Source organism: Budorcas taxicolor, chromosome 7, assembly GCF_023091745.1.
Source record: "Budorcas taxicolor isolate Tak-1 chromosome 7, Takin1.1, whole genome shotgun sequence".
Classification (NCBI taxonomy): Eukaryota; Metazoa; Chordata; class Mammalia; order Artiodactyla; family Bovidae; genus Budorcas; species Budorcas taxicolor.
Genome location: NC_068916.1, coordinates 2,410,084 through 2,512,464, shown reverse-complemented (window position 1 = coordinate 2,512,464; position 102,381 = coordinate 2,410,084). Strand labels below are relative to the sequence as shown.

General features: G+C 47.3%; 1 protein-coding gene and 2 pseudogenes across 1 annotated transcript; 2 read left to right on the top strand and 1 right to left on the bottom strand.

Moving 5' to 3' along the window:
• Positions 1-7,187: 7,187 nt before the first annotated feature.
• FLT4 (fms related receptor tyrosine kinase 4) lies at positions 7,188-46,549 on the bottom strand. The gene is made up of 30 exons (XM_052642570.1): positions 46,393-46,549; positions 32,776-32,872; positions 31,862-32,106; positions 31,551-31,663; positions 31,264-31,426; positions 30,965-31,104; positions 30,525-30,693; positions 30,112-30,229; positions 27,390-27,544; positions 27,138-27,300; positions 25,509-25,638; positions 24,272-24,380; positions 22,926-23,288; positions 22,498-22,644; positions 22,268-22,399; positions 22,002-22,108; positions 21,588-21,723; positions 21,010-21,114; positions 20,342-20,455; positions 20,086-20,174; positions 19,815-19,965; positions 19,038-19,132; positions 18,544-18,666; positions 17,179-17,290; positions 15,918-16,017; positions 15,453-15,558; positions 14,711-14,862; positions 13,552-13,672; positions 12,384-12,469; positions 7,188-7,380 (listed from the first exon to the last, which is right to left on the bottom strand). Exons 1-30 carry the CDS (start codon positions 46,547-46,549, stop codon positions 7,188-7,190), a joined length of 4,191 nt encoding a protein of 1,396 aa, XP_052498530.1.
• A 9,535-nt stretch (positions 46,550-56,084) lies between these two features.
• LOC128051517 (6-pyruvoyl tetrahydrobiopterin synthase-like) lies at positions 56,085-56,708 on the top strand (annotated as a pseudogene).
• Positions 56,709-59,362: 2,654 nt separating this feature from the next.
• LOC128051842 (uncharacterized) lies at positions 59,363-59,481 on the top strand (annotated as a pseudogene).
• The last annotated feature ends 42,900 nt before the right edge of the window (positions 59,482-102,381 follow it).

Here is a 102,381-nt window from a genome sequence, read left to right as displayed (position 1 = left end):
AGGTGTCTGGCAGCCAGCAGTACCAAACCTCAGACACTATTTCAGGCTAGGGGGACAAGCTGCTGTCCTCAGGGCCAGTGTTGCACTGCTCCAAGTGGCCAAGCTGTGTCCTGCATAATTAAGTCCGGTTTGCCTGTTTCAGCCTGAGCTAGTGGGATCCTGCAATTCGTGGACTGAAGATATGGTCGGCAGTGGTTCCTTATGTGGAGTGGCATCACCCTTGGGACTCAGAAGAAAGGCACCTCGGAGAATGCTGGTGACCTGCCAGGGGTCTGCAGCCAGTTCCAGGTGTGTCTGCAGGGTCTCCTTTGTCTCTCCTTGTGCCTTCTAGTGCCGCTCAGGACTGGAAGGTCCCCCGCTGACTAGCACCTTGAGCTGCTCTACACACAGGGGCTGGGAGCAGCCACCCGCCAGCTGAGCAATGGGAGTTGGTGGATCGAGCCCCGAGGAACGTCCCAGCCCAGAGCCCACCCATACAGAGATGCACTCCCTGCCATTCCAAAGTGAGGACTCTCTGAAGCTTATTCAACAGCTTCAAACCCAAGGGTTTGATAGGAATCCCTCTGTTATTCCCATCTCTCACAGGCCATGGAGGGAAGCATGATATCCAGCAGTGCCCAGGGTGGGCAGACCCCCTTCTAGGGGTCCATGCCTGACTGTACTGATCCACACAAACCAGCTCTGACGGACATCACCCTGGGAGACATTTTGACCTGTCTAACTGGACCTTGTGTCCCATGGAGGCTGACTGAGGCTTTCAAAGATGCTGCCTTATCACCTTCCAAAGCCCTCAATTCTGTCTCTCCAACCTCTCTGAATTCTTCCCTTAGCCCCTTTGTGTTTCCCTGTCAGTATCCCTCACCTCTACCCCCCTTCCCCTGCACTGGGCTGATGACAAACTTTGCCCCCTCTGGCTACAGCTGGGAAGTAAAGGGGTTTCCACCTGGATCTAAAGAGACAGAGGTGCTCTCATTCCGCTGTGTACCAGGCCAGGGACGACTCTCTCGCAGTGGTGGCTGTACCCAGCTGCTCTAGCATATCCTCAGAGGAGGCTCACTGACTTCCAGAAGGTGCCCGTTTGGTCTCATACAAGCGATACATTTTCTTCTATTAAGGTCATCTTGACCCTAATCCTCCTAAAAATAGGCTTTTCCACCTCCCATGTCTATTCTCCTAATGAAGCCCTAACCAACTAGCTGAGAATAACTCTGCCCCCATCCTGTGGCTGCCACCCCCAAAGTCTCTGTGATTCCTGACGGGGTATTTGTGGCAGCTTAGTTCCCGTTTATTCTGCCATGGGGGGATAGGTGTGGAAATGGATGTATGTTTGTATGTGGATACGGGGCTTCCCTCATGGCTCAGACGGTAAAGAATCCACATGCCATGCGGGAGACCTGGGTTTAGTCCCTGAGTTTGATCCCTGGGTTGGGCAGATCTCCCGGAGAAGGAAAGGGCAACCCACTCCAATATTCTTACCTGCAAAATTCCTTGGACAGAGAAGCCTGGCGGGCTACAGTCCATGGGGTTGCAAAGAGTTGGACATGGCTGAGCGACTAACACACACACACACACACACACACACACACACACACACACACACACACGTATGGATAGACAGATACATGGATAGAGGGATGGATGCATGCATGGATGTGGATAGATGGATGGATGGACAGATGGGTGGGTGGATGGCACAGTGGGTATCTGGATGATGAGCAGGAGAGCGAACCGATGCAGGGGAGGTGTTGGTGTTGGGTACCACTGCAGACAGGGTCTTTCCAAGCTGAATTACTGTTGCTTTGAAGGACATGACTTGGTGAGGGCAGGGTTTCTTCCTCAGTGTGGTCACTCCTAGGGGCATTTAAATTGTTACCATCACTACCATCTCACCATCAAGGTGGCAAGCAAGTCACAAATAAGAGACTAAGGCCCAAAGGGGCAGGGCCTGGCCCAGGGCCACCCAGCCTCAGGGTGCCGTGGGTCACCACTCTCTGCTGCAAGAAGCCTGCAGAGCAGCCTGACCCAGACTCTCTGCCCGGTGGCTCAAGGCACCCGGGCCCCACTCAGGGGCACCGAGGGGCAGGCCTCCATCCTGGCAACGCTGCAGTTCCCGCTATGAACCTGCATGTGGGCATCTGGCGGGGTGGACTCCACGACATGGGCACCAGCTAGTGCCTCAGACACTGTCTCCAGCGGATTATCTGGGCTGAGTGCCTGGCCTCAAGAGTTGGCTTGGCACTGCTAAAGACAAGTGGCCCAAGGGATCCACGTGGGGGTGAGGGAGGCCAGTGTCTGTGAAGTTTAGAGCTGCTTTCTGGGTTCCCCCTGCAGACAGTGAACACTGAGTTCATGGATCCTGTATGTCTGAGGGCGCTGACAGGGCTGGGCGTCCTGGCCGACCCACTCGGGTGTCCCTCTGTCTCCCCAGGAGCCCAGCATTGCCATTCCATCCAGCAAGTCCTGGGTGCTTCTGATACTGCTCTCCCCTCTCTTCTCAACTATTTCTGCCCCCATTGGGACGCTGGCCCCTGCCCAGACCCGAGGAAGTCAGGAAGTCCCCTTCCTGGGTGGGGTCAGGCCCCATGCCCCCATTGTTCTCTTGTCCTTGGGGCTCTTCCCCTGGCACTTGGGTTCTTGGACTGAGAATGCCCTGGGCCTCAGGCAGTGTGGGTAGAGCAGGTTTAGGACTGGCTCTTATGGAAGTCCACTTAGGAAAAGGGATTTTTCTGCATATCTAGCCTGGATAAGGACCCTCCTAAGAGTGGAACTCCTCTACCCTTCTGGCATCTTCCAAAGCTCTCCTCTCCTGCCCCTCACAGATCACTCTGGTGCAGCCCAGCCTTTCCCCACCAGGGTGTCACCCAGCTCCCGGGGGGTCCTGTTTTGCTCCTCTAAGAGGTGTGCTTCATAGAGCATGCATGGAAGTCGAAGATTGTTGCCGCTTTCTCTAAACTTCATTTTGGGCTGCTAGGCCCATAGGGCGGGCTCCTGTCAGCCTCTGCGCCTCACCTCCACCCACCTCCCCAGATCCCTCTTTTCTTCTGACTCAAGGCCTTCAACATCAATCTTCCTCCCTTGCAAAGCTCTGCCCACATGTCACTCCTTACAATGGGGACTGTGGGGAAAGAGACTCTGCCGTGTTCCAGGGCCTAGGACGATGTGTGGCTCAGAGCAGGGACTGATGCTAAGGAGCAGTGGTGACATTACTGCAGAATCAAGGGACACTCAAGTGTACCCTTGGCCTGATTCCTCCTAAAGGAGGTGACTCATGGCTCTCTGGTAGAAATGAGCAGGAGTGTGAGCCTGGGGAGGGGAGGAGAGGGGACGAGGGAGTGAGTGGGCACCCGGTAAGGGGCTGGGGCCTGAGAGAAGAGAAGCTTCCAGGAAGTGGGAGGGGCTGAGGGGTCGGGAGGTGGGAACACTGTTGCCTGGTGAGATGCTCCCTGACAATACCCTGCTGGCTGTGCTCCGATTCATACCGAGTCTCTGGTGCTCTAGGGACATGCCGTGCAGCCCTGAGCATCCAGCCCAGGTGGCACCAAAGAGGCCCACAAGGGCAGCCCAGCTTGGAACTGGGCACAGTCGGGACACTGGCTTCCACCACATGTGGGCACTTTGGGCTGGGTAACCAGGCAGGCATCTGGATGGCTGACTCCTAGGTTGAGACATTCACCAAGGAAAAGTGGCTAAATTCAACCAATGATATTATAAAGTTAAAATGTCCAAACTCAGTGGAAGTCTTTTCTGTATCCACGTTAAGGATTATTATAGAGGTAAAAATAACAGCAAGCTCAGTACCACCAAAAGCTGCCTTTGTGGGGAGGCACTCTGTCCATGGGAGAGGCAAACAAGGCTGGGACAGTGGGCATCACCTCTAGGGGTGCAGGCATCCCTGAGGAATGAGAGAAGTCTGAACAGGGTAAATGACCAGGGCCCGGCCACAGGCTGGCTTCTGGCTCCTGATCTTTCTGGGCCTCGGTCTGCTCCCGAGGTGTCCACTGGGCTGGCTGCTGCGTCCATGGGACATGGCCCACTTTCCTTCCTGAGCCTCTAGCATTGCTACTGGTCTAGCCCTTCCTGGTATGCCTTCTGAGGCTGTGTCCAGAAGGCCAGTGTTACACACCAATCTAAAGTCACTACTAATGCCACCCGTGAAATCACGCAAACATCCCAGGGCAGGGCTATGGAGGGCCCTGCCACACTCTCCTGAGACGAGTTCATCTCTCTGGGTGGAGACTGAAGTTGGGGTCAGAATCCCCCGATCTTGAAGTTCAGGCATGTCCTAGGTCATCCCAGATGCACCCTTCACCCGTCCTGTTCTGTCCTGTCCTCATCTGTGGTCTGTGATGGAGATGTTCACGGGCTGTTTCTGGAGGGGGCAGGTGAGACTTGGGGAGGTGACTGCAAGGACTGAGCTTGGGCTATGTTCTCAAGTCCATGGACCACCAGAGCTCACGGCCTGAAGTAGCATTGGGTTTTAGTAGGTGAGGACAAAATGCTGTCACTTTATTGATAAAGTAAATATTTGAGGAGTGCCCATGCTTAGCTCTCAGAAGCTAAGTTAGGCACCTCTTCAGTGAGTGGAGTTGAATCCCAGTGTCCCAGTGCTTCCAGCGCCCTCTGCTGGTGGCTTTCGGGGACTCCCCTGCAGAGTGAAAAAGCTAGCTTAAAATTCAACATTCAAAAAACGAAGATTATGGCGTCTGCTCCCATCACTTCATGGCAAACAGATGGGGAAAAAGTGCAAACTGTCAGATTTCATCTTCTTGGGCTCCAAAATCACTGAGGACAGTGACTGCAGCCACGAAATTAAAAGACGCTTGATCCTTGGAATAATAGTTATGACAAACCTAGACAGTATATTAAAAAGCAGAGACATCATTTTGCTGACAAAGATCCATATAGTCAAAGCTATGGTTTTCTACATAGTCACGTATGGATGTGAGAGTTGGACCATAAAGAATGCTGAGTGCTGAAGAATTGATGCTTTCGAACTGTGGTGTTGGAGAAGACTCTCGAGAGTCCCTTGGTCTGCAAGGAGATCAAACCAGTCAATCCTAAAGAAAATCAACCCTGAATATTCATTGGAAGGGCTGATGCTGAAGCTGAGGTTTCAATACCTTGGCCACCTGATGTGAAGAACTGACTGATTGGAAAGACCTTGATGCTGGGAAAGACTGAGGGCAAGAGGAGAAGTGGGTAACAGAGGATGAGATGGTTGGATGGCATCACTGACTCAATGGACATGGGTTTGAGCAAACTCTGGAGATACTGAGGGACAGGAGAGCCTGGCATGCTGTAGTTCACAGGGCGGCCAAGAGTCAAACACAACTGATTGACTGAACAATAGCAGCGTTTTGGGCAGAGAAAGGGGGCATGGGCTGCCTCTGCTGCCGTTTCCTTTGCATGGCCTGTCCAGTGGCCTTGTAGGGCTGACGATCATGTGGGAGGAAGGCTAGAATAAAACCTTAACAGAGATCTGGAATTTAGCTGAGACTCTATTCACTGTAACTCAAGACTGGCATCAAATTTATTATTATCTTTTGTTAAATACTTTATATTTTTGGAGCATATGTCCTGCAAGGGGCAGGGGGAGGCTTTCTTCTCAGTACATTTGTGTGTGTGCAGTTATGTGGCAGGAGCATGGGTGGACACGTTTCAGGAGGGGTCTTGGGCCTGGGCCACGGCACAAAAGTCCTTGAGATGCTTCTCTGATGGAAACGCCCTCTGGACTTCAACCAGGTAAACCTGAGACCCAGGTCTCACAAGCAGGTGATATCAGGGGAGAAGGACACCCGGGGACAGTTAGGGTTACAGCCACACTTACAGTCAATCTATCTTAAAGGAACAATGTACAACGTGGTGGTGGGGGGGCGGTGGTTCCTGCTGGGCGTGCCCCTGCTCGCTGCACGGCCGCCTGTCCTGCAAGCGTCTCGTGGTGGGTAGCGGGGTGTCAACCTCCGTGATACTAGGGATGAGGGTCTTTCTCCTGGGGTGTGGGTGGCCAGGCAGTGCGGAATGGTCCAGCCTCCAGAGGGCCCTCCACTGTTCTGTGGCAGCAGAGGCTTGACCTTCCAGACCACTGATGTCAGGTACAGACCAGGGGGCAGGAGACAGGGGCCTCCATGGGGGTGTAGGGACATCTGTGGATTGCCTCCTCGTATATAGCAATACTGGTGGGTCCTCTGGGCCAGCCCCAAAGCCTTTCTTAAGGAACCCATAGTATTTGGCTCTCATAAGGATGTTCACAGCTTGGGCGGTGCCTTGGGTAGCAGATCCAGGCCCCAGAGGGAAGAACCAGGTGGCTTTCCAATGGGCAGCTCTAGACCATCAGATGACTCTTCCAATTCTGGACCAGGCAGGTACAGCTGGGGGCCTTCTCCAGAAAGAGGTGGCAGCCGCAGTGGGGTCTTTTATGCCAGCAGTTGACTGGGTATCAGAGGCAAGAATTTCCCAGATTCAGAAACACTTCTCCTGGGTTCCCTTCAGACTGAAGTTTTTAAAAGTAAAATTTTCACAGCAGCTCAAATAGCCTCTGAAATTCTAACGAAAAAAAAATGTTGAATAGTTCTCAGCACTCAGGAGAAGGCTGCTGTAACTGGTTTGGAATTGCAGAGATGGCTACTCTGAGCTGCTTGATCAGGCTAAGGAAAGGAGATCTCCATTCCTCTCCACTCAAATTTCTCATTTTTTGCTTTGAGTTGGAAATATGGCACCTTCTCTGAGCCTTGGAGAGGCAAATGAAGAAAGCCATTCCCACGGGAAGGGGCAGGGCTGGGAGACCACACTTCAACCTTGACTATTATGTTATTCTCATATTTCTCATCAGAAGTCAGGGATCACACCATCTACCATACTGAGAGAGGCACCCAAAGAGATATTTCCTATGAGAGTGCCCAGCCCAGAGCTGGCCTCTGTGGATGTTGAACCAAGTGGAATCTGAGTCTGAAGGGGAGGAGGGCCCCAGGGATCTGCAGGGTGTCCTGGGCAGGCATGCTGATGGAATTGAAGGGAACGCTGGAGCCTGGGTTTTACTCTTCCTAGCTAAGGAGGAAGAAATGTCTCCTGGCCCAAATTAGATGAGACAAGCTTCCAGCCCGGGTCTCTAGCCCTCTGTTCACTGGCCAGGCGTGACCCCCAACCCACTGTCAGAGCCCAGGGTCCAGGGTGGCTTGTCCAAAGCTGCTTTAGTAGCTGCTGTCTGTGAAGAAAGGCGCTCGGGCAGCTGGGGTGCTGGAGCTCTCCTCCGGGGGCCCCGCCAGCTCCCCGTACTCGCTGTTGTAGAACTCCTGGCCCTGGGGCCCCGGGTCGGGCCGCCGCCTCCCTTGGGGGTCGAGGTGTGCCGCGGTCACGCTCACATTCCTGCCTGGTCCTTTACAGCTGCCGAGACAGGAAGGTGACATCAGTCAGAAAAGAAGAATGATTGGAACTGTGTTCAGGTCTGACTGGAATCACCAGAAACAACCAGAGCCACAAGCAAAGCCAATGAAAACACACACAGATTTGACTTAAATAGAAAAACAAAGCAATGTGCCTGCCAGCAAACACCAGAACGTTCCTTGTGCCTGGGCACGGGACAATGGAGAAAGCCCGACTCCATCCCTCCAAACCTGCTTCTCTCCCAGTCTTGCTCATCTCTGTAAATGGCACCAACGTTGATTTAGTGTCTCAAGCACCCAGGTGTCATCCTTTCCTCCTCCCCTTCCCTCACCCCTCACATCCAGCCCACTCAGCAGTCCTGTCCTTTCCGGGCTGAAATGCACCTTTAGAGTGAGCTGCCACCACCGTGCACTCTGTACTGCCCTAGCACACCTGTTTTCTCCACTCTTGCCTCCCTACAGGCCAGCCTTCAGAGATCCTGCAAGTCACACCCTTCAACACAACTTGTTCACTACAGCTCACTCTCTGAATAAAGTCCAAGCTTCTGCCCCTGGCCCAGAAGGCCCTGCAGCTTCCAGTCCCCTCCTGCCTCACCGATGGCCCGGTGATTCCCCCTCCTTAGCACTCATTTTCTTTGAGATTTCTGCAAGTTTGTTTCATTGCTTTTGCTTTGCATGGTGCTATTGAAAAGCCTGATGCTTCAGTCTCTCTCTCTTTCTCTCTTTTTTTGGTGACTTGATGTTTTACCTGAATGTTTATCTCTAGCTGAACCTGATACTTCAACTAGGATATGTCTCAGAGTTTACTCTTTTTGGACCAGTTTTCCCAGGTACCCTTTTAATAGGTAGATTTGGTCTCCTTTTATTTAAGAGCATTATCTTGAATTACATATTTAAATATTAGTTCTATTTCACTGTTGGCATTTTTCTTCTTCAGAGACACCAGTTGTACATATGTGGGAGTTTTCTATTTAACTTCTAAAATTTTCACATTCCTTCTGACCCTTTAGATCTCTTGATTTATTCTCGACCTCTTTTCATATCTATCAAATGTGCCCTCCACTGCAAGTCTGATCATATTCAATTGTCCCTTGGGCACTCTGCTCTTCATTTTTGAGAGGATTTGTCTTTTATTTCAATTCCTTCCATAAATTTAGTCGGCTCCCATTTGATATTGTCACACTTTGTCCCTTTTTATTCTGAATTTTTGAATTTATGATTCATAGTGCAGCTACTTATTTCATTATGATTTATGCCGCTGTGTTGTATCACAGTTTTTCCATGCTGTGTTTGGAGTGTTTATGGCTACTGAAAAGTTTTAATTCTGATTTCCTTTTTTATTCTTATAATAACTGTATGGATAGTGCTCATTTTTTTTCTGTTCATACTTATCAGGCTGCGATTACCTTATGGGTTTGATCTGGACTGCAAGGAGATCAAACCAGTCCATCTAAAGGAAATCAGTCCTGAATGTTCATTGGAAGGATGGATGCTGAAGCTGAAACTTCAATACTTTGGCCACCTGATGCAAAGAACTGACTCACTGGAAAAGACCCTGATGCTGGGAAAGATTGAAGGCAGGAGGAGAAGGGGACAACAGAAGATGAGATGGTTGGATGACTTCTCCAACTTGATGGACATGAGTTTGAGCAATCTCCGGGAGTTGGTGATGGACAGGGAAGCCTGGTGTGCTGCAGTCCATGGGGTCGCAAAGATTCGGACGCGACTGGGTGACTGAACTGAACTGAACTGAACTGAACTACCCTATGGCAGGAGGGCCAGGAATGCAGGTGTCTCCGTAGCTTTCTTCATTCAGGAGTACTGTAACAGCATAACACCTTGAATCTAGCTGCATCCCTCTCTCCAAAGGCTCCATTCATGTCCCATGCTGTATCACCAGTGGGGACTTGCCACTCCCTTAAGAGGGAGTGCTGGCCACCTCCCCAGCGGCTGCTGTGCAGCCATACTGACCAACCACAAGCCTAGCGCTTTCAGATCTCCCTTTCACCTAGAGTTGGATGAACTGCCATGTCACAGGGATCCTAAGTCGCATGGCATCCTAAGTGCCGCTGAAAGGACTGGGTGAGTCACCTTGAAGTGAGGATGCGTTAACTTCCCACAGGGTGAGTACTAACCAGTGGTTAACAGAAGATAGGAAAGAACAGAGGAGATAAACTCCTTCCTTCTCCCTGACAGATGCTTTCAAGGTACGTTCCATCCCACCTCTACATCTGTTTGGGGAATGTTCCATTTGCCAAGTGACCGGCTACACCTCTTTGTGGCCCATCACGATGTGTTTCTAAGGGAACCTGGGAAGAGAATAATGTCCTCTGTTGCTCCCACCATGATGTGCAGTTTCTGTAATGAAGAGACCCTTGGGTGTGTAACTGTCTTTTCAACTCTTAATATAATCTTGTTTATATAAGGCTCTTCTCCCCCACTAGGTGCCTGAGATGCACATTCCCCTCCTGCTCACTGTCCTTTCAGAAGCAGAGCCTTCCTAAGGCTGCTGTCCTGGTGCTCACACTCTGCAGTCTCCTGTCTGTGTGGCCATGGTCCCAAGGACCTTGATGGTCCCCTCTCAGGGGGCAGTCCCCAGACGGCTCTCCTGGGCCAGGCTGTGGGCATGGCTGCGCTGGTTCTGCTGCTGAGTTCTCTGCTCACACACAGCTGGAGTCTCTCCCTCGCTCATGTCACAGTCATGGGCTCTGAGAGGTCTTGTTTCCTGTGCTGATTTTAGAAAGATGTGTGGAGACTGGAATTTAAGGAGTTAACATCTTCTGGCTCATCCTCTTACTGAAATACTTTTTGGGGAGATTACAAAACAAACAAACAACTGTTTGGTAAACAAAAATTAGCCAGAAACTATTTTTGTTGAATAAGTAAAAAGCATTAGTTTTTCAAAACTCGGTTACTCATACAGGTTACGTGACAGAATCAATAAAAACAAAGAAGGAGGTCAAGATGCATGCTGGAGGTACAGCAGTCATCTGCAGGCATGCGACCCCATGAACCTCTGCGTTCACAGTGCTGCAAACATGCCTTTGCAGGCTGCTGGGAAGGTAACAGATATTTGGCTAAGTTGCAGAGATCTTAATGATACCTACAAGAAAGGCGAAGAATGACCTCAACTATCCTGCTGTGATACAAATTAACACCTGTGGTCTAGGGTAAACTATTCAATGATAACACCTATTGATTCAAAAACAGCCTAGGCAGAAGACAAAGAAAACTACACCAGATGACCCCAAAAGGGGTCCCTGAAAGACACAGGTGTCACACAAGGATCTGTAAAAAGCAAAAAAGAGCACTGTTTTATATTAATATAATATTTTAGGTTCTATCATTTAAACAGCTATGAGCAAGTCAATTACTAAAGTAAATAAGTAGAAGTACAGATGGATACGGGGCACATGAAAAGATGTTCAATATCGCTAACCATGAGAGAAATGAAAATAAAAATTACAGTGAGATATCACTTCACACTGGTCAAAATGGCCATCACCAAAAAAACCCACAAACTATAAATGTTGGAGAGGGTGTGGAGAGAAGGAAACCCTTCTTCACTGTTGGTGGAAATGTAAATTGATAGAGTCACTATGGAGAACAGTATGGAGGTTCCTTAAAAAACGAAAAATAGAGCTACCCTATGGCCCTGCAATCCCAACTCCTGGGCATATATCCAGAGAAAAACATGAACTGAAAGGATGCATGCATCTCAATATCCATTGCAGCACTGCTTACAACAGCCGAGACATGGAAGCAACCTAAATGTCCATTGACAGAGGAACGGATAAAGATGTGGTACATAGATACACTGGAATATTACTCGGCCATGAAGAATGAAATAATGCCATGTGGAGCAACATGGATGGGCCTAGACACTGTCATACATACTGAATGAAGTGAGTCAGACAGAGAAGGACAAGGATCATATGACATCCCTTACATGTGGGTGGAATCCAAAAAGACTTGATACAAAACAGAAGGAGACTCACAGACTTAAAGGATGAACTTACAGGAGCTGAGGGAAAAGATGTGTGGAAGGGACAGCTAGGGAGTTTGGGATGGACATGCATACACTGCTATATTTAAAATGGCAAGCAGCAAGGATACACCGTATAGCACATGGAACTCTGCTCAATGTTATGTGGCAGCCTAGACGGGAGGGGAGTTTGGGGGAGAATGGACACATGTGTATTTATGGCTGAGTCCCTTCACTGTTCACCTGAAACTATCACAACATTGTTGGCCAGCTATACCCCAATACAAAATAAAAAGTTAAAAGACTGCATGCAGAAAGACACTAATCTTCACTTACGTGCTTCACTTATATGCAACGGAGTATCTTAGGCCATTGCCCAGACCCATCTTTAATGTGCAGTTCCCCCTGGGTTTTAAGAGATGGGTGTGTGAAAAAAGAATTGTGTGTTCCAATGAAGTTGAAAAAAATGGATCAAAAGTTTAAAAAAATATGTACTCATTTAACTATTTAATGTATACCCTTAGAAGTTTAAATATTCAGATCTATTTTTAAAGAGTGGAGGTATCTTCTTGGAAAATGGAGGTCATTGTTTATGGAGCTCACCCCCTATGCAAGCACACTGGAAGATCTCTCTGTAACTGTATTCTCATCCAAGAAGTACAATAGCCAGCTCTAAGTCACATGATCTGTGGCCTCCCCTGGCTGGGGGAAGGGTGTTACATCCATTGGACACAGCAGATGTTTCTTGGTTTCACAAAGAGGTTATTGTCTAGTATCTGTCAAAGGGGAGGGAGGTTTTTGGGGACCAGCACCAGGGTGCTGGGTCAGGACAGTGACGAGGGGTGGGGCTTATGGGAAGGCTGGTGGACAAAATCCTCAAGTCCCAGTGTGGTCTGCCTTGAACACACAAAAAGGTAATTTGGAGACACGAAAAGTTTCAGGTAAGAGAGTGAGAGGCACATGGAGGCCCGGGCTCCCCGCGCTGGGCCCTGGCCAGGAGCGGGCTCCAGAAGCCCTACCTGAGCCTGCTCTCTTCTCTGTGCCTGCTCTCCAGCTGCTCAAACTCCTCGGAGGCCAGCACCATCCCACTGTCCGTCTGGCTGTCCTGCGCAGAGAGATCACGCCAAGATTGTGGGTGGGCCCCAGGAGGGCCCGTCTGTAGGCAGCTGCCCCTCAGACCTGCCCCACTGCTGCCTGGACGCTCATCCTGCGTGTGGGAAACAGGCCTCCGTTCCATCACGGAGGCTGTCGGTCAGGGTCTCACGCCCCTGCCGCAGAGGGAGGAACTGCGGCTGGCGGGGCCCCGCCCTATGAGTCAAGAGGGGGGCAAGACTGGGACGCCCCTGCTGGGAGATACACAAGGCGGCCACACACCTGCTCCGGACACAGCAGAGCAGAAGCGCCGGGAGAAACAGGAGAAGTCTAGAAAGAATCTGACAGCTCACAGTACAGAGAAAGGATCCTCAGATATATCCAAGGTTTGGTGGGGCTATGTCACAATCAGTGTGACTTGGAGTGGTCTTGATTTCTGTGGAGGGGGACTGAACCGCACTCTCATCAAAGATGGGGGGCCCTCCCCCTACGCCTTTATCTGACCCTGGGGATGGGAGCTCGGGTCGGCATGGCGCTGGTTCAGGGCACCCATCGCAACCCCTGTACCCAGCCTCCCCTGGGCCTGTACTCACTCCAGCCCCATCTGGATGGAGGCTACAAGGCTGTGCTTTTACACAATGGTCAGATTGCCTCCAGCCTTACTGAGCTGTAAGAGGTCTCCTCTGCTTGTCCACATCTGAGAACATGAGTGGTCTTCCCGTGCCTCTTACCCTAGACTTCTTGTTTAGTACACCATCTTCTCCTCTCCGGTCACAGGGCCCGATGGCCACCCACGGGGGGCCCTGACTCGGGTCGATCCCAGGAGAACCGTCTAGAAGGAGGAGCTGACTTTCCACTGGGTTTCTACTGGGGTTTCTACCTTGCTGGGAGAGAGAGGCTGGGTGCTGGGGAGGGGAGGCCCTGGGTGGGTGAGGAGGGCACAGTGAAAGGAGCAGAGACATGGTGGCACGGGGCTCCTTGTGCTGAGCTGGCTTCTGCCACGAGCCTCAGGACTTCCTGACGTCCAGCTCCCTGTGGAAGGAGTCCAGCGGCCCTAACCTGGGGCGGCGGCACAGGCCCACTCATCCCACTTACCACTATGGCCTTGTAGGTAGTTGGGGTCATGGGAAATTCCTCAAATGTTTTCATCCTGGAGGAACCTTGGGTTTGAGTCCCTCTGGCAAGGCATCCCGGAAAGGACACACAGTTATAATATCTGTGGGGAGGAAACGGCAAGTGCTGAGAAGTGCAACCCAGCACCCCTCCTGAATGCTCTCTCTACCTTTCCTTCTGTACCCCTCTCCTCTCGGGAAGGACCCCAGGCCTGGGGCTGAGTACAGGGGGTGGTCTAGACGGCTCCCCAGGCCCCTGAGTCTTGCCTCTGCTCCCAGGCAAGACGAGCGAACCTCCCTGAGGCCACTGCTGGGGAGGATGTGGGAAGCAAGCAGCAGAGGGCACCTGGCCTGGGCGTGACGTGGAGCTGGAGAAAGACTTGGGCAGGACTTCCCTCCAGGATGGGCCACCCTATGCAGGGCAGGCAGTACTGATGTCACTGCCTGACCTGCACGTGTGTACGTGTGTGTGCACATTCGAGTGCCTACAGCAGGGCTGGTGGAAGGAACCTGGCAAAAACCAGCTGGGTGTTCCTGTTCCCCAGGCTCGGCTTGCTCTCTGCTGGGGAAGATGGCGTGGAGAGTCCCGAGCTCTTCTCTCAGCAACACCAATGCGAATGTGGATATATGACCTTCTTGGAATGTGAATATTCACTGGTCTCTGACCCCAAACTCTGGATACTTAGGCTCCATTCTAAATCCTGAATAAGGTTAGTGAGTGACCAGCCCCATTCTCAGGGTCCCTGGGAACTCGCCCCTCTCCCTGCCTGCTCCAGTTTCTTTCCTTACAGGATGGAGCTGGCCAGGGTGTTGTGCCTGAGAGGGGCACTCCCTTGAAATTGATGGCGGAGGGCCTTTCAGGGCCTAGGAGTGTGGGCAAGCAGAGGAAGCCAGAGGGCAGAACTGAGGGGGCATGGAGAAAAGCAATGTTGAGAGGCCACATGGGCTTGGAAGGACTCGACACTGGCCACACCCACCAGGGCATCAGCGATGCTGTCACTTGGCTCTTTGAATTGATAAACAATGGCCTCTTAAGTCTTTGTCCTTTGCTTTTCCTTGATGACTGATGAGGATAAAACTTACATGTCCAAACTGCTTTGCCCTTGCCCGGGGGACCCTTGGATCTGAAGAGGGGGGCTGACCTGGCGGCCAGGCTGTGCTGGTGCAGGCTCAGCGGGCTGTCCTCTGTGTCAGCATCCATCTCTGTGATGTGCGTGGCTGTGGTGGATGCCTGCAAGAAGCTGCCTTCCTCCGAGCTCTGAGAACCACAAGGAGCCACACAGTCCTCATCTTCCTGGCAGGAATGGCACAAAAAGCCAGGTTCAGAGGCCCCTAGGCCCCACTTCACCCCTACTCCTGCGCTCAGGCCTTCTAGAGTTCCTGATCCTTCAAGTGCTGTTCTCAAGGGCTCCAAGGGCTAAAGGAGCTGGGCAAGTTCTCCTCACAGCCCTTCCAGGTGCCCCATCTAAGGAGGAGGCAGGCATAGTAGCATCCTCGTTCCAGAGCCTGGCTGTCACACAGCCTCGAACATCAGTACTTCCCACCCTCAGCTTGGGCAGCACTGGCCACCAAGTGCCCATCTCGAGTCCCTGAGGCTGGGGCAGCAGGTCCCTGCCTCCTCCTCCAGGTCTCAGGCTGCCCTGAGCCAGCCCTGAGCTGGGGGAGGGAGATGTAAGTCAGAGGTGGGTGCAGGGGGCAGAGGGGCAAAGAGGGAGGTAGAAGAACATGTCACTCTTCTGCCAGGAGGTGGGGGCTCCTTGCCAGCTCCCTGAGGACCAGCCTGGGCCTCTCTGCAGGAAAGTTGGGCTCTGACCATCCATGTGATGATCCCTGGCTTGGGGGCCAGAGGTCGCTGCAGCAGGACAGGGGGAGTTGGGGTCTCACCTGCTGGGCCCTGCCCTGAAGCAGGTTCCCCAGGATCTCCACCAGATCTGAGAAGGCAGGCCTCTCTTTGGGGTCTCCCGCCCAGCAGCTCAGCATGATGCGGCGTCTGTGGGTACAGCTGGATGCTGGACGGCCGTCTGAGTGCACTCCGCACCCGACCCCAGCAGACCCAAGTCTCCCACCTCCTGCCGATCCCTCACATGTGCTCTGCCTGCCTCCCTCCCCTGGGCTTAGGCCAGGCCGTCTCTCCTACCTGCAGGGAGGAGAGCTGTCAGCAGACCCATGGTGGAGTGAGAGACGGTGTCTGCAGGCCTCCAGCTCGGCTCCTGTGCCTGAGCCCCTTCCCGCCTCCCACCCCTGCTGGCAAGCCCCGTTTCCCAAGCCTGCACACAACCCCCCTTACCTTTTCCTGGTGCCCACCCACCCCTACGGCCCCTCTGCCTCATGGCTTCCCAAGAGACTCACATGGCAGGAGTGGCTAGCTCTGGGGCTCGCATCCGGGTGCCCTCTTTCAGCCGCTGGCAGAACTCCTCATTGATCTGCACCCCAGGGTATGGGGAGGCCCCTGATGGTAGAACAGGATGGGGGCTGGGTGGGGAGCAGGCTACCGCTGTTCAGCTCAGGTCCGAACCGCCTCTGCCCCGGCCCCTCGTGGCAGGAGCTCACCCTGCTGCCCCCCTCCCCTCGGACGAGTTCTTTGTTTGGTTAAGAGGATGGTGGCACCCGCTTGTGAGAATTGCCATGAGCATCAGAGCTTTCACAGACACATTGGCAGAAGCACTTCCCATCCTGGGACCGTCAGGGTCAGTAGAGCTTTGCTGAGCCAGCTGAGTGGCCCTGTCACAATGCCCCCTCTTCAGAGAAGCCTTCTCCAGTTCTTCCTTAAGTCCTGTGTCTCTACCAGCAAAAAGGACCTAGCTCCTGCAAGCCATACAGTAGTGGAAAGGCCCTTTAAGGTAAGGGCCTCTCCCTCAAACCCTGCAAGGCTCCCAGTAGACTTAAATTCCAGGCCCTCACCCCAGAGGGCCTGCAGAGGCTGCCTGGACCACCAATACAAGCTTTTGTGGCATCTCCCAATGCTGACTGCTTACATCCTGCTCAGCTCCCCAGCACAAGGACCACGGCCCTGACCAACCCTGCACCCTGGACTGCTGTTTGGCAGGCCCTCTTGCCTCCAGCCCACCCACCGTCGTTAGCCTGCCCCTCCTGGCCCCTCTGGCTCACATCCAGCACTGTCCTTCCTGGGCTCGCCGTGCGCTTTTATCTTTACTAACAGTATTGGTCATGGTTGCCATTCAGCGTTTTCACTTTTCTACTTGTTTCCTGCCTCACCCCCACCCTGGTTGGGGCCCTTCATCTTGGATCCAGCGAGGCCTGGTTTACTATGTGAGGTGGTAGCAACTGTGGTCATCGAGGCAGCAGCCGGTCTCCTTCCAGATGCTCCCCAGCCCCATGAAGGCAGAAACAGTGTCCTCAACAGCTTGTGAGGAAGGGACTCGGCCAGGGAGGGAGGGGTCTAGGGAACTCCTACGGCCTTTCCCTCTGTGACGGGTGACGAGCCCAGGAGCTGGTGGGTGAACACAGGGTTCTGCCCTGGGCACAGGCTGGACATGAAGGGGGGACCCAGGGGGCCCTCCAAGCACCTGTCTCAGAATGAGCGGGACTGCTCAGCCCAGGCGTGCACCTCTGCTGAGCCTGCCCTGCCCTGCCCCCTTCCTGTACTCACCCAGGGAGAAAATCTCCCAGAGCAGGACCCCAAAGGACCACACGTCACTCTGCGTGGTGTACACCTTGTCGAAGATGCTCTCAGGGGCCATCCACTTCAGGGGCAGCCGGGCCTGTGGGATGGACGTGTGTCCCAATGGGGAAGGGAAGAACGGAGAGAGGCCAAACCCAGGGGCATCCCTCCCCTGCCCCTCCTCTCCCCAGGACTCTGGAGTCACCGCACAAGAAAGGCTCTTTGGTCAGGCCCACCCTGCGTGTATTCAGATGGCTCCTGCAATTGCTCTGTCCCCGCCACCTCCCCCAACTCCATTCCACAGGTGCCTGGTGACTTTGAAGGCTTCTTCCCTGCAACTACTCTGGGCAGACATCCAGTCCCTCTCTTCCCCTGTGCTCTCCCAGAGAAAACTTATAGCCTGTCTCCAGCTCCAGACCCTCTGACCCAGTATATTGAGGGATGCTGTATTCCTGCACACCCTCACCAGCTCCACCTCTATCCATTCACTTGGTCCCCACACTGGAAGCCTGGCATCACTCCCGAGCCCACTTTTGGTGGCTCCTAATGTGACTTCCCTCCTATGGCTTTGACCTGGGAGCCTTGAGGACCATGGGCCTTCCTGACTTGCCTCTGCCTCCACCCTAGCACTCCCCCCACCCCTCTCTTGTTATAGCTTTAGAGGGAGTTTCTGGACAGCTGACTGTTACCTCCACAGTCCCCGCATAACTGAGAGTTAGAATAAAGGACAAAAGCCTGCATGGTGGGCCTCTCATTGTTGTCTGTTGTTTAGTCGCTAAGTCGTGTCTTGCAACCCCATGGACTGTAGCCCACCAGGCTCCTCTGTCCATGGAATTTCCCAAGCAAGAATATGGGAGTGGGTTGCCATTTCCTTCTCCATAGCCTGGACCCAGTTTGCCTGTCAACCTCCCTCTAAGATTCTTCATTCATCCCCTGGGGCAAAACCCGAAACAAATTTAGATGCCAGATGCCTGCTTGGCTCCCTCTGAGCACCACCAATGAGACACAAGATGCACCTAGCGCCCAGGTATTCTTCTGTGACTGTGCTACACTAGGCGTGTCCGCCTCGAGGACAAACAGCATGTGGGATCTACCTCAGCATGGCCAGCCCCTACGCAGCAGGTGTGTGGAGTCAGTGCCCACCTAACGGACCAAAACGGCCAGACACGGGCTCCATTTGGAGCACTGGGGCCATTGTCAGCTCCTGTCTCCACTCACCTGCTGTAGGTGCCTCAGCAGGGTCTCCAGGATCCCTGCGGGTGCAGGTCCTCAGACCTTCCGGGTGGATGGCGGTGAGTCCCCACCCTGCTCCCTGGCCCACAGCCCCCACCCCCCGCTGTGGCCTGTACTCACACTGCCCTTGCGCACATAGTCAGGGTCCTTGTAGATGTCCCGGGCCAGGCCAAAGTCACAGATCTTCACCACGTCGCTTTCTGACAGCAAGATGTTTCGAGCGGCCAGGTCCCTGTGGATACACTAGGGGGGTGAAGAGGAGCAGTGAGGCGATCAGGGCAGGCCCCTGTGGCCACACCCGCACCTAGAGCTCCAGGATACCCTGCGTGAGTCCTGCTCTCTTGAGGATAGATTCAGTGTGCCCCACGACTTGCCATGGAGAGAGCTGGTGGCACTGTGCGGACAGCGGAGAAGGCTGCGCAGAAGGACAGACTGGCTGTATGCCTAGCTCTGCCTCTGACTAGCGGAAAACCCTGGGAGTTCGGTTCTATCCTTTGGACTCAGTCTACAGCTCTGCAAAGTGGGAGAGATGTGCCTTGACTACAGCGTCTCTGCGGGCTCAGCCGGTGAGTTTTGGCCTTTCTCCCCTCTGAAGAGACTGCTGGGGCAGTCACCTTTCGAGAGGCCAGGAACTCCATCCCTCGGGCCACCTGGAAGCTGTAGCAGACAAGATCTTCCATGGTCAGCGGGCTCAGCCACAGGTCCTTGGCTGCACGAAGAAGTGAGGCTGGCTAGGAGGGTCCTCAGCCGTGACTCCTGCTTTCCACCCAGCCCCAAAGGGAGCTCTTACGTGTTCACTGACCCTGGCTGTGTCCCTCCTGGCCAGGCTTAACAAGCCTGCTGGTCCCCTCTCCTGCCCCTCAGCTTCCCTTCTCTCCGTGGTACCCAGAGCAGTGAGTACTGTTGCCACACTAGACCTCTGCCTTTGCTACTTCTGCCTGGACGGCTCCTCACCATGTTTGCAGGGCAAACTCTTATTTATCTGCTGCTGCTAAGTCACTTCAGTCGTGTCCGACTCTGTGCGACCCCATAGACAGCAGCCCACCAGGCTCCACCGTCCTTGGGATTCTCCAGGCAAGAACACTGGAGTGGGTTGCCATTTCCTTCTCTAGAGACGACCAAATCAAACATCAGAAGTCTCACACCCCCAGGAGGTTGACCACCCGTGAGGATTAGGATTTGGAGCTCCGACATTAGGGCGCACGGCTCGCTGGCTATGGCGCCCTCTGGCGGGAGCATGGGTGCTTTGCTTCCTGAGGTGGCATCTTTCTAAGGCAGAGTGCATTTCATCCGCTCCCGTGTTAAGTCCCTCCAGGAGGGCCCCAGCTTGGCTTATCCCAGGGTCCTGGAGCATGCCAGCCGTTTTGGGCAAGGGGAAGCCAGACTCTTACCTTCTTGAACTGGAGCGGCCCGCCCTGCCCCGCCCTTGCCCGTTAGGAGCCTTGTGAAGAGGGCCATGTCGCAGTTCCCTGGCCTCCTTTGGTCAGCCTTGGCGCCCTCCACCATGGAGCAGAAGCGCCTTTGCTGCTCAGCAGACTTCTCCTGAGATGCACAAAGCAGGTCGGAGCGGGAGGAGGCTCGCCATCTACTGGAAAGGCACTTTCCGCCCTCCCCACCCGGCTCACCAGCAGAGGCCTGGCCCTCGGTGGGGCGCCCACCTACCGCGCAGGGACTGAAGGCCTCCCGCTTGGCGCGCAAGAAGTTGGACAGATTGCCATACTTGCAAAACTCCACGATCACCATGAGAGGGCCTGGGGCAGGGCAGGAGGGTGCGCTGGAGGGCAAGCAGCACAGCCACGCACCCGCCCCCAAGCCCTCCCGTGTCCAGCCCATTCCCAGCCCAGCTGGCCCTTCACACCCACAAAGATGAGGGCACCTTGGGGCTTTGCCCTCCCCGCAGGGCGCCCGAGTTCTTTACCATTGGGCTTGGTGCAAGCCCCCAGGAGGTTGACCACGTTCAGGTGGTTACCAATGTGGATTAGGATTTTGAGCTCCGACATCAGGGCACGATGCTCGCTGGCTGTGGCGCCCTCTGGAAGCAACATGCGGGCTTTGCTTGGTTCCCGGGCCCACCTGGCCCCTGACCCAGGCCCTGAATATCCCTTTTTCCGGGCCACTAGCTCAGACGGTAAAGAATCCCCCTGCAATGCAGGAGACGCAGGAGTCCCAGGTTTGATTGATCCCCGGGTCTGGAAGATCCCCTGGAGGAGGAAATGGCAACCCACTCCAGTCTTCTTGCCTGGAGAATTCCATGGACAGGGGAGCCTGGCGGGCTATAGTCCATGGAGAAGCAAAGAGTTGGACACGACTGAGTGACTAGCACTTTCGCTTTCAGCTGAGCTGAGGTCTGACCAGCGCTCTTGCTGGTGGGAGTGCAGTAAATACCGCTCCCCTCTGAGGCTAAAGGTTTAGGTGGGACTGGTAAGTATTACTCAGAGGGGAGCCCCAGGCTGTGGATTCCCTGCATAACCTCTGGTAAGAATCTGTTCTGAACCTGTTTCCCTTCCGGCACCACAGACTCACCAGCCCACCCAGAGTTGCTGATCCTCACCAGCTAAGCCACCCCTTCTACCCATGACCCCACACCTTTCAGCATTTTCACGGCCACAGTGTCACAGCTGCTGCCCTTGTTGATGCCAAAGGCTGAGGCTTCCACCACCTTCCCAAAGGCCCCGTGGCCGAGGACTCTCCCTGTGGGGGCAGGGAGCCGGTTCCAGGTGAGCTGTATGGGGGTGTGGGTGGAGAGGACTGGGCAGAAGGGACAACCCCTGTGGAGGGCCAGGAAGGAAGGCCCAGGAGGGGGAGGAAAGTCAGGAGCCCCCTTGCCAAACAGGAAGTGCATGGGGAGCAGGGTGGGGAGAGAGGGAGGAGAGAGACAGACAGGAAGGCCTGCATCCTCTCCCAGCAGGTGTGACAGGCCCACCCTGCTCAGAGCAGCAGGAAGTGACCTCGGGGGGCCTGGGAACTGAGAGCCCCTATAATAGTTCTGGGGATGCGTGCCTAGATGGACAGGTCAGGCCAGGTGGGGGCCAGGTGGGACTTTCTGGCATGAGTTCTGAGAATGGAGGGATTGCAGGACTCCAGCCTGCCTGACCCCAGAGCAGCTGAAGCAGTGTCCGCCCAGCAGGACTGGGTGGGTGAAGCAGGCTGGGAGCGGGTCTCACCAAGGTGCAGCCGTTCCCGGGGGAACTCCCACTGACTAGCGTCGTAGGACAAGTATTCACACTGCTCCTCCAAAGGCACCTCCCCGGGGTCCATGATGATGGACAAGTAGCCGGTCTTGATGTCTGCATGGGTTGGCTGGGGGGTGGGGATGGGGACAGCTCACTGACTCGGCCATACCATCCTGGCTTCAGTAAAGCTGTGCTCAGGACAGATGGCCTCTCCTTAGGGACTTCCGATGTAGGAGGAGACAGATGGACAACCTCTTGTCCTCTAAAGAGTGCAGCATGGAGGGGTCTGGGGGGCCTCCCAGGATACAAGGCTTCCAGGTGAGCCAGGGTGAACCATATTCCTTAACTTAGGGGCTGGGCAGGGTGGAGAGAGCCCATGAGCAGCTGGAGACGAGGAGTGCTTACCCTCCTCATGTTACAGAAGATGAGGAGAAGGAGGACCCAGAAGAAGACAGCGATGACTCCTGTGCCAACAAGGATCACGATCTCCATGCTGCCTTTATCCTCAGAGCCTGAGTGGGCAGAAAGAGGGGGTGGCTACTGTGCACATATTGTGAGGGGGGAGAGGGTGCACCCTTCCGGCGGGTACAACTGGCAGTGAGGTGGCCATGAGCAGACGGCATCGAGCGCGGGCAGAAGGTGGGCTGAGGGGCGCGAGGGGGAGGCGGGACCTTCCACAGCCACGCTGGCAGAGGAGTTGACGCAGCCCTTGGCGTTGCACGCGCTGCACAGATAGTGGCCAGCGTCCTCCTCGCGCACGCGCTGGATGCTCAGCCTCTGGTTCGAGTCCGCCAGGTCGATTCCTGCAGCGAGGGTGGTGGACGTTTGAGTTCAAATAGGTCTGGGGCTTTGGCCTCGAGAGCTTCCGGACTCCGCCCTCCACCCATATCCATCCCCCTACCGGACTCTTCTTCCAGCAGCCTCTCATCTTTGTACCACACGATGCTGGGTACGTGCGCCCCAGCCACTGGGCACCGCATCTCCAAGGAATCGCTCACGTTCACCAGGAGGTCGCTTAGGTTCTGTGTGAGCCGTGGGGCTTCTAGGGCTGGGGGCGGGGTCGAGAGAGAGCTGAGTGGAGCTGCAGAAAGCAGGAGGGCACTCCAGGAAAGGGCCCTCCAGTGCTAGGAGCTCTCCAAGCTGAAGGGTCAGGGTTTGAGCTCGGGGTGGGCAGGGCTGTGCACCCTCCGGAGGGGAAGGAGAGGGGCATGGGTGCTCTTGCATGCTCAGGCTTGTGAATGGACTTCCCCGGGCGCGTGCTGGGCGGAGGGGAAAGGCTCCTTGGGGAGCGCTGCCCGGCCCGGCCCCTCCGGCCCCGGCTTGCCTCACCCTGCACGGACAGGTACTTCTTATGGCAGTGCTTGTCGTGGCTGCGCCGGTCCTGCACCTCGCACACGTAGTCACCTTCGTGCTCTGGTGCCACACTGGGGATGGTGAGGGTGAGCGTGGCGTGGGGCTCCCCAGGCGCCACCTCCTCCAGGCTGGCGGCCAGTGGCGTGGCAAACAGGTGCACGTTCTTGCAGTCAAGCAGCAGTGGGTTGCCCTGCGCGTCATGCAGCGTGGACAGGTTGAGGCGGTACCAGCGCAAGTGCTCGTACGTGTAGTTGTCAGCCCGGCAGCTCAGGCGCACGGCCTGGCCCTCTAGGGGCTCTTCTGATGGCTCTGACTCTATGCTGAAGCCGTCGGGGATGGCTGGGGACGGAGGAGGAACCACTCGCTGTGACACTGAGGTGCTGGCGAACCTACCCACCTGCTCAGGGACTCTCTCTCTTTCTCATTGACCTTTGAACTCACTCAGCTCTCAAATAGAGGTGTATGTCACCCTGCCTGGGCCAGGGACACCACTCTGGAGACCTCTTCTCCGTCTCGCTGCCAAGAGACCAACTCTCCCAAGTCAATTCCACCAGGGGCTCCTCTTGCCGTGCCTCCCTCTAGTTTTTCCTGAACAAGCCCCAGCTGGGTACTGCCCCTACCTCTCCCAGGAGCCCAGGCCACCAATGAGTTTCTTGCCAGCAGCTGAGCAGGTGCGCGAGGGCCCATTCCCCCTCGCTGCTGAGCACACTCCCACCCCGTCCTCTTCTTGACACAGTCTGGCTCCATTAGCCTTTGGCAGTGGCTCCCGATCTCCTTTTGCCCCTCTGGCTGTCCACTGTCGAGCTCCTATGGGCTCCTCTCTCCTGCAGAGTGTTTTCTTTGGCTCCACCTCTCTTCCAGGTACCCGCATTTAAACCTCTGGGCCCAGTGACTGTCCTTCCATGGTCTTCCTAGTGTTCCTGAGGTCATTAACAGGTTTGAAAAATCTGAGGCAACCATGGACCTTCTTTCCAGGGCCAAACGCACATAAGAACCAGCTGCCGTGCAGGATCCATGGCTCAGGAAGGGGGTGGGAGGGAAGTGGAGGGAGGTGGAGCTGTGGGGAACAAGATGGCACCCCTTGGGAGGCACCTCCTGGTCTAAGGGCAGATGGCGCTGCCTCATCCCAGTTCATACGCCTGTAGCCTCCAAATCTGTCCACCTGCTGAGGCCCAGAGGCCTGGGGGGCTGGGGTTCCTCCTGGTGCCTCACAAGACACTCACTGGGTCCCCAAAGCAGGCGTATTGTCTCCTCCCAAGGCTGGCCTCCTCCTGCGCCCACCTGGCTCCTGACCTCTATCCAGGCCTGCCCAAGTCACTCACTGGCCACGTAGAAGTAGATGAGCCGCTCATCCTGGCCCACTTTGTTGAAGACCACGCATTTGTACATGGCGGACACATTGGCCTCCTGGATCACCAGCTTGCTCACCGTCTGGACAGGATACATGTCAGGTATAAGGATCCATTTCCTGCCTACGTTCCCCTACCCTAACCTCCTCTTTCTGCATGGAAGTTGCTGTGCCCACCAGAATAATGGGGGAAACTGAGGCTCTGGGCTGGAGATGACCAAAGGACTGGTGAGGCAAGGAGAAGGTGATGAGGTCCTCGGGCAGCAGCAAGAGGTGGCTCCCCTGAAAACTCAAGGGACAGCACGATGGACAGCTGGCCTCAGCTGTGGCTGGGGTCAGAAGGCAGTGTGAGGCAGGGCCAGAGAGGCCTCTGGCTGCAGATGGGCTCAGGGTGCTGCCATGCTGAGGAGGCGACAGGGGCCTGGTGGCACTGGGTTGGTCCAAGCCAGAGTTCGGATGCACGCTCTGGTCACATCGAGTGTCAGCCTGTGGTCCCAGGAGTCGCTGTGTGAGGCCCTTGGGACGTGCCCACAAACACTTCAGAGCTGCCCCCTGTGATGTGCCCACAAACACTTCGGGGCTGCCTGCAGCGCCTCTCAGTGCTCTGGGTCGTGGCAAGGGGAGGAGATGGGGTCCAGGGCTCCAGAAGGACTCTGGCCTGGGGGAGTGGGCAGCTTGGAGGCAGAGGAAGAGAGAGGGCCATAGTCTCTGCCTACCAGCCCAAGAGCCCACCCCCCAACCTCAAGCCGGGCACTTCCTGGCCAGCCTGGAACAGGAAGAGGCTCTGGAGGTGTGTAGGAAAACAGGAAGTGACTGTAGGAAGTGGGTGCCTTTGTTCAGTCCTTCCCCTGCTTGGCCTCTTCTAGGGATTGCCCCCAGCCTGGACCAGCCGTCTTTGGTCCCCAGCCCCAACTCTCCCAGCCCTTGCTAGTTTGGGCCCACAGCTGTGAATCTCAGCTTCCCTCTCTGGGAAGCAGCGGTAGGTCAGGCCCCTGCAGTCTATTGCAGGCAGGGAAGCTGATGTCCAGAGACATTGCAGAAAGGTTACTGACTCTCAGCTGCTATTGCAAGAACTCTGCAAGTCCAGTGGAGACTGAGAGGGCTAGGAGAGGACCCCACCTCTCCTTCTGATCCCACCTTTCTTCAAGAAGAAAGGACCTCACCTCTCTCTTCTTCTCCCCCAGCCACTCAGTGGCCTGGCTGGTCCATACCTTATTTTTGCCCTCTACAAACTCCGTCCAGGTGTCCAGGCTCTCAATGGGGTTCACAGCATCCTGTGTGGTCACCTCCCTCCAGTCCTGGCACTGCGGCATTCGGTCTCGCTGCTGCCGCCGCCTGCTGCTGAAGATCAGGAAGGACAAGGGCAGTTAGGGATCCAGGCAGAGAATGACTACACTAAGGGTAGGGTCAAGCTTTTCTCATACTCAGGGTCCTCTCATCTCGTGGTGGGGAAGGTTGGTGCCCCAAAGTAAGTGAGGAGGGCAGGAGGTTTGTTTCTGGCACACTGTTCAGGGCTCAGCAACCCATCCTGCATGGGCTGCCAGACACAGCCTTACCCAGCAGACCAGGATCTGTGCCTGCAGAGCACCACACGCCTGTGACTCTGTGCCAGTCCTCTGGTCTGCTGTGCCCCCTGCCCCTAGCCACACGTGTCCCTTCCTGCAAAATCCACCTAGATCTCCTGGGGCAGCAAAGTCACTCCTGTTAACTCCTGCTACAGGAAGCCCTCTCCTTCCGTCCCTCTTCTAAAGCTGCAGCCCCTCCCTGGGACGGCTGTGCATCCCAGCACCTTTGGTCTCCTGCTGGGATGAGGGCCTAAGGGGGAAGGCGTGGCTCAAGGGAGGCTCTTGTCTGCCCCTGGGGAAGCAGAACTGGCCCTGGGGCTCTGTAATCATGCAGGGCATAACAGTAGCGCATCAGACGGAAACACATTTGGCGGCGCCAGTGATCTGCAGCTTCACAGTCCAGAAGATTCTCTTATGAACCCCGAATGTTGTGGGCTGGCCACCCCTACTGAACCTCCCTAACTGACCATGCCAAGGCCCACAGTCTCTCTGCCAGTGTGGCTGCCTCGTTTCCCTTGGTTTCCCAGCTACTGTCCTTCCCCAGCCTGGGACCCTGTCCCCTGTCCCTTAGGATCTCTTGCTAAATGGCCAATGTGACTAGTTCCTCCCCTGCTCAGCACCGTTCACTGTCTCTCTAGTGCTTTCCAGACCACTCACCACCTTGGCGCCCTCCATTCCTGGCCCTTGCTGGTTCAGGTTTTCCGTTCTCCGGGACTGACTCTCCCACTGGCACCCAAGTAGGGCAGTGTGGCCCAGCAGTTAGGCAAGCTCTGCTGCTCACTGCCATGACATTAGGAAAGTCATGCCCCTTCTCCAAGCTCACTTTCTCCTCTCTAAGGGGTCATGGTGAGCACTACACAGATGAGCAGGTGAGCCTGGACATGCTTAGTGTGCCTTGGAGTTCACTCAGTCCATGCCTCGCAAAACCAGCCCAGGCCTGCCTGCTTGGTGAGGGGTGTCCTCCCTAGTGCCCAGAGGCATGTCCTTTGGTCCCCTCCAGACATGCAGTTGTGTGTCTGGGGAGCATCGCTTTCAAGGGAGAGGATGGTGGGGGCTGCACCATCCCTGTGTCCAGCCTGGCCTGACAGTACAAGGGAGGGTCTGAGCCTTGTCCAGGCAAGGCGAGGCCAGGGATTGACTGTGATGCATGAATCATGATAGGGTTTGGGTTTAAAGTGGAGCTATGGGGAGGGGTGCTGGTAGAGAGAGGGGGTTATGGTTGAAGTTGGGGATGGGGCTGGGAAGTAGGGGGAGGCCGGGTGGAGCCACACTCACAGGCTGCGCTGGCTGAAGGTCCTGCAGGGCGTCCACGGCCGCCAGTGCCACTGGATGCTGAGAGGAGGGGGCACCCCGTAGGCCGTGCAGGTGAGGGCCTGGCGACTATGGCGGGAGTAGATGCTGGGGGAGGAGGCCTCCTTTTCATGGATGTGGGGGGGTACTGGAGACACAGGCGGACAGCCAGTCGGTCAGCATACCCCCAAACACCGCCCCGTCCCCCTCCCCCTCTCCTGTCCCACCCGCACCTACCATTCACCACCAGCTCCAGGCTGATGTTACGCCTCAGGCCAGCTGCGGTGTTCCACAGGGCCAGGGTGTAGATGCCTGCACTGGCCTCCGTCACCTCCTTGAGCACCAGAACATGGGGACTATGGCGCCCAGACACTGCCTTTCTGTCCTTGTACCTGGCCCAGGGAAGGAGTTCAGGGGGCTGTGTGACCTCCACCCCAGCCCTGTCCTGTCCCTCCTTCCCTGAAGTGCCCTAGCCCTGACCACTAGGACACAGTCAGGAGATGGGAGAGGCCTCCCCGCCCCAGACGTGCTTCTGGACTGGGGGATAGATGGCTGTGCACCCCAGGCTCAGGACCAACGAGAGTCCCCAGGGGCCCTTGTCTCTGCCATAGGCTTCACGGGGCTGAGCTGTGAAGGAGTGGAGGCGTGGTCCCCAAGGGCGCAGCTCAGATCCTGACCACTTGGGGGTCCGGGAGCTCTGACCCTGACTCTGCCCTTCCTGGAGCTCTCCAGATGCGTGGGCTTCTTGTTGCCCTGCACCTTTTCCCAGGGCCTTTGTACTCACTTTCCTGCTTTGCTTGGATGCTAGACACCTGCAGGGCTCCCTCTCTCCTATATCCACCATCACCCAGCCATCAGAGCAGCTGTGTGGACCAGGAGCTGGCCCTCGGCCCTGTCCCTGCTCGTCTGCACGCTAGCATTCACACACGCGCCTGTTGCTTGTCGGTTCCCACACTGAGCTGTACGTACGGCCACTGCCGTGTGTCTATGTGAAGAGTGGCACCCAGCACACATAGGCACTCAGTGTTCATAGGTATAAATGGATGACTCATACCCCAAAGGAGACTCCTCTCCAGTCCTGAGTTGGGAATGAACCCAAGCTCTGGCCTCTGCCTGGAAGTAGCCCTCAGGCAGGCATCGTCTTCTGGTTTACTAAGCCAGAGAGACACGAGGAAAGCACAGCCTTCAGGATGGAAAGTAACAGCGAGGGGCATGCAGGGGACTGGCTTTCAACTGCTGCACCACAGCCCATTTAGAAGAGGTTTGACTTGCCAGAAGTCACACAGCAGGGCAGGGCAGGGCAGAGAAGGGCCAGGCTGGGAGGCCTGCTGGGCTCTGGTGCAGAATCCTGGTTGCTACTTGCTGCGTTTGTGATCCTAGGCACACTCCTTCATTGCCCCAAGCCCCTGAGTCTTCACCTGAAAACCAGGGAAACCACATGCTCCTTCTTGCAGGTGTGGTCAGGTCTCCCAAGATACAGCCTTGGGGTCAGCGTGGTGCTGGACACACAAAGGCTGCTTTGTGGGGAGGACCAGCCTGTCCACTAGATCTCTGTCTATTCACTTGCTAGTAATCACCACACGATTACCTGGAAGAGTGGACCTTGGTGGGGCTATGCTCACCACTAATGCCCTGGGGCAGGTGTCTCAGTGGACAGTGGGCCCAGTGGAGCACTTCTTGGAGGCAGATATTGACCAAGTGAGAAAAAAAAAGAAAGGGCCAGATGTGCTGGGAATGGCAAGAGGAAGTCAGCTGCCTGAGGATCAGGCCTGGACCAGATCTTTGCTGCAACAGAGCTGGCCACCCTCCCAGACAGGGTCAGTACGACTGGCCTTGGAAAGCAGGGGACAGGACCTTAGCCCAGACTGCACCAGTGCCCTGCAGGATATTATCTCAAGTGTCCCAGTCCTGCACCAGGTGGCCCTGACGGACCCCAAAGCCTGTGCCTCACAGGGAGAGTCCCAGAAGTCCCAGGCCCAGGGCTTCCAGGGCCCTCTCAGGGGAAGCCTGCTTCTGGACTATGGCCAGAGAAGTGGGGTGCTGGCTGAGAATGTCTGGGCTTCTTCTTGCCAAGCTCTAGCCTTTCAGAAAAGGTCATCCTGCCTGGTTGGAGGTGCTCCAGGCTAGAAAGGCGAGGCTCCCCTGGCCAATTGTGAAAGGACAGAGCAGATGAGTCCCGGGAGGCACAGGGTTTGGGCAGGAATGCCCTTCCCCTTTCCTGGCCTATTTCCCTCCTGTGTGTGATGAGAGTCAGGCTAGAGTGTGATCTCCCAGGATCAGGCTGTATGGACTGCTCAGATGGCCGAAGGGTGCGTGGTGGGGTGCTGTGCCTTCCCGAGTTCTCGGGGAGCGTCTGGTGAAGGTAAAGCCACCACTGAGGGACGTCTCTCTGACTCTTGGCATACCCTGCAAGGAGTACCTTACTCTCAGGTCACACCCAGGAGTGGGGATCTCGAATTTGTAGGCCTCCCGGAAGCTCAACTCACTGCCACACAGCTCTCGGGCCCAGCCCAGAAATCCTTGTGAAACTCTTATCATATCTCCAAAATTCTGGTTAGAAGTATCCTGGGGGAGGCAACCTGTTTGGAGAGGAGCCTAGGAAACCTGAGCCACTTCTCTATGATCCCCTCCAGTAAGGGCCCTCAGGGAGGCTGAGTGGGTACAGGAAAGAGTTAGATAAAGCCCTATGCTAGGCCCACCACACCCACACATAACAGGAGGCCGGTATTCACACTTTCACAGTTTAGCAGCAATTCAGGCCAACCTTCCCTCCAGCCAAAATATCACATGATGTGTATATTCCTTGGAATCTTCATAGGGGGTCCCCCACTCCAGGCACAGGTCCCCATCTAGGTCTCAGGAAGAAGACCCTGATAGGGGGAATTTTGCCCTTCCCTGTCTGTGGTTCTTTCTTACACTGGACTTGGTGGGTAGGGAGGGGCAGGAACAAGGGAGGTACCATTGGAACTCCGGTGGGGGATAAGCTGCCAGCTTCACGGGCAGCTTCACCAGCTCATCTCCTGCTGTGGCCTCTAGAACCGGACCCTTGAGCCACTCGACGGTGATGAAGGGCTTCTCTGTCAGACAGGAGACATCAGGGTAAAGCCAGGGCTGGTGGGGCTGACCCACCACCACCCAGGGATTCGCAGCCACCCCCAGATGCTAGATGCCCTGATCTCTGGGGCGTGGGAACTGGGCAGTCGATCCATTCATGACCCTCCCTTCCCTCTGGCTGGACTCCACATGACTCGGGTGCACCATGACCTATGGCCCGGGGCCCACACTGCACAAGAACCCTTGTGCTCCAGGCTTGACAACTGACACCCAACCTAGCCCAGGCCATGCTGGGCACCATGGCCTGACAGGCCGTACCATGCACAATGACCTCAGTGCTCTCCTGGAACTGCTGGATACCATTGTTGGCCTGGCACACGTATGGGCCCAAGTCACGCTGGCTGACGTTGTGGATGGTGAGGATGCTGGAGAGCTCTGTGTGAGTCTGCTGAGAGCGCCGCTCTGGTACCCACTTACCCCGCTCTGCCTGCCCAGGACCAGGGGAAGCACAGGGTCAGAGCAGGTGGGCTCTGACAGAACTGACCCCCAGAGGCACACCCTCCCAGCCCAACCAGCAGCAGCTCCAGAAGCCTTGGACTCAGACTGACTTTTCCTTGGCATAGGAAAACTTCCCTATCAGACAGGGGCTCCTGGGACAGAAGGAAGTACGTGTGGGCCAGACCAGGGCGAGTGTGGGCTGCGACAGGGATTCCTGGGGATGATTCATGTACAGCCCCTGCCAGGGATGCTGAGCTCACCTGCTTCCCTGGATAGTTCCAATCAAAGGTGACACCTGAGTTGAACTCGGCCCACACGGTACAGTTCAGGACTAGTTTTTCCCCAACCAGCAGCTCCAGTGATCTCTTGGGGAACAGCTGGATGTCATAGAGCTCATTGCCTGGTGACACATGTACAGGAACCCCCATGCCCTTTGTAGGATGGTGCATGTGGAGTACAGGGCGCAGGGCATCCCCTGAGACCAGCCACTCCTGTCCTCTTTCTGCTCTTCTCCTCCCAGGACGTGGGGAGGGCCCCGCAGCCCCAGGCAGCCCCCTACCTGTGATGTGCACAACGAAGGGGTTGGACAGGAAGGCCTGGCCGCCCCAGGTGGTCTCACACTGCAGGTACAGGGCATCGCGCAGCAGAGGGGTGGGCACCCGCATGCCCCGGCGGTCATCCCACACCACCTCCTGTCCATCAGGCTGCAGTGCTGAGCTTTGCTGTAGGGACGCAGTGGCTGTCAGGGCCCAGCTACCGCCTGCCCCTTGGCCAGACGAGTGGCCATTCTCCCAGGGACAGAACCAGAGGGCCGGATCTAGGGTGGAGATCGGGGTGGGGCTCTACCGAGCGCAGCGTGACGTTCAGGCCGGGGATGGACACCAGGCAGGGCACCCACGTGGAGTCCTTCCTATTGACCAGGAGTGTGTCTGGCTTGTTGATGAATGGCTGCTCCCAGTCTGAAGAGAGGGGACAGGGTGTGGGAGGCAGGGCGGAGTTCAGGGAGTGTCTGCCCAGGTGTGGAGCCGCAGGGCAGCCCCCCTCCCCCAGGGTCCCAAGGCTGGGGTTGCAGCCACAGATGCCAGCCACCTCTTGAGGACCCAGGACCCTGCCCATGGCTCCCGAGTACCCTTGGGGTGGGTGCTGGGCCCCCTCACCTCTCACAAACACATAGGTGCTGGCTGCAGTGGTGCCCTCGATGCGAGCCTTGATGTACTTGTAGTAGCAGCGGTAGCTGCCTGTGTCGTTGGCGTGGGCCTCCTGCAGCTGCAGAACCTTGCAGTAGGGCCGGGCGTCTGTGCCTTCACAGTCTCGCACCGTCCCCGTGTCCTCACCATCCTTCTCCTCTGGGACTAGCGCATCCTGAGCTCCCGGCCAGGCCCACTCCAGGGGGTGCTGCCCCCTGGTGAAGGAGGCAGGACATCAAGAGAGGCCCAGGCCGCAGCCCCGGGGGACAGTCCCTGTGGAGCCTCTCAGAGGCCCAGCCTTGCTCCTAACCGACCTCACTCAGAGGTCAGGGCAGACCAGCACTTGGGCACATAACACAGGGTACCCCTGAGCCCCCTGGGGCCCCTGCCTGGCTCCTGGGCCTGCATTTGGCAGGCTGTCCTTCGGAAAAGCCTGGGCCTCAGATTACAGCTGGGGCTGAAGGGAAGATAACAGCTTGGCGGTCTGTGCAGGTGGGTCTGGGGCCAGTGAAGGGTGGCAACCCAGCATCTGTGTGGGCTGACCTGGGGGTGGGCATGGGGTGGTCCGGGTCAGTACGTGTTGACTCAAGAATGGATGCAGGGTGATAGATCTGTGGTCCGGGAGACTGTGAGGGCTGGGTATGGGTGAAATGGGGTAGGGTGCAGGATGCCTGTGTCTACAGGGCAGGGGATGGTCTGTGCCTCTAGGAACCTATACTGAAGCCACCTGGGGGCACCCCTAAGCCTTGAGGCCTCTCTGCCTTGGGGTTGGGGTGCCGCCTTCTGAGTCCTTTGCCACCATCAGCTCCGCCTTCTGCAGTCTCCTTAGCCTGCTAGGTAGGAGGGACTCAGGCCCAAGCCCCCCCTGGGTGAGGGCTGAATACCTGCAGGAGATGGACAGGCTGTCACTGGAATCGATGACATATGTCTCTTCCGTGATGTTCAGGGCTGGTGGGGTCATGGAGTAGCCACTGGCCAGGCCTGGGTTGGGAGATAGGATTAGCGTGGGATTGGGTCATAAATTCACATGACGATATTGATCTGGTGCTGGCGGGCCCCTCTGCAGGGCAGGTGCTGCCTAGCCTTTCAGCCCAGAGCAGGACTGATACGATCCCCAGGAGCGGAGCTGCCGACATGAAGTCAACAGGGGAGACCACAGGCTTCCTCCTACATTAGGCGAAGCCTGCAGTACATTTCCTTGGCATTAAGACCCCCCTTAGCCACTGCTTTTGAGGGGGTCCTGCACAGCTCAGCCCCCCAAACATGCCCCAGACTGAGGCCTTGGTTTCTCCCTGGGATTCTTCCTGTGGCCTTGCCCTCTTCTACATCCCATGGAATCCATCTCACATGTGCTTGGTTCCATCAGTTTCTCTTTGCCCCCAAGGGACCTGCAGGCTGCCCTTGCCCCCCACTCCCTGCTCCCCCTGCCTCAGCCCCTCCATGACTCCAACAGGTCTAATCCCCAAACAGAGAACTGCCTCGCCTGGTTAAACACTGTCCTGTAGCCCTCCAGGACCCCAGCCCTGCTGCCCACGCGGCCTCTTAGTCTCCATCCTCCTCCCAGCAGGAGAGTGTTGCGTGCATGTGTACACATGTGTGTGCATCGGCATCTGTGGGCATAGCTCTGCGTCTATAGGACTGATAATGTGTGTGATTTTGTGCGTGTGTGTTACTGAGATGTCTGTGTGCGTGCGCATATGATCCTGGAGGAGGGTGGGAGCAGGCCCCAGGGGAGGTCTGGGCCTGGAACTCTGGCAGATGCATCCTGCCAGGACCATCCTGAGACAACAGGAAGTGAGGACTGTGTGGCTGGAGGCCCAGGGCTCTGTTCTGTCCCTCCCCTGAGTCCCTGTCCTCCTGGGGGGCACAGCCTGCTGCCCTGCCCTAGGTCCACAGGGCCAGTTCCTCTGCCCTCCCCAGTTCAGGTTCCTGAGGCTTAGAGTCTTGCCCTGGCAGCAAACTGTGAGAGGCAGACCTTGGAGGGATCCCCGCTATAGTTGGTTCTACATCACCCTGACCCCAAGCTGCCCTAGAAAGCAGCACAGGATGGCACACTCTGCACACCACGATCTCATTTCAGCATCACATGGACAAGATAGCTGCCAGGGTCTGGCCTCTTGCTGGCCAGACTTCTCTGTGTACTACACCACCACTGGTCAGAGGCAGACGGTCCTCATTGAGCATCTAATCTAACTAGCATCTAGTCCAGCCAGGGAACCTTTGGCCCTCCAGCCGGATTGCATGGCCAGCTGCTGGGACCACTATGCATTCTCTCCTTGGCTTGAATTCAGTGCACCCCCTCCTGGCACTCAGGATAGAGGCCCCACCCTGGGGTCCCCAGGAGGGAAAGTAGCAGGTCCATTCCTTCCCAGGGTGGGTTCCGGCTCCCCATCACACTGCCTCACCTAGCCCTGGGGCTGCTCAGGTGGAGAGGCCCCACTGTGGGAAGGATTCCTTCTGGTGGTGAGGGGCCGGGAGTCGATGCCAGGAGGACACCTCTAAGGTGGGTTTTGAAAGAGAAGTAGGATTTTCCAGGCAGAAGAATGTGAACAAAGCCACTCTACAAACTGGCTTCCGACCTGCAGAAGCGGAGGAGGGGCAGGGATGATGGACTTGGGTTTGGACGTGTGAAGGGTGAAAGAACCAGCTCCCAAGTGGACCACTCAGGGTTCAGGCCTGAGGCTGGCGTTTGGGCACCAGAGCAGCCAGGCAGCGGCCAGGACCTGTTTGCCCTGGGCCATTTGTGCCCCATTGTGAGGGCTGTAGTGTTATGCTGGGCTGGGAAGGCCAAGCTGGAGCCCGCTTCCCTGAGGCGCTCCTCCAAGGCATGCCCTTGGCACTAGAGCTATGGCAGTCGCCAGCCCAGCCTCCTTCGGCAGCTCTCCTTTGCTTCCAAGACAAAGTGGGGAGACCCCAGGCCTCTCCTGTCTGCCCACTCGTCTTCTTTCCAGCTTTATCGAGACATCTGAGAGGCACAGACTGCTCACTATTGTCCCAGAGTGCCAGACTTCATTCTGAAGTCTCTGTGTTCATTTTTTCACCCCGGACATTTGTACTTCCTTCCCTCCTGTGGATCTCCTTCTTTAGGTCCTAATTCACAAGTCCCTCTATAAGGGGCAGTCACTCAGGAGATACTCAGGCGGTGCTGGCCCCTAGGCTTATGGTGCTGGAACACTTACTAGACTAAATCATGGTTTTCTGGTCACATCTGAACAAAGACTGCATTTTATTCATCTTCCTAACCTTAGTACAAAAGAGGTACACACCCAAAACTGAGGATATGTACTCAAGAATACGTGGGCAAACTGGGAGACTGTGGAGCGACAGGGAGGACTGATGTGCTACAGTCTATGGGGTTGCAGAGTTGGACATGATTTGGTGAGGGAACAACAACAAATTCAAGAATGGCAGGATGAATGAAGGATGATCAGATGAATGAATGGATGAATATGTGGAAGGATGGTGGGCTGAGTGGCTGGATGGGGTATGGAGCCTACAGGAGCTTCCTCCCTAGAGGCTACCATACCACCAAAGGAAGCATCTGAATCACTGTGCTAAATGGGAGGTTCATCCATTATGCTTGCTGACCCTTTCACCCATCCTTTATTGCCACATGCCCTGAATTTCCCCAGTGCTCCTTTCCTCCGCCGCGCCGCCCCCCCGCCCCCCGCCCCCCGCCACCACTTCCCCTGGACCCTGTGTGAGCAGTGGTCTGCACTGTACACATCCCTGGCCTCCTCCATCCTTCCTGCCTTAACTGAAATCTGCATTTCTGAGGACACCGCTGTCCCTGGGGTGGTGACTGCTCCCCATTGCACACGTTGGAGAACTCCTTGTGGTCACTTCCCCTTCTCCAGCAGCACCGCCCGCTCCCCACTAAAGCTGTCATCAGCCCTGTCCTGGTCATTTCCCCTCATTCTCTGCTCCTGGCTCTCCAGGCCCCCCAACCTCAATCCAGGCCATTTCTCAGAACTTCGGCAGCCATAGGACTGAGTCACCAGCACCCCGCCTTTGTGGTCCTCATGTGCACTGTCCCCCGCCTCCCTGCAGCCCCTCACTTCCTGGGCATACCTGGGTCTTGGTCCACCCAGAAGCTGTCCCCATCAAGTGCCTATTTTCCTGTTCTTGCTTTGCTTCCTCCGTCTCCTGCTGAGTCTCACCAGGGCTAAGTCCTTCAACCTCATCAAAACGTCCAGGCCAGGAACCCCTCTGCACTGCCACCTCCTCCTGGCCCCACCCCTCTTCTGGCACTGCGTGGCCCACAGCTCATCATTCTGAATGCTCCCTTGCCCCTGCCTGCTTCCCCAGCCCGGCAGTGCCCATGTCCCTGAGAGGCTCAGCAAGCAGCACAAAGCCCAGGACCCGTGCTGACTCCCCTCTCTCCTGGTGGCAAAGCCTGACCGGCCTTGGGCTGAAGTCCAGGGCGGTCCCTCCTCCTTCCCTCTCAGCACTAATGAAGTAGAGGCATCAGATGGAGACCCCTCATCTTCCCACACTCAAATCCCACACCCTTCCCATACCCACATCTCTGACATTCCTGCTCCCAAGGCCAAGCCCTCCAACATGTCGGGGATCCCAACACCACCCCCCCCCCCCCCCCACATCTGACCTCTGCAGATCATTTCTTTCTTTTCTGGCTACCAACTTTCCTCTATGCAATCATCTCCCATCTTGTAAACAAACAAACAAATAAACAAAAACTCTCCACTTCCTTGATCCTATATTCCCTTCCCCTTTCCTACCCCCATTCATAGTAAAAATTCTCTTCGCTGCCTCCTTCCTTTCACATTTGCTCATCTTCCCACAGAGGGCAGCCTCCCTCTACTCCCTGAAGCCACTGGCAAGGTATCCTGTAGCCTCTGTGCCGCTGCAGGAGGCTCTCCAGGGCAGAGAGCAGAGCTGTCCCCTCTTCTGCTAGCTTCTGTGAGCTCACCCTCCTCCCCTTGTCTTCCATCCCTTCTGCCCAGCACCAAATACTGTTGCTCTTAAGTGGTCATGTATTAGGTTGGCCAAAAAGTCCATTCAGGTTATTCCATACGATCATATGGAAAAACCTGAACAACATTTTTGGCTGACCCAGTACTTATAAAATCTCTGCCTCCAGCCCAGAGCCCCTTCTCTCAACTGCAGCTTTAAGGGACAAAATCATGCTTAAATTTCATCAGTGACATTCCACTATACTTCAAGGAACATCCAAACCTCTGACTGTGGCCTGCCCATCACCCCCTTTCCATACCCTCTTGACCAGGAGGTGTGACCACTCTGGCCTCCTGCTCTTGTCTTCCAGCCCCCGTGGCCCCAGGCTGTTCCATAGCACGCCATGCTCCTTCCTACCCCACGCTTTTACACACACCACTCCTCCTGATGAGCCTCTGCTCACATGCCTTGTACAGCCAGGCCCTTCTCACTTTCAGGCCTCAGCTTAGAGATGGCCTCTGCACGCCCACCCCCAAAACCTATTCTTGTCATAATATGTAATTTTGTTATTTACTTAGGTTATGTTTTTCCATTTCCTCTCCTAGACAATACGTTTCAATGGGGTAAGGACCCAAACAGTCCCTTTTCCAGCCCACTCCATGCCTAGCACCGCACTTGACACAGAGCCGAGGCTCCATAAACCCTTGTTGAATGAATAAACAAATGGACAGATGAACAAAAGGACAAATGAGTGGATGGATGGAAGGATGGATGGGTGGATGGGTAGAAATGTGGAAAAAAGAAAGGGTGGCTAGATGGAAGGACAGATGGACAGTCAGATGGAGGGATGGGGAGAAAGACGAATGGACGGATGGAGAGAAGGATGAATGAATGGCTGACTGAATGAATGGTTGGTTGGCTAAACAAACCTCTGCAGTCAACCTTTGGGTTAAAACTCTGTCAAACCTTGTGACTTTGTGAAAGATTCCAGTTTTAAAGGCCAGGTCCCCTGGTGACCATGAATAGCCCAGACTGCTCCGCAGCTGGGGGCGATTCAGGCCTGTGCTCCCATGCCTGAGGCTCTATACTGCCCAGCCCCCACACGCAACCCCAAAGAAGGCGCATCCTTCCTGCCTGGCTGTTGTCTGTCCCCGCTGTCCTTCCCTTCCCGAAGCAGGAAGCACTGTCATCCCGGCCTCTGCTGCACTCCCCCTGCCTTCCTGTTCCTGGCCCAGGAACTGGCTTCTTCCTTCCCCTGGCCAGCAGCCCTGGCCCCCTGGCCTGAGCAGAGCAGTCAGGGTAGGCGCCAGGCCGAGGTCAAGGGGCCAGAGTGCATCCCTCCTCTTCCCTGTGCTGCCAGCAGCCTTGGGCAGGGGGGCCCTGGGGTCAGCCGCAGGTGCTGGCCAGCACACCGGCATCCTGGGCGAGGGCAGACAGCAGGGTGGGAAGGCCGGCGGGCTAGATGCTGACCGCGTCCCAGCACTTGGCGCCTCATTTGATCCTTACACTTACTGGAAGGGAGGGACGGGTTGGGAGTCCAGTCAACAGGGAGGACACCGAGGCTCCAGCCTCCACGTCAGCGGTAGGCAGCAGCTGTGCAGGAGCCCAAGTCTGCCCAAGTCCAGGCCCGTCCCTGCCTGGGACCCAGCCCTCACACTTCTCCGTCTCCTCCTCTCCATTGCCACCGCTAGTGCCAGTCTCCTGACCTCTCTGCTTCCTAGCAGTCTCCTCCCTGGCCTCCAATTTGTCCCTCAGCCCAAAGGACACCTTCCCTGGCTCCTTGTGGCCCTCCGGATCTGTAAAGGCCCTTGGCCAGGCCTCCAGAGCTCTGCCCTGCCCCACTGGCCCCCTTCCTGGCCAGTTTCACCTCCCAGTGCTTCTGCCACACAGTCAGGATATCAGCTACACCCAACGTCCCCCGCTGAGCACCCCAGGCACTCATCTACCACACAGGAAAGGGCTGTATCATTGAGTGGCTCCTGAGGGCCAGGATGTCACTGGGCCACGTCTCTGTCCTGAGGCCCAGCACAGCCAACCCAGGCCCATGATGTCAGGATGGTGCTCCAGCTCGGGGGTGCCATTCCACCTCTGGCAGTGTGTGGCAGTAGTGGTTTTTGCATTTGGCAATTTCCTATTTCAGGCCCTGTCATGATCACCCAGTGGGTAAGAGGGGCTGTACAGCAGTTCTGGTAGTCAGATCCATGGTCTCCTGAGCAGCTGTGCCCTGCAGACTGGAGGCAAGCTGAGAGGGAAGCACCGGGGCTAGGTGAGGCCAGGTGGGGGCTCTGTGCAGCAGTCCCAGGGCTCAGCCAAGCTGGAGAGCCTGCTCTCCCTTCACTCTTAGGGCCGGGCTTGTGCACTGACCTCGGGGGAAGGCTCACGGCGTGTTCTGCCTTGGCGTTCTCCCCAGCTCCAAGTAGATGGCAGTCTCTGTGCTTCCAGAGAACAAGGGTGAGGGCATCAGAGAACAAGGGTGAGGGCATCTGTCCTCCTGCCTCCCGCCCTGCGGGGCTGAGAAGGCTAAGCCGGGAGGGGCTGTTCAGAGAGAGTGCTCAGCCCTGAGAGCCCAGCTGTGTTCCCGCCAGTGTCACTCTGACTGTATGACCTTGGGCAAGTCACTTCCCCCAATCCACACTTATGACATGAGAATTGTCCCCAGGATCACTGAGTACCACACACCACAAATAACGTACTATCACACGAAGAACAGTGGTAAGATATGCTGTTGCGGGCTGAGGCACACTGAGAGCCTCTTCCAGCTTTGGAAAAGCTTTGCCTTTCACAGCTGGAGCAGCTACTGTGATTTGGTGCTCTGGCCACAGTGCCAAGGTTTGGGGCGATCAGATAAAGTCTTACCAGTGGAAGGGAGTGTTCACATGAGTTGAAAAGGACTTTGTAGAATGAATAAGAAATCACTGGTCCAGGAGGAGGGCGCAGAGGGCAGAGGGCCCTGTGGCAGAGTGCTGGTGACCTTGGGCTGTCAGGCAGGCAGAGCTGTCAGGGCGGCGGTGCACAGCTGGGGCAACAGGCCCCAGAGTGGGGCCACGGGTCACAGGCCTAGCCGTAGGCTCTTGGCAGGCTCATTTAACTGGAGCCCTGCTCAAGGTGTGCTTCCTCCTCCTAGAGTTGGTCCCAAGACTTCAAGCCCACCTCTGAGCTCCCCCACCCTCCCTGGCAGCTCTCCTGAGCTCCAGCCCTGGGGGGCTCTGCTTCCCAGATGTTTCCTGCCAAGTGCCCCCAGCCCTAAGACCTAGACCATCCCCACTACTGAGGAGGGCAAGGAGCCACAGGGCAGCACAGAAGTGTCCCCGAGCCCAGATAAGCAAGCATTTAAAGGGTAGAGAATTCCCAGTATTGGCAAGGCTGTGAGCAAACAGGCACTCACAGAAATGAAAATTATGCTCATTCACTTTGACCCTCAAATTCTGCTTACTCCAATACATCCTGTTACGACAACAGACAACAAGCGCAAACACTTTCTGTATGCCAGCACAGCCTACACACTTGTGCGTACCACACCCCTCTATTGCCCCCCTGAAAGAAGAAAGTGAAAATGTTAGTTACTCAGTCATGTCCAGCTCTTTGTGACCCCATGGACTGTAGCCTGCCAGGTTCCTCGGTCCATGGAATTCTCCAAGCGAAAATACTGAAGTGGGTAGCCATTCCCTTCTCCAAGGGATCTTCCCAACCCAGGGATCGAACCCAGGTCTCCTGCACTGCAGGCAGATTCTTTACCATCTGAACCACCAGGGAAGCCCCCTGAGGTGGGTACTATCCTGATCATTTTGCAGATGAAAAAACTAAGACACAGAGGTTAAGTTAACTAGTCAGAGATTACCTTTGGGTGACAAGATTATGGAAACTGCTGTTTACTCTATACCTTCTCAGAACCAGCATCAACAGCAGAGTGGCTGGAAGCCCCAGGGTCGCTTCTCGCCTCTCCCTACCACCCTGGCAAAGTGCTTTGCACTCCCAGAGCTCCAGCATTGAGCAGCAGATGTCCTCTAGCCTGAGTGCGACCCCTTGATGTTCTGGGACTGCCCTTTTCAGCCCCTTTCCTTGCAATCCGACTGTCTGGCCAGCCTCAGTGTCCCATCCCTGGGTTACCACTCTTTCGTCTCCCCACTAGTCCAGGCCTTTCGCAGTGGTTAGAGGATCCTTTGAGAACACAAATCCTTCTTCTACCTAAAACCATTTCCTGCCTCTCTGCTGCTTGGAGATGGAATCTGAGTTTCTCATATGACTCTCTAGTCACTCTTGTCACTTGCCTGGTACCTGCTCCAGCCCTAGGCTTGCATTTTTAGGTTCCTGGGAGCCTCTCTGCACATTTCCACAGCTTCATGCAGCAGCCTGACTGATTACACTCAACAGTTCCTCAATGCAAGGATTAGATCCTTTCCAGGGTGCCATCACCAGTATGGGACTTGGCCCTGGATTGCTCTTGACTGGCTTTGAGGATCCAGGGAACAAAATTAGAGTGCACAGCGTGTGGGCGAAGGTGGAGGTGGGGATGGAGGGCAGAGGTCCTGCATTGAAGCACGCACACCTGTCAGGGGCAGATCCAGGGGGAAGCAACGTGTCTAGTGGCATGCTGGTTTTGAAAGCTCTCTGGGGCATCTAGGTGAAAATGTCCACGAGGTGGTCAGCAATTTAGGACCCCACATGCCCACCTTGCTGGAATATGGACACACCAGCTATGCCTGCCACTTCCTACTCCTTAGCCCTTATGCCATGTGGCACCAGACCCCAGACACCTGTCACTTCCCTCAAAGCTGCTCTGACAATCTAATGAGCCATTTCACTCCTCTAATTTTCTAATTAATTTTACTAATCTCCAAAATGAGGACAATAGCCTATGTCACAAGGTTAAAATCTTCACACACCCTGTGTGGAGAGATTTGATTAACCATTTCAGACTGAGGTGGAACTCACTGGTAGTGTGTGCGCACATCTGTGTATGTGTGTGTGTGCGTAAGTGATGCTTCACACAAACAAAACTTCATTAGGTAGAATTCTGAAGAGCTTTGAGGATGGTGTTTAGGTTGGATAAGGATGAGAGTCTCCCGTGAACCTACCCTAAAGCTTAGATTCTGTGCTCCTGGGGCACACAAGGGGTGGGGAATGAAGCTCTCTTCCTGCCCCAGTAGATTCCTCCCACTTGGTGCAGCATCACCTTCTGCCTGAAATTCTTAGCAGCCTCTCGCATGTATGTGGAGCAGAAGAAAGCTCACACACTGAGACTGTGGTGTGGGTGCAGGCTAGGTGGATATGGGGCTCGGGCTCCTCTTGGAGGAGGCCCTCTAGCAGGAGGGCCTGTACCACCAGCCCAAGGGGACTGAGGAAGGCTCAGATCTGTGTTTCAGAGTGGTCTTGCTAAAGCAATTTTTGGAAGCAGGGAGTTTTGGAGAGGCTGAGTGGGACTGTAGGCTGCTTGAGTATCCTCAAGGGGTGAGATGGGGGAAGAGCACCCTAGTAGGTGCAGGGTGCCCCGTGCAGCAGTCATGGGTGCAGCCAGCTTTACCAGGCAGTTGCCCTGGCCTTTCTGGGGTCAGGGCTCTGCTCTGTGGCGGCAGGACGGGCAGTGTTATCAGACAGCCCAGCTGGCTCAGAGGTGGCCCCCCAGTGCTGCTAAATCTGGGCCACGGGCTCCTGCTGCAGGAAGAGGGAACGCAGGCAGGATGTCCTCTCCTGTGGCCGGCAAGTCCTTTCCCATGAACCCATGCTGACCTCACTGGCCACGTGGCGGGGCTCCCCCACTTGCCACCCTGACTTGTGCGTGCTCACGGGGCCACCCGCACCCCATCCGGCCCTCGGAGATGGGGGTGGCCGGGGACACTGGAGCCAGGCAGGGCTGTGCCTCTTTCGGGCCACACCCAGCCTCAGTGGCAGCCAGTCCCAAAGCCTGCATCTTCCTGCTCCTAGACTTCTCCTTTCAGTGTGACCGGAAAACGGAGATCCCAGAGGAAGCCAGTGTCTGAAAAGGATCGAAACTCAGGAATCCCTGGCTCCAGCTGGACACGTTGGCCATGTCTTGTTCAGAGGTCGGTGCAAGGAGTGTGGGAGTCTCTGGACTCCTCTCCCTACCCATCCCCCTTCACCAAGGGATATCTCAGGACTGTGGGGCACAGACTAGGTCCTAGCGGAAAGAAATCTGCATGGTGGGGGGAAACACCAAAATGGCAGCAGGAGGGGTGTAAGCTAGATGCAGGAAAAACCTTCCCCTCATGACTGAGACCCCACTTAATTTCCCCGGATTCCCTGACTTCCCTCTATCATATCACACTCCCAACTTTCTTCCTTCCTGCCTTTGACTGGAGGCCCTGCCTCCCCAGTGGAACGCCTCATTTTCCCCATCTCCTCCTCTTCTCAGGGTTCCCTGCTGGTAAACAATTTCATGATCTATTCTGCCACTTCAGCCAGAGACTGGCACTCGTCCCTCTCTCTCCACCATCCCTGCTGCCTCCTTCCCTGGTATATCTCCTGGGTGCACCTGCAGCCTCCTTGTTGTGGCCTTGCATCTGCTCTTGCCCCTCTGGCGATGCCTTCAGGGGAGTCTGACCATGTGGCTCCCCGCTACACCCCCCACCACTTCCAGGTGTGCCGCTAGCTCCTGCGTCTCCATTTCCTGTCTCTTCCACCCCATTGCTCTGCCCCCAGGACTTTAGCCTCATCTGATCACCATCTGACTTTTCTGTCTCTGGGCCTGTGAGGCAGTCTTTGTCCTACTTGGAACCCCTTTCCTGGAGTCTGCAGACCCCTCAAGGAAGCTCCAAGCTGGAAGCAACTTGGTGGAGCCCACACCACCAGCTGGACCACACTGGGCTCACTGAGCACTATCACCCCTGGGCTATGATGTCATGTTTGTGCCCCTGCAAGTCTGGCACTTGAGAAGCTCCTGCAGAATGGACTTGGTCCAAATCTTCCCTTTGCCACCCTGAGCAGACACTATAGCTTTCACCTTGCACAGGACTATAGTCCCCTTCGCTGGTTAGGCTGCCTGCCACTGCCTGGGGGTCAGGGTGGGGGTGGCACAGCAAGGAGATGGCCAGACAGTCCCCTTGTCACACCTCATGCCCAGCCTGGCGCCTGGTCATGTGGACACTGTGCTGTGGGGAGGCAGAGTCCTTCGGCCACACTGACCCAGTGCCTCCAGCATGCTGGGTCTGTGAGCACACCTGTATGTGAGTCCTCAGAGCACTGAGCTAAGGCCAGTGCTGTACCTGCACTGACTCACGTGCTCGCCCCTCTCCCACACCTCTGTCCACACCTGGCTCTGGCTCAGGGCTGAGGAGCAGGGATGGGAAAGAGCTGGGATGGTCATGAGTGTCTCAGCCGTGGCAGGAACCAGTATCTTCATGGCTGGCCAACCAAGCTTCCTGGCAATTGCCTCCTTCCCCACATGCCCCTGAGCTGACTGCCCACCGTTCAGAGGCACAGACAGCCTCTCTAGAGTCTAAGCCCCAAGAGATAAAGCCTGTAGGAGGTGGCCTCTGCCATCTGCCTTCTCTAGAGGGACACGATTGGGGTAAGGAGTCCAGCCCCAAGCACAGCCCCTCAGAGCTTGTCAGCTTGTTGCAGTGCTATGTGTGGGCAAACTGAGGCATAAGGAAAGGAAGGGAGGGGTCCAGGCAACACAGCAAGTTTAGGGGTAGAGCCAGGAAGGATCCAACTCTGGAACAAGTACCACATCTCTGAAGGTCGCCTTCAGGCCAGGCTGCTCACCTGCCAGCATGTGGCCTCCCACTGGGGCTGCACTGGAATGTCTGTGCTTCTGCTCCAGCACCCCCATCAGTCTAGGGGCTTCTCAGGTCCTCTTCAGCCCCAAAGTGGGTGGCACAAGTATAAGGCTCAGGGACTGTGGCAATGGTCTACTCTCAACAGGTGATCTCCCTACCAGCCGTGCCCTGGTCCAGCCAAGGCCATCCCCCTCCACGGGCCCCTTAGCTTCATTCTTTCTCTTCTCCCTCACTGCCCAACTTTGGTAAGAATCACCTGTACTCACTGCAAGACTGACTCATCCCCCCTCTGTCTGCCACCTTGCACTCTGCTCTACTCAGGAGCACCAGGACGTGAGTCTCTCCTGGTTTTCCTTACACTCTGCACGTTGGATGTTTTCTGTCTCCCTGGAAGCCTCTCGCTCTCTGGTCCCCTCTTTGGGGAAGATGGTCCCATCCTGGGACAGCTTCCTCTTCAGCCGCTCTCCTGAGCCTTGGACACTATACCCACGGCCTGCTGGATGTCTTCTCCAGGTGGGATATCCCACTCAGCCCTGAAGTCCAACCACGGCACGGGTGCAGGGGAGCAAAGAAGGGCCAAGAGGCAGCCCCTCTGCTCAGACCTGCCCTGACTTGGAGGCCAGAAGTTGTCTTCTTCCATCCTCCTCCCCCTAGGTTCACCCACACTTCCCTTCACTCCACTCTCCCCAGCCCTTCAGCCCATATAGACACAGAGAATGGGGTTCTTGTATCCCAAAGACCTGGGTTGAACATGTCCTTTACTACTGGCTTCCTGAGGACTTTGGGGGAAGTTAGCCCTGTCCTTGGTTCAAGTGTTCCCGTTTGTAAAAAGGGTCTAACATTTCCTTGTGAGGATTAAAAGAAATGAAACATGTAAAGCCAGTATTCAAAGCCAACAGTGTTTAAAAATAGAGGTATCCATTTCTCCCTTCAGATCTTTCAGAACTACTCCCTCAGACACTGGGGACCCATGATCGGTCCTCCGCCCTCTGACCCCCAGGGTCACTGGATCTCTCATGGGCTTCCAGCTCATCTGCCTCTCATTCCTGATGCTTTCCCCCTGACATCTGCAAATAGCCACCCCTCCCTCAGTCCCCAAACTCTCTTCCCTCCGATCGCTCAGAGGCAACCTTTGGTCATGTTCCCATCACCTGTTTCCACACTGCCTCTCCTGTGTTGAAGACCCTTCTTTGCAGCCCCTGCCTTATGATCCTTAGCTTGGCCATCCAGGGTGCTACCCCCCAAATATGGCGAGGGCCGGCCTTCTGCCTCTCCTGCCATGCTGATCACTTACGAGCTGCTGACTCAAGATCAGCCTCAAAATCCAACAACTGCGCCCAGTTTTCCCGGACTACGCCTGATTCCCTCCATCCCTTGGGACTGCTCCATCCCAGCAGTCCTTGGCCTGGGGAAAGTGAACAGCAACCAGAGTTCCCTCAGGAATGCTGACCTCGAGCGCAGACTAGAGTCGCGGGGAGGTGCGCCTCCGGGACTACGACCCGGCTGGGACTGCAACCTCTGCGCTGGGGGACAACCTCAGTGCGCGCGGATCGCAGGATAGAGGAGTGCGGTGCCCCGACTCCGCAGAAAAGCGTGTAAGCAAGCGAAGGATCCAGGCTGAGGTTGCAGCGCGAAGGGGCCCGGGTCCCAGGCAGCTGAACCATAGCCCGTGGAGTGAAGAGGAGAAGCAATCTCCACGCTGCTGGGCTGCCCCGCGGCCCGTCCTCTCCCTTTCCTCATCCCGGCAAGCCCGGCCCGACTCTCTGTGCTCCTTCCGGGATCTGAATTCCTGGCTCTCAACCCTGTCTCCCCTCGTGCCCAAGGGTCCCGCGGGCCCCGTCCCCCGACCGGTCTCGCGTCCGTGCAGTCCCACCATTTGCCCAGGGAAAGCGTCCCCGCTCGTGGCCAGCTGCGCACTGGGGCCGGCGGAGGGCTCACCACGCTCGTTGTCGAGCAGTCCGAGGCAGAGCCACAGGCGCAGGCACAACGCGGCACCCCGCTGCATCTCCGGCCGCGGTGGCGCGGATCAAACGTGCGACCGCAGCTCTCGCTTGAGTGTGGGCGCGAGGCACCGCGCAGGCGGGGCCGGGGCGGGGCTGCGGCCGGGGCGGGGCTCCCGCGGCGGCCTTGGCATCGAAAAGCAGCCCTCGCACCTCTTAGGACCGCCCTCTAGCCTAGGAGACTGCCGCAGAGATGTGAGGGTGCTGGTGGGAGGGAAGGCTGGTCCGTGCCCCACTTCCGAGTCAACCGCAACCCTTCAGGTTGGCCATTGTGAGTTAAAAAGGGCATGAACCCAGCCGCCAAGATTGGACAAAACGTGGCAGCACGTATTTTTCTGTAATTTTCTTCAGTTAATAAATACTATGTTTAAAGTAGGAAAAAGAAGAAAGCAATATAATTTAAAATAGCAATATATCAAATCTTTGAGACCATTCAGTAAACTTTATCTTACCGCCTACGTGGTGTAGATGGAGACTGTACCCTTGGGCCAGGCACCCAGTATAACTAACCTCCATCCTGCAGGCATGTCCTCTTTAGATTTCCTCCAAATAGTTTTGCTCTGAGCTCATTCATAAGTCCTTTCATCAGGTGACAGTTTGCTCTCTGACTTGGCAACCCTTTCATAGACTTCCTTTCTCTTTTCAGTTCTGTCTCTAGATTTTTCCTATTTAAAAACAAATCCCATGAGCATGACTGTCTCCCTCTTCTGCTTTCATAATCACACTTTTACTATACCTCCCCCTACCACCTGCAAAAGTCTATTCATCCTTGTCAAAAACCATTGTTGAAAACAATTGTTACTAAATCTCTAATGCAAGAAAGAATGGAACTTAAGTTGTAATCATATATGGAATATTTAATAAATAATGTGAAAGGTAGGCAACCAAATAAATGAAGTTAGATCCTTTTCCTCAACCACAAGTTGCTTTTCTTTCAACTTTTGTTGTTAGTTTTAACATATTGAAATTTGGTTTTAATATATTGTATTTAGTTTAAATATGTTGATATATAATCAATATATTATAAATGAGAATTTTAAAGCAAACACTTCTGTTTCAGTCCCACAGATTAAAGAATATAAAATGGCACAAGCTTTCCAGAAGCTTGCCCTTTCTCCTCCTTAACCCCCAAATCCTGGCTTTATCATTTCCCTGCTTTTCTTTATCATTTTATTTCCCAGATATATTTTGCTTGTTTTTAACCTTGTTTAAATGGATTCATTGCATAATCTTTTGCTCAGCATCTTTTGTGAGATTCATGTGTATTGCTATGAAGACCTATGAAAAAGTGAGTGTTAGTCTTGTCTGACTCTTTGTGACCTCATGGACTGTAGCCCACCAGGCTCCTCTGTCCATGGAATTCTCCAGGCAAGGATACTGGAGGGGGTTGCCATTTCCTTCTCTAGGGGATCTTCCTGACCCGGGATTGAACCTAGGTCCCCTGCATTGCAGGAACTTTACACACTGAGCCACTGGGCATGCCCTATACTTCACTGAAGACCAACACTTCACTCATTTTCACTGATGCATAGTCTTCTGTGTGATACAACACAGTTCATTTGTGCACCTACTGTTGATGGAAGTTTGAGTTGTTACCAGTTTCCAACTTTTCTGCTACAAACATATGTTTTTTGGTATACATGTGCCCTGTTTTCTAAGTTACATGTACAAGAGTGACACTACTAGATTTCTTCTACTTTGTAGTTGGTACCAACTATTCTTCCTTTATTTGTACATTTTGCACTGTGATTAGTTCCCTGTGTTCCACACCTTCACTGACACATATGTCAGTTTTAATTTTCGAATTTAGCCATTTTAATTGATTTGTAGTGGCATCTCTTTATGGTTTTCACTAGATTTTCCCTAATTAATGTTGAATTTGAGAACATTTTTTATAATTTTCCATTTGAATGTCAAGTCTTTTGCTTCTTAGCACCTCCTATTGTCTTTTTTGTATTGATTTGTAGGTTTTTTTTTCTTTTGGCTGCTGAAATGTTTTAATCTATTTTTTTAAACTTTTATTTTGTATTGGGGTGTAGCCAGTTAACAAACAATGCAATGTTGTGATAGTTTTAGGTGAACAGTGAGGGGACTCAGCCATATATATATATATACATATACATGTATATATATACATACATATATATATAGACTCCCCCAAACTCCCCTCCCATCCAGACTGTTACATAACATTGAACAGTGTTCCATGTGCTGTAACACTAGGTCCTTGTTGGTTATCCATTTTAAATATAGCATTGTGTACATGTCCATCCCCAAATTCCTAATTATCCTTTCCCCCTGTCCTTCCCCTTGGCAACCTTAAGTTTGTTCTCTAAGTCTGTGAGTCTCTTGTTGTTTCGTAAGTAAGTTTCTTTGTATCATTTCTTTTTAGATTCCACATATAATGGATGTCATACAATATTTCTCCTTCTATGTCTAACTTACTTCATTAAGTATGACACTGTCTATGTCCATCCATGTTGCTGCAAATGGCATTATTTCGTTCTCCTTCATGGCTGAGTAATATTCCTATATATATATATATATGTACCACATCTTTATCCATTCCTCTGTCGATGGACATTTAGGTTTCTTCCATGTCTTGGAATGAATGCAATGAATATTGGGATGCATGCATCCTTTCGGATCATGTTTTTCTCTGGATATATGCTGAGGAGTGGAATTGCAGTGTCATATGGTAGCTCTATTTTTAGTTTTTTAAGGAACTTCCTTACTGTTCTCCATAGTGGCTGTATCAATTTACATTTCCACCAACAGTGTAGGAATATTCCCCTTCTCATCACATCCTTTCCAGCGTTTATTGTTTGTGGATTAAAAAAATTCATTAGTTTGTTTTAATTGGAGAATAATTACTTTACAGTATTGTGGTGGTTTTTGCCATACACAGACATGGATCAACCACGGGTGCATATGTTTCCCCCAACTTGAACCCCCCTCCCATCTCCCTCCCCATCCCATCCCTCTGGGTTGTCCCAAAGCACCAGCTTTGAGTGCCTGCTTCATGCATCAAACTTGCACTGGTCATCTGTTTTACGTATGGTAATATACATGTTTCAATGCTATTATCTCAAAACATCCCACCGTTGCCTTCTCCCACAGAGTCCAAAAGTCTGTTCTTTACATCTATGTCCCTTTTGCAGACTTGCATATAGGATTGTCATTACCATATTTCTAAATTCCATATATATGCATTCATATACTGTATTCGTTTTTCTCTTTCTGACTTACTTCACTCTGTATAATAGGCTCCAGTTTCATCCACCTCATTAGAAATGACTCAAATGCACTCTTTTTTATAGCTGAGTAATATTCTATTGTGTATATGCATCACAACTTCCTTATCCATTCATCTACCAATGGACATCTAGATTGCTTTTATGTCCTAGCTATTGTAAACAGTGCTGCAATGAACTTTGGGGTACATGTGCTTCTATCAATTCTGGTTTCCTTGGTGTGTATGCCCAACAGTGGGATTGTTGGTTCGTATGGCAGTTCTATTTCCACTTTTTAAAGGAATCTTGTTTGTGGATTTTTTTGGTAATAGGCATTCTGACTGGTGTGAGGTGATATCTCATTGTAGTTTGGACTTCCATTTCTCTAATAATTGTAGATGTTTAACATCTTTTCATGTGCCTATTGGCCATCTGTATGTCTTTGGAGAAATGTCTATTTAGGTCTTTTGCCCATTTTTTGAGTGGTTGTTTGTTTTGATGCCATTAGGCATCATTTGCTGTTTGTAAAATTTGGAAATTAATCCCTATTGGTCATATCATTTGCAAATATTTCCTTCCAATTTTGGGGTAGTCATTTCATTTTGTTTATTGTTTCCCTTACTGTGCAGAAGCTTTTGCATTTATTTTTGATTTTATTTTTATTATTCTGGGAAACAGATTGAAGAAGACATTGCTGTGGTTTATGTCAGAGAGTGTTCTGCCTATGTTTTCCTCTAGGAGTTTTATAGGATCTGATCTCACATTTAGGTCATTAATCCATTATGAGCTTATTTTTGTGAATGGTATTACACAAAGAATGATCTAATTTCATTTTTTTTTTTACATGTAGCTATCCAGTTTCCCCAGCACCATTTGTTGAAGAGACTGTCTTTCCAACATTGTGTAATCTTGCCTCCTTTGTCATAGATGCATGGATTTCAGGGTTTTCTATCCTGTAACATTGACCTATAGTTTTACTTTTGTGCCCGTATCATACTATTTTGATGAATGTAGCTTTGTAGTATAGTCTGAAGCCAGGGAGCCTGATTCCTCCAGGTTTATTGTTCTTTTTCAAGATTGATTTGGCTATTTGGGGCCTTTTGTGTCCCTATACACATTTTGAGATATTTTTCCTAATTCTCTGAAAAATGTCATTGGTAGTTTGATAGAAATTACACCGAGTCTATAGATTGCCTTGGGTAGTTTAGTCATTTTGACAGTATTGGTTCTTACATTCCACAAACTTGATATATCTTTCCATCTGTTTATGACTTTGATTTCTTTCATCACCATCTTATAGTTTTTGGACTACAGGCTTTTTATTTCCTTAGGTAGGTTTATTCCTAGGTATTTTATTCTTTTTGATGTGATAGTAAATAGAAATCTTTCTTAATTTCTTTTTCTGATCTTCCATTGTTAGTGTATAGAAATGCAACAGGTTTCTGTGTATTAACTTTGTAACCAGCAACATTACCAAGTTCATTGATGAGCTCCAGTAGTTTTCTGGTACCACTTTTAGGATTTTCTACATATAGTATCATGGTATCTGCCATTAGTGACAGTTTAACTTCTTCTCTTCCAATTTGGATTCCATTTACTTCTTTTTCTTCTTTGATTGCTATAGCTAAGACTTCCAAAACTATGTTGAATAAAAGTGGTAAAGCAGATAGAAGAAGTAAGAACTACAATCCTGCAGTGGCTAGAATGAAAACCACAACACAGAAGGTTAATCAGAATGAAGAAGCAGAGTGTTAGTTCCCGAGATGAAGGGACAAGACAAAACCCCAGAGGGAGATTCTGGTTCAAGTTGGCAGAGTAGAAGAACCTGTGCTCCTCTCCTCCTCTGCAAACACCAAAATTGCAACTAGTTGTTGAACAGCCATCTACAGGAGGATGCTGAAACCCAGCAAAAAAGATACCGTACATCCAAAGACAAAGAGGAAACTGCAACGAGATGGTAGAAGGGGTGCAAACACAATAAAATAAAATCCTATACTCACTGAGTGGGCAACTCACAACCTGGAGAACCATATAATACCAAAGAATCTCACTGTTATGAAGGTTCTGAGCCTCATATCAGGCTTCCCAGCCTGGGGAGCTGGCAAAGGAATTGGAAATCCCCAGGAAGTCTGACTTTGAAGGCCAGTGGGATTTGATTTTAGGACTTCCACAGGACTGGGGGAAACAGAGACTCATTCTTGGATGGCACATACAAAATCTTGTGCACACTTAGACCCAAGGGAAAGGAGCAGCGATCCCACAGGAGGCTGAACTGGACTTACCTGCTAGTGTTGGAGGGTCTACAGTGGAGGAGTGGGGTGGCAATGGCTCACCCTGGGATGGGGGCACTGGCAGCAGCGGTCCTGGAAAGAACTCCATGGCATAAGTCCTCTTGGAGGTCACTGTTAACCCTATTATAGAGTCCCCATAGACCCCAGGGCTGCATCCCCATAGGCCAAACAACTAACAGGAAGGGAGAGTGCCACCACCCATCAGCAGATTTTTAGATTTAAGTTTTATTGAGCTTGGCTCTGCCCACCAATGCCCTGTTTTCCCCACCACCAGTGCCTCCCATCAGGAAGCTTATACAAGCCTCTTAGCCTCATCCATCAGAGGGCAGCAGCAGAAGAAAGAAGAACCACAATTCCACAGTGGCTAGAATCAAAATCACACCACAGAAAGTTAACCAGGATGAGGAAAACATAGGGTTTTGTCCCAGATGAAAGGGCAAGATAAAACTCTAGACAAGCAACCAAATGGAGATAGGCAACCTTCCAGAAATAAAAATCAGAATAATGATAGTGAAGATGATCCAAGATTTGGGGAAAAGAATGGAGGCAAGAAATAATTACCAATGACCTAGAAAACTAAAGAACAAACAGAGATGAACGATACACTAGAAGGAATCAATTAGCAGAATAAGTGATGCAGAAGAATGGATAAGTGACCTGGAGGGCAGAATGATGGAAATCACTGCTGCAGAACAGGCTGTAGAAAAATGAATGGAAAAAAAAGACAGCCTAAGAGACCTCTGGAACATTAAATGCACTAACATTCGCATTATAGGGGTTCCAGAAGAAGAGAGAGAAATGACCTGAGAAAACATTGAAGAAATAATACCTGAAAACTTCCCTAATATGGAAAAGGAAATAGTCACCCAAGTCCAGGAAGCATAGAGTGTCTCAGGCAGGATAAACCCAAGGAGGAACACACCAAGACACAGAGTAATCAAATGAATGAAAACTAAAGACAAAGATAAAATATTAAAAGCAACAAGGGGAAAACAACAAATAACATACAAGGGAACACCCATAAGGTTATCAACTGATTTCTCAACAGAAACTGTACGACTCAGAAGGGAATGGCATGATACACTTAAAGAAATGAAAAAGAAGAACCTATAGCCAAGAATATTCTAACCAGCAAGACTCTTGTTCAAATTTGACAGAGAAATCACAAGTTTTACAAACAAGCAAAAGTTAAGAGAATTCAGCACCACCAAACAAGCTTTACAACAAGTCCTAAAGGACCTCCTCTAGGCAGAAAATGCAAGCCTAGGAAAAGACCTACACAAAATAAACCCAAAACAATTTAGAAAATGTTAATATGATCATACATATCGATAATTACCTTAACTGGAAATGAATTAAATTCACAAACCACTAGGCAAAGACTGGCTAGGCAGATGAAAACATGTGCATATATATAATAATTTTCCTTCCACTTACCACATCATTCCACTTAACCCCCAAATTGTATGTAATTATTTTATATTGTTAGGTTAATCATGTTTCCTTTATGGCTTGCAATTGTAATTATATTTTATATTTTGTCCAGCTATTGATTGTGAAAACTGGTAAAGATCTTTTACTGTGATTATGTCAGTATTATTCACTTAATATCATGGTATCATGATTGGTCAACAGAAAACAATAGAAAAAATAGAAATAGAGTGGTGAGAGTTGACATTCTTGTCTTTTTCCTGATCTTAGAGGAAATACTTTCAGCTTTTCACTATTGAGTATGATGCTAGCTGTAGGTTTGTCATATATGGTCTTTATTATGCGGAGGTATGTACGCTCTATGCCCACTTTTTAGAGAGATTTTACCATAACTTGGTGCTGAATTTTGTCAAAAGCTTTTTCTTTATTTATTGAGATGATCATATGGTTTTTATTCTTCAATTTGGTGATATAGTGTAACACATTGATTGATTTGCACATGTTGAAAAATGCTTGCATCCCTGGGCTTTCCTTGTGGTTCAGTTGGTAAAGTATCTGCCTGCAATGCAGGAGACCTGGGTTTGATCCCTGGGTTGGGAAGATCCCCTGGAGAAGGGAAAGGCTACCCACTCCAGTATTCTGGCCTGGAGAATTCCATGGACTGTATAAACCCATGGGGCCCACGAAGAGTCGGACACAACTGAGCGACTTTCACTTTCTCACTGGGATGAATCCCGCTTGATCATGGTGCATAATCTTTTTATTGTACTGTTGGATTCTGTTTGTTAGTATTTTATTGAGGATTTTTGCATCTTTGTTCATCACTGTAATTTGTGTATGTGTGTGTGTGTGTGTGTATGTGTGTGTGTGTGTGGTATGTTTGTCTAGTTATGGTATCAGGGTGGTTGTGGCCTTATAAAATTAGTTTGGAAGTTTTCCTTCCTCTCCCATTTTTTTTGGCACAATTTCACAAGGATAGCTGTTGACTATTCTCTAAATGTTTGCTAAAATTCACCTGTGAAGCCATCTGGTCCTGGACTTTTGTCTGTTGGGAGGTTTTTAATCACAGTTAAAATTTCAGTGCTTGTGATTTGTCAGTTCATATGTTTTATTCCTTCTTGGTTCAGTCTAGGGAGACTGTACCTTTCTAATAATTTGTCCATTTCTTCCAGGTTGTCCAATTTTTTTGTCATACAGTTGTTAATAGTAGTCTCTTATGATCCTTGGTTTTGGATTGATGCTTTTGAACTGTGATGTTGGAGAAGACTCTTGAGAGTCTCTTGGACTGCAAGGAGATCAAAGCAGTCAATCCTGAAGGAAGTCAATCCTGAATAGTCATTGGAAAGACTGATGCTGAGCTGAAACTGTAATACTTTGGCCGCCTGATGCAAAGAACTGACTCATTGCAAAAGACAATGATGCTGGGAAAGATTGAAGGCAGGAGGAGAAGGGAGTGACAGAGGATGTGATGGTTGGATGGCATCACCGACTTGATGGACTTGAGTTAGAGCAAGCTTTGGGAGTTGGTGACGGACAGAGAAGCCTGGCATGCTGTAGTCCACGGGGTCGCAAAAAGTCAGACATGACTGAGCGACTGAACTGATCCTTGGTATTTTCATGGAGTCAGTAACTTCTCCTTTTTCATTTCTAATTTTATTGATTTGAGCCTTCATTTTTTTTTCCCTTGATGATTCTGGCTTAAGATTTATCAATTTTGTTTAAAATTTCAAAGATCCAACTTTTAGTTTCATTGATGTTTGCAATTTTTCTTTGTCCCTATTTCATTTATTTATGCTCCGCTACTTATGATTTCTTTCTTTTTTACTAACTCTGGGTTTTGTTTTCCTATCTCTAATTGTTAAAACAATTAGATGTAAACAAAAAACCACATAAAACAATTTAGGTGTAAGGTTAGGCTGTTTACTTGAGACTTTTCTTGTTTCTTGAAAAAAGATTAAGTATTGCTACAAACTTCACTCAGAATTGCTTTGCTGCATCTGAGAGTTTTCAGATCATTGTGCTTTCATTTTTCTCTAGATATTTTTTGATTTCCTCTTCATTCTTTTCAGTGACCCATTGGTTATTTAGTAGCATATTGCGCAGCCTCTACATGTTTGTGTTTTTTTATAGTTTTTCTTCTTGTGGTTTATTTTTAAAGTCATAATGTTGTCATTGGAGAAGATGCTTGATATGATTTCAATTTTCTTAAATTTACCAAGGCTCATCTTGTGGCCCAGCAGGTGGTCAGTCCTGGAGAATGTATAGTGTGCTACTTTTGGATGGAGTCCTCAGTTATGTCAAACTGATTTAAAGTGTAATTTAAGGCCTCAGTTTCCATATTAATTTTCTGTCTGGATGATCTGTCCGTTGATGAGAGTTGGGTGTTAAAGTTCCCACTGTTATTGTGTTACTCTTGACTTCTCCCTTTATGGTTATTAGAATTTGCTTACATATTGAAGTATTCCTATGTTGGTTGTATATATATTTGTTATATCTTCTTCTTGAACTGAGCTCTTGATCATTACGTAGTGTCCTTGTCTCTTATAACAGTCTAAGTTTTAAAATCTATTTTGTCAGGCAGAGCCATGAACGGGGCAGGGTCGGGCCCTCGCCGCGGGCGCGAGTGTCCCGCCTGGTCTCCTTCAGCGCGACCCACCGCCTCCACAGCAAATCTCTTAGTAATGAAGAAAACTTGAAATTATTTGGGAAGTGCAACAACCCAAATGGCCATGGGCACAATTACAAAGGTTGATCCTGTTACAGGAATGGTCATGAATTTGACTGACCTCAAAGAGTATATGGAGGAAGCGATTATGAAGCCCCTTGATCATAAGAATCTGGATCTAGATGTGCCATATTTTGCAGACATTGTAAGCACAACAGAAAATGTAGCTGTATATATCTGGGAAAACCTCCAGAAATTTCTTCCTGTGGGAGTTCTTTATAAAGTAAAAGTATATGAAACCGACAATAATATTGTAGTCTATAAAGGAGAATAACTCTTAGAGATTAATTTCCATCCATATTTGAAGAAGATCTTTATCCCCTTAAACAATTAAGAAGTCATCACCTAACTGTTGCACTTCCACATTGTGTTCTGGAATCATTGTGAGTGAGTCCTGTTCTAGACTCAAATCTAATTTAAAACCAAGTTTGTAATGTATTCTGAGTATCATTTAAAGAGTCTTTCATCTGTAGATTAAAATCACTTCAGCAAAAAAAAAAAAAAAAAAATCTATTTTGTCAGATACAAGTATCACTACTCAAGCTTTCTTTTAATTTCCATTTGTATGGAATACTTTCTCCCATCCCCTTACTTTCAGTCTGTAAGTGTCCCTAGGTCTGAGGTGAGTCTCTTATAGACAGTGTATGTATGTGTATATATATATAAGAATTTTATATATACATATATATGTATATGCAAAATCTCGCTTTTGTATCCACCCAGCCAGTTTGTGTCTTTTGGTTGGTGAACTTAATCCATTTATATTTAAGGTAATTATTGATATATATTATCCTATTGGGCTTCACATGTGGCTCCCTGGTTAAAAAAGTTGCCTGACAAGCAGGAGATGTGGATTCAATCCCTGGGTCAGGAAGAGTCTCTGGAGAAGGAAATGGCAATCCACTCCAGTATGCTTGCCTGGGAAGTCCCTTGGGGAGAGGAGCCTGGTGGGCTACCGGGTTGCAAAATAATCAGACACGACTTAGTGACTAAAGGAGGAGTAACAACAGTAATCCTATTACCATTTTCTTCATTGTTTTGGATTTATGTTTTGTAGATTTTTCCTTCTCTGTGTTTCCTGCCTAAAGATGTTCTTTTAGCATTTGTTGCAAAACTAGTTTGGTGATGCTGAATTCTCTTAACTTTTGCTTGTCTCTAAAACTTCTGATTTCTCTCTCAAATTTGAACAAGAGTCTTGCTGGTTAGAATGTTCTTGGTTATAGGTTCTCCCTTTTCATTACTTTAAATGTATCATGCCATTCCCTTCTGAGTCGTACAGTTTCTGTTGAGAAATCAGTTGATAACCTTATGGGTGTTCCCTTGTATGTTATTTGTTGTTTTCCCCTTGTTGCTTTTAATACTTTATCTTTGTCTTTAATTTTAATCAGTTTGACTACTATGTGTCTGAGTGTGTTTCTGTATGGTTTTATCCTGTCTGAGACTCTCTGTGCTTCCTGGACTTGGTCAACTATTTCTTTCCCATATTACAGATGTTTTCAGCTATTATCTCTTCAAATATTTTCTTGGGTCCTTTCTTTCCCTTTTCTCCTTCTGGGACCCCTATAATGTGAATATTGCTGTGTTTAATGTTGTCCTAGAGGTCTCTTAGGCTGTCTTCATTTCATTTCATTTTTTTTTTAACATTCTGTTTTGTGGCAGTGATTTTCATCATTTTGTCTTTTAACTCGTTTATCTGCTCTGTCTCAGTTATTCTGCTGTTTATTCCTCTAGCGTATTGTTCATCTCTGTTTGTTTGGTAGTTCTTCTAGGTTATTGGTAAACATTTCTTTCACCTTCTCCATTATTTTTGTAATATCCTGGATCATTTTCGTTATCATTATTCTGAATCTTTTCCTAGAATGCTGCCTAGCTCTACTTTATTTAGCCGTTTTTTGGGATTTTTACCTTGTTCCTCCATCTGGGACATAATCCTTTTTATTTTGATTAGCTTTCTATGATTGTGGGTTTTGTCCTGAAGCCTGTGGGATTGTGGTTTTTCTTGCTTCTTCTGTCTGCCCTCTGGTGGATGAAGCTAAGAGGCTTATATAAGTTTCCTGATGGGAGGGACTGGCTGTGGAGAAAACTGGGTCTTGCCTTGGTACTCAGTGAAACTTTAATTTGATTATCTGCTGATGGGTGGGGCTGTGCTCCCTCCCTGTTGGTTGTTTGGCTCATGCCAGTGGTTACCTCCTAGGAGTGCTGCTGCCAGTGTCCTGCTGCAAGTTACTGTTGACTCATGCCTCCACAGGAGACCCTCTAATACTGTCAGGGAGTTCTTTTTCAGTCTCCTGCAGGGTCACTGCTCCTTTCCTCTGAGTCCTGCTGTGGACAAGGTTTTGTTTCTACCCTCCAAGAGTGGAATCTCTGTTTTCCCCAGGCCTGTGGAAGTCATGCAATCAAATCCCACTGGCCTTCAAGGTAAGTCATACTCTCTGGGGATTCCTAGTTTCTTTGCTGGATCCCCAGGCTGGGAAGCCGTACTTGAACCTTCACAACAGAAACATGTGAACCTGCACAACAGTGAGAGAACCTCTTTGGTTTATTTTTCTCCAGTTTGTGGGCTGCCTGCCCAGTGGGTGTGTGATTTGATTTTATCATGATTGTGCCCTTCTATGGTCTTGTTGAAGCTTCTTTTTTCCCTTGGACATGGGTATCTTTTTCTGGTAGGTTCCAGCACCCCCATGTCAATGACTCTTCAACAGCTAGTTGTGATTTTGGTGCTCTCACAGGAGATGAGTTCACATCCTTCTACTCTGTAATCTTGAATAAATCTGTTTTTGTGGTTTTGATTGGCATTTCACTCATGGTTAGTGATGTTCAACCTTTTTTCTTGTACTTACTGGCCATTTGTACAAATTTGGAGAAATGTCTATGCAAGTCCTTTGCCCATTTTAAAAACTGAGTTTTTTTCCCCCTTTACCCTTTTTTTCTTGTGTTTCTTTTGCAGAGAAGAAACAAACTCTGACTCCATGCTGGAAACTGTTTTCATTGCTTTTGTTATTATAATCATACTTAATTGCCTGCCTCAGAAGACCCTGACCTGTTACCTGAACGTAAACTAAAGTGCCTTTGTTCAGCTCAGAGAGAGATAATCTGACCCTGCCCACCTGTGAATAGAAGACATTAACACATCCCAAAATCTATGGCCATACCATCCTGAATGCGCCCGATCTCGTCCGATCTCAGAAGCTAAGCAGAGTCGGGCCTGGTTAGTACTTGGGTGGGAGACCGTCTGGGAATACTGGGTGCTGTAGGCTTTTGGGGCTTCCCTGATGGCTCAGAGGTTAAAGCGTCTGCCTACAATGTGGGAGACCCGAGTTCAATCCCTGGGTTGGGAAGATCCCTTGGAGAAGGAAATGGTAACCCACTGCAGTATTCTTGCCTGGAGAATCCCACGGACGGAGAAGCCTGGTAGGCTGTAGTCCACGGGGTCACAAAGAGTCAGACATGACAGCAACTTCACTTCAACTTCCAAAGACTAGAAATGTTTTGCAAGACGGAAGATCCTTTCACTTTACTTCCCCACTGCCTCTCCCTCTCTATTCTGCCTTTTGACTTTGGTTCCTTATAGCCTCTCTTTTTGGCCCTGCAAAAGAACGTGGCTTCCAAACCCCAACAAGATGGTTACTTTGAGATATTAGTCTACCATCTTCTCTGTCAGCTGGTCCAAATACAGTCGTATGCCTTCTCTCAACACCTTGTCCCTTGGGTTTATTGGCCTCTTGTGCAGTGAGCAGAGTGAGCTTGTACTCAGTAACATTGTTTTTGAAAATATGTATGTTTGTATTTATTTAGTTGGCTGCACTGGATCTTAGGTGTGGCACACCAGCTCTTTGATCTTCCTTGTGGCATGTGTGTTCTTTTTTTAGTTGTGTATATGAGATCTTTTATTTGTGGTGTGTGGAGTCTTTTGTTGCAGCACGTGCAATCTTTAGTTACCGCATATGAACTCTTAGTTGTGGCTTGTGGGATCTAGTTTCCTGACAAGGGCTTAGTCCTGGGCCCCTTCTACACTTTGGAGTGTGATGTCCTAGTCACTGAGCCAACAGGGAATTCCCCCTAGTGAATTTCCATTCAGTTCAGTTAAGTTGTCCGGTCGTGTCCAACTCTTTGTAACCCCACAGTCTGAAGCACACCAGGCTTCTCTGTCCATCACCACCTTGGAGGGCTTGCTCAAACTTGTCCATTAAGTCGGTGATGCCATCCAACAATCTCATCCTCTGTTGACCCTTTTTCCTCCTACCTTCAATCTGTCCCAGCATCAGGGTCTTTTCCAATGAGTCAATCCTTTGCATCAGGTGGCCAAATTGTTTCAGTTCTTCCAATGAATATTCAGGATTGATTTCCTTAGGATTAACTGGTTTGATCTCCTTGTAGTCCAAGGGACTCTCGAGAGTCTTCTCCAACATCACAGTTCAAAAGCATCAATTCTCTGGTGCTCAGCTTTCTTTATGGTCCAACTGTCACATCCATACATACATGACTATTGGAAAAACCATAGCTTTGATTATATGGACCTCTGTTGGTAAAATAGTGTCTCGGCTTTTTCATATGCTGTCTAGGTTGGTCATAGCTTTTCTTCCAAGCAGCAAGTGTCTTTTGATTTTTTAATCACTGCAGTCACCATCTGCAGTGATTTTGGAGCCTGAGAAAATAATGTCTGTCACTCTTTCCACTGTTTCCCCATCTATTTGCCATGAAGTGATGGGACCAGAGGCCATGATCTTCGTTTTCTGAATGTTGAGCTTTAAGCCAACCTTTTCAGTCTCCTCTTTCACTTTCATCAGGAGGCTCTTTCAGTTCAGTTCAGTCGCTCAGTCGTGTCCGACTCTTTGTGACCCCATGAATCGCAGCACGCCAGGCCTCCCTGTCCATCACCAACTCCCGGAGTTCACTCAGACTCACACCCATCGAGTCAGTGGTGCCATCCAGCCATCTCATCCTCTGTCGTCCCCTTCTCCTCCTGCCCCCAATCCCTCCCAGCATCAGAGTCTTTGCCAGTGAGTCAACTGTTCGCATGAGGTGGCCAAAGTACTGGAGTTTCAGCTTTAGCATCATTCTTTCCAAAGAAATCCCAGGGCTGATCTCCTTCAGAATGGACTGGTTGGATCTCCTTGCAGTCCAAGGGACTCTCAAGAATCTTCTCCAACACCACAGTTCAAAAGCATCAATTCTTTTGTGCTCAGCCTTCTTCACAGTCCAACTCTCACATCCATACATGACCACTGGGAAAACCATAGCCTTGACTAGATGGACCTTAGTCGGCAAAGAAGTTCTTTATTTTCTGCCATAAGGGTGGTGTCATCTATATATCTGAGGTTATTGATATTTCTCCATGAAATCTTGATTGCAACTTGTGCTTTATCCAGTCCAGCATTTTACATGATGTACTCTGCATATATAAGGTAAATAATCAAGGTAACGATATACAGCCTTGACGTACTCCTTTTCCAATTTGGAACCAGTCTGTTGTTCCATGTCCGATTCTAACTGTTGCTTCTTGATCTGCATTCAGATTTCTCAGGAGGCAGGTAAGGTGGTCTGGTATTCCCATCTCTTGAAGAATTTTCCGCAATTTGCTGTGATTCACATGGTCCAAGGCTTTAGCATAGTCAATGAAGCAGAAATAGATATTTTTCTGGAATTCTATTGTTTTTTCTATGATCCAATGGATGTTGGCAATTTGATCTCTGGTTCCTCTGCCTTTTGTAAATCCAAATTGAATGTCTGTAATTTCTCAGTTTATGTACTGTTGAAGTCCGGCTTGGAGAATTTTGAGCATTACTTTACTAGCATGTGAGATGAGTGCAATCTGTGGTAGTTTGAACAATCTTAGCATTGTCTTTTATGGGGATTGGAATGAAAACTGACCTTTTCCAGTCCCATGGCCACTGCTGAGTTTTCCAAATTTGCTGACATATTGAGTGCAGCACTTTAACAGCATCGTCTTCTATGATTTGAAATTGCTCAGCTGGGATTCCATCACCTCCACTAGCTTTGTTCATAGTGGTGTTTCCTAAGGCCCACTTGACTTTGCACTCCAAGATGCCTGGCTCTAGGTGAGTGATCATACCATCGTGGTTATCTGAGTCATTAAGATGTTTTTTGTATATAGTTCTTCTGTGTATTCTTGCCACCTTTTCTTAATATTTTCTGCTTCTGTTAGGTCTCTACAACTTCTGTCCCTTATTGTGCCTATCTTTGCATGAAATATTCCCTTGGTATCTCTAATTTTCTTGAAGAGATCTCTAGCCTTTCCCATTCTGTTGTTTTCCTCTATTTCTTTGTATTGACAACTTAGGAAGGCTTTCTTATCTCCTCTTGCTATTCTTTGGAATTCTGCATTCAGATGGATATATCTTTCCTTTTTTCCTTTGCCTTTTGCTTCTTTTCTTTTCTCAGCTATTTGTAAGGCCTTCTCAGACAACCATTTTGCCCTTTTGCATTTCTTTTTCTTGGAGATGGTCTTTATCACTGCCTCCTGTACAATTTATGAACCTCTGTCCATAGTTTTGGCACTCTATCTAAGATCTAATCCCTTGAATCTATTTGTCGCTTCCACTGTATAATCATAAGAGATTTCACTTAGGTCATACCTGAATGGTCTAGTGGTGTTCCCTACTTTCTTCAACTTAAGTCTGAATTTTGCAGTAAGGAGTTCACGATCTGAGCCACAGTTACCTCCAGGTCTTGTTTTTGCTGACTGTATAGAGTTTCTCCATCTTCAGCTGCAAAAAATATAATCAATCTGATTTCAGTATTGACTACCTGGTGATGTTCATGTACAGAGTCCTCTCTTGTGGTGTTGGAAGAGGGTGTTTGTTATGACCAATATGTTCTCTTGACAAAACTCTGTTAGTCCTTGCCCTGCTTCAATTTGTACTCCAAGGCCAAATTTGCCTGTTACTCCAGGTATCTCTTGACTTTCTACTTCTGCAATCCAGTCCCCTATGATGAAAAGGACATTTTTGGTTGGTGTTAGTTCTAGAAGGTTTTGTATGTCTTCATAGTACCATTCAACTTCAGCTTCTTCAGCATTAGAGGCTGGGGCATAGGCTTGAATTACCATGATAGTGAATGGTTTGCCTTGGGAATGAATAGAGATCATTCTGTCATTTTTGAGACTGCATCCAGTGCTGCATTTCTGACTCTTTTGTTGACTATTATGGCTACTCCATGTCTTCTAAGGGATTCTTGCCCTCAGTAGTAAATGTAAGGGTTATTTGAATTAAATTCACCCATTCCAGCCCATTTTAATTCAGTGATTCCTAAAATGTCAATATTCACTTTTGCTATCTCCTGTTTCACCATTTCCAATTTGCCTTGATTCATGGACCTAATACTTCAGGTTTCTATACAGTATTGTTCTTTACAGCATCTGGCTTTAATTCCATCACCAGTCACACCCACAACTGGGTGTTGTTTTTGGTTTGAGTCAAGCAAAGTGAAAGAAAGTGATTTTGTTGAATAGTTTCTATTGTAGTTTTTCAAGTTTCTTGGTGTTTTTCCAGTTTTTCTTCTGCTAATCTGCTATTGAACACTTCCAGTGAATTGTTTATTTCTGCTGTTATAATTTTAACTCCAGTTAAAATTGATATTTTTATATATCTTGTTACTATATGTTCATTTTGTTCATTTGTTTTCCTTTAAGATTCTTCAACATGTTTATAACTTTTAAAGTCAATGTCCACTTATCCCATCATCTCTCTAATTATGGTTTTGTTTCTGTTGACTGGTTTTTCTCTTGGTTTTGTGTCACATTCTTCCAGCTTCTTTGCTTATCTAATAATTTTTATTAGATTTTAGGCATTTTAAATGTTATATATCTATGAATATCTAGGCTTCCCTGGTGGCTCAGCTGGTAAAGAATCTGCCTGCAATGCAGACCTGGGTTCCATCCCTGATTTGGGAAGATCCCCTGGAGAAGGGAAAGGCTACCAAATCCAGTATTCTGGCCAAGTCCTTATGAAAGGCAAACACAGCTTAACATGCATCAAAAAACTTGAGGTGACTCATTTACAATTTTCTGGAGTACTTTTTATGCATAATCTTATCTTGAACTTTGTACTATAAATTCCAACTGCCTTGGGCTCCCTAATTCTAAGATATGTTGCCTTATCGCAGCAGGTCTATGAAGCCTTTTTTGGGTTTCTTCTCCTTGTGCCATGATATAGAAAGCTGAAATTTTAGTATGATGGTTGGACAATTTGTAGAAGTCACTTTGATTTTCAATGCCTGAAAAACATCGTTTGACAAATTTTGCATGGTTTTTCTAATTGTTTATAGTCAGAGGGAAAATTTGTTATGGTGAAATTAGTCTTCCAATTTTGGTTGAACTTATATTTGTGTGTATACTTGTTATTTAGATAGTGTCTGTTTTAAACTCTCTGTTCAGTTGTTTTGTCAGTTATTTTTTATGTGATTGTCTTCTTGTTTTTAATCTGTAGAACTTCTTTATGCAGGATACCTTTGCTAGACATTTATTGCAAATATCATCTACTCAGTGACTAACTTTTGCATTACTTTAGTGCTTTTTTTCATAAAAAAAATCTTTTTTTATAAATTTATTTATTTTTAAATTGAGGGATAACTGCTTTAAACAATTGACTTTTACACTATCTTTGATAAGTATAAGTTAATTGAAAGAATTTTAGTGGAGTATGGAAGTTATTACATTTTACATAGTACCTTTTCTAATTTTTCCTTTTGTGCATGTTTGTGTATTCTCTTTTCAAAATTTCCTGCTTATTCTAAAGTCATGAAGACATTTTTCTCCACTTTTCCCCCTCAGTACATTAATTTTTCTTTTTTCATTTAGATTGACTACCTACCTAGAATTGATTTGTATATAGTATAAGATTGATATCAAGATTTTTTTGATTGCTATTTCATTGATTTAGCATAACTTATGTAAATAACCAACCTTTTCTCACTGCATTTCAGATTTGTTATAATCCATGTCACCTTATATGGATTAGTCTGTATCTAGACTGTTAGGTTTCATTTGTCTACTTGCCCATTTTACACAATGCCATGCAATTTTAATTATGGTGGTTTTATATTAACTTTCAATATATAGTCATGTTAGTTCATGAAATTTATGCTTCTTTCCCAAAGTGTGTTGCTTTTTATTGGCTTTTTAATTTCCATATTAATTACAGAATCAGCTTGTCAATTTTCAGGAATGAAAAATATGCTAGTACTTTGATTGAAATTATACTGAGCAATTATCTTCTTAATAGTTTTCACTCAGGAATATGTTATGTCCATCCATTTATCTAGCTTCTCTTTTATTTATATATATAATATTTTATAGTTTTGATTTACTTTATTTTATTGTAACTCATATCATAGTGTTTTATAATTTACAGTATTATTTCTTCTTTGAACTATAGGTTATTTAGAAATATGTTGTTTAATTTAAAAATACTTGGTGATTTTTTATTTATAGTTTAAAATTATGTTATAAGAGAATGTATTCTTACTGAGTTCAATCTAATGAAATTTGCTGAAGCTTGCTTTGAGGCTCAGCATGTGGCCTATCATGGTAAACTTACCAATCTTGAAAAGGCTGTTTGGTGTAGCATGGTGCTGTACATGGTACCTAAATCAAGTACTTTAATCATGCTATCCAAGTCTTCTATATCCTTAACCTTCTATTTGTTTGTTTTCTTGTTCTGAAAGAGGTATGCTAAAATTCTTAATTTTTGTTTTACATAATTTCAATATATATTATTATATATTTATGTATCTGCTTTGTATGAGTTAATGAAATTGGGTTTTTTAACTTTTTAATGGATTAATCAAGTATTTTATTTTTTTTCTTCAATTAATGTGAAGTTTGCAAAGGTGGCTATTATCCTTTACTTCTCTCTGTATCTATGCCCTTTACAATGTGCCTTGGCAGCTTTTATCATCAATTTTATGTATTTTGAAGTAATATTGTTAGAGGCATGAAAATTTAAGACTACTTGTATCTTCTTATGGAATTGATCCTTTTAGCTGTATGTAATATTTGTAACTTTTATCTCTTGTAGTACAACTTAACTTAGAGTACACTTTGTCTGACTTTATCATAGCCATACCAGGTTTTTGTTTGTTTGTTTGTGTGTGTGTGGTTTATCTTTTATTATGTTTTTCCTTCCAATCCATAATCAATTCTGTTTTAATTCACCATATAGGTTCTTAAAACTCAACATACAAAATTCCACAATTAAAATCACAGAGTATATCGGGGAAATGCGACCATGTGTTAGGGGAAGCACACTGACTGAAACTGCTCATCCTGACCAGGCACGATAGTAACCATTTGCACGAGTTATGTTAAAAGTTCCATATCGCCTATCTGCAGGTGGCAAGAGATATCTATAAGCTCACCCTTTTGGCCCCCCTCTCCTGCCTTCTTCTCCCTCTTCTTTTAATCTGGCTTCCTTTCCTCTCTTTGAAATCTTTGAAGACCTGAGATATTTTCATTTATTCTGTTAGTACTTGGATATGAAGTTCTGTGTATCTATAGGAGGTTTTCTGAGAGACTGTAATTTTGTATTTAAGGGAGTGTCTGATTAGGAGTGCCAGGTTTATGTGTGTGTTTTATGCTTTGTATTCTGTGTTGTGATTTGTGATGGCCATTTTGCTTTCTGTGGCCACCATTTGGTTTAGACATGCTGCCATTTTATTAGAAGTTGAGACCTGGGCTCAGGAACACTTATCTAAACCATCTCCAACTCCTGAGACTGAGGAAAAATGTGAAGACACCTGTAAACATTTTATTTATTCTAATTACTATTTATAAACTAGTAAATTTTATATTGTACTATATAATTCATGACTAAGTTTAGAAAATGAAGCTAAATTTCTGGTTGTGTTTGGATAATACTGCTGTTGTTAATTTATAAATGAGTCCTGTTTAATTGACTTAAAGTAAAGTTCATTCAGTTCAGTTCAATTCAGTCACTCAGTCGTGTCCGACTCTTTGTGACCCCATGAATAGCAGCACGCCAGGCCTCCCTGTCCATCACCAACTCCTGGAGTTCACTCAGACTCATGCCCATTGAGTCAGTGATGCCATCAAGCCATCTCATCCTCTGTCGTCCCCTTCTTCTCCTGCCCTCAATCCCTCCTAGCATCAGGGTCTTTTCCAATGAGTCAGCTCTTTGCATGAGGTGGCCAAAGTATTGGAGTTTCAGCTTTAGCATCAGTCCTTCCAATGAACACCCAGGACTGATCTCCTTTAGAATGGACTAGTTGGATCTCCTTGCAGTAAAAGGGACTCTCAAGAGTCTTCTCCAACACCACAGTTCAAAAGCGTCAGTTCTTCGGTGCTCAGCTTTCTTCACAGTCCAACTCTCACATCCATACATGACCACTGGAAAAACCATAGCCTTGACTAGACAGACCTTTGTTGGCAAAGTAATGCCTCTGGTTTTTAATATGCTATCTATAAGGACTTACAAATCAAACAATTCCAAATTAAGCTAAGTGAATTTCATGTTCATGTGATCTAGGAAGTATAGTACCTGGTAATATAGACATGTCTTTAGAACCATCAATAAGTGTAATACTTCTGTTGTACCTAGACTTACTAGAGGTCAAATATGACTGTATTCTATCTGTTACAAATCTGTCAACAGGAAAAGGAACTCAATGTGGAATAAAACTTTTCAAGGAAGTGTTTTCAATAAAAGAAGGTGTGAAAAAGGAAAAATTACTGAAATGAGTGAGTTATACACGATCAGGATTTTCTAAGATTGGATTGCATTTATTTGGGTAAAAGGATTTTGCTAGGAATGTCACAGCCATAGGAAAGTTAGTCAGAGCCATCTAGGTCCAAGATGGCAGAGCTGACTTCCACTAGACCTGGAGTCTCAGTATATACCCCCATTATAACATAGCAGCAAACTAAGTGACACACCCACCAGCATCGGCTAAATCTGATTGAATGTTCTAAACCATTTTGATTTTTTGCATAAAAATTCCTAAGTCAAATTCTATTGCAGTTCTTTTGACCTCAGCTAACTTTGGGATGCTTCAAAGGGCCGCTGAAACATCCCAAAGAGAGATATTAAACCAATTGTATTTATTTGGTAGATTAAATTAGATAGGAAGTATTATCAAAAGAGTAATAAATCCTCTCACGTTATATTTTATGGTAAATATTGCTAATATAGATATATTAGGGAATTATATAGAGTTACTAAAATTCTGATATGTTCTGGTATTCTAATGGGAAACCTGATGACTTCACAAAGGATAAAGAAAGGACTGAATGAACTGGCAAATGTGCTTAAAACTTTTATGGCTTCTATCTGAAAAGTTACAGGTTTGAATCTATGTTTTTCAGGAGTAGAGAAAACCTTCCCCTCAAACTAATTATGACTGTAATTTAAACTTTATAAAAAAATTGAAACATTTATCTTTTCTATCTGACCCTGGAGGTTGGAAACTCTTAGGTTTCTTGTAACTTTATTAGATAAATTAGAAAGATTATCTCACTAACAAGTACAAAAATCTCAAGGAATTTTTGATAACTTGAGAAGGGAGGGATTAGCCTAACAAATCTATGATAAGCCTTTGGCATGATTTTCTTAGCTGTGAAAGGTTTTATTTTAAAAGTTCAGTCTGAGACTCTGTAAAAGTTTCAGCAAAGTAAAAAAGTCTATGATCAATTAATGAAGTGAAGTGATCATTTATGGTTATATAAATCATCAGGCCAAGTGTATTGAGATCAGACCTATTTTGCAAAGAAGCTAGTTTTAATTTGGTTGTATTTAGTAAAAATGAGGGTGATTTTAGGGAGAAAAATATGTTTCATTGAATGCTAAATCCCAATTTGTTAGTGGAGGTCTGTATCTATGAAGACTCATTTCCTGGATAGTTCTTTGCTGTTATGGGATATTACTGTAAAATTTAATTGAATTCTTAAAGAACACCCTAAGTTTGTTTCTGAAGCTTATCTCAGTAATCTGTCCTTGGATGAGAACCAGGACTGGAAAAAGACATAGTTTAAGGGACTATCTCCAACCTGGATGGAAGGAACTTTTTATCAGGTACTCTTAACTAATTCATGCACAGAAAAATTGAAGGGAAATCAACTCCTAGATTAATTCCCACATCCAAAGGCCCATACACTGGATTGCCCTATAGAGAGGACAGCTGACGTGATTGCACCTTAGAAAGATGCTCAAACAGAAGAAACTGCATTATACTAGGACAAGACGATGATGACGTCAGAAGTAGACAGGTGGCCCAAGATCCTCACCATGACTTGAATAATCATTTATAATGTTCTCTTCACTACTTGGACCTTTGCATATGAATCAAATGTTTTTCTATCATAGGCATGATCCTATGCTAGTTTTAGAAATCAACCCAATTGTTGGGTTTGGGTTTGTGGCCTAACCTGTGTCTAGTTCTAGGTTATCTTGGTGAACTTTTTTACTCTGAAACTATAATTGGTTGGCCCCAAGGAAATTTACTTTAAAAGGAAAATTATAGTTCATGTTCAGGTCACTATTGATATTCCTCTCACCTGGTTAATTCGGAATAGTGTGTTCTGATCCTGGTCATAGATTTAAGTTTTCTTTTCAGTTCAGTTCAGTTCAGTTACTCAGTCGTGTCCAGCTCTTTGTGATCCCATGAATTGCAGCATGCCAGGCCTTTCTTTTAGGGTCATTCAAACTCAATCAGAGTGACAAGCTAAGTCTCAATAAAAAAACTGTAACCTCTCATCTATTAAAAGGAAAACTCCTATAACTATAGGATGGAATTATGTAGATAATACCTGGCTATGGTAACTTAAGTTTAAACTCTCCTCTATTTTAAAAACAATTAAATCATACTAAGGATAATCAGTCTAGTAACACTAGGAAACTGGGCTATGTGCCTTATAGACAGTGCCAATATATAATTTCCCTGGAAGATAAGGATTGGAATAGAATAGACTAAGGAGATGACCTGGGGTATTACTGGGCTGCACCCAGTGAAAGTTATTGGCTTAATACTTACTTAAGACTTTACTAATACTGTTAGCTATGTTATTTGTATTTCATCTATTTTACAGAATTGCTGTTTCTTACACTGCCAAATGTGTGACTGAGTCTCTGATAAAATAATATATTGTTCCATATGAGATCAATGATGGTGACAGGGTAATTCTAGATTTGGAAAGACGCAATAAGAGGGAATGTTTTCCTGGACTAAGAGGCTAGTAAGACAAGTGGTTCAGAGAAATTGGATACTGTTTCATGCCCTAGTCCAGTAACAGCACTTTGAGTGGCCTGTCAACAAAATCTTTGCCAGACCTGAGAATCAGCATTCTCAGCACCGTAGAATGAAATGGTCATGAAAGCCGACCTCAAATCATGGTCAAGTTTATGACCAAGAAGGGGGCCTCCCAACTGGAAACCGACACTTGCCATCTACCTCTACGAATATTAAATCATGGTCACTACAGCTTTTGACCTTCCACACCCCTGAAAGGAGTGCAGGGAGGAAATCAGGAATAAGGCACTCTGTACTCTGGGAAAAATGGGCAGAACTGGCCTTCAGATAGTTGGATTTTTTTCAGCAGAAGACTTTATGAGTCCCAATTCTTGCATCTTCTGCTATCTAGAGGAATACTGACATTGTTAATGGTGACATCTGCTTTGGTTATTATGGAGAATATTACAATTAAAAGTCAAAATAGAGTAGGTATGTTTCAGATATCCAAGGAAATAACTAGGTGAACCTATGGGTGTAATTTCAGATTGTCCTTGTACTGCTAAGAAATTGATCTGAGCTGTGTCAGACTTGGATGCCACAGTCTCAAAACAATGTCAGGTGGCAACCTTATTTTTTGTAAAGCTAGGCAACTGGCTACCCAGCTACAAGTCTCCCCAAAGTGCCAGGTCCAGACTGGGTTTCAGGCTTATTTTTCTGAAAATAAATGAGATTTATTTTGTCTATTAAATTCCAGTTGTTACTATTCCAACTACTTCTAATTGGTCTATTATATCAAAATGGCAGACCAAGGGGTTGAAATTTAAATCATGCAAGTCTCCAACCTAGGACTTGAAACTCAGAAATGCTTCCAATTCAGTGTCTAGTCTCCAAACTGAGCAGCCCTATGCCCCATTTTGACAGGAAGTTATCAGAGTCATAGCCGTCCAGTTCCCTGAATTAAAACTGAGCAGGACTCTGTGGGGCTCTAGAGTACAGATGCTTTCTGTGTTCCTCATTTCTTATTCGTGGGATACAGGCTTCATTCAGCCTCCTTGACCTTCCCTGAGTTCCAAAGGGTGGAGTCAAACAGTTGCTGATCAGAGAAGGAGGAGATACAGAAACAGGAGGAACAATCAAATGGTGGTACAGCCTTGAGGCAAGATCCTGGTTCTTACTTAAGTGATATGTAACAGTATCTGCAGGCGGCTACGGGCCGGCTCACTAAGCGCGGCTGAGAGGAGCTACCCCACGTCCGAGGTCAGGGGCAGTGGCCTAGAGTGCCAGGCTGCGATGGTGCAGGAATGGCCGAGAGGGGCTGCCCTGCATCCGGGGTCAGTGGCGGCATCCAAGAGGAGCTACCCGGCCTCTGAGGCCAGTGGCAGCCGGGAGGAGACACCCTGAGTCCGATATCAGGGGCTTCCAGGAGAAGCCACCTCGCGCCCGAGGCCAGGGGCGGCAGCTGGGAGGAGCCACCCATGCCCCAGGCCAGGGCCGGCTGCCAGGAGGAGCAACCCTAGAAGTGGTGGCTGCGCAGGCACAGGAGGGCCTAGAGGAGCTATCCCACGTTGAAGGTCAGGAACTGTGGCGGTAAGGAGATATCCCCCGTCCAAGGTAAGGAGCAGTGGCTGTGCTTTGCTGGAGCAGCCGTGAAGAGATACCCCACGCCAAGGTAAGAGAAACCCAAGTAAGATGGTAGGCATTGCAAGAGGGCATCAGAGGGCAGACACACTGAAACCATACTCACAGAAAACTAGTCAATCTAATCACACTAGGACCACAGCCTTGTCTAACTCAATGAAACCAAGCCATGCCTGCAGGGCAACCCAAGATGGGTGGGTCGTGGTGGAGAGCCGGGACAGAATGTGGTCCACTGGAGAAGGGAATGGCAAACCACTTCAGTATTCTTGCCTTGAGAACCCCATGAGCAGTAGGAAAAGGCAAAATGATAGGATACTGAAAGAGGAACTCCCCAGGTCAGTAGGTGCCCATATGCTACTGGAGATCAGTGGAGAAATAACTCCAGAAAGAATGAAGGGATGGAGCCAAAGCAAAAACAATACCCAGCTGTGGTTGTGACTGGTGATAGAAGCAAGGTCCGATGCTGTAAAGAGCAATATTGCATAGGAACCTGGAATATCAGGTCCATGAATCAAGGCAAATTGGAAGTGGTCAAACAAGAGATGGCAAGGGTGAACGTCGACATTCTAGGAATCAGCGAACTAAAATGGACTGGAATGGGTGAATTTAACTCAGATGACCATTACATCTACTATTGCAGGCAGGAATCTCTCAGAAGAAATGGAATAGTCATCATGGGCCACAAAAGAGTCCGAAATGCAGTACTTGGATGCAATCTCAAAAATGACAGAATGATCTCTGTTCGTCTCCAAGGCAAACCATTCAATATCACAGTTATCCAAGTCTATGCCCCAACCAGTAACACTGAAGAAGCTGAAGTTGAACGGTTTTATGAAGACCTACAAGATCTTTTAGAACTAACACCCAAAAAAGATGTCCTTTTCATTATAGGGGACTGGAATGCAAAAGTAGGAAGTCAAGAAACACCTGGAGTAACAGGCAAATTTGGCCTTAGAATGCAGAATGAAGCAGGGCAAAGACTAATAGAGTTTTGCCAAGAAAATGCACTGGTCATAGCAAACACCCTCTTCCAACAACACAGGAGAAGACTCTACACATGGACATCACCAGATGGTCAACACTGAAATCAGATTGATTATAGTCTTTGCAGCCAAAGATGGAGAAGCTCTATACAGTCAACAAAAACAAGACCGGGAGCTGACTGTGGCTCAGATCATGAACTCCTTATTGCCAAATTCAGACTGAAATTGAAGAAAGCAGGGAAAACTGCTAGACCATTCAGGTATGACCTCAATCAAATCCCTTATAATTATACAGTGGAAGTGAGAAATAGATTTAATGGTCTAGATCTGATAGATACAGTGCCTGATGAACTATGGAATGATGTTTGTGACATTGTACAGGCGACAGAGATCAAGACCATCCTCATGGAAAAGAAATGCAAAAAAGCAAAATGGCTGTCTGGGGAGGCCTTACAAATGGCTGTGAAAAGAAGAGAGGCCAAAAGCAAAGGAGAAAAGGAAAGATATAAGCATCTGAATGCAGAGTTCCAAAGAATAGCAAGAAGAGATAAGAAAGCCTTCTTCAGCGATCAATGCAGAGAAATAGAGGAAAACAACAGAATGGGAAAGACTAGAGATCTCTTCAAGAAAATTAGATACCAAGGGAACATTTCATGCAAAGATGGGCTCGATAAAGGACAGAAATGGTATGGACCTAACAGAAGCAGAATATATAAAGAAGAGGTGGCAAGAATATACGGAAGAACTGTACAAAAAAGATCTTCACGACCCAGATAATCATGATGATGTGATCACTAATCTAGAGCCAGACATCTTGGAATGTGAAGTCAAGTGGGCCTTAGAAAGCATCACTATGAACAAAGCTAGTGGAGGTGATGGAATTCCAGTTGAGCTGTTTCAAATCCTGAAAGATGATGCTGTGAAAGTGCTGCACTCAATATGCCAGCACATTTGGAAAACTCAGCAGTGGCCACAGGACTGGAAAAGGTCAGTTTGCATTCCAATCCCAAAGAAAGGCAATGCCAAAAAATGCTCAAACTAGTGCACAATTGCATTCATCTCACATGCTAGTAAAGTAATGCTCAAAATTCTCCAAGCCAGGCTTCAGCAATATGTGACTCGTGAACTCCCTGATGTTCAAGCTGGTTTTTAGAAAAGGCAGAGGAACCAGAGATCAAATTGGCAACATCTGCTGGATCATGGAAAAAGCAAGAGAGTTCCAGAAAAACATCTATTTCTGCTTTATTGACTATGACAAAGCCTTTGACTGTGTGGATCACAAGAAACTGGAAAATTCTGAAAGAGATGGGAATACCAGACCACCTAACCTGCCTCTTGAGGAATCTGTATGCAGGTCAGGAAGCAACAGTTAGAACTGGACATGGAACAACAGACTGGTTCCAAATAGGAAAAGGAGTGTGTCAAGGCTGTATATTGTCACCCTGCTGATTTAACTTCTATGCAGAGTACATCATGAGAAACGCTGGACTGGAAGAAACACAGGCTGGAATCAAGATTGCTGGGAGAAATATCAATAACCTCAGATATGCAAATAACACCACCCTTATGGCAGAAAGTGAAGAGGAGCTGAAAAGCCTCTTGATGAAAGTGAAAGAGGAGAGTGAAAATGTTGGCTTAAAGCTCAACATTCAGAAAACGAAGATCATGGCATCCAGTCCCATCACTTCATGGGAAATAGATGGGGAAACAGTGGAAACAGTGTCAGACTTTGTTTTTTTGGGCTCGAAAATAACTGCAGATGGTGACTGCAGCCATGAAATTAAAAGACGCTTACTCCTTGGAAGAAAAGTTATGACCAACCTAGATAGTATATTCAAAAGCAGAGACATTACTTTACCGACTAAGGTCCGTCTAGTCAAGGCTATGGTTTTTCCTGTGGTCATGTATGGATGTGAGAGTTGGACTGTGAAGAAGGCTGAGCGCCAAAGAATTGATGCGTTTGAACTGTGGTGTTGGAGAAAACTCTTGAGAGTCCCTTGGACTGCAAGGAGATCCAGCCAGTCCATTCTGAAGGAGATCAGTCCTGGGTGTTCTTTGGAAGGAATGATGCTAAAACTGAAGCTCCAGTACTTTGGACACCTCATGGGATGAGTTGACTCATTGGAAAAGACTCTGATGCTGGGAGAGATTGGAGGCAGGAGGAGAAGGGGACGACCCAGGATGAGATGGCTGGATTGCATCACGGACTCGATGGACGTGAGTCTGAGTGAACTCTGGGAGATGGTGATGGACAGGGAGGCCTGGCATGCTGCGATTCATGGGGTCGCAAAGAGTCGGACACGACTGAGCGACTGAACTGAACTGAAGAGTATCTTTGAGTTCTTCTGCCGAACTAGGGCCCCACCCAAGTGGAATATGATAAATTCAAGCTGAGAACAAGATTCCTGGAACATCACTCTGTTGTCTCACCATCAAGCAATCAGAAGAAAACCACACACATTGCAGCCCTCATCCTGAAAGTTGCCTTCTCTTTCTGAAGTCTGATGATGATCATCCTGTTAGGTCTCCTGTTTGGCCCCTGTCTCATCTATGACAGGGTCCAACAATTTCAGGCTAAATTGCTATTACTAGGAGGGTGCATGCTGGTTTCAAGGTGAATACCTTGACTTAGATCAGATAGAGAGAGACTTCTGCTCTGTTAGGCAGGATTACATCCAGGCACAGCAGGAAGAAATTACAGAATGAGACCTCCATCCCAATTCCCAAGAAGCATCTTGAGTATGAAATCACTCAGAGGTGAGTTGTTAGGAGAAGCACACTGACTGAAACTGTCTACTCTGATCAGGGATGATAGTAACAATTCCTGTGAGTTATTTTATAACAGGAGGTCCTGTTAGGGGAACCACACTGAGTGAAACTGCCCACCCTGGCCAGGCACCATAGTAACCATTTGCATGAGTTATTTTATGACAGGAGGTCCTGGTAAGGAGCACAGAACTAATAAGCCACCACCAACTCGAAGTGTTTGGGAAAGGTCAAAAGAGGACACCACGTGTCCGACCACCTACCAGAATCCTTCTTGCTGGCATCCATCTTGGCTGAGCAATCCATGCACCACCAGGAAGGACTCTGAGTCAGAATGATTGATCAGGGACAACCCAGAAAGTAACCCCATCATCATAAACCCCAAGACTGCAAATTATGTGGCAGAGCAGCTTTCCTGGGTTCTCTCACCCTACTGGTTTGTCAGCTCATGTATCTCCTCAGACAATTCATTTCTGAGTGTTAGACAAAAGCCCACTCTCAGGCCCTGGAAGGGGTCCCCCTTCCTGCAACAGGGGCATAACATTAAAAAACTTCATTAGGGACACATGCAAAAGATGGGAACCTAATAAATATTGTAACACAGATTCTGCTGTTATGACAGTATGAGGAGCTCTATCGACACTGGTGGAAGTTATTTTAAAACAAACATTTAAAGTCTCTAAAATGGTCTGAAGCATACAGAAAAGGAAGAAATGTTTATTCAAGAAAATCTAAAGCTTGGTTAAAAATAGTGAGAATCTGTGGCATCTGAGTCAGAACCTGTTCCTTCCTTCCCATCACCCAGCTCAGGGTGTTGAAACTCCACTCCAGATAGGGGCAGCCACAAAAAAGGGCATCCTTTCCCTCAGCTCCCAATTGGGAACCCAGGAAGTGCAAGCAGGGGATCAGCATTTCTCATCTGGCCCTTGGATATCCATTGTAAAGGTTAAATTCCTGGTGAATGTGGTCAAGAAATGGGGGCTCCCATATTCTGTCAGTATCCATTCATAGAAGAGAGGCTATATTTTGAGTGTGGTCTACTGAGAATACAATGGCCCTGATTGCCCTCACCCCAGCTAGCATTTGAAGTGCAGATTCCGTACCAGGAGAGGCAAACCGAGAAGACCAGAGGCTTCAGCTTCCCTTCCTCTTTTATGGAACGTCTCATTATTAAGACAGGTGTTTTTTCTCAGAGAGAAACATGCCACTGTCCCCACCCCCAACTCTAGAGCTGCTGCTCAAAGTTTTTTCCTAGAGGGAGGAGTAGATGTAAAACAGAATACTTTGAAGCTCTTCCAAAAGGAACTGAGCTTATTTGCTACAGAAAGCAGGGTTGTTCAAGCCTAAGGACTGTTTACCATTATGCCAAAAATAATGGAGGTTATGGTGAAAAACAATAAAAGGAAACAATGCTAGATTTATTAGAAAGTGAAAGTCGCTCAGTTGTGTCCTACTGTTTGTGACCCAGGCCAGGATACTGGAGTGGGTAGCCTTTCCCTTCTCCAGGGTATCTTCCCAACCCAGGGATCGAACCCAGGGCTTCTGCGTCACAGGCAGATTCTTTACCAGCTGAGCCACAAGGGAAGTCCAAGAATACTGGAGTGGGTGGCCTATCTCTTCTCCAGTGGATCTTCCCAACCCAGGAACTGAACTGGGGTCTCCTGCATTGCAGGAGGATTCTTTACCAACGGAGCTATCAGGGAAGCCTCTAGATTTATTATAACTATAAGCTAAACTGTAAGTTGTCTAGTTTACCAGAGAGAACCAGGAAATGAGTCTGCTAAGAAGAACACTCTTAAGGTTCTTTGTTATCAGAACAAATCTCAAACACAGACTTTAAACTCTATCCCTGTAACAGAAACCTCAATTAAATTTGATCAGTCTGTGTAGCAATTTAAATGCCAGGGCATTATTAAAAACAGCAGAGCAGTCACTCAACAATTAGTGGAGCTTAACATCTGGGAGTGGACAGGGAGACAAAGAGGCAAAAATCACTCTGTCTTCCTGGGGTAAGTGTGCACCTGCTTAAGGCTGCACCTTCTAAAGCTTCACACTGCAGAGAATAAATTGACTTCACTAAAATAATTCAATGGGTCAGTAAACAAATAAACAACAAATAATGACAACAAGTCATGGGGAGGGGGAGGACAAAGACCAGTCCTCAGAATTTCTATAATATATTACCTAAAATATAGGCTTCAACAGTGTGTGAACCAAGAACTTCCAGATGTTCAAGCTGGATTTAGAAAAGGCAGAGGAACCATAGATCAAATTGCCAACATCCATTGGGTCAGAGAAAAAGCAAGAGTTCCAGAAAATCATCTACTTCTGCTTTATTGATGACACCAAAGCCTTTGATTGCATGGATCACAGCAAACTGTGGAAAATTCTTAAACAGATGGGAATACCAGACTACCTTATCTGCCTACTGAGAAATCTGTATGCAGGTCATGAAGCAACAGTTAAAACCAGACATGGAACAATGGACTGCTGCCAAATTGGGAAAGGAGTACGTCAAGGTTGTATATTGTCATACTGCTAATTTATCTTATATGCAGAGTACATCATGTGAAATGCTGGGCTGGATGAAGCACAACCTGGAATCAAGATTGTTGGGAGAAATATCAATAACCTCAGGTATGCAGATGACGCCATCTTTATGGCAGAAAGCAAAGAGGAACCAAGGAGCCTCTTGATGAAAGTGAAAGAAGAGAGTGAAAAAGCTGACTTAAAACATTCAGAAAACTAAGATCATGGGAGAAAAGCAATGACCAACCTAGGCAGCCTAATAAAAAGCAGAGACATTACTTTGGCCACAGTTCATATAGTCAAAGCAATGTTTTTTTCCAGTAGTCATGTATGGATGTGAAAGTTGGACCATATGGAAGGCTGAGTGCCAAAAAATTGATACTTTTGGACTGTGGTGTTGAAGAAGACTCTTCAGAGTTTCTTGGACTGTAAGGAGATCCAACCAATCCTAAAGAAAATCAGTCCTGAATATTCATTGGCAGGACTGATGCTAAAGCTGAAACTCCAACACTTTGGCTACCTGATGCAGAGAACTGACTCACTGGAAAACACCCTGATGCTAGGAAAGATTGAAAGTAGGAGGAGAAGGGGACGACTGAGGATGAGATGGTTGAATGGCATCACCGACTCAACAGACATGTGTTTGAGCAAGCTCTGGGAGTTGGTGATGGACAGGGATGCCTGGTGTGCTGGAGTCCATGGGGTTACAAAGAGTCGGACATGACTGAGTGACTGAACTGAACTGAATTACCTAAAATATCTAGTTTCCAACAATAACAAAAAAATTACAAGACATGGAAATAAAATAGGAAAATCTGACCTGTACCTGGAAAAAAGCATGAAACAAAAACTGCCTGGAGAAAGAATAGATGTCTGACTTTACTTCATAGTGGTAGACTTCATAGCAGTCATTATAAATATCTGCAAAGAACTAAAGGAAACCATGCTTAAAGTAAAGGAGGTATCATGAAAATGTCTCATTAAATAGAAGATATAAACAAGATGTAGAAATGATTAAAAAGAATGAAATGAAAATTCTAGAGCAAAGTATAATAACTGAAATGAAAAATTCATCATAGTAGGCACAACAGTAAACTATCAGAAGAAAGAATTAGTGAGTTTGAATGCAGATTAATGGAAATTATATCAGTAGAAGAATAAATATATAAAGAAATAAAAATGAACAGAGCTTCATAGAAATGTGGGACAACATTAAGTGCATAAACATATGTGTAATTTGACTGCCAGAAGGATAGAAGATAGTGAAGCAGAAAAAATATGTGAAGAAACAATGGCTGAAAAATTTCCAAATTTGAGGGAAAACTTTACACATTTGACAAGCTCAAGGAATTTTTAGTAGGATAATCACAAAGAGATTCATTCATGAGCAGACACAAAAATGCTGAAAGACAAAGGCAAAGAGAACATTTTCAAAGCAAGAAAATAAAAATAAATAAACACTTACAAGGTATCCTCAGTAAGATTTCTTTACTTCTCAGCAAAAACAATGGGTGCTAGAAGACATTTGGATAACATAATCTAAGTGTTCAATGAAAAGAAAAGTCAACCAAGAATCATATATCCAAGAAAGTTATATTTCAAAAACCAAGACATAATAAAGACATTCTCATATAAATAAAATCTGAGAGATTTGTTGCCAGAAAACCCATCTTACACGAAATACCAAAGGAAGCTCCTCAGACTGGAAGCAAGTAATCTCATGTAGTAATTTAATTCCACATGGAAAAACAAAGAACACCAGTAAAAGTAATTATATTGAAGGTAGTATAAATGCATATTTCCTTTTCTTTCTACTCCTAACAGATCTAAAATGCAATTGTATAAAACAATGTGTATATATATTAGTGTTTTGAGCCTTTGAAATATATAAACAATAGCTCAAAGGAGGAGTATGGGAACTGTGTTGGGCTAAGGCAATGACTCCAGATGTTAACTTGAAGCCTCAGGAACAAATGAAGAGAACCAGAAGTGATAAGTTAGAAGGCTAATATGACAAAAGTTATTAACTGTGCCTTTGATCTCCTTTCTTTTGTCAGTTTCTTTAAAGGACATAAAATTAAAGTAATAATTATATAATATATTTATTTTTCTGGGCTCCAAAATCACTGCAGATGTTGATTGCAGCCGTGATATTAAAAGATGCTTACTCCTTGGAAGGAAAGTTATGACCAACCTAGATAGCATATTGAAAAACAGAGACATTACTTTGCCAACAAAAGTCCGTCTAGTCAAGGCTATGGTTTTTTCCAGTAGTCATGTATGGATATGAGAGTTGGACTGTGAAGAAAGCTGAGCACCGAAGAATTGATGCTTTTGAACTGTGGTGTTGGAGAAGACTCTTGGGAGTCCCTTGGACTGCAAGGAGATTCAACCAGTCCATTCTAAAGGAGATCAGTCATGGCTGTTCTTTGGAAGGAATGATGCTAAAGCTGGAACTCTAATACTTTGGCCACTTAATGCAAAGAGTTGACTCATTGGAAAAGACTCTGATGCTGGGAGGGATTGGGGGCAGGAGGAAAAGGGGATGACAGAGGATGAGATGGCTGGATGGCATCACTGATTTGATGGACATGAGTTTCAGTGAACTCCAGGAGTTGGTGATGGACAGGGAGGCCTGGTGTGCTGCTATTCATGGGGTCGCAAAGAGTCGGACACGACTGAGCAATTGAACTGAACTGACTGATATAATATATTGTATCTTAAATGTTTATAGATGAAATTGTGTATAAAAGTAATACCACAAAATGTGGGAAATATAAATGCTACTGCTAAGTCACTTCAGTCATGTCCGACTCTGTGCGACCCCATAGACAGCAGCCCACCAGGCTCCCCTATCCCTGGGATTCTCCAGGCAAGAACACTGGAGTGGGTTGCCATTTCCTTCTCCAATGCATGAAAGTGAAAAGAGAAAGAGAAGTCGTTCAGTCCTGCCCGACTCTTAGCGACCCCATAGACTGCAGCCTACCAGGCTCCTCCATCCATGGGATTCTCCAGGCAAGAGTACTGGAGTGGGGTGCCATTGCCTTCTCCGAGGAAATAGGAATAGAGCTGAGCTATATAGTAGTAACATTTCTATATCTCACTGAAATTAATTTACAGTATATCTGAATAGATTCTGATTGACTAAGATGTATATGTAAGCCCAAGAGTAATCACTAAAGAAATAACAAAATAATAATGCAAAAAAAATGATTAAAGAACTCAAAAAGTTACATAATGAAATAGCTGAGAAAAGAAGAGAAGTAAAAGGCAAAGGAGAAAGGAAAATATATACTCAAGTAAATGAAGAGTTCCAGAGAATAGCAAGGAGAGATTAGAAAGGCTTCTTAAGTGAACAATGCAAAGAAATATAGGAAAACAATAGGGAAAGACTAGAGATCTCTTCAAGAAAATTGGAGATACTAAGGGAACATTTCATGCAAAGATGGGCACAGTAAAGGACAGAAATGGCAGGGACCTATCAGGAGCAGAAGAGATTAAGAAAAGGTGGCAACAATACACACAACTGTACAAAAAAGATCTTAATGACCCAGATAAGCATGATATTGTGATCACTCACCTAGAGCCAGACATCCTGGAGTGTGAAGCCAAGTGGGCCTCAGACAGAATTTCTACCAAAAAAGAGGATACTGCTACAGAGCTGCACTCAATATGTCAGCAAATTTGGAAAATTCAGCAATGGCTGCAGGACTGGAAAAGGTCAGTTTTCATTCCAATACCAAAGAAAGGCAATGTCAAAGAATGCTCAAACTACCACACAATTGTGCTCATTTCACATGCTAGCAAGGTAATGCTCAAAATCCTTCAAGCTAGGCTTCAATAGTACATGAACTGAGAAATTCCAGCTGTTCAAGCTGGATTTAGATAAGACAGAGGAGCCAGAGATCAAATTGCCAACATCCATCGGATCAGAGAAAAAGCAAAGGAATTCCCATAAAAGTTCCAGTAAAAAAAAATTCTATTTCTGCTTCATTGACTATGTATGATAAAGCATTTTACTGTGAGGATCACAACAACCTGCTAAGAATTCTTAAGGGGATGGGGGTACCAGACTGTCTCACCTGCCCCCTGAGAAACCTGTATGCAGGTCAAGAAGCAGCTGTTAGAACCAGACATGAAACAATAGACTGGTTTAAAATTGGGAAAGGAGTATGTCAAGGCTGCATACTATCACCATGTTTATTTAACTTATATGCAGAGTATATCATGCGAAATGCCAGGCTCGATGAACCACAATCTGGAATCAAGATTGCTGGAAGAAATCCAGCAATTCCAACAGAAATCCAGCAAATCCAACAACCTTTGATATGCAGATGATACCACTCTAACAGCAGAAAGTGAAGAGGAACTAAACAGCCTCTTGATGAGCGTGAAGGAGGAGAGTAAAAAAGCTGGCTTAAAACTCAACATTCAAAAAACTAAGATCATGGCATCTGGTCATGCTGCTGCTGTCACTTCAGGCGTGTCCGACTCTGTGTGACCCCATAGGTGGCAGCCCACCAGGCTCCCCCGTCCCTGGGATTCTCCAGGCAAGAACACTGGAGTGGGTTGCCATTTCCTTCTCCAATGCATGAAAGTGAAAAGTGAATGGGAAATAGATGGGGAAAAAGTAGAAACAGTGACAGATTTTATTTTCTTGGGTTCCAAAATCACTTCAGATGGTGACTGCTGCTTTGCAATGTATGTTCAGTGAGATGGTAAAGCCTTTAAAATGGCAAAGTAACACATGAGTTTTACAGAAGGAATATAATCAATTCTTTCTTACCCTATGAAACAACTTCTAGGCACTGCATTCTTTCCTTGAGTGGAAGATATATTTGAACTGTGTTGCTAGAAGAATACTGTATGAGCTCTGTAATATTACTGTCTTGAGAAGTACTCTAAGATTGCATTCACTTTGGTGTGTAATCACCAAAAGCTGTGAAGGCCTTTCCCCTCTAGTAAAAGGCTGATGTCCCACTAATGGAAAATATCCTTATCATAGAGGTTAGAGTTTTACACGGCTTGTTCCTTCAGAGTACGGTACTCAAAACCCCAATATGGAGAAGCTTAGAAGAGGCTTGGAGTTCTGCAAACCAACTCTTGGTGAAGTTGCATCGAAAGCTGGGGAAAACCCTGCATTCACTGGCAAAAAAATCCTTGTGGAGTGCTAGCCAAGGCTTCTCTTTTTTCTGCAAAGTATGTTCACAATGAGGACTAGGGAACTCTTCGGCACAGTGTTGTTTTCAGTGTATGGCACTTACCCCAAATAATTACACTAGGTAGTGTTTTCCATGTAACACTAGCGTTTCCACAGGCTAATTGATTATTTCTAGAGAACATGTATTTCATTGACAACATAAGCAAGGTTTTAAAAAATTTTTTAATTGGAGGATAATTGTTTTACAATGTTGTGTTGGTTTTATCCATACAACAATATGAATCAGCATAAGTGCATATATATCCCCTCCTTCTGGAACCTCCATCCCGCCACCCCCATCCCATCCTTCTAGGTTATCACAGAGCACCGGGTTGAGCTCCCTGTGTTATGCAGCAATTTTCCACTGGCTGTCTATTTTACATATGGTAATGTATATGTTTCAATGCTCCTGTCTCAGTTTATCCCATCCTTTCTTTCCCCTGCTATGTCCACAAGTCTGTTCTCTATGTCTGTGTCTCTATTCCTGCCCTGCAAATAACAGGTTCAATAGTACCACTTTTCTAGATTCCATATATATGTATTCATATACAATATTTGTTTTTCTAATTTACTTCACTCTGTAAAATAGGCTCTGGGTTCATCCTCCTCAGTTCAATGGCTCAAATTCATTCTTTTTATGGTTGAGTAATATTCCATTTTGTATATGTACCACCACTTCTTTATCCATTCATCTGCTGATGAACGTCTAGGTTGCCTCCCTGTCCTAGCTCTTGTAAATACTGCTGCAATGAACATTGGGGTACATGTATCTTTTTGAACTATGGTTTTCTCATGGTATATACCCAGTAGTGGAATTGTTGGGTCCTATGGCAGCTTTATTTCTGTTTTTTATTTTTTTTAAAGAAATCTCCATACTCTTCTACATATGGCTGTACCAACTTACATTCCCAATAACTGCAAAAGGGTTCCCTTTTCTCCGTGCTCTCTTCATCACTTATTGTGATAGGTTTTTTGGTGATGGCCATTCTGACTGGAGGGAGGTGATACCTCACTGTAGTTTTGATTCACATTTTTCTAATAATGAGTGATGTTGAACATTTTTTCACGTGTTTATTTGCCATCTATATATCTTCAAAAAGGCAAGGTTTTCAAACTTCAGTGTAGTCTTGGTGATACAGATCCATAAGACAAATCACTAATATGATGACTCAATGACTGTTATTTCCCTTCAGTAAAAAAAAGTATGCCTAAAATTTCTTTCAGGTAGCATGTCAGAAACATTTAAAAGCATTATATGAGCATGCGTTTCAGAGATGAAGATATAAAGGAAGCTAAAGTTGTCTTGTTTTTAAAGCTAGTTTGCTAGCCACTTCAATATAGCCTTCAAAACAACAGTGATAGAGATACATAATACAACTCACTATTTCCACGACTCAGTGCATATTACTTCCTTTCATTTAAAGAACACTGATCCTAAAATTTACTTCACCCTATACGTGACTGAGCAACTTAGCACAGCACACATACAATGGAATATTGCTGTTGCTGTGCTGTTGTTGTCATGTCCAACTCTTCGCGACCCCATGGACTGCAGCACACTAGGCCTCCCTGTCCCTCACCATCTCCCAGAGTTTGCCCAAGTTCAAGTCCCTTGCTTCAGTGATGCTATCCAGCCATCTCATTCTCTGTCACCCTCTTCTCCTTCTGCCCTCAATCTTTTCCAGCAGCAGGATCTTTTCCAATGAGTTGGCTGTTCACATCAGGTGGCCAAAGTACTGGACCTTCAACTTCAGCATCCTTCCAATGAGAATTCAGGGTTGATTTCCTGTAAGACTGACTGATTAGATCTCCTTGCGGTCCAAGGGACTCAAGTCTTCTCTAGCTTCACAGTTTGAAAGCATCAATTCTTTGACATTCCCCCTTTTTATGATCAAGCTCTCACAATCATACACAACCTTTGGAAAGACTATAGCCTGGACTCTATGGATCTTTGTCGGCAAAGTGATGTCTTTGCTTTTTACACATTGTCTAGGTTTGTCATAGCTTTCCTGCCAAGAAGTAATTGTCTTCTAATTTCAAGGCTGCAGTCACCATCTGTAGGCTTCCCTTGTGGCTTAGCTGGTAAAGAATCTGTCTGCAGTGTGGGAGACCTGAGCTCGACCCCTGGGTTGGGAAGATCCCCTGGAGAAGGGAAAGGCTACCCACCCCAGTATTCTGGCCTGGAGAATTCCATGGACTGTATGGTCCATGGGATTGCAAAAAGTTAGACATGACTGGGTGACTTTCACCGTACTGTCACCACCAGCAAAGATTTTAATAGCCCAAGAAGAGGAAATTTGTTACTGCTTCCATATTTTTCCCCTTCTATTTACCATGAAGTGATGGGGCCAGATGCCATGATCTTAGTTTTTTAAATATTTAGTTTTAAGCCAGCTTTTTCCACTCTCCTTTCTCATCAGGAGATTCCTTAGTTCCTCTTCGCTTCCTGCCTTTAGAATGATATCATCTGCATATCTGAGGTTGTTGATGTTTTTCCCAACAATCTTGATTTTAGCTTGTAACTCATCCAGCCTGGCATTTCTCATGATGTGCTCTGTGTATAAGTTAAATAAATAAGGTGACAAGAAACAGCCTTGCTTTACTCCTTTCTCAGTCCTGAACCAGTCAGTTGTTCCATACAGGGTTCTAACTGTTGCTTCTTGATCAGCATACTGGTTTCTCAGAGATAGGTAGAATGGTCTGGTATTCCCATCTCTTCAAGAATTTCCCACAGTTTGTTATGATCCACACAAAGGCTTTAGCATAGTCAATTAAACAGATGTGGATGTTTTTCTGGAATTCCCTTTCTTCGTCTATTATCCAGTGATTGTTGGCAATTTGATCTCTGGTTCCTCTGCCTTTTCTAAACCCATCCTGGACATCTGGAACTTCTAGGTTCATGCTGAAGCCTAGAATGCAGGATTTTGAGCACAGGCTTACTAGCATGGGAGATGAGTGCAATTGTCTAGTGGTTTGAACTTTCTTTAGTACTGCCTTTCTTGGGAATTGGGATGAGGATTGACCTTTTCCAGTCCTGTGGCTGGGTTTTCCAGATTTGCAGACATATTGCATGCAGCACTTTGATAGCATCATCTTTTAGAATTTTAAATAACTCTGCTGGAATTCCATGGCCTCCACTATCATTATTGACAGCAGTGCTTCCTAAGGCCCACTTGACTTCACACTCCAGAATGTCTGGCTCTGGGTAAGTCACCATACCATCGTGGTTATCTAGTCATTAAGATCTCTTTTGTACAGTTCTTTTGTGTATTCTTTCCATCTCTTCTTGATCTCTTCCACTTGTATTAGATCTTTACTATTTTTGTCCTTTGTTGTGCTGATCTTTGGGTGAAATGTTCTTTTGAAATTTGGGATACTGTTCAGCTGTTAAAAAAAATGAATGAAATAATGCCATTTATAGCTACATGGATGAACCTAGAGATTATCATACTAAGTGAAGTTAGGATGAGAAAGACAAATACTATATCATATCATTTATATATATGATCATATAATTTATACATATATATATAAATATTATATCATATATATATATGGCATCTAAAATATGACACAAATGAATTTATCTATAAAACAGAACAGAATTGCAGACATAGAGAACAAACTTGAGATGGATGTGCTTGGATTGGAATTTAAGACTAGCAGATGCAAACTATTGTATATAGAATGGATAAACAACAAGAATTTGTTGTATAGCCCAGGTAACTATACCCACTATCTTTAATAATTCATAATGTAACAGAAAGTGGAAAAGAATATATAACTGATTCACTTTGCTGTACACCAGAAACTAACACAACACTGTAAACTAAATATATTTCAGTAAAAAAAAGTTCATTCATGTAGCTTGCAAAAAACATCTATATATCTAAAGTGGAACAAGTCTTTACATGCAAAGAAAAAGAAAGATACATCCTTTTCCTGTCTGAAACCTAAGCTTTTCCCAACTTCAAAGTCACAACTGAGTATATCTTCCTTTCCCTGAAAGAACTTTGGGTCTAAAATTTCTTTACTGTATCTTGTAGCAAACACCTAGCTATCTAATGTATATTTTTGCCAATACCATGCTATTTGATTACTGTTGCTTTGGAGCATTATCTGAGGTTTGGAAGGGTTGGTTATACCTCCAAATTTGTTCTTTTTCTTCAGGATTGCTTTTACAATTCTGGTCTTTTCTGTTTCCATATATTAATACGTGCTCTTTGAAAAATGTAATGGTTATTTTGATATGGATTGCTTTCGGTAGTATGACCATTTTAACAATATTAATTCTTCCAACCCAAGACCATGAGATGCATTTCTGTAATTGCGGAGGGTTAATTTTAAATTTACACTCCTATGCTCCTGTGACTTTAACCCTGTTTTGTTATTGTTAGCATACATAATAGGGCTTCCCTGGTAGCTCAGTTGGTAAAGAATCTGCCTACAAGGCAGGAAACCCCAATTCAATTCCTGGGTTGGGAAGATCCACTGGAGAAGGGAAAGGCTACCCACTCCAATGTTCTGGCCTGGAGAATTCCATGGTCTGTGTAGTCTATGGGGTCATAGAGAGTCACACACCACTGAGCGACTTTCACTTTGAGACTTTTGAAGCATACATAATGGCCTGCAACCTGAGCTGCCCACCTATGAAGGATTGTAAGGAAAACCAACACAATCCCATGCCTGAGGCTTGCAGTTTTAGGGGACATTTGCAAGGACTGAAGTCTTTTTACTTTATTTCCTAACCTCCCTGCCACTGCCCTCTCTGATCCATTAAAGTGAAGGAGGAAACAGAACAGGCTCTATCTTGAAAGCAGGACTCCATCTTGGGCTGGACTGTGAACTTTGAGCTATATGCCCAGTATCTATGGAAATGACATACCAACTGGAAAACCAGGCCCCTGGAAGGAAGAGCCCAGGGCTCTCCATCGCCTAAAAGAATACCCTAATTATCTCGGTGACTGAATAGAATCATACATTCTATTATGCTTATTGGGGAATGACCACAAGCCTATTGATAATTGTCCATTGCTAACTACCTAGGTTTAAGGCATATGAATCACAAGTTGACTTTGATTGTGTCTTTCTTTTTCCTTTGTTCAGACTAGTTTCAGGGAATTTGGGGAGGTGGGTAGAGAAGGTTTTCACAAAAACTGGTTGAGGTCCTTGGCTAAGAGAAGACTGCCTTGGGTTCGCCAGTGTAATAAACTGCACTCCACTATCTACATTGTCCTTCTGAGTGAGTTTGTTTCCCGGAGAGCATGGCTGCAACAAAAGAATCTGGCAACCAGACCCTGACAAGATGGTTATTTTGAGGCGCTAGACTGCCATTTTCTCAGTCTGCTGGCTTGGGATTAAAGTCTCTTCCTTGCCTCAACACCTCGTCTCTCGGATTCATTTGCCTACGTGCAGCCAGCAGAGTGAGCTTGGACATGGTAACAATCTGGCTTAGCCAGTCAGGATCCTTGCTGCTTGTGGCTAGCCGGCCCCAATCAGGGAATGCTGGGGCAAGACCCTAGCAGCTGTTGGGATCATTTGGCCTGAGGTTCTTTCCTTCAGGATTCCTTGAAGCAGCACCGGCTGCCCCTAGCACTTGGCAGTTGAGACAAGGAATTGACGAACTTCTCTTGATGGACTTGGTTTTTAGGGTAAGTCTACCCGCCAGTTCACTTGTTTCATGTGTCCTTTTGTGTTAAGAGCCAATGGGGTCCCTTTTGGAGGGTAAGTCGCTCTGGTGTGCACATCGGGAACATTTTCCCCCCCTCAATCTGGGCCTTTCCTTTGTGAAACAAGCCAGTTTGGTTGGGGTACCCCTTTGCAGAAGGGAGGTGTTGTTGAACTCTACCCTGAACTGGTTCATTGGGAACTAGTTCTCATGGGGGAAGCCCACCTTAGTTGGAATTTATTTACCTGATTTGGGAACTGATCCAGTTGGAAGTGACTCATTTGGAAGTTAGTTCTTGTGGGGGTGGGTAGCCTAGTTGGAATTAGTTCATTTGTTTTGTAGGGTAAATTTATTACCCTGTCGGGAAATCAGTTCCTCTGTATATTGATGCTGGAATCGGCTTGTGCCGTTTTTGTTAGAATTTGTCTGTGTCTGTTGTGTTTTGGTCTTATGAAGCTTATAAAAATGGGACATATTTCATCTATCTTGGAGGAAAGAATTTTGGGGTGCATGTTAGATATTTTAAGATGAGAAGAGCAATGGCTCCTGAATGGCTCACAATTAAGCAATCTGGCAGTCAGAAATGCTTTACAAAGGAGAGGAACTCTCTGATAATGAACATGCCTGGGGTCAGGGTGGGGCTCCTTTGGACTTCAGGCATCCAATTTTAATTTCCCCTACAGGAGCCCCAGAGCCCCATATAAATTTGGCAGTGGGGAACAAGTTGATTGACTTTCTAATAGATACTACTTTCCTTTGTAAATTAAACACTCAAATAATCTTTTCCCCAGAACAGCTTGACATCAGGGTCCCACTGGGGCCTTTTTGACCTTGTCCAGTCTGGAGAGCTTCAGCTCCCATCTGGGGGGCTTTGGCTCCAGTTTGGGGTGTTCTCCCTGTGAAGGGAAATTGTTTATAAGGTGGTTTGGAGAAAGGTCACTGATCTAATGGGATTGGGAAGTTATGTTAATGTGACTTTCCAGCTGGCTAGGTTTTGGTTTACTCTGGTTACTTTGGTAATGCATAGACATTTGGTTCTAACTGCTTCCTCCAAGTCTCCCTCTACAGTTTTCTCATTTCTTTCTTCTTGAACCCTCTGGGAATAGGCGAGTGGCTATGGAAGCAACTGAGGGACTTTGGCCAGGGATTACTCTCTGGTGTGTTCCAAAGGCCCACGTATGCACACTTGAGTTGTGCATAAGTGTGTGTGGCCAGTACAATGAAACTGAAGATAATTCATTAAATCAGTTATGGCTCCTTTGGTCACTTGATTATTCTCTAAAACCTATTTATTTTTTAATTGAAGGTTAATTACCTTACAAAGTTTTTTTTTCTATCAAATATCGACAAGAATCAACCACAGGTATACCACATCCCCTCCCTCCTGAACTTCCCTGCCCATCCAACCCTTCTAGATTGTCACAGAGCCCGTTTGAGTTCCTTGAGACATACAGCAAATTCCTATCAGCTTCATTTGAATAGTTTTCTCTTTTTTTTTTCATTTTCCCCAATTTACTGTGTTTGATGTCTCCTTTTCCCAGGCTTTAGGGTTATATTTCTTCTTCCTTTTGGTTTCTGCCCTCAGTGGGTGAGGTTGGTCCAGTGGTTGTGTAGTTGTGTAGGTTTGTGTTGGGGGGACTGGTCTCTGCATTCTGTTGAGAGGAGCTGAGTTTTTTCCCTTTAGTGGGCACGGATGCGTAAAGTGGTATGTTTTGAGGTGTCTGTGGGAAGCCTGTCTGCTGATGGTTTGGTTTGAGCTTTTGTTTTGCCTGTTGTTTGGGTGAGGCCTCCTGCACTTGGTGCTGCCAGCAGTTGGGTGGAGCCAGGTTGTGGATACAGCTTGCAGCCTTAGTGGGAGTTCTCATTAATCTATACTCCCTGGGGTCATGCGTTCTCTGGCAGTCTAGTGTCCTGGACTTAGCACTTCCACTCTAGAGGCCCAGGCCCAATCTCTGATGGGAACCAAGATTCCATAAGCCATTTGTAATGGCTTGAAGGTGATTTAAACAAATACGCAAAAACAAAAAATAAACAAGAAACAAAAAGTGAACACTAAACAAATGGTAAGTACAAAACCAAACAAACAATAATAAAAACAAGGGAACACACACATGCATGCATGCGTGCTAAGTCACTTAAGTCATGTCTGACTGTTTGCGACTCTATGAACTTGTAGCCCTCCAGGCTCCTCTGTCCATGGGATTCTCCAGGCAAGAATGCTGGAGTGGGTTGCCATGCCCTCCTCCAGGGGATCATCCTGACCCAGGGATTGAACCTGTGTCTCTTGTCTCCTGCATTGGCAGGCAGGTCCTTTACTGCTAGTGCCACCTGGTAGCCAAATGGTAAATACAAATGGTAAACACAAAACCAGACAAACAATAACAAAAACAAAGGAACACACACACACACACACACACACACACACACACACACACACACACAGAAAATGAAAACAGTCCAAAGAAAACAAACTACAGGAGAGTGACTTGGCAAGCAAAAGAATCAAAAACATTTTATCAACTGATTATAAACAAAACTAATTAAAATATAAACCAGAATACAAGATCAAAGCAGAGTGCAAACTGGTGAATAAAGTGAAGAAAATAAACCAACAAACATGATGAAATAGAAGGAAGAAAAGAAAAAATAGAAAAGCAAAGCTAAATAGAAATCTATAAAAAGATTTACATATATTTAATTATAACTACAGCAGGAAAAGAATGATGAGAACAACAAACAAAAACATTAAAAAAGGAAAAAGGTTTTAAAAAAAAATCCACAGAACTGCAAAAAGCTAACATAGAGGTAGAAATAATAATCTAAGTAGAAATTGTGATTAAAAAAATTCTCGAGCTTAAATAAAGATAATAATAATAAAACAACCACAGCCACAGAGAAAAAAAGAAAAAACCCAGAAACAACTATAGAAGGAATCAAAATACAAGGATAATAACAAATGTTTTCATCAGATCTCAGCTGTCAGTGTCCTTTTCCTTGCTGTAAGTCACAGTCCACCTCCACCTCCCTTGGATGCCTTCTAATACTATGCCGGTTTCTGGACCTGCTGTGGGGACAGTTCAGACTCTAATCTGCCCCTACTCTTTCGTGTTCTTGCCTCCACGTCCACATCTGCCAGAGCTAGGGTGTTTTCTTTTGTAGGAACACTCATTGCCCTTTTATATATTCCATAGACACAGAGTCTAACAAGTTGATTGTGTGGATTTAATTTTCAACCTGTACAACGGGTGGAAAAGCTTTCAGTTTTCTTCCTTAGCCACACTGCCCCTGGAGTTCAGTTGTGTTTTTTCCCACCTCAGCATGTGGGTTATCCACAGGAGTTTGCTCCTGGAGGACTTGGGTTTGCCCCCATTGAGGACAGGCTGTGGAGATGGCAAATACAGATGGTAAACACAAAACCAGACAAACAATAACAAATGCAAAGGAACACACACACACACACACACACACACAGAAAACAAAAACAGTCCAAAGACTGTTAAGGTCCCTGCTTGGATCTCAGGGACCCTAAGAGTGCCAAGAACACAGGGGGCCTGGCAGCATGGGCTTAAGAGATATGGGGCTGTTAGGGTTTTTTCCTAGCCTCTGGTAGCTCTGCTGCAGTGCGGATCAAGCATGAAGGTGGCACAGCTGCTTGGATCACAGGGACCTAAGGGCCCCAAGTGTGCAGGGATGCCAGCAGCCTCAGGCACAGGAGCACAGACTATTAGAGTCTTTTTCTCGCCTTGGCAGCTGGCATTCAAAATTCTCCCTGGATGGGGGCCTTCTCTGTTCCTTGGCATGTGAAGCACTCAAAGGGCCACCCTCTCTGGGATCTTCCTCTGTTGGTCAGCTCTTGGCACTGGCGTCTGAGAGAGAAGCTACAGTGATGGCTCCATCCCCTGCACATGATTCAGCAATATCGTCTTATCTGCATGGCTTCCTAGCTTTCCTCCAAACGTATTCCCCTCTGTGATCTCTTCCCTCACATCCCCTTGGACTGTCTCCCTGCAGTCAACAGCAGACCTCTCCCTGGGACTGCTCTCCAGCCCCTAAGTTCCAGCTCCCAGCCATCACACATTCCAGGGTACTTATGTCCCTGTCTGGGGTATGTAGGGCTGTGGCAAGGATTGTTTGTGTGGGTTGTCACTCCATTCAGACTGTCCCAGATGAGCTGCTGCACTCTCCAAGGGCTCAAATGCTTCCCCTCTGTCCCAAACAATTGCCCTGATCTGGGGATCTCACTCCCACTTCAGTTCCCCCTCTCCCTGGTTGCAGGTCCAGTCCTGCTCACTCTTCCTCTTCCTTCCTTCCTTCCTTTATCTTACTATTACATGGATCTATATATTCATTTCCAGTTGTCAGAGACTTCTTCCAGCTCTCACCTGGTGTTCTGTGAGATTTCCTACACTTGAAGATATATTCCTGATGCATCTGTGGAGAGAGATGTACTCCTACTCCTCATCCATCCTCTCCTCTGCCATCTTGTCTCTTACTTTCAGTTTTTAAATGATAGCTTTGTTAGATATAGGATTCTTAGTTGAGAGCTTTTTTTCTTTTTCAACTTTTTATTTTTTATTGGAGTAGAGCTAATTAACAATGTTGTGATAATTTCAGGTGGACAGCAAAGGGACTCAGCCATACATATACATGCATTCATTCTCCCCCAAACTCCCATCCCATCCAGTCTGCTGCATAATATTGAGCAGAGTTCTCTGTGCTATACAGTAAGACCTTGTTGGTTATCCATTTTAAATATAGCAGCATGTACATGTCAACCCCAAACTCCCTAACTGTCCCTTCTTCCAATCTTTCCCCATGGCAATCTTATGTTTGTTCTCTTGTCTCTCAGCCTGTTAATTTTTTTTTTTTAATGAGATGTTTTAAGATAGACTCTCTTCTTGTTTAGTCATTAAGTTTTGTTTGCAACCCTAGACTGTAGCCTGCCAGGCTCCTCTGTCCTTGGGGTTTCCCAGGCAAGAATATTGGTGTAGGTTGCCATTTCCTTCTCCAGTTTTTTTCTTTTAATCGCATGGGTGAATTATTATACATGTGTCTTCCATTTTTTTCTGATAAGTCAGCTATTGTTCTCACTGATGTTACCCTGTACATAAGCCAATTTTATCTCATTGCTTTCAAAACTTTCTCACTGTCTTCAAAATTGAGCAGTTTGACTATAATGGATGTAAGTGTAGATGACTTTGAATATATTCAATTTGGAATTCATTAGATGTATGGACAGTTTTTCCAACAGATTTGGAAAGTGTGGGGCCAATATCCCTTCATTTTTTTTTTGCTGTCAATTTTGCTCCTCTTCCTGCATTCCCATTATACCTATGTTGATTGTGCTTTTCTGTGTCCCACAAGACTCCTAGGCTCTATTCATTTTTCTGCATTACAAACATTTTTTTTTGTTTTCAGATTGGATAATCTCTATTGGTTCATTTTCAAATGCACCAGTTCTTTTCCCTGCCTGCTCAAATCTATTGTTGAGCCCCTCTGGAAAATTTTTGTTTTTCAACTCCAGGACTTCCATTTGGTTCTTTTATGTTTTATCATTTCTATCTCTTTATTGTTAGTCTCCATTAGATAGATCATTGTTATCATAATTTTCTTTGTTTAAACATGGTTTTCTCTAGTTCTTTCAAGGTATTTATACCAGCTTTTTTTGAAGTCCATTTGCTAAATCAACACCCAGGGCCTCCAAAGGTAGTTTCTATTGCTTATCTCTTTTTCTGTGTGTAGATTACACTTTCCTATTTCTTTGTATGTCTTACAGTTTTTTTTTTCTGCATATAGGACATTCTAGATAATATATTGTAGCAATTCTGAATTTTGATTCCTCCAGAGCTTGTTGTTTTTGCTTTTTTTTGTTTGTTAAGTGACTTGCCTTTGAATGCTGTTTTTCCTGTAATGTGCAGTCTCTGATGTTTCTGCTCATCATAGTTTACAGTGAAAGACAAAATGCTGTTCCCTAGGATCACCAGGCAAGGATGTCTGATTATACAGCTTATATTCAATATTACATTCATGGTTTTTGCCAGCATAATAGCTCAGGATAAAGAAGTGAAAGTCATCCAGGTTGGAAAAGAAATAAATCTCTCTTTCTTCACAAACTACACGATCTTCTATGTAGAAATTGAATGAGTTAAACAAGGTTGCACTGGCAGAGTAGAAGTACATGAGCTCATCTTCTTCTGCAAGAACACCAAAATTGCTACTAGCTGCTGAACAACCATCGACAGGAGGATGCTAGAACCCACCAAGAAAAAGATACCCCATGTCCAAAGAAGAAGCCGCAATAGGGGTGCAATCATGTTAAAATCAAACCCCATGCCCACCAGAGACTCTTGGAAGGCAAAAACAAAACAACTTGCGTGCACCAGGACCCAGGGAAAGTAAGAGTGATTCCCACTAGAGACTGAGCCTGATTTGCCTGTGAGTGTTTGAGTGTCTCCTGTGGAGACGTGGGTCAGCAGTGGTCTGCCATGTGGAGGGGGCACTGGCAACATCAGTCTTGGAAGGCACAGCATGCTGCCATAAGTCCTCTTTGAAGAGGTCACCATTAGCCCTACCATAGAGCCTGGAGCTCGACCATAGAGGTGATGAGTGGGTGACCCCACAAACTGGAGAACAATTATACCAAAGAAGTTTCACTCTGCTGTGAAGGTTCTAGTCCCCACATCAGGCTTCCCTATCTGGGGATCTGGTAAAGGGACTTCAATCCCCAGGTTTGAAGATCAGCAGGATTTGATTACAGAACTTCCACAGGACTAGGGGAAACAGACTTTTGGAAGGGATCAATAAAACCTTGGGTGCACTAGGGCCCCAGTGAAAGAAGTGACCCCAAAAGAGACTGAGCCAGACATTCCTGTGAGTGCTTGGAAGTCTGCTGTGGAGGCTTGGGTTGATAATGGCCTGCCACAGAGTCAGGTCACTGGCAGCAACAGTCAATGAGAAACATGACTTGTTGGTATCAGTCCTTTTTGAGGAGGTAGCCATTCGCTGTCCCATAGAGACTGCAGATCCCAGGACTGAGCTGCTCAAGGCCAAACTACAGGAAAGGAGCACAGCCCCATCCATCAACAGAAAATTTGATTAAAGATTTACTAAGCATGACCCTGCCCACCTGAGTAAGACACAGTTTCCTTCACAGCCAGTCTCTCCTGTCACGAAGCTTGCATAAGGTTCTTTAAAAATTTTATTTATTTATTTTTTATTGAAGGATAATTGCTTGACAGAATTTTGTGTTTTCTGCCAAACCTCAGCATGAATCAGCCATTGGTATACATATATCCCTTCCCTTTAAAAACTCTCTCCCATTTCCCTCCCCACCCCACCCCTCTAGGTTGATATAGAGCCCTTGTTTGAGTTTCCTGAGCCATACAGCAGATTCCCGATGGCTATCTATTTTACATATGGTAATGCAAGTTTCCACATTACTCTTTCCATACATCTCACCCTCTCCTCCCTTCTCCCCATGTCCATAAGTCTATTCCCTGTCTGTTTCTCCACTGTTGCCCTGTAAATGAATTATTCAGTAATATTTTTCTAGATTCTGTATATATGTGTTAGATTATGGTATTTATCTTTCCCTTTTTGACTCACTTCACTCTGTATAGTAGGTTCTAGGTTCATCCACTTCATTAGAACTGACTCAAATGCATTCATTTTATGGCTGAGAAATATTCCATTGTATATATGTACCACAACTGCTTTGTCCATTCATTGTCAATGGACATCTAGGTTGCTTCCATGTTCTAGCTATTGTAAATAGTGCTGCAATGAACAATGGGATACCATGAGTCTCTTTCAGTTTTGGTTTCCTCAGGCTATATGCTTAGGAGTGGGATTCCTGGGTCAAATTGTGATTTTATTCCTAGTTTTTAAAGGAATCTCCATACCATCTTCCATAGTGGCAGTATCAATTTACATTCTCACCAACAGTGCAAGAGCATTCCCTTTTCTCCACAGCCTCTCCAGCATTTATTGTTTGTAGACTTTTTGATGAGTGCCATTCTGACCGGTGTGAGGTGATATCTCACTGTAGTTTTGATTTGCATTTCTCTAATAATGAGCTATGTTGAGCATCTTTTCATGTGTTTGTTAGCCATCTGTATGTCTTTGGAGAAACGTCTGTTTAGGTCTTCCCCGACTTTTTGACTGGCTTGTTTTTCTGGTATTGAGTTGTATGAGCTGTTTGTATATTTTGGAAATTAATCTTTTGTCAGTTGTTTCATTTGCTATTATTTTCTTCCATTCTGAGGATTGACTTTTCACCTTGATTATAGTTTCCTTTGCTCTGCAAAAGCTTATAAGTTTAATCAGGTCCTGCTTGTTTACTTCTGTTTTTATTTCCATTACTCTAGGAAGTGGGTCTAAAGGATCTTGCTTTGAGTTATGTCTTTGAGTGTTCTGCCAATGTTTTCCTCTAAGAGTTTTATAGTTTCTGGTCTTATCTGTAGGTCTTTAATCCATTTTGAGTTTATCTTTGTGTATAGTATTAGGAAGTGTTCTAATTTCATTCTTTTACATGTAGCTGTCCAGTTTTCCAAGCATCATTTATTGAAGAGGCTGTCTGCCCCATTGTGTATTCTTGCCTCTGTTGTAAAAAATAAGGCACCCATAGGTGCATGGGTTTATTTCTGGGCTTTCTAGCTTGTTCCATTGGTCTATATTTCTGCTTTTGTGCCAGTACCATACTGTCTTAATAATTGTAGCTTTGTAGTATAGTCTGAAGTAAGGAAGGTTGATTCCTCCAGCTCCATTTTGTCTATTCAGGGTCTTTTGTGTTTCCATATGAATTGTGAAATTTTTTTGTTCTAGTTTTGTGAAAAATGTCCTTGGTAATTTGATAGGGATCTCATTGAATCTGTAGATTGCATTTGGTAGTATAGTCACTTTCACAATATTGATTCTTCCTACCCAGGAGCATGGAATATCTCTCCATCTGTTTACGTCATCTTTGATTTCTTTCATTCAGTTCATTTCAGTCACTCAGTCACTCATTCGTGTCCGACTCTTTGCGACCCCATGAATCGCAGCACGCCAGGCCTCCCTGTCCATCACCAACTCCCGGAGTTCACTCAAACTCATGTCCATCCAGTCAGTGATGCCATCCAGCCATCTCATCCTCTGTCATCCCCTTCTCCTCCTGCCCCCAAGCCCTCCCAGCATCAGAGTCTTTTCCAATGAGTCAACACTTCGCATGAGGTGGCCAAAGTACTGGAGTTTCAGCTTTAGCATCATTCCTTCCAAAGAAATCCCAGGGCTGATCTCCTTCAGAATGGACTGGCTGGATCACCTTGCAGTGCAAGGGACTCTCAAGAGTCTTCTGCAACACCACAGTTCAAAAGCATCAATTCTTTGGTGCTCATCTTTCTTCACAGTCCAACTCTCACATCCATACATGACCACTGGAAAAACTATAGCCTTGACTAGACGGACCTTAGTCAGCAAAGTAATGTCTCTGCTTTTGAATATGCTATCTAGGTTGGTCATAACTTTCCTTCCAAGGAGTAGGCATCTTTTAATTTCATGGCTGCAGTCACCATCTGCAGTGATTTTGGAGCCCCCCCAAATAAAGTCTGACACTGTTTCCACTGTTTCTCCATCTATTTCCTATGAAGTGATGGGACTGGATGCCATGATCTTCGTTTTCTGAATGTTGAGCTTTAAGCCAAATTTTTCACTCTCCTCTTTCACCTCTCATCAAGAGGCTTTTTAGTTCCTCTTCACTTTCTGCCATAAGGGTGGTGTCATCTGCATATCTGAGGTTATTGATATTTCTCCCAGAAATCTTGATTCCAGCTTGTGTTTCTTCCAGTCCAGCATTTCTTATGATGTACTCTGCCTAGAAGTTAAATAAGCAGGGTGACGATATACAGCCTTGACGTACTCCTTTTCCTATTTGAAACCAGTCTGTTGTTCCATGTCCAGTTCTAACTATTGCTTCCTGACCTGCATACAGATTTCTTAAGAGGCAGGTTAGGTGGTCTGGTATTCCCATCTCTTTCAGAATTTTCCACAGTTTCTTGTGATCCACACAGTCAAAGGCTTTGGCATAGTCAATAAAGCAGAAATAGATGTTTTTCTGGAACTCTCTTGCTTTTTCCACGATCCAGCGGATGTTGGCAATTTGATCTGTGGTTCCTCTGCCTTTTCTAAAACCAGCTTGAACATCTGGAAGTTCACGGTTCACGTATTGCTGAAGCCTGTCTTGGAGAATTTTGAGCATTATTTTACTAGCATGTGAGATGAGTGCAATTGTGCGGTCGTTTGAGCATTCTTTGGCATTGCCTTTCTTTGGGATTGGAATGAAAACTGACCTTTCCCAGTCCTGTGGCCACTGTTGAGTTTTCCAAATTTACTGGCATATGGAGTACAGCACTTTCATAGCATCATCTTTCAGGATTTGAAATAGCTCAACTGGAATTCCATCACCTCCACTAGCTTTGTTCGTAGTGATGCTAGAAAAGGCCCACTTGACTTCACATTCCAGGTTGTCTGGCTTTAGATAAGTGATCACACCATGGTGATTATCCGGGTCGTGAAGATCTTTTTTGTACAGTTCTTCTGTGTAGTGTCTTTCCTTGTCTCTTGTAATTGCCTCCATTTTTAAGTCTGTTTCATCTGATATGAGTACTGCTATTGTTTTTTCTTTTGATTTGTTTGCATGGAATATCTTTTTCTAGCTCCTCACTTTCAGTGTGTGTTTCCACCGGTCCGAGGTGGGTTTTTTTGTAGACAATTTGTATAAGATCCTTATATAGGGATCTTGTTTTTGTATCCATTCAGCCAATCTGTGTCTTTTGGCTGGAACATTTAATCCATTTACTAACCTAGATGGTATATTCAAAAGCAGAGACATTACTTTGCTGACTAAGGTCCGTCTAGTCAAGGCTATGGTTTTTCCTGTGGTCATGTATGGATGTGAGAGTTGGACTGTGAAGAAGGCTGAGTACTGAAGAATTGATGCGTTTGAACTGTGGTGCTGGAGAAGACTCTTGGGAGTCCCTTGGACTGCAAGGAGATCCAACCCGTCCATTGGGAAGCAGATCAGCCCTGGGATTTCTTTGGAAGGAATGATGCTAAAGCTGAAACTCCAGTACTTTGGCCACCTCATGTGAAGAGTTGACTCATTGGAAAAGACTCTGATGCTGGGAGGGCTTGGGGGCAGGAGAAGGGGATGACAGAGGATGAGATGGCTGGATGGCATCACTGACTCGACAGATGTGAGTCTGAGTGAGCTCTGGGAGTTGGTGATGGACAGGGAGGCCTGGCGTGCTGCGATTCATGGGGTCGCAAAGAGTTGGACACGACTGAGGAACTGAACTGAACTGAACTGAAGGTAATTATTGATGTGTATAATCCTGTTACCATTTATTGTTTTGCAGGCCTTTTCCTTGCTTGTGTTTTGTGTCTAGGGAAATTTATTTAGCATTTGTTGTAAAGCTGGTTCAGTGGTGCTGAATTTTCTCTAGTTTTTCTTTTCTGTAAAGCTCTTGATTTCTCTTTTGAATGTATATGGGATCCTTGCTGGATGGATTAATCTAGGCTATTTCTAGGTTGTTTCTTTTTATCACTTCAAGTATATTCTATCCCTCCATTCTGGCCTGTAGATTTCCTGTTGAAAGTTCAGCTATTGACCTTATTGGGATCCCCTTATATGCTATTTGTTACTGCACTGCTTCTTTTAGTATTTGTTAAATGTGTTTAACTTTTTTAGTTTGTTAAATATGCGCCTTGGTGTATTTCTCCTTGGGTTTATCCTATATGGCACTTTCTGGGCTTCCTGAACTTGGGTGGCTTTTCCTTTCCAATGTTGGGGAAGTTGTTTTTTTACTATAATCTACTCAAATATTTCCTCATATCCTTTCCTTTACTTTCTGCTGGGACATTTATGAGTCTCATGTTATGCTTCATGTTGTCCCAGAGGTCTCTGAGACTGTTGTCATTTCCTTTTATTCTTTTTAAAAATTCTTCTCTGCTTCTGTTATTTCCACCACTTTATGTTGCTGCTCGCTTGTCCATTCTTCTGTCTCAGTTACTCTGATATTGGTTCCTTCTAGTGTATTTTTAATCTGTTATTTTGTTGTTCATCGATGATTGTTCATTCTTTAATTCTTCTAGATCCTTGTTAAACATCTCTAGTATCTTCATTTGTGCCTCCAGTCTATTTATCTGTGCTTCCATTTTATTTTTAAGTTTTTGGATCATCTTTACTATTACTATTCTGAATTTTTTTTCATGTAGACTGCCTATTTCCTTTTTATTTGTTTGGTCTTGTTTGTTTTTTACCATGTTTCTTCATCTGCTGCATGTTTCTCTGTCTTTTAATTTTGTTTAATTTACTGTGTTTGGGATCTCATTTCTGCAGGCTGGAAGATCATATTTCTTCTTAATTGTGGAGTCTGTCCCCCATTGGTGGGGCTGGGCCAGTATTTCATGAAAGTTTCCTGTTTGGTGGGATTTGTGCCTGTGTTTTGATGGATGGAGCTGGATCTCATCTCTCTGAAGGGAAGTGCGGTACACAGTAGTGTGTTTTGGGGTGTCTATGGGCTTGGTATGGCCTGCCTGCTAATGTTAGTTTCTGTTTTGCTGAAGTATGGTGTGGGGTACCCAGCACTGGAATTTGCTGAACTTTGGGTGTGGCTTAATCTTGGTGTTGAGATGGAGGTCTTTGGGAGAGCTCTTATCAATTAATGGTCAGTGGTGTCAGGAGTTCTCTTCAGGCCTTACTCCTTACTGTAGCACCAAGACTTCACAAGCCATGCAGCACAGAAGACAAAACGCCAAGACTCTTAGTGAAAGCAACACTCAACAGTCCAGAACACCCAGAGAGACTCACACCAAAGTCCTCCAATATTTCTAGGAATGTCTCTGGACCTGTAGTGGGCAGTATAGGTTCCACTCAGCCTTGTATCTGGCCTTACTCCAGCTTGTACTTGCTCCCAAATTCCACAGTTGCCCCTATGTCTATGCTGCTGCTGCTGCTGCTAAGTCGCTCAGTCGTGTCTGACTCTGTGCCACCCCATAGACGGCAGCCCACCAGGCTCCCCCATCCCTGAGATTCTCCAGGCAAGAACACTGTAGTGGGTTGCCATTTCCTTCTCCAATGCATGAAAGTGAAAAGTGAAAGTGAAGTCACTCAGTCGTGTCCAACTCTTAGCGA

Bases quoted from the DNA above. Each gene is read 5' to 3' on its own strand.
- FLT4 (XM_052642570.1), bottom strand. From the start codon at position 46,549: ATGCAGCGGGGTGCCGCGTTGTGCCTGCGCCTGTGGCTCTGCCTCGGA. The intron at 21,115-21,587 runs GTGAGACCCGCT...CTGCCCCCACAG, and splicing joins CCGGGAACGGCTGCACCTTG to GGAGAGTCCTCGGCCACGGG. The intron at 20,456-21,009 runs GTGTGGGGTCAT...TGTTGCTTCCAG, and splicing joins GGCCGTGAAAATGCTGAAAG to AGGGCGCCACAGCCAGCGAG.